General features: G+C 44.4%; 8 protein-coding genes across 16 annotated transcripts in view; 2 read left to right on the top strand and 6 right to left on the bottom strand.

The window, feature by feature from the left end:
* The window catches only part of LOC139170621 (placenta-specific gene 8 protein-like), a 9445-nt gene extending 7853 nt beyond the window's left edge, over positions 1 to 1592 (bottom strand). The window contains exon 1 of the mRNA XM_070758094.1: positions 1501 to 1592. The gene's annotated coding sequence lies outside the window, so the exon portion shown is untranslated. The remainder of the gene's footprint in view (positions 1 to 1500) is intronic.
* Positions 1593 to 9299: 7707 nt separating this feature from the next.
* LOC139169995 (placenta-specific gene 8 protein-like) lies at positions 9300 to 15414 on the bottom strand. The gene is made up of 4 exons (XM_070756698.1): positions 15312 to 15414; positions 13686 to 13810; positions 9612 to 9716; positions 9300 to 9507 (listed from the first exon to the last, which is right to left on the bottom strand). Exons 1-3 carry the CDS (start codon positions 15412 to 15414, stop codon positions 9612 to 9614), a joined length of 333 nt encoding a protein of 110 aa, XP_070612799.1. The 3' UTR covers positions 9300 to 9507.
* A 10699-nt stretch (positions 15415 to 26113) lies between these two features.
* On the bottom strand, positions 26114 to 38730 carry COQ2 (coenzyme Q2, polyprenyltransferase). Its single transcript, XM_070758093.1, has 7 exons — positions 38441 to 38730; positions 35698 to 35864; positions 32484 to 32605; positions 31725 to 31810; positions 28295 to 28428; positions 26996 to 27184; positions 26114 to 26590 (listed from the first exon to the last, which is right to left on the bottom strand). Exons 1-7 carry the CDS (start codon positions 38700 to 38702, stop codon positions 26441 to 26443), a joined length of 1110 nt encoding a protein of 369 aa, XP_070614194.1. The 5' UTR covers positions 38703 to 38730; the 3' UTR covers positions 26114 to 26440.
* Positions 38731 to 39278: 548 nt separating this feature from the next.
* On the bottom strand, positions 39279 to 67110 carry HPSE (heparanase). The gene is made up of 12 exons (XM_070758083.1): positions 66716 to 67110; positions 56759 to 56904; positions 53697 to 53831; positions 51383 to 51559; positions 50401 to 50575; positions 49370 to 49417; positions 48273 to 48366; positions 47062 to 47168; positions 45277 to 45391; positions 44294 to 44412; positions 42901 to 43047; positions 39279 to 40649 (listed from the first exon to the last, which is right to left on the bottom strand). The coding sequence occupies exons 1-12, from the start codon at positions 66946 to 66948 to the stop codon at positions 40487 to 40489; spliced, it is 1659 nt and encodes a 552-aa protein (XP_070614184.1). The 5' UTR covers positions 66949 to 67110; the 3' UTR covers positions 39279 to 40486.
* Positions 67111 to 72014: 4904 nt separating this feature from the next.
* On the bottom strand, positions 72015 to 92839 carry HELQ (helicase, POLQ like). Of its 2 annotated transcripts, none has more exons than XM_070758072.1 (18): positions 92372 to 92839; positions 90373 to 91090; positions 89085 to 89263; positions 87546 to 87746; positions 87376 to 87448; positions 86353 to 86450; positions 85856 to 85954; positions 83613 to 83758; positions 82719 to 82958; positions 81434 to 81575; positions 80587 to 80691; positions 79549 to 79768; positions 78538 to 78695; positions 77055 to 77153; positions 75946 to 76119; positions 74581 to 74694; positions 73782 to 73916; positions 72015 to 72419 (listed from the first exon to the last, which is right to left on the bottom strand). In XM_070758072.1, exons 1-18 carry the CDS (start codon positions 92552 to 92554, stop codon positions 72342 to 72344), a joined length of 3162 nt encoding a protein of 1053 aa, XP_070614173.1. In that variant the 5' UTR covers positions 92555 to 92839; the 3' UTR covers positions 72015 to 72341. The 2 variants fall into 2 exon arrangements, with proteins under 2 accessions (XP_070614173.1, XP_070614174.1); XM_070758073.1 differs by lacking the exon at positions 92372 to 92839 and adding an exon at positions 91659 to 91731.
* Positions 92840 to 93227: 388 nt separating this feature from the next.
* On the top strand, positions 93228 to 101034 carry MRPS18C (mitochondrial ribosomal protein S18C). The gene is made up of 6 exons (XM_070758082.1): positions 93228 to 93412; positions 95242 to 95303; positions 96695 to 96778; positions 97973 to 98030; positions 98263 to 98322; positions 98404 to 101034. The coding sequence occupies exons 1-6, from the start codon at positions 93313 to 93315 to the stop codon at positions 98478 to 98480; spliced, it is 441 nt and encodes a 146-aa protein (XP_070614183.1). The 5' UTR covers positions 93228 to 93312; the 3' UTR covers positions 98481 to 101034.
* Positions 98356 to 108568, bottom strand: ABRAXAS1 (abraxas 1, BRCA1 A complex subunit). Of its 7 annotated transcripts, XM_070758081.1 has the most exons (10): positions 108356 to 108527; positions 106095 to 106185; positions 105245 to 105281; positions 104979 to 105066; positions 104424 to 104490; positions 103942 to 104135; positions 103174 to 103293; positions 102119 to 102203; positions 100647 to 100758; positions 98356 to 99813 (listed from the first exon to the last, which is right to left on the bottom strand). In XM_070758081.1, exons 4-10 carry the CDS (start codon positions 104993 to 104995, stop codon positions 99479 to 99481), a joined length of 930 nt encoding a protein of 309 aa, XP_070614182.1. In that variant the 5' UTR covers positions 104996 to 105066; positions 105245 to 105281; positions 106095 to 106185; positions 108356 to 108527; the 3' UTR covers positions 98356 to 99478. The 7 variants fall into 7 exon arrangements, with proteins under 7 accessions (XP_070614182.1, XP_070614179.1, XP_070614180.1 ...); XM_070758078.1 differs by lacking the exon at positions 104979 to 105066 and having other exon boundaries at positions 108356 to 108568; XM_070758079.1 differs by lacking the exon at positions 104979 to 105066 and having other exon boundaries at positions 106095 to 106181; positions 108356 to 108554.
* Positions 108569 to 110988: 2420 nt separating this feature from the next.
* GPAT3 (glycerol-3-phosphate acyltransferase 3) lies at positions 110989 to 136099 on the top strand. Of its 2 annotated transcripts, XM_070758070.1 has the most exons (11): positions 110989 to 111186; positions 120789 to 120855; positions 122528 to 122798; positions 126805 to 126879; positions 128829 to 128918; positions 129523 to 129616; positions 130698 to 130813; positions 131811 to 131952; positions 133079 to 133207; positions 134433 to 134512; positions 135145 to 136099. In XM_070758070.1, exons 1-11 carry the CDS (start codon positions 111043 to 111045, stop codon positions 135263 to 135265), a joined length of 1329 nt encoding a protein of 442 aa, XP_070614171.1. In that variant the 5' UTR covers positions 110989 to 111042; the 3' UTR covers positions 135266 to 136099. The 2 variants fall into 2 exon arrangements, with proteins under 2 accessions (XP_070614171.1, XP_070614172.1); XM_070758071.1 differs by lacking the exon at positions 126805 to 126879.
* Positions 136100 to 141208: the final 5109 nt, after the last annotated feature.

Below are 141208 nucleotides of genomic sequence, written 5' to 3'. Positions count from 1 at the left end.
ACACTGGAATTTTTAAAGAAGATGCTGAATAACCATTTGTCTGAAGCGGTGTAGGGTTTCCTGCCTAAGCAGGGGGTTGGACTAGAAGACCTCCAGGGCCCCTTCCAACTCTGTTATTCTATTCTATTCTATTCCATTCCAAATTGTTATTCATTGAATGTACACTGAAAGCTTATGTATCAGAGACAAATTCCCTGTGTGTCCAATCATACTTGGCCAGTAAAGAATTCTATTCCATTCCATTCCATTCCTCTCTCCCCGTGTTTCTCAACTTTGACCTGACTGGATAACAGCTCCCAGAATTCTCTAGTCAGAGACCAAAGTATCCTGGGAGTTGGAGTCTGAAGAGCTTAAAGGTCAAGTAACCGTGTTATATCCCAAGAATATCTCCACCGTGGCATCCCTTGTGGGCATGGAAACCAGCTGCCAGAAATGTAACTCAGGCAATGGTCTATAAGTCACCTTTGTTTAGCATTTGTTTTATTTACATTCTTTGGAAGCCACCCTATAGCAGAATTCAGCACTATTGACAAAATCAGGAATAAAGCCCCACCTAAATAAATAACGAAACCATCACAACCAGAAGAACCAGAAGCGAGACCTAGCACCACCATCCTGGCTTCATTTTAAAAAATTAAATACATAGGAAATGGCATGTATGCAACTAACATGGGTATCTCGATGATCTTAACTTTTCCCAATTGATACCTGGTAGTAGACCCCCCACCCCTGTTTTCCTGCCCCCAAACCAAGGTGAGTCTTATACACCGGTGCATCTTATACTCCGAAAATACGGTGACAAGTGCCGAGATTCACCCAAGGCAAAGAAAAAGTCATAAAATGGGTCATGACACGTGGAGCTGACCCTTGAAGAGTGTCCGGAGACTGCAAATGGTCCAGAACGGAGCCGTGGGAGCGGTCCTCCCTCCGTCCACCCATACAAGGCTGGCTGAGATCTGTCAGTGAAGGCAGGTGGATTAAACCGCTACTTAACTCAGTTTCGAACGTATCTCACCCCTCTTGGTCATCTGCCTTTTAGGTTTCTGAGCACAATGAGGCAAAGTGTGTTTCAAAAGAACCCCCACTTCAATCCCACACACAGAGGGACGTGGGACTTCAGCCCAACTCTGCTTGGAATTCAGTCCAATTTTCCTACGTTTTGAATACCATTTCCTGCTTTTGTGGCTAAGGCGAAGATCTTCCAGTAGGTAAAGCATTTCCCCATCTATTTAAGTCTTTTTTTAAAAGAAAAGTTACACAAAACATTTGAGAAATATTTCCCTTGGTATAAAGTTCCATGCCTGCACCCTTAAAACGATATATAGTGTGGAAAAAACAACATTAACCTCAGCCTTGTCCTTAATTTTACCATTTTTTTAAAGAAAGGAAGCTTAGTTACAGTGCAAGTAGATTGCCTCCCTTCAACCCTCAAACTCTTTTAAACATTGACAGAAAATAACCCATAAAAAGCTGGACATGGGATTTACGCATGCCACTTACCTTGAGCTCAGAAGAGAATGCGAGCACTTGCTTCCTTGAAGGTAGCAGTAACTATAGAGACACTTATGGGACTCAGCAACCTTTGTAACTCCTGATACTGTCATTGGTTCTGGAGCAGGAAGTTGAAATTGCAGTTAACAGTGTTTTGCAAGAAGATAAGTCCTGTTGCATTAGACCTTGAGGGACCAATAGTATTCACAGGGAAAGAAAACCACATAAATAAAAGCAGGAAACAAACCCACATTTCATGGAGAGAGAGAGAGCTAGGAAAAAAAGAGGGGAGGGGAGGGGAGGGAAGGGAAGGGAGGAATTCTTCCACCAGTCCCAAGAAACTCCACTGAATTCATGGGACATTTAAACACCAGATACGTATCTTCCAAACAAGCCATATAAACTCTGAAAATCATGTGGTGCCTCCCTCCTTTGGGTTTACAGCTTTAATTTTTGTTAGCTGTCCAGAATTCCCTTTGTGACATTTGTGACCATATCGGTGTATTTGTTAGTATTTGTTAGTTAGGAACATCAGCTCTTAAAGCAGTGGTGTGCTAATTCCTTTGACCATACATTGCTGGCTTAAGTCATATATTGGGAAACCCAACTAGTTCTACACACAGTCCTAACAAACACACCAATAGGGTCACAAATGATGATGATGATCTACCAGAAGGAGTGGGCAGTGCATCTCGTTCACGGAGAACCTTGAGACTCTCCTCCTAGGGAGACTTTCTCGGATGTCTCTCTGATTCTATACTGGTTTGTCTAGACCAGGGATGGCGAACCTTCTTTTCCTCGGTGCCGAAAGAGCGTGCATGCACACCATCATACATGCCTGAGTGCCCACACCCATAATTCAATGCCTGGGGAGGGCGAAAACAGCTTCCCCCAACACCCCGGGGGGCCCCTGGAGGCTGGAAACAGCCCATTTCCCAACTTCTGATGGGCCCAGTAGGCTCGTGTTTCGCCCTCCCAAGGCTACAAAGGCTTCAGTGGAGCCAAAGGAGGGTAGGCTCTCTGGAAACCAAAAACACCCTCCCCCCCAGAGCCTCTGTGGGAGCCAAGAATCAACTGGCCGGCACACAAAGGTACGTACATTGGAGCTGAGCGAGGGCAACGGCTCATGTGCCAGCAAATATGGCTCTGCGTGCCACCTGTGACGCCTGTGCCATGGGTTCGCCATCACTGGTCTAGAGACTCTGGACCAGTGTTTCCCAACCTTGGCCACTTGAAGATATTTGGACTTCAACTCCCAGAATTCCCCAGCCAGCATATATATTATATTAATATAATATAATTATATTAATATTGATTGTTTCTTCATTGCTTATTTGACCCCTATGACAATCATTAAGTGTTGTAGCTCATGGTTCTTGACAAATGTCTCTTTTTCTTTTATGTACGCTGAGAGCATCTGCACCAATGACAAATTCCTTGTGAGTCCAATCACCCTTGGCTAATAAAGAATTCTATTCTATTCTATTCTAATTAATTATGTTTTGATGTATATTGTTTTTACAAAAATGGTGGAAGGTCTTCAGCATAAAACTGATCAGGAAAGACTTCATGAACTCAGTCTGTATAGTCTGGAGGACAGAAGGGAAAAGGGGGACATGATCGAAGCATTTAAACACATTAAAGAGTTTTTAAATAAGGTTCAGGAGGGAAGAGTTTTCAATAGGAAAGTGGACACAAGAACAAGGGGACACAATCTGAGGTCAGTTGGGGGAAAGATCAGAAGCAATGTGAGAAAATATGATTTGACTGAAAGAGGAGTAGATGCTTGGAACAAACTTCCAGCAGATGTGGTTGGTCAATCCACAGTAACTGAATGGAAGCCTGCCTGGGATAAACATAGATCCATCCTGAGATAAAATACAGGAAGGGCAGATGAGATGGACCAGGGGGTCTTTTTCTGCTGTCAATCTTCTATGTTTCTATGAAATCTCCAATGAGAAAGTGTTTCCAATCCCAGAGAACTTGTTTATCCTCTCCTAATATTGAAACTGATGCACCCCCCCCCCAAAAAAACAGAGGTCTCTTCCCTTTAGCGAAGCCGGCAGCGTCAGGGGACAGTTGCTGCATTTCCTGCCATTGTGAGATCACATCTGGGCTCCGATCCTTGTGGGAGGAAACGGTGGTGAAAGCAGAGAACACTCATCCCTGACCATAGAGGGAAGAAGTTGCAGAGGTTTTTCAAAGCACAGTACATGGTTTCAGTATCACTGACCGCCAGTGTTATCTGGACAACAATCTGTCGAGTCTGGAGGATGGAAGGGAAAGGGGGGACACGGTCGAAACATTTGAATATGTTAAAGGATTATTAAATAAGGTTTAGGAGGGTTTAAGAGTTTTCAATAGGAAAGTGGATACAAGAACAAGGGGACACAATCTGAGGTCAGTTGGGGGAAAGATCAAAAGCAACATGAGAAAATATTATTTGACTGAAAGAGGAGTAGACACTTGGAACAAACTTCCAGCAGACGTGGTTGGCAAATCCACAGTCATTGAATGTAAACATGCCCAGGATAAGCATAGACCCATCCTAAGATAAAATACAGGAAACAGTAGAAGGGCAGACGAGATGGACCAGGGGGTCTTTTTCTGCCGTCAATTTATTTATTTTATTTATTATTTAGATTTGTATGCCGCCCCTCTCCGCAGACTCGGGGCGGCTCACAACAAAGTGAAAACAATTTACAACAAATCTAAATTACTATTTAAAAATATTTAATCTTCTAGGTTTCTAGGTTTCTATGTTAAAAGCTTTGCAGTTTTAGGGGAGATGGGAGAGAGGCAGAGCAGGTGCTGATAGGTTATGCAGAACTTTTGAGTAGTGTGGAGACCCAGTAAATGCCACCTCTGACTAAAATCCCCCCCATTTATTCCCTGCCTCCCGAGTCCTGACTGATCGAAGGGGATTTTGCAGTATACTTTCCCTAGAGTGGGCAGGGAATGGAGATTTTATTTATTATTTATTATTATTTGTTTATTTATTGGACTTTTATGCGGCTCCCCCTCTCCGAGGATTCGGGGTGGCTTACAATATGTAATATAATGTCCTCAATCCAATTAATTAAATTGATAATCTAAACAAAAACAACCCAAACACACATGAAAAGACAGTCATTCCCCTTGGGTCATCTTTGCAGCATCCTCCCCTTGGAGTGGGGAGGGAAGGGGGACTTTGCAGTATCCGTCCCCTGCCACGCCCAGCAAGCCTCTCTCACAGAACCGTTAAGGGGGAAAATGGAATTTCAACCCTGGACAGAGGTGAGCCCTGTATCCCCTGTATCTTCTCTTCCATCCTCTCATTGATCTCTTCCATCCTATATCCTCTCTTCTATTCTGTCTCTAATTCTATTTCCTCCAAGGTCTCCTCCGCTACCTTCATGGTGCATTGTTGTGCATTGGACTAAACAAACAAACAAATAGAATGAAATAAACTGTTGGGAGGTTGATGTGACTTTGGGGACAATGAAGGAAGGTCCACGGATGGGACCTGGAGCCCTTCAGAGAAGAAACTAGTGGGATGCACCTCTGGCTTCTTCTCGGTGTTGCTAAAGACAAAGGCTGTGACTCAGGGCCAGAGGGTTGAATCAGGCGGTTTGCAAAGAGGAAATGGGCCAATGTGAGAAACCTCTGAGCCAAGCAGAGTTTCAGGAATACTGGACAGAAGGGGAGAAACCCCCACCCCCACATATTCTCTCTCTCTTTCCACCTCTCGTCCTGCCCCACCCACCCGAGACCCCGGGATTCCCTCCCAAGCCCACATGACTGATGTCGCTGGCCACACCCACTCCGTCACATGACCCCTGGCCCAGCCACGCCCACCAGGTCATTAGGAAGAACAGGTTGGGATAAATCAGTGGATTTGGGGTTGCTGTTTGGGCACTTGGTCCCTAAAGGTTTCGCCATCACTGCCTTAGATATTGGGACACTCTCCTGTCACCCCATGTCCTTTTCAAAATTATCATTCAACTAGACGTAACCAATTCCTTAAAGCTTAGCGACAGAAGTATTTTCTTTAAAAGAATCGGGTCTTATTTCCCTGAGATGGTAGAGAGATAATTATATTTCTGAAATATTTAATTACAGACATCGAGGTTGAATACAGTATATAAAGCAGACAAATATTGAAAGGCAATAACATGATTCTATCAAACAGTGTTAATTGACATGTTTTTCTTTGAATCGCAAGAAGATTACCCGTTTCCCCCACAATAAGACCCCGCTGGAAAATAAACGCTAGCATGATTTTTCAGGATGCCTGTAATATAAGCCATACCCCCAAAATAAGCCCCAGTTAAGATTGTCAGTGAGATGGACGCATTTAGTACCTTGTTTACCTGAAAATAAGCTCTAATGTTACTTTTGGAGCAAAAAATTAATATAAGACCCAGTCTTATTTTGGGGAAAACACGGTATTTCAAAATAGAAACATAGAAACAGAGAAGATTGACGGCAAAAAAAGACCTCCTGGTCCATCTAGTCTGCTCTTATACTATTTCCTGTATTTTATCTTATCCCAGGCCTGTTTAAATTCAGTTACTGTGGATTATCCAACCACGTCTGCTGGAAGTTTGTTCCAAGCATCTACTCCTCTTTCAGTCAAATAACATTTTCTCACGTGGTTTCTGATCTTTCCCCCAACTCACCTCCAGTTGTGCCCCCTTGTTCTTGTGTTCACTTCAAATAGATAATTCATATAGAAACTGTGACTATTTCATAGAGAAACCAGGTTATTTCTGCTTCCTGGTCTGGCCCCTTCTCCTTTCTTTGGGTTCACACAAGGCAGAACAAACAAAGGTGCACTTTTGTGATGGCTGGGACTTTCGGCAGCTTAGGTGTGACCTTTGGATTAGACTCGGATTTGAACAGGGCTACTTCCCTTTTCCTTCCTTCTGGTCTTTTGAACCATTTAGCCACGTCCGATTCTTGGTGTCTGTCTAAGCAAGGCCCCCCTAGGCTGCCCGGTCAGCCCCAGATTCTTCCAGTTCTTGGATGCTCATCTTTGTATCAGATTTGATGTTATCCAGCCAGGTTCTTCTTTGCTTGCCCCTTATTTCACTGACCGTTTCTAGCACAACTGTCTTCTTCAATGAATTCACACATCTAACATGGCCAAAATAAATCAGAGGTTGTCTTATGATTTTTGGCTTCTAGTGATCTTTCTGGTTTTAAATGATTTAGCACCTCTCTACGGGTTGCCTTTGCTGTCCGAACAAGGGTGAAACCCAGCAGGTTCTGACAGGTTCTGGAGAACTCGTAGCGGAAATTTTGAGCAGTTTGGAGAACCAGAGTGGGGAAGGGATGGAGATCTTGCAGTATCCTTCCCCTGCCATGCCCACCAAGCCACACCCACAGAAACAGTAGTAAAAAAAAAAAGGATTTTGACATTGTGTTCATAGTCTACGTAATTGCTTATTCCAGCCCACAGTTCAAAGGCCCCAATTCCTCTTCAATCAGCCATTCTTAGACCGTTGCTCTAACTACCCTACTTTTACAGTTATTTCCCTTCCTTTACTATCCAGGATAGTAGGTTAGGTGGCCTGGAATGCTAGAGTGTCTGCCCTTTATTCACCGTGACACACAACCTTGCGTTCCCACAACTCTTTTCACGATTTTGTCTTTCCTGAGAAAATCCACGCAGGAGAAAGGCAAGAAGGACGCGGAGACTCAAGTCACAATTGTTTTATGTAGCTTTTATTTATTTATTTTTATTCTGCAAATCAACTCCATATTCTGGATTTTATACCAATAAAGCTAAAGGGGAAAATTGAGACCTGACTCCTCCCACCCCAAAACTATCCTTGTTTCCTTGGGTTGTGCATCAGAAACAGAAGTCAACTTCAAGGAGGACAATAAAAACCCTCTGGCAGGTAGAGAGGAACAGGGGGCCTTTGGGTTTACGCAATAAAATGACCTCACAGGGCCTTGTGCATCATCCAGCTGCGAAGGTGTTGCTCCATCTATGATTGTGTTAAAGTGATGTGGAAAGTAGACCCAGGCTGGACACATTTAAGGTGACATACAGGACCGTTTTCTGCCTCATGAATCCCAGCGACCAGTCAAGTCCCACAGAACTGGCCGACTCCAGGTTCCATCAGCTAGGCAATGCCGCCTGGCGGGGCCTAGGGGCAGAGCCTTTTCTATGGCAGCCCCGGCCCTTTGGAATAAACGCCCTCCAGAGGTTTGTACTGCGCCCACCCTCCTGGTCTTTCATAAATCTGTCTGTCGACCGGCTTGGGGCCATTGAGCAATGGTCCCCTGCTCTGGCCATACATACATACATACATACATTCTTATTTATTTACTTGCAGGATACCGTGTGCCCCCACTCTTTCAGCACCCGAGGGAAAACAGGTTCGCCATCACTGGGCTGGTGTCCTCAGAAGCAGGATGGGCTCTTTCACAGGATGCAAAAATGCTACGATGAAGCACCACAACACAACCCCCGCATCCTTCAACCCAAAAGCTCCTCATTGGTTCACTGATGCCGGCCACGGATACCAGTATAACCGACGCTTCCCCTTGGGCGAAAGAGCAAGAACAGCCAAGCTTAGTTCAGGGAAGTCTCGCGTTGCCTGCCTAGTAATTTGTTAAATGATTTTCAAGTTCATTTGTGGTGATGGATTTTTCACTTTCAGTCTTTGAAAGATCTTTTAATTTCCACTAAATTTATTTTAACAAAGCACAATTGGGGGGGGGGGATGCTTTCTCTTGTTGATCTTGTTTATCCCCAGGATAGGAAATCTTCTTGCTATGTGGAAAATCTCGGTTTTGTTCTTTTTTTAATACAGTAGCCACATTAACTTGATGTTCCAACAGCGGAAGAAATAACCATAAACGTTCTTGCACAATTTCCTATCAAAGAACACGGCCTTCCTCTGGATTATGGGACTGGAGGGTCCAACACTCCCACTCCCATCATCCACACTTTGGGAAGGATCCAGACAGCAGTGAATGGGACATGCAGGAGGATTTTACAATTAAGTCCTTATTTTCTGTTTAACAGTTTCTCCCCCGAATGTCATCACTCTGCTAAACAAAAAATCCCCTCACCATTGTCAAACTATTCACTAGGGTTACATGGCTTTTACTATTAGTTTTTTCACCGTTCCCATCACCCATCTCCCCCCACTTATCATTGTGTGACTGTAACTGGTTGCTTGTATCTTACGACTTATATTAAGATTGATTGCTTCCTCATTGCTTATTTGACCCCTATGACAATCATTAAGTGTTGGACCTCATGATTCTTGACAAATGTCTCTTTTTCTTTCATGTACACTGAGAGCATAGGCACCAAAGACAAATTCCTTGGGGGTCCAACCACACATGGCCATTAAAATTCTATTCTATTCTATTCCATTCTATTCTATTCTATTTTCATTTAGAAGATGCATTTTTGTGGTGAGTGCCCAATAGCTCATTCTAATGGCTTCCCTCGTATACAGAGGTAATATTCTGCCAGTTCATACCAGTTCAGTTTTAGTAGTAGTAGTAGTAGTGGTGGTGGTGGTGGTGGTGGTGGTGGTGATCTGCCCCTGCCCACCCGCTCTGGTGTTATGCCATCCCATTTAGGATTATTTTGTAGCCGCACGCCTGCTTTCAAGCCATGGGTTGTGAGCAAAGGTGCCTGTGTTGAAGGCAGTGTAGGCACATACAGATTTGTGAACCTGTAGGGAAGGTAAGTGAACGACCCCTCTGGTCCTATGTACTTTACAACGTTTACCAAAGAGAGTTTGGACAACAGCTTCACCCATTACTCCCGGTTTTATTAAACAAGGCACAATTGGCTGAATCAAAAACCACCTGCTGACCACTCTGTATAAATGAAGACCTGCCAGTGATAAAGCAAACCCACAAAATGCTCAGCCCAAAGCAAACAAGCCCGGTGGGAATCCTGCCAGTGGCGACAGTGGGGATGGATGGTGCCGAGCGCTGCAGGAGATCTACTGGAGTTCTGGGGAGTCGAGCGTGGACCCATTCCTGCTTCTTCTGACCCACCTAGCAGAAAGGGACAGAAATTGCATTGGGAAACGGCTCGGTTTGTTTAAAGAAAATCACCCACCCACCCAATCTCCACGGATGGTGGATGTTTGCAAACCTACCTAGAAAATCCCCAGCTGCTTCCTCCTGTTGATGTCTCTCTTGAGCTGGCAAAGATTACAAGGACCACAGAAAGTGACCGTCAGGCAGTCTGAGCAGATCGACCCCTGAGGAGCAAAAAGAGAGAGAAAGGATATAACGATCCTGAATCCACTTCAGCCAGGGGATCCTACAGGCACGGACAGGTGCGCAGAACCAGGAGGGGGGGGAAGGGTTTTTTTCTTCTCTTTCCCCCCTTCTGGGCTCTGGGTCTGTTTTTCCTGTCTCAGTAGATGAGGTTGAATGTGTATAATTGTAGAAGAGCTGGGCGTGCGTTTGTTTGTGTGTGTACATGCACATACAGTTTACATAGTGGATAATGTATATTTTTGTGTGCCTGTGTGTAATAGGTATGTACACCTATGGTAAATATACGGTACATAGAATTAAAGAGTATATTTTGGATGTTCAGTCATAGTAAATAGAGAGGGCATCTCTTGGTGGCGAGGAGAGGCCAGGCACCCTAACCCAAACCCTTGACGTGAGTGACATCACATTGGCCACCTTTAAGCCAGTCACATGACCTTTAAGTCACCCCGGGTCACATGATCATCAAGTCACTCCCCACTTGGTCACATGGCCAGCAAGCCACACCCACAAAATAAACCACGCCCAAAGTGTGGTAGTAAACATTTTTGAAACCCTTCACTGGTCCCGTTCTATATTTTGAACTATGGTTTAGTGTACACAGTGAAAACAGTCCAAAACCTGGCTCTTATCTGGAGACTTTTGTTTTCCCTGTCATGATTTTAGGTGTGACTGATGTTCTTCCTCTGTGAAACACGTAAAAGACCACAGTCCAACCTCATTAAACTGGACACACCGTATGACAAAGCAGCCTGATATGGGGAATAAGAGACACTTTGCAACAGGGTTCGAGCCAATTCGCCCCATAAACGTTCCTGAAAGACGGACTGAGCAAGACAGACGTCCGTTTCCGCTCCTGCCCCTGTGTGTTGCTCTTAAAAGAACCTGGCCATTTTTTTAGACACACATAAGATCTCCAGTCAAGCTCTGCTGAAGAGCGAGGAGACCTTCCTACTCCAAAGGGCAAGTCAATAATTACACTGGGTGGAGCATGTGGTGCATACGTGTAGGGCAGGAACAGTCATGCGTGGGGTGACCCATGACCTTTGGACACCTGAAGCTGAGAACTTTGAAACCTATAATGAAACCAATGGCTGCTTCTCTCCTACAGTGGAACCGTTGTGTAGTGTCTGTCTGTTTATCTCTATCTATCTATCTATCTATCTATCTATCTATCTATCTATCTATCTATCTACCTACCTACCTACCTACTTGCCTGCACAATCTGAAGTTTCTGCACCCTCTTCAAAGGTGCCCCCATCTTCATACATCATACAAGCCCATTGTTGTCCTCTTCTCTAAATACCAATCAAGGAGTTTAGTTGCTTTCTTGCAGAGGTTTTACAGTGGTGGCATTCCATTTTTTCACTACCCGTTCTGTGGGCGTGGCTTGGCTTGGTGGGCGTGGCAGGGGAAGGACACTGTAAAATCTCCATTCTCACCCACTCCAGGGGAAGTATACACTGCAAATCCCCATTTCCTCCGGATCAGCTGGGATTTGGGAGGCAGAGGATAGGTGGGGGCAAGGCCAGTCAGAGGTGGTCTTTACTGGTTCTCCGAACTACTCAAAATTTCCACCACTGGTTCTCCAGGACTGGTAAGAACCTGCTGAAACCCACCTCTGGTAACATCATTAGTGTTTGGGTAATAAAATGCGACAAAACGGTCAAGCCAAACATCAGCCAACAAGCTTGGTCTCCAGCCCATCCCCTGCGTTAACTACAGCAATTTTTCTCACATCAATCTTTTGCAGCCTAGGAGCTAAGTGGCACCTTAAAGATAAATAAGGCACATGCCGTTATACAAGCTATTATAGATCAAAATAAACCTCATTGTGTGGACATTGATCTGCACAAATATAAGCTTGAATATGTTTGTTAATCTTTAAGGGCAAAAGTTCATTGATGTTTAACCTGAGTGACTGATAGTTCTGGTCCCCAAATGACTTCAACGCACTTTGCAAATCAACCATCAAAGCATTTTTTAAATAAAGAAAGGGTATATTGTGCATCAGCCTTGAAAACAATACTTCTGGCTTTATCCTAAAGCAGTGATGGTGAACCTTTTTTCCCTCGGGTGCTGAGAAAGCATGGGTATGTGCTATCCCACCTGCGCAGGTTCCCACACCCATAATTCAATGCCTGGGGAGGGCGAAAACAGCCTCCCCCACCTCCCCGAGGGCCCCCTGGAGGCCAGAAATGTCCTGTTTCCCAACCCCTGGTGGGCCCAGCAGGCTCGTGTTTCACCCTCCCCAGGCTCCAAAGGCTTCCCTGGAACCGGAGGAGGGTAAAACTGCCCTCCCCCATCCCCCCGGAAGCTCCCTGGAAGCCAAAAACACCCTCCCAGAGCCCCCGTGTGAGCCAAATATCAGCTGGCTGGCACCCGCATGCATGTTGGAGCTGAGCGAGGGCAACGGCTCATGTGCCAGCAGATATGGCTCCATGTGGCACCTGGAGCACTCGTGCCATAGGTTCGCCACCCCTGTCCTAAAGGATTCTTTTGAGCTTTGAAGAATAAATTAAATCAAGTTCCTGAATTTTATGAGAAAGCAAAACGGCACGGTCACGAAATGGTAACCGTTTAAGGCAGTGGTTCTCCACCTGGGGGTCGGGATGTCTTTGGGGGTCAAGCGACCGTTTCACAGGGGTCACCTAAGACCTTCATGGGAAGAGACAAATTTCCCCTGGTGTTAGGAACCAAGGCTTCTATTCTGCTGCCTTGGAACCTATTTTTACAATCCGACCAATCAGGCGTTTACAGTGGGAGTGTCCCTCTGAGCTTCCTGCCAATCAGCTTAAAGCTCTGTTGGGAGAATGGGCGCTAGACTTATGGTTGGGGCTCACCACCACATGAGGAACTGTATGAAGGGATTAGAAAGGTTGAGAACCGCTGCTTTATGGACTTTGTGCTGAAAGCAGAAAAAAATGAATGTATGTTTTATGGCTTTGGTGACCAGAAAGGGAAGAATTTGGCAAGAGCCACAATGGAACCTTAGAGAGATTGGAGAAAATGTATGTGCGTTGATGACTTTTTAAAAAATTAGAAGCTGCTCCATTATATATACAGGCAGCAGCTGTTAAGTGAGTTTGCTCTCATCACAGCTGTTAAGTGAATTGCTACAGTTATTAAATTAGTCACTTGGTTGTTAAGCGAATCTGGCCCCCCATAGATTTTGCTGACCAGAAGGTCTCAGAAGCCGATTCCATAACGCCAGGACACGACAACCGTCGTAAATATGAGCCAGCTGCACATGTATGAATTTTATTAACGTGACCATGGAGATGTCGCAAAGGTCACAGTGTGAAAAATGTTCATAAATCAATTTTTTTCAGTGTTGTTGACATTTTGAATGGTCATTAAATGACTGGTTATAAGTTGAGGATTCCTCTATTTTTCTTTCTCTCGTTTTTCTTTTTTCACTTCCTTTATGTCTAAGCTTGTTTTGTTTTTACTTTGCAAGAAAAACTTTTTTCAAAAAAAAAAATACAACTACAGTGGCCCCTCTACTTACGAACTTAATTTGTTCCGTGGCCAGGTTCTTAAGTAGAAAAGTTTGTAAGAAGAAGCAATTTTTCCCATAGGAATCAATGTAAAAGCAAATAATGTGTGCAATTGGGGAAACCACAGGGAGGGTGGAGGCCCTGTTTCCTCCCAGGAGATTCCTAGAGAGGCCCCACGGAGACTTCTCCCCGCCTTTTCCAGCCCTGTTTCCTCCCAGGAGATTCCTAGAGAGGCCCCACGGAGGCTTCTCCCTGCCTTTTCTGGTCACAGTTTCGGAGGATCAGGTTTGTAAGCGGAAAATGGTTCTTGGGAAGAGGCAAAAAAAAAATCTTGAACGCCCCGTTCTTATCTAGAAAAGTTCCTATGTAGAGGCCTTTGTAGGAAGAGGCACCACTGTAATTGGAAAGGAAAAAGAAAAAGAGAAACATTGTGATGATAAATGAATTTACCGGAATCCTGTACAAAGTGCGATATCGTGTCCTCATAGCCACAGTAGGACCACAGGAACAACACTCGTCCATGTCTTTGGCCACTTTGCAGCCCAGGCAACAGTAGCAGAAGGTTCCACACAGACCTAGGGGAGCAAGCAAAGAAGCCTCAAGTGAAAGCAATGGCACCTAGACCCATATATCACTTCACAAAGTCGGCCTGTTGCCCCCACAATCTGGGTCCTCATTTTACCCACCCGAGAAGGATGGAAGACTGAGTGAACGTTGAGCCTGGTGAGATTCAAACTGCCAAATTGCAGGCCGCCGGCAGTCTGCAGACGTAGCCTGCAGTACTGCACTCTAACCACTGCGCCACCACGGCTCAAATGAACATTTCTCTGCCTGTTTTTAAAATAGGCATTCCCAAAGGGTGGGGACTCCAAAATATGTAGACACGGTTAATAGCTCTTGCTACGATGTCTCAGAATTGCAGGAATGGTCACCCCCACCCTCCCGTTGGAGAAGCTGTTGAGGAAGACCTCTTTAAAGGAACAATAGACTTTCATAACAGCCTCCTGTGAACCAGAAATTTCCAATTGCATTGTGTCACCGTTTTCCAGATCAACAAGGTGTTTGCGACTTAGAGCTCTTGCTTATTAACAGCTGGGATTATTACACATTAGCAACCGGTATGTCAGACGAGTGGGTGTGTTGCTTTAGAATTCTTGCCTTGCAACCGCCCGGGAGAAGATTTGTAAGGAGGTTTCATCCCACACGACTTCATCAGCAGGATGGACACGGCATCCTTCTTACGTGGGGACGAGGGAACTGTGGGAGCTGCGTTCGCACATCTTAAAGTTTCCAAAGTTGAGAAACACCGAGAGAAGATGGATAGACCCAGAGACTATGGGTATGTGGTGGGAAGGACCTAGTTCAGTGATGGCACAGATGCCCCAGGTGGTACGTGGAGCCATATCTGAGGGCACGTGAGGCCTTGCCCTAGGTCAGCTCCAGCTGGGTTTCTGCCTTCCTTTCGGCCATTTTCACTCTTCCCAGGCTTCAGGGAAGCCCTCTGGAACCTGGGGAGGGCGAAAAGTGGTCCAAAGGGCCGACCGCAGTGATGGCGAACCTTGTTTTCCTCAGGTGCCAAAAGAGCGTGAGTGTCCACACCCATAATTCAATGCCTGGGGAGGCGAAAACAGCTTCCCCTGCCCTCCTGAGGTCCCCTGGAGGTTGGAAATGGCCTGATTCCCAACTTCTGGTGGGCCCAGAAGACTCACGTTTCTCCTTTCCCAGGCTCCAAAGGCTTCCCTGGAGCTGGGGGAGGGTAAAAACGTGCTCCCCACCCCCCTGGAGAGTCTCTGGAAGCCAAAAACACCCTGTTTGAGAGGCTGGGCAGGGCTGCACTCGGGGTATCAGAGGCACCCAAACATTTATCTTCTGTGGGGTGGGGAAAAGGTGTGTCTTGTGCTCTGAAAATTCCGATAATTAATCAATATAACTTGTTCTGGATTTCTGCCTCCATCGCACACTGACGGGAAACGAGTGTAGGGACTCTTTGCTCATAGCTGAGTCAACATTTAAAGGAAGGACAATTCGGGACCAAAGCTTCCAGGGATGAACTCCGTCCCGTAAGGATTCACTCACAGATGTTACAGTCATCGCCGCAGTCACAAAGCTCAGTCTGCCACTCAAAGCTCCTGGTGGTACGGTGACATTGTGGTTGAGTGACAATAGGGGACATCTCCATGGTACCACTGGTGGTGAGGGGCTCCAACCTAGGGTGGAAAAGGGAAATGTCCATTAGAGATTTGCCCAAGTGCAATCGGGCATTTATGATATAGTCTCTTTCAACCCAAGTTTTCTGGATAAACTTAGTAGCTGGAATAGGGGGGACCAGCTGGACCTCTTGGGACTCAGAATTGACCTCTGAGACCTTTATGGGTGGCACCTCCAGTGTGCAATCAACATTTACACTTAACCATAGAGCAGGTGCTTCTCAATGATTTTCTGTCGCCCCCCCTGGCCCCCCAGAAGACGTAAATATTTTGCACGCCCCAAACTCTCCCCTCGGATGATTGCAGCACTCGGCACGTTTTCGCTGAAAAAACTCAAGCCGCATATCAGCGTTATTGGGGTGTCATGTGTTTAACTGACACCTTAATTTATTTGGCTTCATGATTGTTCCATCTGGCTTGACAACCAGCCTGCAATTGGATTCCAATTAATACTCAGAAACAGAGTTGGGAAGTATAATAGTATATTGTACAAGGAAACCTGTTGAAAACCACAAATTAAAGCGAAGAATGGCAGAATTCAAAGCGACCGGCAAAACTGATAAGGAATGTTCCCAAAACAGAGTTGTAACTTGGCCAATAATATAATTCTATTAATAGAATTCTATTCTATTCTATTCTATTATTCCATTCCACTCCACTGAGATTGGACAACTATCCATCACTCTTGCTGGATGAGCAGCCTTCCAGTATCTCAGGAGCTGCCACAAAGAAGAGGGAGTCAACCTATTCTCCAAAGCCCCTGAGGGCAGGACAAGAAGCAATGGGTGGAAACTAATCAAAGAAGAGAAGCAACTTAGAAGGAAGGAGAAATTTCCTGACAGTCAGAACAATTAATCCCTGGAAGAGCTTGCCTCCAGAAGTTGTGAATGTCCCAGCACTGGAAATTCCTAAGGAGAGATTGGACAACCACTTGTCTGAAATGGCATTGTGTCTCCTGTCTGAGCAGGGGGTTGACTAGAAGACCTCCAGGGTCCCTTCCAACTCTTTTATCCTATGTTGTATATTCTCCCAGAGAGCAGTGTCTCTCTCTCAGACTCTCTCCGTCTCCTTTCAAGATTCCAAGCCATATGCAATTATCACAGGCCACACAAGTGTTAAACAAAATAACAGGAACTAAAACATACAAAATCCTCCCACCATAAAATTGTAAATCCCTGTAAAAGCAGTCAAATTGGACATTACTTCATTCTCCGCACACCCTCTCTGGAATCACTCGGCCTTCCCTCAATTTTGGCTGGAGTCTTTCCTGGAGCAAGATATGCTGACCACAAGGACCCATGCAGGTATCATCTTGGATTGGACTACTATCACTTGCTCTATGTGGGGCTGCCCTTGAAGGCTGCTTGGAAGTTAGAGCTGGTGCAAATTACGTCTTTTCACAGCTCGAAGCTGTAGCAGAATAGCACAAATGTTGTGTAAGTTGTACTAGCTGCTGGTTGGCTTCTGGGTCCAATTGAAAGTGCTGGCCATTTCCTACAGTCTTAAGGCTCAGATCCCCGTTATTTGCAAAACTCTCTCATGTGTGTGGGATTTATTTACAAGCTGGGGAAGTATACTGAAGACTATGCCCCTTCTGCCACCACCTGAAGTGAGTGCGGTAGACATTCCACACGTAGAAGACAAGCATAGACACTTTCAAATAAAACCACGTCATTCGAGATAAATCACAAGAAAGCTGCAAAGAACTCCAGAAGGATTTCTTTAAATGCTATCTCATCATAATTTGATCTGATGATTTATATAGCTCAACCTTTGGAACCTTGGTCGTTGGTGAAAGACTTTGACTTGGCCACGTCCCAGTTTGGTCTCAGTTGGGGTGGGAAACTACCCAGTATGGCATTCTGGCTTAGGAATTCTTGGGCATACAAGCCCAATAAATGATTGATAGATAGATAGATGGATGGATGGATGGATGGATGGATGGATGGATGGATGGGTGGGTGGGTAGGTGGGTAGGTAGGTAGGTAGGTAGGTAGGTGGATGGATGGATGGATGTAGACAGACAGACAGACAGACAGACAGATAAACAAGATAAATAAATTCTGAGAGTTGAAGTCCACGGGTTGTAAACTTACCATAGTTATCTAACTGCATGGCCTCTATTGATGTAATTGCTTCTTTCCCCCTGGTCTTTGCAAGGTCTTTGGGACCTCCCTCAGCTTGAGTTGTTGGCTCAGATGGCTAAAGAGAATTGCACCCCTAACCTATGTGGAGATCCACCCTATTCATTCTTCCTATCGTGACTTTAGGAATAGAAGAGGATTCCCCGTGAGGGAGGGGTTATCGATTATCAAGCAGGCTCTGGTCTTCTCCGTTGCTAGAAGGATTTGAACTTTATTGACCTACTTTTTGAACTGTTCTCCCTGTCGCAGCATCCGCTAAGGAAGAAAGGCAAAACCTCTTCATCGGAGTTCCTAATTTTCTTCCCAGTTTCTGCTTTTCTGTTTATGCTGAGGGGCAGAGGCTCCTTGGGAAGAACCCGTGGGCTTCCAGGCAGTGGAAAAAGTGCTCAGCTTTATTGGAAATCTCACGAATCGGGACAGGAGGGACGTTCAAACGTTTTCCCTACAGGTTTTGTGGGCGTGGCTTGGTGGGGAGGATCCTGCAGAATCCCCATTCCCGCCAGTAATGGGCTGCTCCTGGTGGGGACAACACAGTGGGGGGTAGTAAGTTTATGCACTTGATAGTTTTTTTTATTGTCCTTCCTTCTCCAGTACCTTAGTATGATCCTTAATTATTTTTAAAATAGGAAATAATTAAATAGTCTGTTTTTGCCCATAAATGCTTTCATCATTTTAATCATGATCTAGAACTGAACTTTTATAGCAATTCAAGAAAATGCAGCTTCTTGACTAATCTGTAATCATGCTGAACCTTGTGGGTCCAGTACAAAACTTTAAAATGTTACTACAGGGAGGTAAAATTCTTTTTTCCTTGGCAGGAAGAGATGAAGAGTAAGATTTTTTTTTAAAATCTAACAGTTGCCTGTTGAGTCATTGATGGTCAAAATATCAACTCTGTATCAATCCTACCTGCCAATCAATACTTCAGCTTCAGCCGCAACAACACACGCACACACAATCATAATTAATAATAATAATAATTTATTAGATTTGTATGCCACCCCTCTCCGCAGACTGCCCTGAGTCTAAGGAGAAGGGTGGAATAAAAATCGAATAAATAAATAAATTCCTAAGAGGTCTGGTACAGGGCTTGCATAAGCGCACCAACGTGCCTATTGTCCCTACAGATAAATGTCCTCATTTATCTCTATTTTTTTTGTTTATGTTTATATCAATACCTTCTATAATTGTATATGTTTTGACTAATTAACTAACTAAATAAATAAATAAATATTTTTTTTAAAAAAACTCTCCCTTCCCAGTGAAAGTGGGAAAAAACAGTGAGAATCACATTTTAATGATGGGATCAAGACCTATTCTATATATTTTTTTCCTCTTGGGAAAAATGGAATTATCATGTACTATAATATTTACATAAATTGAAAAACTATGTGTACTAAACTGCTTTTAAATATGTTTTTCTAAAAGGTTTCTTGAGGGCAAGACTGTTGAGTGCTGACAACATTTAAAAATTATTCTGGACGTTTGCTTTTCTGACAGCAGATTGACAGCTCTGGGCTGTGTGCCTGCTTTACGTTTCTTTGTTTTTATTTTCAGAATTTCATTAAGCTTCTGGAATAGTTTTGTTGGTTTCTTTTGCTTCGCTTTTTTTCCTTCCCGAGACTTACAACCCTGAGTCTACAGAGAGGGGCGGCATAATTTATCTAGAAACTTTTTTCCTTTCCTGCTGCCACGATATTCTGCTTTTCACTGCTTTGACCTCGTTAAAATCTTCTTTGAGAAGAGCAACCGACCTTGAAATAATGAAACTCTGGTGTAAGGGGAAAGTACCCATGGGATCTCTTGATTGCCCCCTTACTCATGATGCAAATGGAGTTAGGAAAGGGTCAAGGAGAATGTTCGTAGTTCAGGACTGAAACCCCCAAACCTTTGCCCTTGGACTCTCCATTGCTGACCTCTCCTGATTCCTCAGAGGTCAGTGAGGGGCGTGCATAAGTGCACCAGTGCGCCTTCCGTCCCCTCTCTTAATGTTTCTCTCTTACTAGTATCATGTAAGTTACATATGGACTAAAGGTCCAGATCAAATTATAAATAAAATGCTGGGATCAAGTGTAAAGAATTGTTCTCTCAGAAAGTGCATTTATTTTCAATTCTTCTCGATCAGGACGGATCTAATCTTTAAGATTAGCACTGAGCATTGATAAGGTTGCCGACCCTAGTTGGTGAATTGAACATCTGTAAGCGAACGACCAAGAGTCCAACCCTGAGCTGCAGATACGATTTGCTCTTTCTGTCCCACCAACTTAGTAGCTGGAGTCGCTTCCTGGCCGTGTCCCATGGATGATGCATTTGCATTGAAATTATGATTCTGCATTTCTAGATCCACCCCACACCCGTGCACTGACAATGGCTGATGGAGATTTAATGCAGACCTTGCTTTTGTTGGCCTGGTTCTTTGGCTAATGACTTTGTTCCTTTTCTTTTCAAGGGACGAAGGGAAATGTCCACCATCCTACGTACAAAACTCGCCAGTCAGACAACAATTTTATTTATTTCATTCTTATTTATTTATTTCTTGGATTTGATTGCCGCCACTCTCTGGAGACGCAGAGCAGCTCACAACCACAACATACAGTACAAATCCAATGATTAAAAACAGGTTAAAACCCTTAATATAAAAACAGTCATGCGTCCCAGACAAACCACACATAAAACGGAACGGCCCAGGGGAATCAAAGGTGGGTTTTAAGGAGTTTGCAAAAGGCAGGGAGGGAGGGGCACCGGTTGCATGTGCACATACATGCACGCCCGCTGGTGCCACCGGAGCTAGGCTACATGCTCCTTTGCCACCACCAGAACCGCGTCCCCCACCGTTCAGGGTCGGGCCCACCCCTGGTTTTGCACCATTAATCCAACGTCTGTGGCTGCTGCTTGGAATTCCTCTCTTCGCGCACCTCCTCGGGTGTCTCCCCTCCAGGCAGCAAAACTCTGCTCCCCTCGGGATTAAACAATTCTATGGAAGGAGCCCAAGAAAGGCAGCACGCGAGGGTTGCTCAACTCTTTAGGTGCCAGGAAGCTCAACGCGATTCCCAGGTGAGGCTGCGCTGCGTTGCGCTTTGTCCTCTGGGAAACCTCCATAAGAGCTGGCTATTATTAGAGATTCAAACTGAAGTGGATAAGCCCCAATTTCTGCCTACGCTCTGTGCCCTTGTCCTCACCGGCAGGATTAAAGGCTCAGCTTCAGATCAGGGAGCAGAACTTGAAGGAATTGAAGCACGTTTACCAGCTTTTAAACGAGACCCCGTTCAATCTAGGATATTCCGCTTTAGAAACATAGAAACATATAGAAGATTGACGGCAGAAAAAGCCCCCCTGGTCCATCTAGTCTGCCCTTATGCTGTTTCCTGTATTTTATCTTAGGATGGATCTGTGTTTATCCCAGGCAGGTTTCAATTCAGTGACTGTGGATTGACCAACCACATCTGTGGGAAGTTTGTTCCAAGCATCCACTACTCTTTCAGTCAAATAATATTTTCTCATGTTGCTGTTGATCTTTCCCCCAACTAACTTTAGATTGTATCCCCTTGTTCTTTTGTTCACTTTCCTATTAAAAACACTTCCCTCCTGAACCTTATTGAACCCTTTCACATATTTAAATGTTTCGATCATGTCCCCCCTTTTCCTTCTGTCCTCCAGACTATACAGATTGAGTTCATTAAGTCTTTCCTGATGCGTTTTATGCTTAAGACCTTCCACCATTTTTGTAGCCCGTCTTTGGACCAGTTCAATTTTGTCAATATCTCTTTTTGTAGGTGAGGTCTCCAGAACTGGACACAGTATTATTCCAAGTGGGGTCTCACCAACACTCTGTACAGCGCTCTAAACAGTGCACTTAAAAAATTTGGGTTCAGAGACATTAAACCATACATGAGAAGCTCCCCCTAAAATACCCTTTTTGAAGGCTTCTACTACATTTCCCCCCAATATATAAGAAACTTCTTTTTAATATGACTGTATATAAATATACATTCTTTCTTGTTTCTGTAGCGGAATTTCAGAATTTGGATATTGGATATCAGCTGAATTTATAGTCTCCATGATATCTTCACGTACATAAGCAATCATTCAAAATCACTAAGATAAAATAATTTCATCCACTTTCTATATTTGGGAAAAAAGGACTCAGGGCGACTTTCAACAGTGATAAAAATACAATGAAATAGATACAAAGATAAAAGAAGTCGAACATTTCTAAACTAAAACATTGTAAAACGAAACCCCATAAAGATAAAAAACAGTCATGCGCATGAATCTTCTGACGCCCATTTGGAAAACAGAAGATTAAAGATTCAATGCAACAAATGCAATGTCTTTGCTAAAGTTGAAGCATTGGCCATAATTCTTAGCCAATACAAAGCCCAAGACTGAAAGTCCTGCCTGGAAACAGACCCCATTAAATATGGTTTACTTATCATTAAACCTGAGATTATTGTAAAATATCTTGAAATAGTTTGATTCAGAATTGCATGTTAATAATTATCAACCTATCAATTTTAAAAAGTCTTGAACCTTGTCTAGAGCTAATTAAAGATCAGATAATCTAGAACTAGTTAAAGATTGCCTGGTTACCATTTACCCAAGTAAATTTAGAGCTTTTTGAGTGACCAGTTGGGGAAAAAAAACCCTTTTGCACATACCTTTCTGCTGTATTATCCCTCAAGGAGAAGTTCCTTTCTCTAAAGACAAGCTAACCGATATGTCACCTGCGCATGAAAAAAGGCCAAAGCCCTTTGATGTGATGCTAAATCATGGGGTGCTGCTTATATTTGGAGGAGATAATTGATGGTTACTTTAATTGATCTTAACCTGATAATGCACAATAACAGTCATTAGTCCTGCATGACAAAATAGTAAATTAGATGTTGAGGTGACTCTCCCTTGCATAACGACAGTAATAGAATGGGTTAGTCTCACACTCAGTATGCGATTGCACACCAGCAAAAATGTGCTCCTATATTTAGAGACGTTTATTCTGCAGTTCTGCTGCTGGGGGAGGGAAATCTAACTTTAAATTAATTTTAATCCAGCACTTCGCGGACTGCGTTGGCTGCCAATTGGTTTCCAGGTGCAGTTCAAAGTGTTGGTTATGACCTATGAAGCCCTACATGGCATTGGGCCAGATAAAGTGCGGGACCACCTCCTGCCGTATGAGTCCCAGCGCCTTCTGCAGGTCCCGTCAGCTAGACAATGTCCTTGCCCTGGCTTAGGGGAGGAGCCTTCTCTGTGGTGGCTCCGGCCCTCTGGAATCAGCTCCCCCTGGAGATCCGCACTGCCCCCACCCTTCTCGCCTTCCGTAAGACCATGAAAACTCATCTATGCTGTCAGGCTTGGGGCCACGAGACCTTCACCCCCTGGCCAATGAGTGGGATGTACGCCTGTTGTTTGAGTGATTTTTAATATTCCAGGATTTTTAGAGTAATTAGTTAAATTAATTGGATTTTCAATATTTACATTGTATATTGTTTTTTGATATGTTGTAAGCCGCCTTGAGTCCATGGAGAGGGGCGGCTTATAAATCCAATTAATAAATAAAAAATAAATAATTTAATCTGATAAATTCAACTGCTCAAAAAAATAAAGGGAACACTTAAACAACACAATTAACTCTGAGTAAATCAAACTTCTGTGAAATCAAACTGTCCACTTAGGAAGCAACACTGATTGACAGTCAATTTCACCTGCAGTTGCACCCATTCAACTTGGTACAAAGCAAAGTATTGAATGAGAATATTTCATTCATTCAGATCCAGGGTGGGGTCTTTAATCTCCCCTTTGTTCTTTTTTGAACTGTATACATTGGTACAAGAGGTGGAATTCCGCCGGTTCGGACAATTCGGGTGAAGGCTTTGCCCACCTGCGCCAATGCAATGCGGACCTCTTTAGCCATGTTTTTGAGGGTGGGCGCATGTGTGCAAGAGCAAAGCGCATGTGCAGAAGGCCGCACACATGTGCAGAGACATAAACGAAGTGAGCATGCATGCTCCCATTTACAAACCACTAGGGAAAGTGAATACCACCTCTGATTGGTAAGTTTTTAAATGCCCCCAAATAAGAGTAAAAGTACATAAAACTAGACTGAAATACCCGATTATATTTGGCAGAAATATAATCCATATGTTGATCCGTTGGCCACTGATCGAATGTGATAAGTGATATTGGCAGGTGAGTATGGTTTTTATTAGGGTTTTAATAAAGTATTTTAAATTGTTTTCAATGTTGGGTTTTTTGTTATATGCCGCCCAGAATCTTTTGGGAGTTGGGTGGCATATAAGTTACGAAAGAAAGAAAGAAAGAAAGAAAGAAAGGAGGGAGGGAGAGAGGGAGGGAAGGACAGAAAGAAAGAAAGAAAGAGGTGAGTGAGTAAGTGAGTGAGCGAGTGAATGAATGAAGGAATGACTAAATAATTGTTCTCAACAGGTGACTTAAAAATATGGGTCAGCGTTGCTAAGTTGCATCTCCAGACAAGTTGCTTAATTAATGATCCGGAGCTTTTGAGTGGCATGGGAGAGGAGGCTTTATTGTTCTTGTAGAACGAACAATGGGTCTCCGCAGGGTTTGCTCAACGGAGTCAAGATGTAATGGCGCAAAGGAAATTCTGACAGATGGAGACATAACATCTTCCCTAGTTGAATGGTGATTAATATCATATGCCAAGATTAATTTCCCGCCAAAACAGGCCAAAAGAGTCTTAAACTAATTCACTACTCAATCTATTTAGAAATAGTGAGTCTGTCAACTATATACAGGGAATTCACCCCTTGCTTCATCGGTTCAAAGCCAGGCTTGGCCAACAACCCATGTGAAACACACACAGAAAGACAAAATTAGCAAGCATCAATTGTTCATCTCTGCGTCAGCTGGGTCCAAGGCAGGGCATCCTATTCACCAGGGACATCACTCAAGCTCCACAAAGCATTGGTGGAGGGGAACCGGAATGGGAAATTAATAAGAAATGAACTCAGCGCTATTCTTGGAAGCCTCCCACACCCTGCGGAGGTATTATTTCCAAGAATAATTCTGCAATCTTGTTAGATTGCATAGTTTTGTGACTGGAGGGAGAGGCAATTCTACTTTGAAAAAAACACACAGATTATTCCTTTGTGGGATTGCTGAAAATTTATTCAGTTGTATATTATTTAGGGATTATAATAAATTTATTGAGATACTAAATTAAGAATGTCTGGAGTATCGACAATAGTTTTATTGTATTCAAATGGCCCCGAGAAGAGGATAAAACTACAAAAAGTTTTTTAAAAGTTTTGTTTATAAATATGTTTATAATTTGATTCTCACCAAGAAGCTAAAGGTAAAATGGAATCAGTTGCTCCTGGTTTTTAATTCTGAGCTTTTAATTTAAACCCTAAAGCAGGAGCAAGTAATTTAGAATAATACCAGAGACTCTCTTACTCCAGGGTTATAAAGATAGCTGTATATTTAAAAAGCCACAGACTGTATATTAAAAAGTTTGATTATGATGACCAATTTCAATATTTTGACCCTGGTCAGCTAGTAGCCCTGTGGCAGCCATGACCCACTGGGCATTCCTCGCCATCTGTCATCCCAGCAAGCCCCCATATCGAAGAGTGAAAACTAAAAAATTTAAAAAGACACAGATTTGGGTCCCAAAATATAATCACATGATCCCAGCACATTTTTCAAGTTTCATATACGAGTCAATGCCAATTGTTTGAATTTTGGTGACTTGACCCTGGGGATGCTGTAATGGTTGTCAAGTGTGAAAAATGATTGTAAAGTAACTTTTTTCAAAGATGTTATTTTGAATGGTCACTAAATGGAGTGTTGTAAAGGAAGGACTCCCTGTACAGCTGTAAATTGCAGACGACCTATATTTAAAAGCCACTGTCCATAACAAAATGTAGCTATCCTGTTTAGGAGTCTTGAGCCAAGAAAAAGGGAAGTGGGTAGACGGACAGAATTAGGACAGAGGGATAAACATAAAGAGAGGGAGAGAATCAAGATCACGCGAAGGGTTAATACCACTTTATAAGGCCTTGGTGAGGCCACGCTTGGAATATTTGCATCCAGTTTTGGTCTCCACAATGCAAAAAGGATGTTGAGACTCTGGAAAGAGGGCAGAGAAGAGCAACAAAGAGGATCAGGGGACTGGAGGCTCAAACATATGATTCAGCATGTGAGTTGCAGGAACTGGGTATTAGTTTAATGAAAAGAAGAACCAGGGGAGACATGATAGCAGGGTTCCAATATCTCAAGGGTTGCCACAAAGACGACCGATTCCTTATTCCATTCCATTTATAGCTTTCATAGCTTTAAACCTGTACAGGTTTTGAAAAATTATTTGGATGAAACTAAAACCACTAAAATAATCACTTTTGCACACACACAGTAATTGTGAACATTCAGGCTGTTGGTGATTGATAAATTAAACATGAAGTATCATTTCACAATGTCCCTTTTATCCAATATATATATATATTTTAAATGAGTGATATATGAATACGGAACTCTCAAATGACGTAAGTGACAATGCTATAAAACCAGTCATTTTATTGTTTACACTTCTATAAATAGTTTCGACTACACAGTAGTACTATTTTAGTGCTGGAGGGTTGATTCCCCCCTCCCCCTTACATATTTCCCCCCTTAAATTCACCCACAATCTTGTAATTTTACCATGGAAAACTTCAGATGTAGCTCTGCAGAATTAGTCTCAACATTTATAAGATACGTTAATAGCCACTATTCTAGAATTTTTACAAAGCACCATATCTGATAAATATAAAGGGGAAGATTTTTTTTAAAAAAAGGACCCATCTTTGTTTTTATTAGTGAAACATCATCCCTTCCTTCTTCGCTAGCTGCTGCTCAAAGCATTGCTCCCTTCTTCCTCCTCTTTCCTTAAGTTTCCAAGAACAATTCCTGCGAGAAGTAAAATCCCCAGATTGCGGTTTGAAGAGAACTTGTCCCAGCAGTCTTTAGGGTTGTTAATGTCCAAACGGAATATCTGGAAAAGAGACCACAATGATTCGTCAACACTTGCCCCTGGGCAAATTTCAGAATCTGTCAAGGGCTCTTTCATCTCAGGCAACAATGAATGACACCAGCTTGGTTTAGTCTGGGGAGGCAGAAGGACTCCGGCCTTGAGTAGGGGGTTGGAGTGGAACAGGGACCTCCAACCTTGGCAACTTTAAGACATGTAGACTTCCACTCCCAGAATTCGGGGACTTGAAGTCCACAAGTCTTAACGTTGCCAAGGCTGGAGGCCCCTGGATTAGAAGGACCTCCAAGGCCCCTTCTAGCCCCATGGACTTCTCCCCCCCTTCCTCCCACCGTGCCCTTCGCTCTGGTCCCGTCTATCAACCCCCCCCCCCACTGCACAAGCTTCAAACCGACATTATACTTATCTAACCTGGTTTCCCCAACAGACGGCCGCAGTTGCCAGCGCTGCGTAGTAGGGGAACGTTTGACCACAATTGATCCCCGCCAGGGTCAGCCCACCAAGCATTGCGCAACCGAAGCCCGAGAGCCAGTATTTCGTCTTTTCCCCAAAGAGGAGCGCTGTAGACTTCACACCCACGGCAAGATCGTCTCTTTTGTCCTAAAACAGAAAGTGGGAAAGTTGTCAATTTGGAAAAAAAACAAAACCACCAACCACAAAAGCAGTTTACAGTAGTTTGAGGCTAAGAACAGGTGCTAGACCAGCCCCCAAGGCTTTCACACGACCCACGTGCAGCCATGAAGGAGATGGGGATGATCATTTTTAAAAGGCAAAATACACTGCTCAACAAAACAAACCCTCAAACAACCCACCCTAGACCCCAATGGATGAAATGTTCTCATGGAACCCTTGGTTCTGTACCAAGTGGAATGTGCTGACAACATGTGAAACTGACTGTCAATCAGTGTTGCTTCCTAAGGGGACAGTTTGATTTCACAGAAGTTTGATTGACTTGGAGTTATGTTGTGTTGTTTAAGATAGATAGATAGATAGATAGATAGATAGATAGATAGATAGATAGATAGATAGACAGACAGACAGACAGACAGACAGACAGACAGGTGATAGATAGATGATAGATAGATAGATAGATAGATAGATAGATAGATAGATAGATAGATAGATAGATAGATGATGGACGGACAGACAGACAGATGATAGATAGATAGATAGATAGATAGATAGATAGATAGATAGATAGATAGATAGATGATGGACGGACAGACAGACAGATGATAGATAGATAGATAGATAGATAGATAGACAGACAGACAGACAGACAGACAGACAGATGATAGATAGATAGATAGATAGATAGATAGATAGATAGATAGATGATGGACAGACAGACAAATAGACAGACAGAGCTTTCAGAAGTCTGTTCGCTGTTCTTTTTAAGCTGAGCTGCAGTGGTGCTGAAAACGCCACCATGAACGTTCCCTCTGTTAAGTTCTGTCGGTGCAAAGACTCACCTGTACCTGACACACCCCAAAGTCCACCCAGTGTCCAGGTGGAGCCCTTGACTACCAACCAGGTTCCTGGCATGAAGTGAGAACCAAAACACAGGCAGCTGCAACCGCGCATTGTGGGCCATTCAAATGCCGGCGTCTCCAGTTTCCACGGGAGTGAGATTTCCATAGCAACCCAATTGACCCGCACTCTCCCATCTCAACCCTCTTTTATGATTAACAAAGGGGGGGGGGGAGTCACCTGATGGGCGTAAATAGTATCGTAAAGCAAAGTCCAACAGATGCTGGAGAAGTACAGGGGCAGGCAAACAGACCAGTTGCAAGAGCCGTGGACCGCTGACCAGCCGAGTAAGGCTCCCCAATTGAAGACCAAGCCTAAAAGGAATAAGGAGGAGAACAAGTCCTCGTCACCATTGGCTAAAACAGCGGGCGGCCACCTTACACACTCAAAGAGCCACGGAGGTCCTAACCGGAAGGCCCCCCCCCAACCCCCCTGTTCAATTCTGCAGCTGACCGGAAGTCTGGTTCCCCCACCATAGAGTCTCCTCCTAGCCTGGCATCACTCATGGGCCCCACCCGCTACGATTGGGACTGGGGATCCGTTAGGACTTTTTAGGGGCTCCGGAGGTCGGTGTGGGTGGATTGGATCTGCCGGACAGACAGATCTGGTCTCATGATTAAGACACCAAACTTGAAAGCAAGAAACCATGAGTTCAAATCTCATCTTGACCAGGAAAGCCAGCTGGGAGGCCTCTCTCTCTCTCTCTCTCTCTCAGCCCAGCCCACAGGGTTGTTGTTGTGGAGAAAAGAGAAGTGTCTATGTTCACTGCCTTGAGGTATTTGTAAGAACTAATAAAGGCAAAATATAAATAAGTGAATAACGATTAAAAATAAATATTTTCTCCACTCCGGCTGCATCCGCAGATCAAGCCCAGGGGTTTTTTGTCAGGACGTTTCCTTCAATTCCTGGCAAGCAATGCTCACTAAGGACCACAGTTCTGCAACACAACTATGGCAACAACAACAAAAGGTCACAAAATTGGGTCTGCTCATATGTAGACCACTTCAAGACTGGCCTGGCTTATGACCAGCAGTGGGATACTAGCTGGAGGGCGAAACTGCGCTCACTGCAGGGCCAGTGCAACTTTGCTTCTGCACCTGTGGAGGTCGCAGCATCGCGCACGGAGCTGCAAGTGCGCCTGCATTTCAGCGAGGGGTTTTTTTGCTTCTGCACATGCCGGAACACAGGCGCACCTGTGGCTCTGTGCGTAATGTTGCTACCTCCACAGGTGCAAGCACTTAGCTGGCCCTGCAAGCCCTCAGCACTGGGGCTAGTAGCCTCCCGCTGCTGATGGCTGTAATTCTGGGCTCAATTCCAGTGGCAAACTGAGGTCTCGTGGGCCCATAAATAAGACGAGGCTCTTGCGTATTCTGTATTTTTTAGAGAAAGCCAAGAAGCAAAGTTCTCCATTATTCCAGGCCCTTCTACTAGTTGCCTAACTGATGAATGAGACATTACGAATGTACATGAATATGCATTTTTAGGGAAGGGCCCCTCCTTTCCTTTCGTCATGTTTGAGGGAAATGAGTCAGTCTAACTTCATGAGGAAGCCGTTTCCAATGCACAAAGTCCTGAGCCTCCCGTCGCTCGGCCTGTGACTCATGGGGAACTGTTTTCATTCCAACGTCTCTTACACCAGACGCTCGGCGAGAAGGGAAGAAGAGGTCAGGGGGTCAAGTGATGGTACTACAGGGTCAGGTTGTGAGTTCCAGGCATCAACTACTCGGTTACCAAAGTCGTATTTCCTGCAGTCGAGTTTGGAGCGGTTTACTTTGAGTGTGTATCTGTTGTGTGCTCGTGTGTTGTTGTGGTTGAAGCTGGAGTAGTCGTTGACAGGAAGGACGTTGTAGCAGATGATTTTTATGGGCTGTGCTTAGGTCATGTTTAAGGCGACGTTGTTCTAAGCTAAATCTTCACTGCTGAGTGGAAACCAGAGGCATCAAAATAACACACACACACACACACTATAGCCATTGTGCTGTACTAGCAGAGTTGTGGTTGCCTACTCAAGTTTAGACCCCCCAAGTGGAAGACAACTGTGCCAATTTTCTCTCTCCCCTCAGGTCTGGGAAAATAGGATTTGAAGCCTATTTCTCAAACTTGGCCAATATTTTAGTCACCAACAGGAAATTCATTATGGGAATTACAGAGTTGGGTTCTTGTCAGCATAGAATGAAGAAGACAGGCAGCCGACGTCCGTTCTCCCGTCCACTACTAGGAAGAGATCAGCAGGGGAGCAGTTTGGAAGCAGCTGCCTAAATTCTGGGAGTCCACAGTTGCCCCAACAACTTAAGCTGCATATAAAGTGTAAATGCTAAATTCTAATTCAAAGAGACAGGTCTCATTCCTTTAAGGGACCGGAGGCTAAAACATAGTGGCTGGAACTGGGCCTGGCTAGTCTGATGGACAGAAGGGCCAGGGGGGACAGGAGAGCAGCCTTCCAGTATCTCAGGGGCTGCCCCAGAGAAGAGGGAGTCAGTCTGTTCTCCAAAGCCCCTGAGGGCAGGACACGAAGCAATGGGTGGAGACTAAACAAGGAGAGAAGCAACTCAGAACTAAGGAGACATTTCCTGATGGTTAGACAGTGGAACAACTTGCCTCCAGAAGTTGTAAATGTTCCAACATTGGAAGTTTTAAAGAAGAGATCGGATGAGCAATTGTCTGAAGGGGTGCAGGGTTTCCTGCCTAAGCAGGGGGTTGGACTAGAAGACCTCCAGGGTCCCTTCCAACTCTGCTCTGCTCTATTTCCCCCTACCCTCTACTCTACTGCAAATGCTCTCTGCAAAACGTGTCCTATGAATCCAAGGCACAGCCCACAGTTTTTATTTATTAGATTTTTATCCCAACTTTACTATTTTTAAAAAACAAGTCAAAGCAGCGAACACACACAGTCCTTCTTTTCCTCCTATCTTCACCAAAACAACATGTAGGTATGTAGGTATGTGTGTGTGTGTGTGTGTGTGTGTGTGTGTGTGTGTGGATAGATAGATGCACTAGATAGATAGATAGAGAGAGAGAGAGAGAGAGAGAGAGAGAGAGAGAGAGGTTTTTCCCCCCAAGTCCCAGTGAGGGTATGGCTAGCTGATGAGGCCAGAACAAGGCCGAAATAGATCTACCCAGACACTTTTCATGCCTCAAGTGAATTAGAATTCCCTGTGCCCTGGCTTCTAGCCCGGTGCCTTAACCATTTCATTGAGGGCCACATCAGGGTGGGGTTTAACCTTGGGGGACTGCAGGGGCAGGGGCTGCCTGTGGTGGCCCGAATGTCCTGCCAGTGAAAACGGAACCCGAGAGGGCTGTGCGCTCGGCCATTTGGACTGGTCGAGGCACCGCAGGCTGCTCCTTGGCTGTTTCCCTGGGCCAGACCCAAGCCTTCCTTAGGGGCCAGAGGTGGCCAGTGGGCCTGGTGTTTGACACTCTCGCACTGGACAAGACTGGCCTTTTCTACTATAAGGTAAAACGCTTTGGAAGCAGCTACAGCCTGAGAATAAAACGTTTTAACTCCTCCGGAGGGGAGGGAAGGGCGTCAAATTGCTTCTCCTGCTAATTAAATTCACCTTGGGTCAAGGGAAGCTGCCCATTCGTATGGAATGGAAGTGGCTGAACTCACCTAAGTAAAACTGCGGCCAGTAGGTTATTCTCTTCATTAGTGGATACGTCACCACCAGAAACAAAGAAGAAGCACCCAAAATTATGCTGGGGGAAAAATCGGAAGCATTAAATGACAAATCACGGTTTTCTCCAAGTAGCCTCTAAAGCAGTGGCTCTCAGCCTGGGGGTCGGGGCCCCTTTGGGGGTCAAATGACCGTTTCACAGGGGTCACCTAAGACCTTCATGGGGAAAGACAAGTTCTCCATGGTGTTAGGAACTAAAGCTTCTATTCTGGCACTTTGGGACCTATTTTTACAATCCGACCAATCAGCCGTTTACAGTGGGGCTGTCCCTCTGACCTCCCTGCCAATCAGCTTAAAGCTCTGTGGGGAGAATCGGCGCTAGGCTTATGGTTGGGGGTCACCACCACATGAGGAACTCTATTAAGGGCTGGCGACATTAGACAGGCTGAGGACCACTGCTCTAAAAGGTAGGGGGGGAAGGACAGATTTTGCAACAGGGAAGAATGTATGAAATATACTTCGCAGACACTTTAGGGCAACCAACCCCAAAACTCTGCTCATCTATTCATGATGACCAAGATGTAGCCAGTCTTGCCTCCCCCTGGAATTCCTTAACTAAGGCCCTAAAAGGATAAAGGGATTTTGGTTTCTAGAACTCATGTTTTCAGACACGTTAAACGGGGACAACACACAATTAAGAAGGCCCCCAATGGTCATAACTGGCCTAGGCCACCACTTTTCTTCAACGCACTCACCTGTAATAATTCAAACACAGCAGGACACCCAAAGCCAAGCTCAGCTGCGTACCCAGGAACACCAGGGCTTGAACATGGGTCAGCTCTCCCGCTGCCAGGGGCCGGTTTGCGGTTCTCACCACCTAAAAATGCAAACAATTATTTCGAAGGCTGCACTGCACTGGAGGGGTCTAAGACCCTTTGCCACCAGTTCTACGCATGCGCAGAAGCGTTCCGGGTTGGTGTCCGGTTCTAAGAACTGGGCCAAACTGGGAGCGACCCTCCACTGCTGCATTCAATCACTGACCACACATACAGTATGTACCAGTTGCGGGATCCATTCATTCATTCGGTAGACCAGGGAATGGTCTACCATTCATTCCCTCGGGTGCCATAAGAGTGCAAGTGTGCTCCTCTGTGCATGCGCAAGTGCCCACACGCATAGTTCAATGCCTGGGGAGGGCGAAAACAGCTCCCCCTACTCCTCTGGAGGCCAAAAATGGCCTGTTTCCCAACTTCTGGTGGGCCCAGCAGGCTCGTGTTTCGCCCTCCCTTCCCTGGAGCCGGGGAAGGGTAAAATCCCCCTCCCTTATCCTTCCGTAGACCCACTGGAAGCCAAAAACACCCTCCCGGAGCCTCTGTGCAAGCCAGAAACCAGCTGGCTGGCACACACATGCACGCTGGAGCTGAGCCAGGGCAACAGCTCAAGTACCAGCAGATGTGGCTCCGTGTGCCACCTGTGGCCCCCATGCCATAGGTTCACCACCACTGCTGTAGACCATGGGTACAGTATATACTCCCTACAAGCCCATCCATAAAAAAGTCTCAAGCAAATTCAAATGTTCAACGAAAATATTGTGAAAAATGTGCCACCTCCAGATAAGCCGACTTTTGAAAACTAGCATGCTTTCATTTTCAGAACCGGTTTGCAATTATACATTTTTTAATGGTATTTTGGTTTAAAATTCAAGGATTGGCTTATCTGTGGTTCTGTTTGTATACTAGCACATATGGATTTCAAGTATTATTGTGTAGACGTGCAGATAAGCCAACCCCAATTTCTGATGTATATTGTGGCACCTACAGGGCCCTTGGTATTTATGGTAATTTTTTTATTTTCTGGATTTTGAATGTAGGGCATTTCCACCTCTTCAGGAAGTGGACTATTTAAATATTCCGTACAGTACTAGGATATTTGAAAGCAGGGTTAGCTGAGCGATCCTAGTCTGATGTGGTTTGTGCATAATACAAGGCATGCTTGCACATCAGATACGCCAAAGCACATAAACATAAACATTGTATTGTGAGCAAAAGGTTGAAATGTGTTTTTGCAAAGAGGCATCAAATATTCTATGGAACACGCTTCTGTTTCCATGTACACCTTTTTCATCCCCGGGGCGTCTTACAACATATAGGAAAAACCAGTAAATTACAATAAAATCAATCCAAATAAATTAAAATTACAAAGCAGGTAAAAATCCCTAATTAAAAACCAGTCACACCCATTCATACAGCAATCATACAATCATTTGTTGGGGTTCTGGTCTAATTGGCCCCAGCCTGACGGCACAGATGAGTCTTGAAACTCTTGCGGAAGGCGAGGAGGGTGAGGCCAGTACAAATCTACTGGGAGAGCTGATTCCAGAGGGCCGGAGCCACCACAGAGAAGACTCTTCCCCTAGGTCTCACCAAACGCCATTGTCTGGTTGACGGGACCCGGAGAAGGCTGACTCTGTGGGACCGGATCGATCACTGGGATTCATCTGATGTGGCAGGTCCCGCAAGTAATCTGGTCCAATGCCAAATATATTTTGTTGTTCGGAAAAGTTGCAATTTGCATGATGCCCAAACCCAGAGAGAACAATAAATCATGGTTTTTCAACTTGGCTTCTTTTCACCAGTTTAGATGAGCCAATATGATAGGAAGAATGCCTGTGCCTTTATAATATAATAATGATGATTATACGATTATAATATGATTTTCTAACATCACTTAAAACTTCAAATACGCTTTCAGATATCTTGAGGAGAAATTATATGAGCTTTCTTTAACTATGGTTAATTGAATAAACCACAGCAAACCATGGTTAAATAAGCTTATACAGTTTCTCCTAAAGACAATAACCACCAGAAGTGAAATAAACAAATTATCTATTGAGTCAGGGTGATTATGGGTGTCCAGAGATACACAGGGAACATGCATTCACACTAATTGCTTGGAAACACAGAGCGCGTAAACACTTGTGGCTGTTTGAGAATTTCCACCTTGGATTATTGTATTCCAAGAATAGGAATATTGATCTGGAAGGAGCATTTTAGAACAGACCTGTTGCTTCACTTCAGATATTTAAAGGTTGGGAGCAAGTTGCAAGGTTGCAAGGCCTTGGTCTCTTCAGCCTTGAAAGACGGCGTTTAAAGAGGGGACTTGATCGAAGGGTATAAAACCATGCATGGGATGGAAAAGGTGGATGGAGAAAAATTATTTTCTCTATCGCACAATACTAGAACGAGGGGGCCCTCCCTAAAGCTCACAGGTAAGGGGAGGACAAATAAAAGGAAATATTTCTTCCCCCAGAGGGTCCTTGGTTGATGGAATTCCCTTCCAGAAGAGGTCGTGACAGCTGTCAGCCTGGAGAGCTTCAAGGCAGGATGAGACAGATTCATGGATGCCAAGTACATCATAGGTGGTGATTGAAACGGATGTCCAAGTGCCGCCTCTATGTTGGTTGAGACAGGCAAGGTTTCCCCAGGTCCCATTTGTTGGGGGTCAGGGGAAAGGGAGGGTCTGGCCTTCTCTTTCTGCTCAAGATCCCCCTGGCGTTTTTGGCTTCCAGAGAGCCTCCGGGGGGGTGGGGGAGGGCGTTTTTAATCCTCTTCCGGCTCCAGGGAAGCCTTTGGAGTCTGGGGAGGGCAAAACATGACCCTGCTGGGCCCACCAGAAGTTGGGAAACAGGCTGTTTCCGGCCTCCGGGGGGCCTCTGGGCGGTTGGGGGAAGCTGTTTTCGCCCTCCCTAGGCACTGAATTACGGGTGTGGACACTGGTGCTTGGGTGATAGTACGGCCACACGCTCTTTTGGCAGCCGAGGAAGAAAAGATTGGCCATCACTGAACTGGACTCTCTCTCTCTCTGTCTCTCTCTGAGAATTCCTAGAGAGGGAAAGTGGGAGAGAGGAAGGACGGGAACTCATGTTCCTTATAATGACCATTTATTTAATTAGCTCCGACTCTTTTCTACCTTTTTGTCAAAGTCCACGTCCCACATGTCATTTATAATGCAGCCAGCCCCACGCATCAGAACTGAGCCAGCACCAAACAGGAACAGGAGATTCCAGGAGGGCCAACAACCTGGCTCTGCCGCCAAGGATATGCTCCAGGTACAGGGAAGATACAGCAGCCAAGTCCCTGAAATTTTAAAAAAATAAAATATGAGAAGGAACAGAAATTGAGAGAGGCAGAATTTATAACCGACACATGCAAAAATCATCCGTTCCTTAGTTTAAGTCCGAGACCTTCAAACTTGGCAACTATGGTGCAGAGAATTCTGGGAGTTGAAGTCCACAGGCCCTAAAGTTGCCAAGTTTGAGGAGCCCTGGTTTAAGTCTTAAGCTCGTTTGATTTTTCAATATTCTTTTCTGATTTTTCTTTTTAATTTGCCTTTTTCCTACGCAGAAAAATGTTACACCAGTCTTATTTTGAGACACAACAGAGACACAAATGATGCTTCACTTGGGAAGAGTAACCTCTGAGCAAGAGAAATAGAGGCCAGCAGGCCCTGGAAAATTGTTCAGGATTGATCAGCCTGTACACGTATTGTTTGACATTTAGAGTATTTGTGAAAGCATTTTACTCCCTCTGGAGGTCAAATTAAATCATACAACTCCAGTAATAGGTCTGCGGTCAACATCACCCCCAGGGAAATACGAAAACAAAAGACTGAAAAAGATATTTTCAATATCAAAAGCTTCATCTATCCACTTGCAAGTTACATTTTCAGAGATATTTCATAATGATGCATCAGATACATAAAATAGGAGAGGGAGAGGGATAGAGTAGAGTAGAATAGGAATAGGAATGGAATAGAGTATAGAATACAATAGAATAGAGAATAGAATAGAACAGAACAGAACCGAATTCTTTATTGGCCAAGTGTGAACATACAAGGAATGATGAGAAAACACTAGATTGTCTGAGGGGTCAATAGGCAATGAGGAAACAATCAACATTAATAAAAAACTTAAGGATACAAGCAACAAGTTACAGTCCTAAGTGGGAGGAAAAGGATGATAGGGATGATGAGAAAAAACTAGGAGTAATAATAGTGCAGACTTAGTAAATACTTTGACAGTGTTGAGGGAATGATTTGTTTAGCAGAGTGATGGTGTTCCGGAAAAAACTGTTCTTGTGTCTAGTTGCCTTGTTGTGCAGGGCTCTGTAGCAAAGATTTGAGGGTGGGAGTTGAAACAGTTTGTGTCCAGGATGCGAGGGGTCAGTCAATATTTTCCCCGCCCTCTTTTTGACCCGTGCAGTCTACAGGTTCTCAATGGAAGAAGGCAGATTGGCACCAATTGTGTTTTTTCTGCAGTTCTGATTCTCCTCTGAAGTCGGTGTCGGTCTTGTTGGGTTTCAGAACCGAACCAGACAGTGATGGAGGTGCAGATGACCGACTCAGTGATTCCTCTGTAGGAATTTATGACCACCACAGCATTCCCCACGATCACACCACCAAAATTCCGATGCTTGGTGACCGGTTCATCCTATTTATGATGGTCGAATCTTCTGCTCAGTGAAGTCAAGTGGGCAGGGCCCCCTCTCACTCACCCACCCACCCACCCAGGTGAATAATGTTAACAACTGCCTCAATTCCCTTCACAACTGTAGCAGGAAAGAAGGTAAAATGGGGCCACCCTCACTTAACACATGTTAGCAGCATAAATTTTACATTTATAGGTGTTATGTTTGTACCTTTAAATAAAGGCGACCGCTGATTGGCTTAAACGCAGCCAAGGGAAACCTTGGTGCGAAAGTTTTTAAAAAGAGGAACACACCGCTTTCCCCGTGCCAAGCAAAGGTATATAAGGCGCGGCTTTGGCCGTTAGCCAGTAGTCACTTTCCTACCTGCGAGCTGGTCACTTCTACTGTTCCTGTTGCCTAATCTGATTTAACAATAGGTTCGACCATGTCACAAGATCCAAAGTGGATGATGCCTAACATCAAAAACGTCATCCAAAAAGCACAAGTCAGGGAGCTCAAACTGCCCCAGGAGCTGCTGGTCCAGTTCTACAGAGAAATCATTGAGTCGGTCATCTGCACCTCCATCACGGTCTGGTTCGGTTCTCTCTAACCCAATAGGACCGACACTGACTTCAGAGCAGAATCACAACTGCAGAACAAAACAATGGCTGCCAACCTGCTTTCCATTGAGGACCTGTAGACTGCACGGGTCAAAAAGAGGGCGGGGAAAATACTGACTGACCCCTCGCATCCTGGACACAAACTGTATCAACTCCCACTCTCAAAACAACGCTATAGAGCACCGCACACCAAGACAACTAGGTACAAGGACAGTCTTTTCCCAAACGTCCTCACTCTGCTAAACAAACGATTCCCTCAACACTGTCAAACTATTCACCAAGGCTGCATTGACCATTGTCTCCTTGTTCCCACCACCCGTCTCCTCCCACTTATGACTGTCACTTGTTGCTTGTATCCTTACTATTTAAAGTAATATTGTTTGTTCCCTGTGACAATCAAGATTCTTGACCAATGTCTCTTTTTCTTTTATGGACACCGAGTGCATCTGCACCAAAGACAAATTCTTTGTGTGTCCACTCACACTTGGCCAATAAAGATTTCTATTCTATTCTCTAATATTCTATATTCTCTCTTCATGGCCCCTGTGACCCTCCCAGTCCCCCCCTTCCCTCCCTCCCTCTCCTGCCCCCCCTCTGGGCTCGGGAGGGCGAGGCGGCCGCGCTCACCGACGGGCCTGTCCAGCCGCGCCAGGCGCAGGTAGGGCCTCAGCCAGAGTGGCGCCGCCTCCACAGCCGCAGCCGCCGACGAGAGCGTCCCGGCCAGGCGGCTCCTGGGGCCCGCACCACGCGGCGCCTCCCCGCTGCTCCACGAGGGGCCCGGCAGCGTCCCGAGAGCGGCCGAGGGGCAGCACGGACCCGCCCTTCCCCGGACGACTCGCCAGCGGCAGAGCGGCCCCGCGGCCCCCAGCACCAGGCGCGCCAGCCCCATCGCGGCCCCGTGACGTCACCGGGAGCGGGGGGGGCTTCGTTTCCTCCTCCAAGAGCCAATCGGAAGCGCGAAAAAGGAAAGTCCCGCCTTGCCATTCCGCTGCTCCGTATAACAGGCCTGGGTTAAACAAAGCGGTACTCATATATCCCTCTGTATGCTCAAGGTCAGCCTTGGTTCAGCACCTGCCCGGACGTTGGTGGGGCGATCGGTCACGTTGGGAGAACCAGAGGGGACCGCGTGGGGAACTTTGAACTGGGTGGAGAAATTCACAGGATTCGGGTTTCTCCAAGATGCGCTGCCATGGCTCTATGAATGGGGATCGGGGCTTTGGGGAAGGACACAGCTTCTGACTCCGATTTAATTCTCGGATGCTATTTGGAACCTTGACATAACGCTTGTTATGAAAGAGCAGAATGTCACTGACAGTAGGTGGAAACCAGGGTTATTTCCCCATTAAAAATAAAGGCTATTGTATATTTCCACCAGAGGTTATTCACGGGGGAACTTCGAAGGGCTATTTTGGGTCCTGTTGAAGCTTTGTTACAGCACAGCAAATAACCAAGAAAGGCACAGGCATGGCATCCATATAAAAACTTTATTTCAAAATGTACAAGTAATCCAAAAGGGAGGCACACATCCAATGAAAATAAATATAGATTTTATACAAACGCCTCGAAACGCTTGCAAAGGGCCAGGTCCACCCGTTAGTCCATCTGGCTCAGCCGTGCTGGCCCCGATTAGCAGCCAAAAGTGTCCAGAGGTGTAAAAATAAACATGTTCTCGGCACTACACAGAGGCCAGAAACTGAATCCAAACCGTTGAGCAGTGCAAGACCCTGGAACCTGGTCAACAAAGGCAATGTCTGGTTTGCACAGTTAGCGTGGGGACAAATCAAATAGGCCACCCTGGAAGGCCCTTGTAGAGTCCAATGGCTGAAGGAACCCACCCTGAGAAATTAACTTTAAGGCAGAGGACCTGAGATTAGACTCTGATTGCCGACCAATTTGAAAACAGAGCTTAATCTATCACGTATGTATGTATGTATGTATGTATGTATGTATGTATGTATGTATGTATGTATCTGTGTGTGTGTGTGTATGTATGCATAATATAGTAATTGACTTTGATTCTGTCTGGGACATGATGGCTCCTGTTTTCTGATCGTCTTTAGCTGATTTCCCTAAGCATTGACTGGTCTGCTCTATTATTCCTTCCCAGCAGTTCTATCATCGATACCTTTGCCATTGGTTTCCTTGCTTGATACCAGAGTCTTCACTCCTCAGATAACTTTGGAGGAAATAAAATGCTCCGTATCCTTTTTTTAAGAATACAAAGATAAGCTTGAATGGCAGCAGGGTGAAATAAATGATTTGCCTTTTTATTTCTTCTTGTTTTCTGTCCCTAACATATTAGGAGAGAGAGTCTGTAACAAATTTTATTTTACCCGGAATAAAGATGAGGGCTAAAATACAAAGCAACCTAATTTATAATTTGCAAACTAGAAGACTAAGCAGGAGTTTTCCAAATGTTGTGCTGCAGTTCCTTGACTTTAAAAAAAAGAAAGGAGGGGAAATAAGAAAATATAGACTTTTCATTTTTACAAAATGTTGATGAATATTTTGTATGGATTTTTTATTAAATTAAAAAGCTTTAGTCACTTATAAAAAGGGAACAATTGAACATGTGTTTGGAGAAAAATGCAAATGTGATTAAAACGTTTTTGTCTTTCTCTGGGCTGAAGTAGTCAATCTCAATAAAACCTTTTGTCTTCCAGGTGTACGGACTCATTGAAGGCAAGCCAATACTTTGGCGTTTCTTATAACATAAAATCCATAGGAGAAGCCTGGGAGCTCAAGGCTTTGTCCGGGAACAAGAGGCTTTTCCTGCAAAACTGGCAGCGTCTCATCACTGGGCATTTTTAGGAGATGGCCATTCAGCTGCACAGACCTGCAAGAGGGAAAAGTCGCCTTATAAATTCACATTTAAACTGTAAAAAAAGCTGTGAGCTGTGGGAAACAATGTCGGTTGGTCAACACCAGGGTTTCTCAGAATGGCAAATTTAGGATTTATTTATTTATTTGTTTATTTTTATTTATTCTTTGTCCAATATACAATACATATGGAAGAGTATAGACATTAAGTAATATATATAAAGATAGAAAGTAAAAAAAGAAGAGAAGTAGATGGGAGGGAGAGAATATATATGATATATATATATATAATATACAGTATATATAACCCAAACTCAGAACAATCTATATATGATATATGATATGGATATAGGACGTGAAGACTTCAGCTCCCAGAATTCCATGGAGTGGAATAGCCAGACATCTTTACATAGTGAAGGTTTGAGTAAATGGATCTGGATTTTGTAAGAGGTTTGTAGGGCTGAGAAAGTAATTAAAGCACGTCCAAGGTTTATTAACTAACTACTAACAAGGAAATTTAAGCAACTGCTTTAATTTCAACCGCAGAAACGTTAGGGGGTTATCAATAAGTACAAACTAAATATAATCTGCTCTCATCTTGATTTTAATTTTTTTTGTATTTATTTTATGTTGTCAAGTACATATTGATAGTATATTAAGATATAACAATGTTTATGTACATGATACTAGTAAGAAAGAAACTTTAGGACAGGGGACGGAAGGCACGCTGGAGCACCTATGCACGCCCGTTACTGACCTCTTAGGAATCGGGAGAGGTCAACAGTGGAGAGTCTAATGGAGGGGTGAGCTACTGCCCGGACGGGGGAGAACGCAGTGGGGTAATGAAAATGGAGCTCCACCCCAGAGCCCCCAATTTGCACTGAAAGAGGTTGAAACAAAATGCATAAGCCATGGGCCCACGGCCACAGTGTGGTAGTAAAAATTTGGGTAGCACATCACTGGCCATAAGTCACTATTTTCAGTGCCGTTGTAACTTTGAACAATCACTAAATGAATGGCTGTAAGTTGAGGACTACCTGTAGACAACTTGCTAGGAATGAATCCCTTTGAATTTCTTAGAATGACCTACAAAACTGAAGAGTTACTTATTTTCAATTTTTTTAAAAAAAATAAATTTTATTAATTTTTAATAATAACAGATACACACTACATAAAAGACTCCCACCACCCAACACCATCAATTCAGACCCCTCCTCCAAAATGTACTTTTTAATATTGTTTTACACCAAGAACATTACCATATTTACAAATTATAGAGTGATTCCAGTTTATTCTTTTTAACTTGATCTTGAATGCTACTTAACCATAAAACCTCTAAACCTGCCCCATCGTCCCATCACTTGTTTTAATTAATAATAATTTAATAATAATTTATTAGATTTGTATGCCGCCCCTCTCCGAGGACTTGGGACGGCTCACAACAATAACAATACAATGAACAGTAATACAAATCTAATATTAATAAAAACTAAAATTATATCCCATTAATATTAAAAAACAATCAATACTACACAGTCATACCACTCTCAAAGGCTACAATCAGAAAAGGGGGGAAGGGAATTTTCAAATCTAGATAAACATAATACAGTTAATTCGTTCCGTGACCAGGTTCTTAAGTAGAAAAGTTTGTAAGTAGAAGCAATTTTTCCCATAGGAATCAATGTAAAAGCAAATAATGCGTGCAAACCCATTAGGAAAGAAATAAAAGCTCGGAATTTGGGTGGGAGGAGGAGGAGGAAGAAGAGGAGGAGGAGGAAGAGGAGGAGGAGGAAGAAGAGGAGGACACTCACTGCCCAGAGCGAAGGGAGCGTTTCTTTTCTCTGGGCACTGGCAGAGATTTATTCCCTCTCCATGTGCCCAGAGAAAGGAAAACGCTCCGTTCACTCTGGGCTGCCAAAGCCTCCTTAAGCGCCACCGAAAGGCTCCTCTGGCAGCCCAGAAAAGCTTGAGATGGCCGGGATTAAAGGGGGAATGGCAGGAAACTGGCCGGGCCTTTGTGCTGCTCTCAAATTTCCTAATTTCTTAAGTAGAAAATGGTTCTTGAGAAGAGGCAGAAAAATCTTGAACCCCCGGTTCTTATCTAGAAAAGTTCTTAAGTAGAGGTGTTCTTGGGTAGAGGTCCCACTGTGTGGGCTTTATGCTTCAGGATTGTAAACTTTCTTTAGATAAACTTTGTTTATTTTTTAACCCAACGTTATTTTCCCCAAACCACTACTTAGAACAAGGTGACAAGCGGAACTACTCACCGGGAAAGTAAATTATCTTCTCCGTAAGGTAGTAAAAGATACTCATCTATTTGCTTCTTAGAAAATTGAGTTGGTATGTAGAGGCGCTTGGTGCTGTTGTAGAGATTTAAGGCAAATAAAGTAATGTCGCCTTCTCTGTACTTTGGGCTGCAATGACAAAGCCAACAGGTTACCATATTTCGCTTCAGGGAAGTTCGCTTAGCTAGCAAAGCCCGGAAGATTGTGTTAGCACCTGGTCAGGGCTAAAAAAAAAAGCTTAGTAAAAGCTACGTCCAGAGTATCAGATGCACCCACATTTTCAGCCTCTTTAAGGCAGGAGAAAAGAGGCATCCATGCTCCGAAAGAGTCGGTCATAGAAATCACACAGTGCGAGCACGTTACAATACAGTCTGTGTTTCCCAACCTCAGCCACTTTTAAGATCTCTGGACTACAATTCCCAACATTCCCCGGATCAAGATGCCTTCTGCAGAATTCCAAGCCGTGCTCTGGGAATTGAGGCTGATGCGTTTGAACTTTGCCAAAGCTGAGAAAGGCTGCACCCCAGGAATGTTGGGAGGGATTTAAGCTGCCTCTCAAAAGGAAGTCAAGGCATCAGTGGGTTGAGTGGGAATTCTCCAGAGGCCGCAGTGAGCCCAGGGAATGGACGGATGGACCCTTAGGACAACGGGTGTGGTTTCCAATGTCTTCTGGGGAATTCGGTGCAGCAAAGTCGGCGGCCAGAATGTGAAATGTAAACAAGAAAGGGCCTAGTTGGCCACTCACCCATTGGAAGCTGGCGAGCATAGTATGAAATACCCTAACTTTATTCTTTTGCTGGGATGCAGTCAGTCAGTGACTCTGCTGTATCAGAGATGGGTTTGTTTTCTGTGACGGTTGTGATACTTTTTAAGGAAAAGGGTCTTCTGCTCTCGGGCCTCTGATAAATTCCAAGTCCCAGAAAATCACTTCCTAGTTCTCTACAACCCACTCTCTATTTTCAATCAAGCAGGACACATACATTGCAATGCAGAGTTTAAGTAGCAGATGAAGTAAAATTGGCAGTTTCTTTGTGCAAAACAAAGACAAATTCCTCGTGTGTCCAATCACACCTGGTCAATAATGAATCCTATTCTATTCTATTCCATTCTCAATGGTCAGGGGCTCTGAACAGCATCTGCAGAGTCGGAATTTCCCTTTCAATGCTTCAGTGGGGCGTTTTCATTCTGGACCCTTCCCCCTTTGCCCTCATCTCATTCCAATGCATCCCAGGGTGTCGGGTGTTGCTCTCCTTAGGGCGCCGGTTGTGGCTGCCAGCCCTGAACCTCTCCACCACCTTGGCTAAAGCCACAGTCTCGGGCCAGTTGCAAGGTCAGAGGGCTTCAGAGCAGACCGGCTGTTGCAGTGAATACGTACTGGTGGGTGTTTGTGCAGTGAAGATACACACGAAGCTTCTTTGGGTCTAAGCCAGTTACGGCCACACGCAGAACCGTGGAGCCCACCAGTCTCTTGTACAGCAGGGAGAGCCAATAGTCCTACAACAAGGGGTTTAAAAAAGGCAGCATTGATATGGGAACAGGTGAAAGAAAGGTGAGAGAGACACCATTCGATGAACCACTGTCTGGAGAGCTAAGGAAGATACGAAGAAATAAAAGAGACCAGATTCATTCTCTCACACCCAACTCCGCGTACAGGGGTTCACCACCATGTGTGCGAGAGAGGTCCTGCCCTTCACAGAAGGTTCCCACAATACGGCACATCGTCCCTACTCAGACAAGACCGTGGGTTTCTACATCATAACAGGCAGGGCTGAACTCTCCTTCTGGCTGTTTTAAGAGCAATGATCAATGTATTGTATAAATTGCGCTGTCTACACCAGGGGTGTCAAACTCATGTCATCATGGCGGAGTCATGTGCCATATCACAACTTTCCACCCCTGTGCTAAACCAGATGTGGGCGTGGCAGCGCATGGGGCAGGCGATTTCCGCCCTCTCCGGGCACGGAATTATGGCTGTGGGTCCTCACGCAGGTGGGATCGTGTGCGCGCACACATTTTCAGCATCTGAGGGGGAAAAGGTCTCTGATCTAGACTGTCTCAGCTCTATCTCGATTGATTCCGTTAATCGTGGGTCGCCCCCACTTCTGCCTCTGCCGTCGTTCCTTTGAGACAGGGGCCCCGGGGGCTACGGAGAGATTTGAGTAGTATTTTGTTAACCCAACAAGTACAACTTTAATTCACAGACATGTGACTCCACCTGAAGGGAAGCACATGTGCCTTCATGGCTGTGCATATAAAGGTCAAAGGGGGTGAATTGAAAGACTGTCTACACAATAGACAACCTAATACTTTGGCTAAGGGTCTTCTAGTGTGCAATTACTAATGCAGTTGTGTACGTACTGGCAAAGGTTCAAAGTTGGCGTCCACCAGTTGGTAGTTTCCTGCTCCATACAAAACCTGTCTCATCACTAAATCGATGCCCAATTGGGCTGACAGTCCAAGCTTGTCCAGCCACCTGCCAAGATGATAATAATAATAATAATAATAATAATAATAATAATAATAATAATAATAATAATAATAATAACAATGAATCCATGGTAGTAGCAATTGGTGCCTTAGATACAATTCCAAAACAACCAGAGCACCACTTGAGCACCAACCTACCCTCGGTCAAGAGCAAAAGGCAGCTTCCATTGGAATAGCTTACATCCTGCGGCCACATCCCATAAAACAGGGCTGTCAAACTCACGGCATCACATCATCCTGTGACGTATCACGACTTTCCCCCCGATTCGCTGTAACGGGTGGGCGTGGCCAGCACGCGATGAATACAGCTTGCCGGTTGTGAGCTTGACACTCCTGCCATAAAACATCAACACCTGCCTATTCCAGGTCCTTGGGAAGGATTTGACAGGTGGCTAATGGTGCAGTGAACAATAATCTTCATTATTGTGAAATATTACAATCTGGCCATCAAAACTACATGATTATGGATGAAACATGAACACAAGAACAATCTGAGGTTAGTTGGGGGAAAGATCAGAAGCAACCTGAGAAAATATTATTTTGCTGAAAGAATAGTAGATGCTTGGAACAAACTTCCAGCAGATGTGGTTGGTCAATCCACAGGAACTGAATTTAAACATGCCTGGGATAAACATAGATCCACCCTAAGATCAAATACAGGAAATAGTATAAGGGCAGACTAGACGGACCAGGAGGTCTTTTTCTGCCGTCAATCTTCTATGTTTCTATGTCTCTAACATGCAACAGTGATACCCACTGGCATCGGAGCATTTAGTACCACGTCCAAGAATTTTACATCAAGAAACTGCAGCTTCCTGCAATAACACCAGCAGAACTGCACAAAACATTTTAAGGAGGTGCTTGGTTGATACCTAGGATGCTGTCAGCAACGCGTATCAACCATCAGTACCATTCAATGATATTTGTGATATATTTTAAATGTTCAGTTGAAATGAGCTTCATGTTTAATGAATAAACAATAACAATGCGCAAACCTTTCATCCCAAGAGTTTTAAGGCCATTCAGATGAAGGGACATGGGACTGTTCTAGCTACAGCAGGGGGACATTTTAGAGAAATAGCTCCCAAAAAACTAGAACAATATAGCTAAACTGGTGTCCTTCAATCATCTACCAGAGTTTGTTCTGGATATTGTTTAATCATCGTGGTGTAACTGACCATATTGTAATGGTATCTGAGAGACATAATAGTGGTTTGCAAAGCTCTGGTCCATCAAATGAAAGGCAGCAAACAGACAGAAAATGATATCCCCTGCCCTTCGGTGCTTATGCCTGTTTTGTCTCTCAGCCCAGAAACCTGTAGGACTGTAGAACTCTACACCAATACACCAGGACATATTAGGATTAGGCTTAATAGAAATAGGCTTTTGGGGGGTGGGTGGGCAGGGGGCATTTTATAGATGTAGAAAAATGGCCTCTTTATACTTGGTCGCATGTCATCATGATAAGTATAGATGTCCTCTATATAGATATGAAGACTACCAGATGATTAAATGTTGATGTTCCTCAAAGATCATATTTTTCTGTCTGCTCAATGAAAATCTGCTACTATCATATATTGGCCAACGTAATTGTCTGGGTGAGATCCTGCTGTGCGACAAGGGACGGTTCTTTTAAGCCAGCAGTGTGATACTTACATAAAACCAGCAATGTAAGCGTTAGACAAATTAGGAGTTCCACCTCCGAAGGCTGAACTGGTTTCTCCCAGCCACACTCTCTTGTCTGGCACTGTGCTATGCACAATCTAAAGGACATAAACGAAGAAGAAGAAGAATTACGCATGTAGGAGGTTTCAGGGGTTTTGTTAGACGAAGCTGATGGGATACCCAGAAATCTTTGATACAACCATTTCATATACAGGTGGTCAGTGATGGGCTCCTACAGGTACAGTCAGGTACACAGAACCAATAGAAAAATCCCCCCCCTCCTATCGCAGTAAATGAGGTTGAATGTGTATAATCTTAGAAGAGCTGTGCGTGCGTTTGTGTACATACACAGTTTATATAGTAGGTAATGGATATTTTTGGGTGCCTGTGTATAATATGTATGTACACCTACGGCATATATACATAGAATTAAATAGTATAGTTTGGATGTTCAGTCATAGTAAATAGGGAAATTGTATCTCTTTGAGGTGAGGAGAGGCTGAGCTCCCTAACCCAAACTGTTGATTTGAGTAACATCAGGTTGGCCACCTTTCAGCCAGTCACATGGCCTTTAAGACACACCCCCGTCACATGATCGTCAAGACACTCCCACCTGGTCACATGGCTGGCAAGCCACACCCACAAAATAAGCCATGCTCGCAGGTGAAATTGACTGTCAATCAGTGTGGCTTCCTAAGTGGACTGTTTGATTTCACAGAAGTTTGATTTACTTGGAGTTATATTGTGTTGTTTAAGTGTTCCCTTTATTTTTTTGAGCAGTGTAATATTCACAGGTAATTAATTTATCTTTTCCCCCATAAAATGCTTCTTTGACTGGGATATATTCTACACATCACCCTGCAATTTGTGTGACACACTGTTCAGATCAGTGGTTATTAACCAGGGGTTCAGGACCCCTTTGGGGGTTGCACGACTGTTTTGAACGACTGTTTCACAATTTTCTCCTGGTGTTAGGAACTAAAGCTTCTATTCTGGCACCTTGGAACCTATTTTTACAATCCGACCAATCAGGCGTTTACAGTGGGGGGGTGTCCCTACGACCTTCCTGCCAATCAGCTTCAAGCTCTGTTGGGAGAATTGCTCGCTAGACTTATGGGTGGGGGTCACCACCACGTGAGGAACTGTACTAAGGGGTCGCAGCATTAGAAAAGCTGAGCACCCCTGGTTTGGATGCTGCTTACCTGAAGCACCTCCTCTGCGTTGGTCTTGAAGCTGTCCAGTATCTCTGGACTCAGGAAGTCTTCTCTTGTGGCAGTTCGTCCACTAATATAGTAACTGCAACAAATCAAAGACGCTGCTGAGGAGGCCTAAACTCCACAGGCCTTCATTTATACTCAGGTGTTCTACGGTATCTCCAGGAGACATGGAAATACATTTCGTGTAGGCTACCACTTTGTGAAAAGCAACAACAAAATGCAACAATCTCAAAGTAGATCCCCCAAATCTCCCGTTCTTCTAGATCAGGGGTGTCAAACTCGGTTCCATTACAGGAGAGCTTCTAAAGTGCTATATGGGGTGTATAAGCCTAAATGCTATTGCTAAATGTTCAATCCAATCTGTCTCCCCAATGCTATTTAATAGAATAGAATAGAATAGAATAGAATAGAACAGAACAGAATTCTTTATTGGCCAAGTGTGATTGGACACACAAGGAATTTGTCTTTGGTGCAGATGTCTTTGGTGCATAAAAGAAAAAGAGACATTTGTCAAGAACCATGTAGTACAACACTTAATGATGATCATAGGGGTCAAATAAGCAATGAAGAAACAATCAATATTAATAAAAATCTTAGGATACAAGCAACAAGTGACAGTCACACAGTCCTAAGTGGGAGGAAAAGGGTGATAGGAATGATGAGAAAAAACTAGAAGAACAGAAATGCAGATTGATTGATTGATTGATTGATTGATTGATTGATTTAATTTGTATGCCGCCCCTCTCCATAGACTCGGGGCGGCTTTAGATTTAGTAAAAGGTCTGACAGTGTTGAGGGAATTATTTGTTTAGCAGAGTGAGGGTGTTGGGGAATAAACTGTTCTTGTGTCTAGTTGTCCTGGTGTGCACTGTTCTGTAGCGCCGTTTTGAGGGTCAGAGTTGAAACAGTTTGCGTCCAGGATGTGAGGGGTCAGCCAATATTTCCACCGCCCTCTTTTTGACTCGTGCAGTCTACAGATCCTCAACACCCCCCACAAAAAAACCCCTAAGTGTCGCCCTCCCCTCCTCCCTCTTCATCCAATTGCTCATCATGCTTGAATTGCTAGATATGAATTGACTTACTGGTGCCAGGTGACAGAATCGAGCACTTTGCCTCCGGATTTCAGGAAACTGCAAAACAAGAGCAAGTTCAATAGCCAATTCCTTTTACAACATCTTGTCGTTGAATAGATATTAACAGTCTTGGAATTCCCAGCTGACACACCTGACCCACCTATTGCAAAATCCAGGTATTAGCCATACCTGGTAGCCTTGCTGCTTAGTTACTTTTACAGTATATCCTAGCTGTTTTTAAGAACCATTCACTGTTGCTATTTTGAAGTGACATTTGATGTTAATGAAGGCAAGAGGCAGTGGGAATGTGGTTTGTGCTCCAAATTTAGGACTCATGGGACGAAAAGAATTTGTGGGTCAGAAATGAAATTAACAAGGTAATAATGATGTAGGTTGAAAGTTTAGTTTGCAAGATCAAGAATGTCACAAAAAGGGAAACTCAACAGCAACAATTGAATTAAATTCTTTATTGGCCAAGGGTGATTGGACACACAAGGAATTTGTCTTGGTGCAGATGCTCTCAGTGTCCATAAAAGAAAAAGACATTTGTCAAGAAAGCTTGAAAGGTGCGACCACCGGGACAACATTTCAACCTGCATCATTATTATCTTTTTTCAAAGCTTGTTAATTTTATTTCTGATGCACAAATTCTTTTCGTTCTATGAGTCCTAAGTTTTGAGCACAAACTACATTAAGTATTGAACCTCATGATTCTTGACAAATCTATATTTTCACAATTGGCCAATAAAGAATTCTATTCTATTCTATTCTATTCCACTGTCTCTTGCCTTCATTAACATTAAATATCACATCAGAATAGCAAGCGAATGGTTGTTAAAAACAGCTAAAATATACTGTAAAAGTAAACAATCCCCCCACTCCACTCCAGCTAAGTGGTTCCCTCCCCAGAAAAAAACGGTTCAGGTTGAAAGGAAACCCCCAATGAAAGCAGCAAAAAATAGCTTAAGCAAACCATGGTTAAACGTTGCATCTGGTTTAGCTGTTTAGCATATCAACAGCACCAAATATTTTCATTTTACCTTTTAAGCAAAATTTTGCTGTGCTTCCGATTGGACCTTCCTAAGTCGGGGCCGTAGATTTTGGCATTTTTATAGCGGACGTAATTGTTCAGAAGCTGCCGGAGTTGGATGAAATCTTGACCAAGTTGGTGGCCGCTGATTTCTATTCCAGACTTGTGCAAAAAGCTGTTGGGCTCTGCGGAAAATATAAATACAGGCATTTGCCCAGTGTTAAGTCCAGTGGTGCTTCTACCTAAGGACGCCTCCACTTACGAACTTTTCTAGATAACAACCAGATGTTTAAGATTTTTTTTGCCTCTTCTCAAGAACCATTTTCCACTGACAAACCCGAGCCTACGAAACTGTAACCGGAAAAGGCAGGGAGAAGCCTCCGTGGGGTGTCTCTAGGAATCTCCTGGGAGGAAAGAGGGCCGGAAAAGGTGGGGAGAAGCCTCCGGGGGGCCTCTCACAATCTCCTGGGAGGAAACAGGGCCAGATATGTCAAAGGACCGGCCCATAGTGGCTCTGCTGGCCAAAACATGCCACAGGGGGACTGCATGATTTAACATACAGATGTTCAGTGCCCTTCCTCAAAACCAAGTCCTTGACATATGACCGGAATGGAACCCCAAGCTTCCATGGCTAAGCCCCCCATGCTTAAATGAATTGCACCCCACTTCACTTTCTCTGCAACCAGCTGTTGAGCAAACCACAGTTGTTAAGTGAACACACTGGTTGTTAAGCGAATCTGGCTTTGCTTGTGGGAAGCTGCATGGGAAGATTACAAGTGAGGATCCCACTGTGCCTGGGGTGGCAACAACAGTCGTAAATACTTGCCAAGCTCCCTAATTTTGATCCCGTGACCCTGGGGCTTCCTGCAAGGAAATTTGGGGTGGCCACTTTTTCCCCTGCTGCTGTAATTTCGATCAGTGATGAAATAAATGTTGACGTAGAAGACTTCCTGAAGACATTCGCTCATGAAACCCCCAAGCTCTGCACCTACCATTCCCAAGTTCCCAAGACAAGGTGTAGTTCTGGGAATTAGCATAATCCAAAATCTGCTGAGCGTTTGAATTGTCCCACTGGACACCGTGGTCCTTCCGCAACAAGGCATTGAGGCCAAAGATCAAGTGCAGGTTGCTGCAATTGGCAAAGTTGTACAAAATGTCCAGTGTGCTTCCTGTTGAAGGAGGGAAGACGAAGCCGTGTTAATTAAAAGACATCATGTATGCACAGGAGATCTAAACCAATTCAATTAACGTGATAATCAATTTTTATTTTATTTCTATTTTATAGAAACATAGACGATTGATGGTAGAAAAAGACCTCCTGGTCCATCTAGTCTGCCCTTATACTATTTCCTGTATTTTATCTTAGGATGGATATATGTTTATCCCAGGCAGGTTTAAATTCAGTGACTGTGGATTGACCAACCACGTCTGCTGGAAGTTTGTGCCAAGCATCTACTACTCTTTCAGTCAAATAATATTTTCTCATGTTGCTTTTGATCTTTCCCCCAACTAACCAACTCGCAGCCCTGAGTCTCCGGAGAGGGGCGGCATACAAATCTAATTAATAATAATAATAATAATAATAATAATAATAATAACAACAACAAACAACAACAACAACAACTAACATTTATTTATTTATTTATTTATTTATTTATTTATTACTTGTTTGTTTGTTCCTTTGTCTGTCAATCAAGTATAGGATATTAGTTGATATAAACATAACATAGAAAGTAATGATCAAAGAAGACAAATAGGACAGTGGGACAGGGATGATGGGCCCCTTACAGGCCTCTTAGAAAAGGGGAGAGGTCGACTGTAGAGAATCTGAGGTTGAAGATTTTGGGGTTTGGGGGAAGAAACCACAGAGTCAGGTAGTGAATTCCAGGCATTGATCCCTCTGTTGCAGAAGTCGTATTTTCTGCAGTCGAGTTTGGAGCAGTTTAAATTCAGTTTGAATCTGTGACGTGCTCGTGTGTTGTTTGAAAGTGGTGCTGCATTTGGCCTGCATGGTGAAAAACCCACCTTTTGGTCAATGGCTTCTCTTTAACAAGAATTCCACCACAACAATGCTGGCCTTATTATGATTTTTTCTCTCTCTCTATGAAGCATCTGTTTAATTTTTTTAAAAAAATCTGATTGGTCTTTTTAGTCCTGAAATATTTCCAGATACTATTTATGTGAAAGAGCATTTTAGTACAAATTGAAGTTCTGCTTAAACACCCAGGAAGACTCCTCGGGGGTCAAACCAATCTACATATTATTCTACTGGCACATTCACAGCCCTCAGATAAAGGATTTTCCTGTCCAGTCACGTCCGGCCTTCGAGGGCAGCTCACCTTTCCGCTCCTTAACCGAGAGAGCTGCCTTCGTATGAAGACGTTGTGACTACAGACCAAAGCCTCGCTGAACGCTGGGACCTTCCCACCAACGTGGTACCTGTTTATCTTTTCCCAGTTGCATGTTTTCAAACTGTTCGGTGGACAGGAGCCAGAAACGGGAGCTCACCCCGTTGGGCAGCGCTCAGGTTTCAAACCCGGGCTGTGACCTTTCCAGCTGGAAAGTTTACCTTTTCTAACCACTGACCGACACACCCTGGTTTTAAAAAGGGACTTTTGTTTTGCTTGGGTGCCAAAACGGCATGTGCAAAACTCAGTCTTGCCACTGTAAGCGCATGGATTTCTTGTTCTACAATCAGGTGCTTTGGAGAATGAATTGACCTCTTTCCTCTTTGTATCTAGTAGCGAGCAGAGGTCTTAAATCTCCCTTTACAGCTTTTCTTTTTTTTTTTAAATATTTTTTATTATTTTCAAAGTAAAACGAACAAAGACATACAACATTGAACACTTAAGGAGCTACTATTGCTCCGCTTATCATAGAAGTCTAACTAATAAAAAATATAAAAAGCTCTAACTGTTACAAGATCTAAGCAGAAAAGCCACACTTGAAGATTACATTATCATTAAATTTAATTATAGATTTTTAAAATTAAGATTGTTGATTGAGTTTCTTTATATATATATATATATTTGAACAAAAAATAATAATAATATACATATATGTATATATATATCAAAGAGCAATAAACAAATTATTAGTAATACAAAAAGAAGATAATATAAACACTTCTGAGTTAGTTATAATATAAACTATATAAACTATATAATTCTATCTTATGATTTTTAAGTAGTCATTTATTCTTATATGTTTAATTTTTAATACTATTTTTAACATTCCACCAATCATATACTTTATCCCAACTTCACAGCTTTTCTTAACGGCATTTGCGATCCACAAGGGCCTTACCTGTGAATGTGATGTTTTTATACCTGTTCTTCGCTTGTTCCCGGAAAATAAGGTTTTGCTCGAAAAGCCACTGAAACTGCAGTTGCGCTATGAAGTCCAAATGGGCAGTTTTGGATGCACAGATGTCCACTGTTGCTAGAGAAAGAGACAGAAGACAAGGAGATCTCGTCATTTCACTTCCAGAAGAGGTCATGACAGCTGTCAGCCTGGAGAGCTTCAAGGCAGGATGAGACAGATTCATGGACGCCAAGTGTATCACAGGTGGTGATTGAAAGGGATGTCCAAGTGCCGCCTCTATGTTGGTTGAGTCAGGCAGGGTTCCCTTGGGTACCATTTGTTGGGGGTCAGGGGAAAGGGAGGGTCTTGCCTTCTCCTTCTGCTCAAGATCCCCAAGGGGGACAACTGGGGGGGCACTGTGGGACACAGAATGTTGGACGCGATGGGCTTGGGCCTGATTCAGCAGGGCTCTTCTTAGGTTCTTAGGTTCTTGTTGAGTGTTCAATTGGAGCTGATGCTGGTTTAAGGAGCATGGAGAGAACTTCATCAGTTGGGCAAGTGACTCTCGTTTAAGGAGAAAGGGGCACCTGTAATTTCCCAGGAATAGTCAGCTCCCATTTCTCCATGTAAGATTTCTGGGGCTGAGAAGGGCGGGAGCAGGAATGGGCTGCTGCTTCTACGAAGGGGGGGCAGCAGTGGGGGCAGTGAACTGAACTTTTATAGCAATTGAAGAAAATTGAGCTACTTGCCTAATCTGTTATCCTACTGAACCTTCTGGGTTCAGAACAAAGCCTTCAAATATTCCTGTGCTCCTCCACAAATGATGCTGTCTGTCATTTGCCCTTTTTGTGGCCATGAAAATAATGGGACTTAATCCACTGAAAAAGAGTCCAAGCCCCTATTTGAAAACTTACCTTGGTTGGTAGCCCACTCCCACCCAGTCATGTGACCTTTAAGCCACCCCTGTCACATGATTGTCAAGCCACTCCTTCCTGGTCACCTGACAATCAAGCCACACCCACAAAATAAGCCACACCCACAGCGTGACAGTAAAAATTTTGGCAGCCCATCACTGGGTATGAATTCCATCATAGTTGGAAAGACCATAGCTTCCTTCTTCAAGTATGAATGGATTGTTAAGAATAAAGTGGTCAAGATTTAAGGCAGGGGAAACTGAAAATTAGAATAGAATAGAATAGAACAGAACAGAATAGAAATCTTTATTGGCCGAGTGTGATTGGCCACACAAGGGATTTTTCTTGGTGCATAGGCTCTCAGTGTGCTTAAAAGAAAAGATGCATTTGTTAAGAATGGAACGGAACGGAACAGAACAGAACAGAACAGAACAGCTTTATTGATCAAGTATTATTGGATACACAAAGGCTTGTGTGTATGTATCATTTATATTTGTACCCTTCTGCCCCTCAATAAATACTTTTCTCTTTGCCTGAACTACTTTTTGTTTTGTGCTGTGTTGTACTAAGTGTGAAAGGCCTCTTTGCAAACATTAAACGTTTTCTCTCCCAGTTCAGAAACCAGTTTCCTCCTCCTCCTCTTCTAGCAACGCAAACACAACTCATTTTGAACGAACAGATTGTAAAAACTGCTGAGCAGGCTCTGCCCTACGGTTACGGCTCACAAAAGAGCACCAGAAACGGTTGTTGACCCGCGGCCTGCGTGGCCCACAGGTTCAAAAGGGAAAGATCCTGAAAGGAAGGGACCCGGCTCTCAAGGAAGAAGCTCCGTTCCCTCGTCTGGAAGAGCAGGAGAGGCCATGGGGCCGTGACAAAGGAGACTTTGCCCTCTGTGGTTGTGTTATCCAAGAGACACTTTTAATAAGGAACTTCCCCCCTCCCAGGAAACGTCATCAAGATTGAACAAATTCTTACCAGGAACAATAACAGAGGACAGTTGTGTTTCTGGAGCTGGGCAGGTGCAGAGGCGAAATTGAAAGATGCTTTTGAAAAGGTAGCTGGACTTTTTTGGTGTTATTTGTTTATTTGTTTGTTTATTATTTATTTATGTAGTCAGGCATGTATAAGACAACAGATATAACTATAAACATGAACATGGATGCCAATAAATGGGGACATTGGGACAGGCACTGTAGGCCCAGTGGTGCACTTATGCGCACCCCTTACAGATCTCTGAGGAATGGGGTGAGGTCAACAGTCTAAGGCAGTGATGGCGAAACTATGGCACGGGGGCCACAGGGGGCACATGGAGTCATATCTGCTGGCACGCGAGCCGTTGCCTTAGCTCAGCTCCAAAGTGCATTGTGTGTGCCGGTCAGCTGATTTTTGGCTCACACAGAGGCTCTGGGAGGGCATTTTTGGCTTCCAGGGAGCCTCCGGAGGGATCGGGGAGGGCGTTTTACCCTCCCTTGGCTCCAGGGAAGCCTTTGGCGCCTGGGGAGGGCGAAACGCGAGGCTTCTGGGCCCACCAGAAGTTGGGAAACAGGCCGTTTCTGGCCTCCAGGGAGCTTCTGTGGGGTGGGGGAAGCTGTTTTCACCCTCCCCAGGCATTGAAGTATGAGTGTGGGCACTTGTGCATGCTCAGTAACATGTGAGCATGCGTGAGTGCCCACACTCATACTTCAATGCTCTTTCAGCACCCGAGGAAAAAAACGTTCACCATCACTGGTCTAAGGTTAAACTTGTGAGGGTTTGGGGAAGAAATCACAGAATCCAGGCATTGACCCCTCTCTTGTAGTTTACCCTGCAGGCTTCCCCCAGCCCTCTGGAGGCTCCCTGGAAGCCCAAACCGCCCTCCCAGGGCACACACATGCACGTTGGAGCTGAGCTGGGGCAACGGCTCACCTGCCAGCAGATATGGCTCCACCTGCCCCCTGTGGCCCCCACGCCATAGGTTCCCCATCCCTGCCCTAGGCACAGCCCAGGCTAAAGTTCCATACAGCCCGTGGGTGATACTGGGTTGCCAGTGTGTGATTTAATGCCTGCTGTTAATATTATTTTTGGTCTTCAGGGTCGGTGTAGGTTTGAATAACAGGAAGCAATACTTAGAGACTACGTACGTGGCCATTAATAAGCCAAATAGCATCCTACCTTGTTTCCTAAGGAAATCCTGAAAAACCTTCTCCTCGGGTGTTGGCTCCTGCTGGGGATCGAAGATCAGGAAGTCTCCTTTGGTGCCACCAAACCTCAGCAAGGCAGGAGACAAGCCTCTTGCTAAGGTACGGAGTTTCGTAGAGCTGGGGAAATGAAGACCAGAGATGTAAGGCTGTTTTTTCCCACCCAAACCTCACATCTTGCGGACCCTTCCATGGGTTTTGACTTAGCACATTGTGCTGCAAAAACTAGTGTTTTGACTGATAAAACCACAATTTATGGATCAATATATTGGATATCCTATGTCAGGTATAATCTATTCCTTTGACGCCGAACCTGTGGCACAAATGCCACAGGTGGCACGTGGAGCCCTAGCGGGGGGCAATGCAAGACATTGCCCTATGTCCGCTGCAGCGCATATGCGCATGGTAACCAGCTGATTTTCAGCCTTGTGGGAGGCCATTTCGCCCCCTGGAGGTGTCAGGGAAGCTTCCTGGAAGTCCCAGAGGGCAAAAAACCATCCGATGGGCAAACCGGAAGTTCAGAAAAAAGGACTTGTGCTGTTTTTTGCACTCTGGAGGCTTCAGGGAGCTTTTGGTATGGCCCCCTAGAGGAGAAAAAGAGAACTTCCAGTTTTCCCGCTTGGCTGTTTTTTGCACTGTCCCAGGTTTCATTGAGGCCTGTGTGCACGTGTGGAGACGGGGGGGGGGGATTGTGCGCATGTCTACTGTGGTCACATGTGCGAGAGCTAGCACACGCACACATATCCTTTTGGCACACGAACCCAAAAAGCTTTGCCACCACTGAGTTTGGAGCAGTTTACTATTACATTTATTTATTATTTAGATTTGTATGCTGCCCCTCTCCGAAGACATGGTCGTGTATTGCTGTGGTTGAAGGTGAATTAGTCACTAACAGGAAGGACATTTTGGTAAATGATTTTATGAGCTCCATTTAGATCAGATCGGAGGTGGAGTAGTTGTAGTAAATTGTCTAATCCCTGTACGTCAAGTCTGGTGGAGTGGAGGAGGGAAGGACTCTTCTTCTGAAATATTTCTGGACTCTCTGATACACAGTGTGGGTTCCAGACAGCTGAGCTGTATTCCAGAATTGGTCTAACAAATGTTTTGCAAGCTTTGGTGCCAGAGAAGGGACTGCGAAAGATCAGGGAAACAACTCTTAGTGCTTTTTCTTGGCAATGCTGTTTCCGTGGCTCTAGCACTTAGGTCACTGGGTATGAGTCCTACATGAGTGTGACATGACCACATAAGTCAAGGAAGCAGGCCAGATTCTTAAGAGCTGACACCGTGGAGTCGTTCTGAGGCAGCAAAGTGACCACACCACTTGGAGAAGGCGGGTCAGCTCACCCTAATGAGAGAGTGGCGGGAAAAGCTTCCCTTTAATTGAGGGTTAGACGGAGCAGAGACTTCTTGTAGTTGCAGGTTCATCTGAATGAGGATTTAAGAATTCTGTCTGCTCTGTGACACAGGCAGCACTCGACTTGTGACCAAAAACGGAGTCCAATGTTTCTGTTGCTAAGCAAGAGAGCAGCTGAGTTTTGCTCCATTTCACAGAATTGTTAAGTGAATCACTGGGGTTGTTAGGTTAGTGACATGGTTGTTAAGTGAATCTGACGTCTCCATTGACTTTTCTTGGCAGAAGGCCGCGTAAGGCAGGGGTCCCAAAACTTTCCAGCTTGGCAGACTAGCAGAGGGGGCACTGGAGGGGCCGGTGGTGTTGTGTATGAGACACTTTACCAAATGCAGCTTCGCCTATGCTCGCCTACCACTCCTGCAGCCTGGTGCCAGGCCGAGGCTCAGGTGTTGGGGCCCCGGGCATAAGGTCTCCATTACCTTCGCTCTGACCTAAGTGGAGCACACAACATTATCTTCTACTCTCTGTGATTCTCTATGGAGAGTGTCGCACCTTGTGATTCGTGACAAATGTCTCTTTTCTTTTATGTACATTGAGAGCATGTGCATCAAGACGAATCCCTTGTGTGTCCAATCCCACTTGGTCAATAAAGAATTCTATTCTATTCTATTCTAATTCTATTCTATTCCATTCCATTCTATTAATCTGCTACAATGTCCTATGGGTCAATGACTATTTCAGCTTCAACCGCAACAATCCATGAGCACACAATAGATACAAATTTAAGATAAACCTTACCAAACTCAATTGTGAAAAATACGACTTCAGCAATAGAATGGTCAATGTCTGGAATGCATTACCTGACTCTGTGGTTTCGTCTCCAAACCCCAAAGCTTTGGAGGTGAGGTGAGCAGTAGGCAGCCTAGCTGTTGACCTCACCCCATTCCTAAGAGGTCCGTAAGAGGTGCGCATAAGAACACCAACATGCCTACCCTCCCTGTCCTAAATTTCCCCATGCATGCATAAGCACATCAGGTATTCATAACCATGTTTATACATTCATGTATTCTCAACCATGTTTATACTATCTCTGTAAACTCATAAATGCTTGACAAATCAAATCAAATCAATAAGTAAGTAAGTAAGTAAGTAAGTAAGTAAGTAAGTAAGTAAGTAAGTAAGTAAGTAAGTAAGTTAGTTAGTTAGTTAGTTAGTTAGTTAGTTAGTTAGTTAGTTAGTTAGTTGATCTCATGATTCGGGGACTCTGCAACCACCATAAATACACAGCAGTTACCCAGCATCCAAACTTTGATTGCATGGCCACAGGGAGGCTGCTTGCAACAGTGATGCGAAAAATGGTCCTAACTCACCTTTTTCAATGCTGTTGTAACTTTGGTCACTAAGTGAAAGGTTTGTAAGTCACGAGCTGCCTGTGTTTTCCTCCCCCCTGACTGCTCTTCGTGAATTAAGGCTGGGCGACTTCTGTTTTATGGAACCTGCTCCTTTGTGTGATGTGCTACACAAAAAGGCAGCCCTTGTGTGTGAAAACTTCCCCTGTGTTGAAGAAGGTGTCTAACTCACCCCCGGTGTGAAGACAAGGAATGCGCCCTAAGAAACCCAGGAGCTGAAATTTGCCCACAGTTGAAAAGGGCAACAGACTAAGCAGAACCATTGTTTACAAAAACACAATTTGTCCCCTGGTGTTGAGAAGAATTACATTTCTATTTAAATTCCTGGATTGCATAAGCCTGTGCAGACACTTCTCAGGCTGAGCACATGCAAACTCTATGCACACGTTTGAATAGGACAGGACAGAATAGAATTATTTTTTATTGGCCAAGTGTCATTGGACGCACAAGGGATTTGTCTTTGGTGCATAGGCTCTCAGTGTCCATAAAAGAAAAGAGACATTTGTCAAGAATCATGAGATACAACACTTAATGATTGTCATAAAGTACAAGTAAGAAACCCAGAAACAAACAATATATTAATATAAATCATAAGTATACAAGCAACAAATCACAATCATAGAGCCACAAGTGGGAGGAGATGGGTGATAGGAACAATGAGAAGTCTAATAGTGATAGTAACGCAGCCTTGGTGAATAGTTTGATAGCGGTGAGGGAATCATTTGTTTAGCCCAAACCATAGACTCTCCACTGCTGACCTCACCCGAGTCCTAAGAGGTTAGTAAGGGGCGTGCATAAGAGCACCTGTGTGTCCACCGTCTCTGTCCCAATGGTTTCCTCTTATTAGTACCCATATCATGTATATAAACAGCGTTATACCTATGTATACTACCAATACGTACTTGACAAATAAAATTAATTTAAAATAAATAAATAAATATAGGAAGGTAGGGTTGCAGATCTTTGATAGTTTTAATATAAGAAAAAAAGGAAGGAAGCTATTATAAATACTTGGTTAAAAATCAAGTTGTTTCCTTATTACAAAAGTAAACACTCAAGATATTTGATAAGAAGTTTGAAACAATAGGTTTGTTTGCTGATCTACTCTTTATCTTTGTTCTTGAACTTGGAGTTTCAATGTTACTAAGCAAAGTAACACACACACACACACAAATGCATGGGTTCAGAGAATCCCATCTTAATTAATGCCATGAGCTTTGCATTCAGGTAACCTTGGAAAATGTTCATAAATTCCACTTGAAGTAAAACGTGGCTGCAAAATATTGCAAGGCACAACCAGGCAGGAGGCTTGTTGTAGGGAAGTGTTTGTTACCGGAAACTCCCTGTTTATATCAATAACAATCAGACAGAGGGGTGGGATAAGCATGTTCACAGCATAGCGACCTTTCCTTCGTGCTCCTCAGCCCTGTTCCCAGCTGAAGCCACACTCTGAGCATGCGTAGGAGGGAATCTGCATGTGGGAATGCGCACATGTGTGAAATGTCACAGTGCACACCGGTAGCAAACGTAAGTGGAACCAATACTTGGATAGGCCCATAGAATAGGGCAGTGATGGCAAACTTATGGCATGGTTGCCACAGGTGGCACGCGGAGCGATATCTGCTGGCACGTGAGCTGTTGCCCTCGGTCAGCTCCAATGTGCATGTGTGTGCCGGACAGCTGGTTTCAGGCTCACACAGAGGCTCTGGGAGGGCGTTTTTGGCTTCCAGAGAGCCTCCAGGGGATGGGGAGGGCGTTTTAACCCTCCCCCGTATCCAGGGGAGCCTTTGGAGCCTGGGGAGGGTGAAACACGGACCTATTGGGCCCACCAGGAGTTGGGAAACAGGCTACTTCGCCCTCCCCAGGCATTGAATTATGGGTGTGGGCACCCACGGATTCACCATCACTGGGCTAGGGAACTAATTAGCAGACGTCCATAAATCCACCACTGTCGTTCCTTTCTCTAGAACTATCCATGATTTCTGAAATATGCCTACATTTCAAAATGGAAATGCATTTAAAGAACTCTATGCCAGATTATGGTGATTTGGTGAAGGACCGGTGTTTCCTCTTACCTGCTCCCAGGGAGTTTCCCTAGTCCATGCATATTGCACCCCTGCTCCTTGGAGTGTGCGCCCTCCTTCTTGGGAAATTGCTACTTCCCTGTACTCCAGGACAGTGTTTCCCAACCTTGGCTACTTGGAGATATCTGGACTTCAACTCCCAGAATTCCCCAGGCAGCAAATGCTGGCTGGAGAATTCTGGGAGTTGAAGTCCACAAGTCTTAAAGTTGCCAAGTTTGAAGATCTCTGCTACAGTCCATCACACAGCCTCCTCTCCAGGACTATCATCTCCACATCGCCATTCTATTTGAAAGACCACCAGAAGATAGGCCTTGATATACACTGCTCAAACCATATACTGTAACTCCAAGTCAATCAAACTTCTGTGAAATCAAACTGTTCACTTAGGAAGCAACACCAACTGACAATCAACTTCACCGGCTGTTGTGCACATTCAACTTTGTACAGAACAAAGTATTCAAGGAGAATATTTCATTCATTCAGATCTAGGGTGGGTTCTTTGAGGGCTCCCTTTGTTTTTTTTTTGAGCAGTATAGAAAACTATCATGGTGCAGAACTTAAGGTGTTCAAGGCCACTGGAGGAAAATCCATCATCAGCCACAGAAGTTTTCTGTCCAACCTACCAAACATCCCTAGACTTAAAATAACTTTATTCTCACTTTAAATGTACAATAATCAGCATACATTAAAATGAAATGTCATTGCATAAAGCTCTCAAAGGGTGCAATATACACTACATAAACACGACCAAAATAAATGTATGCATATGCCCAGATACATATTATATGACACTTGGAGAGAACAGGATTCCCAAGCGTCTATCGCAGCAGCCAAAACACCAGGAAGGAACCACAGGAAATGGCAAAGTGGGTTCTTTAGCCAGGCAGATAATTAAGAGGGCAATTGTTGTAGGAAGATAATTACAAAGGATGTTGTCAACTCATTCCTCCTACGCCACTGCAGCCGAATTGTCACATGAATAAGGAGCACAGGTTGGCTTATATAACCATTCATTTATGGTCATTCAAAGCTACAATGAACAGAAGAACATAAGAAGGGCCATGCTGAATCAGGCCAAACTCATTGAGTCCAGCGTTCTGTGTCACACAGTGGCCCACCAATTGTCCATGGGGATCTTGAGCAGAAAGAGAAGGCAAGACCCTCCCTTTCCCTGGACCCCCAACAAGTGGTACTCAAGGGAACCCTGCCTGCCTCAACCAACCTAGAGGCGGCACATGGACATCCCTTTCAATAACCACCATGGATACACTTGGCATCCCTGAATCTGTCTCATCCTGCCTTGAAGCTCTCCAGGCTGACAGCTGTCACTACCTCTTCTGGAAAGGAATCCTATCAATCAAGGACCCTCTGGGTGAAGAAATATTTCCCTTGATTTGTCCTCACTTTCTCACCTGTGAGCTTTAGGGAGGGCCCCCTCGTCCTAGTCTTCTGTGATAGAGAAAATAATTTTTCCCTATCCATCTTTTCCATCCCATGCATAATTTTATACCCTTCGACCAAGTCCCCCCTTCAACGCCGTCTTTCAAGGCTGAAGAGACCAAGGCGTTGCAACCTGGTTTCATGAGGGAGGGGCTCCATTCCCTTGGTCATTCCTGTGGCCCTTTTTTGCCCCTTTCCCAGTTCCATTCTCTCCTCCTTGAGCTGCGGTGACCAGAACTGGACACAGGACTCCAAGTGGGGTCTCACCATCGATTTACACAGAGGCACTGAAAAAAGGGAGTTATGACCATTTTTCGGACTTATGACCGCTGCAATGTCCCTATGGTCACACGATCAAAATTCAGGTGCATGGCAAATCATGTTTATGACGATGGGAGTTTTCCAGGTCATGTCATCACCTGTGACCTTTTGACAAGCAAAATCCATTCGGACGCCCGATTCACTTTACAATCGTTTTACTAACGTAGCAACTGCCGTGATTCACTTAACACCTGTGGCAAGAAAGGCCGTAAAATGGGGCAGGACTCAGTTAACAGCCGTCACTCACTTAGCCACAGAGACTCTGGGCTCAATCTGTGGCCTTCAGTTACTAGATTCTCAAAGAGGAAATATTTTGGAGTCACCTCGAATTACCTGACCTGTGATTTGTGGATTTAGCTCAATTTCCTGGGTTTGCTCAGACAATGAGACACTTGAGGTTCACACAACCTCCCCCCCAAGCTACAAAGTAACCAGAAGGACGAAGGGTTTGTTCCTTGAGCTCAAAGGAAAGGAAAAGCAAAGGGGACAGTCAGGATTAGGGGCTTCGTCCCTTATTGCTGCCCTTCACCCAAGACCTATGAAGCCCCTCATGGCACTGGACCAGATCACCTGCAGGATTGCCTCCTGTTGCACGAGTCCCAGCGACCGGTCAGATCCCACAGAGTCGGCCTTCTCCAGGTCCCGTCCACTAGACAATGTCATTTGGTGGGGTCAAGGGGAAGAGCCTTCTCTGTGGGGGCCCCGGTCCTCTGCAATCAGCTCCTCCCAGAAATCCACACTGCCCCCACCCTCCTCACCTTCTGCAAGACTCATTTATGCCCCCAGGCTTGGGGTGATTAGATCCTTGCCCCCTGGCCAATGAATGTGTGGAGAGAAAGTGGGTTGAATGAAACAACTACTCTTTTTTATGGTTTTGGGTTTTTAAAAAAAGAATTAAAGTAAATAATTGGATTAAGATGTTTTATATGGTTTTATTGTATGTTGTGAGCCACACTGAGTCCTTGGAGAGGGGCGGCATAAAAGCCCAATAAATAAATAAATAAATTTAAAGTTACTTGGATGGCCATCTCATGTTTTACCACACTAGTGGAAGGTCTCACGGCTGAAGTTGCCCATGGAGTGAAAAATAGTTAAACAAGCTCTGTTTTGCTCTCCATGGGGTCACATCACACAGTCTTCTCATTATCTAATGGACTGCCATAAAGAAAATGGGGTCAAGCTATTCTCCAAAGCAGTGGTCACTGACCAGCGGTCTGTAGACACTGGTGGTCCACGAGAAAAATTGGGTGGTCTGCAGAAATATTATTTGCATTTGTTATATTGCACTAGATACTATTTTTTAAAAAAATAATCATGTTAGTGGCGTGCGGGATTTAAAATTATGAATCCCCAAAGGTTGGTGAGCCCTGCTCCAAAGCACCTGAGGGTAGGATGAGAAGCAACGGGTGGAAGCTTAAGCCAGAAGAGAACCAACCTAGAACTAGGGAGAAATTTCCTGGTGGAACAAATCATGAGTGAGTCTCTGGTCTAAGACTGTAATACTATAACAACAACAACAACAACAACAACAACAACAACAACAACAACAACAGAGTTGGAAGGGACCTTGGAGGTCTTCTAGTCCAATCCCTGTTTGGGCAGGAGACCCTACACTCAGGGGTGGTCTACTGCTCGGATGGGTGGGGACGCAGTGGGGTAGCAAAAATGGGGCTCCACCCCAGAGCCCCCAATTTGCCCTGAAAGAAGTTGAAAGAAAAGGCAGGGCGTCCTGCACAAGCCACGGCCACAGTGGGGTAGTAAAAATTATGGTAGCCCTTCACTGCCTACAATACTTCAGACAGACGGTTATCTAACATCTTCTTTAAAATTTCCTATGTTGGAGCATTCACAACTTCTGGAGGCAAGTAGTTCCACTGATCAATTCAGTCATTTTCTCCTTACTTCTAAGTTGCTTCTCTCCTTGATTAGTTTCCACCCATTGCTCCTTGTCCTACCCTCCCTCTTCTTTGTAATAAATTGATTAATCAGTGGAACAACTTGCCTCCAGAAGTTATTGAGTTCTTCAAGCCTGGAAGTTTTTAAGAAGAGTTTGGACAACTATTTGTCTGAAACAGTGTAGGGCTTTTTTTCTGCCAGAGCAATGGGTTGGACTAAGACTTTCTTTCTTTCTTTCTTTCTTTCTTTCTTTCTTTCTTTCTTTCTTTCTTTCTTTCTTTCTTTCTTTCTTTCTTTCTTTCTTTCTTTTCCTCCCTCCCTCCCTTCTTTCATTCCTTCCTCTTCCTTCCTTCTTTTCTGTCTTCCTTCCTTCCTTCCTTCCTTCCTTCCTTCCTTCCTTCCTTCCCAAGGCACTCTAACTGGCTAAATGAAACTTGGGGAACAACTTGCCTCCAGAAGTTATGAGTTCTTCTTCAACCCTGGAAGTTTTTAAGAAGAGTTTGGACAACCCTTCGTCTGAAATGGTGTAGGCTTCTCCCCCCCCCCTCCGCCTGAGTGGCAGGTTGGACTAGAAGACCTCCAAGGTCCCTTCCAACTCTTGCCTTTCTGTTTATTAGGTTACGCTTTCCTGGCTCCAGCGGCTTTAAACGCAAACTCCTTTTTCTGGTATTAGATTAGAATAGAATAGAATAGAATAGCATAGAATAGAATTTTATTGGCCAAGTGTGATTGGACACACAAGGAATTTGTCTTTGGTGCAGATGCTCTCAGTGTGCATAAAATAAAAAGAGACATTTGTCAAGAATCACGTGGTACAACACTGAATGATTGTCACAGGGGTCAAATAAGCAATGAAGAAACAATCAATATTAATAAAAATCTTAGGATATAAGCAACAAGTGACAGTCACACAGTCCTAAGTGGGAGGAAAAGGATGATAGGAATGATGAGAAAAAACTAGTAATAATAGAAGTGCAGACTTAGTAAAAAATCTGACAGTGTTGAGGGAATGATTTGTTTAGCAGAGTGATGTCATTCGGAGAAAAAGTGTTCTTGTGCCTAGTTGTCTTGGTGTGCAGGGCTCTGTAGTGATGATTTGAGAGTTGGAGTTGAAACAGTTTAGAATAGAGTAGAATAGAGTAGAATAGAATAGAATAGAACAGAATAGAATTTTATTGGCCAAGAGTGATTGGACAAACAAGGAATTTGTCTTGGTGGTTATCTTGGTTTATGTCCAGGGTGCCAGGGGTCAGTAATGAAGAGGTACAACACTTAACAATTGTGATAGGGGTCAAGGAAGAAACAATCTATATGAATAAAACTCTTAAGCATCCAGGCAACAAGTGAGGCAGAATAAGAAAATGAAAGGAGAGCCAGCGCAGCAGGGGCTTTTGGGCAGCGGCGCCTGGGGGGGGGGGCTTCTTACCTACCCGAGGAGGGTGATGTACTCGGGGTGGCTGATGAGGTTGGCGTCGAGGGTGACGGAGAGGAAGAGCGGGCTGACTTTCCGCGCGGGCGGGAGGCTCAGCTGGAAGCTCAGCGCAGCCGCCCCGTCTTCCCTCCGCCCGGGCTCCGACGGACGCGCCCACCCCGCCGCCTCCCGGCCCCGCCAGCCCCGCAGGCCCAGCAGCGGCAGCACCAGCAGCACCAGCAGCGGCGGCATCGCGGGCACAAGCAGCGCTGGAGGGGGAAGCGGCGCCCGCTCTTCTCTCGGCCTCTCTCGGCCAGTGCAGCGACGCCCGACGCCCGCCGTCCAGTGCTGCGCTGAGGCGGAGGAGGCGCCCGCCCACGGCCCGGACGGAGGTGCGCTCGCCTCGCCCCTTCGCGCCCGGCTCCTGCCGGCCGTGGTTTAAACGAGGGACGAGCCGGGGCTGGAAACAAACCACCATCCCGCCCCGGCGGCCCCGAGCGGCAACAGGGGGCGAAAGTGGCTTCACTAGGGCCGCCACAGTGGGGGGAACAACCGAGGAGAAGGAGAGAGTGGCAGATTGAAAAAGGCAGATGCTAAAAAATAAAAAATAAATATTCATTTTTTATAATAAGGGTTTTTTTAAAATATAGTTTATATTGGATTTGTATTTTATTTTATCTTATTTTATTAATATTGATTGTTATTGTTATTGATTTTTATTAATATTGATTATTTTTTCATTGCTTATTTGGCCCCTATGACAGTCATTAAGTGTTGTACCACATGATTCTTGACAAATGTCTCTTTTTCTTTTACGTACACTGAGAGCATCTGCACCAAGACAAATTCCTTGTGTGTCCATTCACACTTGGCCAATAAAGAATTCTATTCTGTTCTATTCTATTCTATTCTACTCTACTCTACTCTATTCTATTCTTGCTGTGAGCCACTCCGAGTCCTCGGAGAGGGTCAGCACACAAATCTAATAAATGATGATGATGATGATGATAATAATAATAATAATAAACACCATATAACTCCAAGTAAACCAAACTTCTGTGAAATCAAAGTGTCCACTTAGGAAGTAACACCGATGGACAGTCAATTTCACCTGCTGTGGTGCACATTCAACTTTGTATGGAGCAAAGTATTCAATGAGAATATTTCATTCATTCAGCTCTAGGGTGGGTTCTTTGAGGGCTCCCTTTGGGGGGTTTTGAGCAGTATATATTAGAGGCAGAAAGCAAACCCTCACTTAAAGCCCGTAGCAGATATAGTGGAGTGGAGTAGAGTGGAATAGGAATTGGAGTAGGAAAAGCGGTAGGGATAGGGATGAGGATGATAAGGATAGGATAGGAAATAGAATAGAATAGGAAAAGGGATAGGGATAAAGATAGGATTGGATAGAATAGAATAGAATAGAATAGGCAGGACAGAATAGGATAGCGTTAAGGATAAGGATAAGGATAGAGTAGGGTAGAGTAGAGAAAGGCTGAGCTGGACCAGAGACTACTGGATACTCCTGATTAGAAAAGATTAGAAAGGCTACAACTTGCACAAAATATATAACAGGTGATTCGCATTGTAATGTCACCCCTAGTTTATTTTTTATTATTTATTTTATTATTTAGATTTGTATGCCGCCCCTCTCCGCGGACTCGGGGCAGCTCACAACAAGACACAACAAATCGTAACAAATCCAAATAAATTTAAATATTAAAAAAAGTTTAAAAAGAACCCCAATATACTAACAAGCACACACACAAAAATACCATGTATAAATTGTACATGCCCGGGGGAGGTGTTTCAGTTCCCCCATGCCTGACGGCAAAGGTGGGTTTTAAGGAGTTTACGGAAGGCAGGGAGAGTAGGGGCAGTTCTAATCTCTGGGGGGAGTTGGTTCCAGAGAGTCGGGGCCGCCACAGAGAAGGCTCTTCCCCTGGGGCCCGCCAACCGACATTGTTTAGTTGACGGGACCCGGAGAAGGCCCACTCTGTGGGACCTAATCGGTCGCTGGGATTCGTGCGGCAGGAGGCGGTCTCGGAGATACCTTCAAACCTTTTGGACGACTGTACTTGTTTACACTGATGGACAGGTGGATTCGCCAAGTCCCAACAGACCAGGGAGGCATTGGACAAAAGACCGATCTCACTTTTAAGGCCTCTCCAACCCACAATCTTTATTCCATGGTTTCTCCAAAGCCGTTTGAAATTGGTCTGAATTGTTTTCATCTGTGCTCACTGAAAAGTACTGGTAGTTCTTGACTTATAAACACAACTGACCTCCCAAAATTTATGTTGCTAAGTGAGACATTTGTAAAGTGACTTTTGCCCCATTTTACAACCTTTCTTGCTTCAACAAGAATCAGTGATCATAAAAAGAATGGAAACTGACTCTCTTACAATCTCTCCACGATTGACCTCTCCAGGTTCCTAAGAGGCCAGTTAGGGGTGTATATAAGTGCACTGATGTGCTTAACGTCCCCTGTCCAATTACCTTTCCTTTTCTCATATATCCTATATATTCTCTCCCTCTCATCCACTCCTCTTCTTTTTTACTTACTATCCCTATATATATATACTACTTAATGTCTATTTCATTCCATATGTATTGTATATTGGACAAAGAATAAATAAATAAAAATAATAATAAATCTAAGAGGGATGGATTGCTTGTGTAGAATTTACTCAACTGACTTATTTTTTTAGAATAGAATAGAATTCCTTATTGGCCAAGTGTGATTAGTCACACTAGGAATTTGCCGTTGGTGCATATGCTCTCAGTGTACACAAAAGAACAGAGACATTTGTCCAGAATTATAAGGTGCAACATTTAATGATTCATAGGGTACAAATAAGCAACCAGGAAACAATATTAATATAAATCATAAGGATATACAAGCAACAAGTTACAGTCAGAAGTGGGAGGAGATGGGTGATAGGAACAATTAAAAGACTAATAGTAATGCAGCCTTAGTGAATAGTTTAACAATGGTGAGGGAATTATTTCTTTAGCAGAGTGATGGCATTCGAGAAAAACCTGTTCTTGTGTCTAGTTGTCTTGGTGTGCAGTATTATTATTATTATTATTATTATTATTATTATTATTATTATTATATTTGTATGCCGCCCATCTCTGAAGACTTGGGGCGGCTGGGTTGGTGATGTGCTGGGTTGGTGCTAATGGAGAAAATGATTTGATAAAGTGATGATTGTTGTGTAAATATCGCTGGAAGAAGCTACTCCAATGGTTTTACTCAGTCCTGGGTGGCAGAACTGTGACATCACCTACACTACAAAGAACCCAGTCACAAACCACAACAGGTTTTTCAAGTATTGACTAATGGCAGAGGTATTATACTCCTAGTGACCACCCAAACCAGAAATGAAGTGGCTGAAATCTTAACAACCTTTCCATACATTTTTTTTTTATTTTATCAATCTAGCTGCTTTTACAATGACCAAGCATGAAAACGGGACAGCCACCCAGACACAGAACTCAAGGTTTCAGAATTTGCAAGAACATCAACACATTTCTCAGTAACTCCCGTAACACAATGTATAAATACTGGGGTTTTCTCTGAAAGCCTTGAGGAAGTTGAAATAAACATTGAGTTTTCTCTGAATAGTACGACGTGAGATAGGAGCAGGAAAGCCCAACATTTTAGCCACCTGCTTCCTCCCAGGAGATCCCCAGAGGCCCCACAGAGGCTTCTCCCTGCCTTTTCTGGCCCTGTTTCCTCCCAGGAGATCCCTAGAGAGGCCCCACGGAGGCTTCTCCCTGCCTTTTCTGGCCGTTTCCTCCCAGGAGATTCCTAGAGGCCCCACGGAGGCTTCTCCCTGCCTTTTCTGGCCCTGTTTCCTCCCAGGAGATTCCTAGAGGCCCCACGGAGGCTTCTCCCTGCCTTTTCTGGCCCTGTTTCCTCCCAGGAGATCCCTAGAGAGGCCCCACGGAGGCTTCTCCCTGCCTTTCCCGGTTACAGTTTCGGAGGTTCGGGTTTCTAAGTGGAAAATGGTTCTTGAGAAGAGGCAAAAAAATCTTGAACACCCGGTTCTTCTCTAGAAAAGTGTGTAAGTAGAGGCATTCTTAGGTAGAGGTACCACTATATTAGCACTTGCATCTACTACATTGCAAAGCTTATATTCCAGATGTTTCCTTATTAGTTAAATATTTTTCTGAGCTTTGTCCAGCTAGTATATAACCTTGCCAATATTTACAATTGTCTCCTTAAATGCTTCGGAGATCTCTCCACTCAAACCTGCTGTCATTCTTATTATTGATTGGCTTTCTTTTAGCCATCAATCTTCCAATGCTTTCATTTTCATCCTTCCTTTGAAACGTATCTTGCACTAATACACATCCCCTACGATAACAAAGTCAGATATCTTTGCGTATGAGCCAGGCGACTGTATTTAGCCATTGCATGGGTGGCTTTTCTTGAACCACTAATAGTTATAGTTTGTGTGTGCTTAGAGCCTCCATGAGTGTGTGGCTTTGTCTGTGCTTGTAATGACCACCTTTTAATACCTGTACATTTTGCTTGTATAGTTTTCAACCTTGTTTCGGGTGGGTTATTTTTTAACAATCATGGTTATTCAAAAGCAGTTAACTGGCACAATATACCAAATAATGAATTAACCATTAGACATGATTTAACATGGTATTCTACAGTAAAATATAGTTGGCTAATTTGTGGCGCTGATATATGGTGTGATCATAGCCAGGGAGATAATTATCCAGACAGACTAAACTATTTGAAAACACTTTTCATATAGAGTCTTGATTATCCGACGTAAGTGGGCGGCTGATAGTTGGAGGGCTGAAAATGTCGGAAACTCTGGAGGGTCTAAGAAAATTCTTGAAATCATGATGAATTGCAAGCATATTGAAGTTTTATTGCAAGTTTCTACTCCATTGGTACAATGGCTTTCCTCCTTTGCATTGCAATGTTTGGGGCTCTGCACGTCACCTTCCCCATTGCGGCTGCCATGTTTGCGGGGGTGGTGGTGTCTGGGAGGGGCACAGAAATGCCTACAGCCCTGCCCCCAAGTGGCGTCGGATAATCCAGAATGTCCAATGACCGAAGGACGGATATTCGAGACTCTACTGTATAATTAAGCAAATGGAAAGCCGGGCCAATTATACCATGGTAATTCTCCCCATCGTCTCCAAAATAGATTTAAAAAGAAAGAACAAACTTAATTTTCCAAGATGATCTTGTTAAGAGTCATGAATATATCTAATAAAGAGAGTGACACTGAAATGAAATGCAAAATTATGCCATTAATGCAAATATCTCCGAAAGATAAAATACAATGCAGATTGCAAAAAATATAATTTTATTATGTACAAAAGCCAAAACATGCTGATGATTTTTAAATATATATTTTCTGTGGTATAGACTTTATTACATTTATATATATATATATATATATATATATATACAGTAAATACAAACAGTGATCAAGGCAGCAGATAACCTATTGTAAGTGTCCCCAAACTTGGCAATTTTAAGACTTGTGGACTTCAACTCCCAGCACAGGTGGCTGGAGAATTCTGGTAGTTGAAGTCCACAAGTCTTAAAGTTGCCAGGTTTGAAGACCTCTGATCTCTTGGTTCTTGGATTTAGAGAAAAATAAAAGGCCTCATGGAACATCTGTGGGTATCCGCAATAGTTCTTCAACTTCTTCTTGTAAAGCCTCCGTCTTCTCAGCCAGCAGCATCTGCAGTCAGAGACAAAAAAAGTTGAACACCTTTGTACTGTAGTGCATTTACTGTGTATCTGGGACCCCAAAGCTCCCAAGAGGCCTTATACAGAACTCATTGGTCTGTGACAATGAGTCTCGGTCCTCCAGGTCATGGTGGTCTCAAGTGGTGTCTTTTTTTTCAAGAGCTGACTTGACTTTCTCGTTTTTCTTCTCATCCGAGAAGCTTCTTCCGTTCTGACTGGAGGGTTGGAGAATGGAAGGATTTATACTCCATGCAGACAGCTGGTTGTTTGCATTCTTTGTATAAACCCTTCCGTTCACCACCATTGAGTCAGAGTTGAAGAAGCTTCTTGAATGAGAAGAGAAACGTCTTCAAAGAAAAAAAAACCCTCAGAAAGTCCAGTTGCCTCTTTTCAAAATCGCCTTTGGGAGAACATTCATTGGAGCAGAGACGCCCCTGGACTTATAAGGCTTCCAACTTTATTTTCTCCCAGATCAATCAATGCTTGCATTCAGGTTAAAAAACACACCAACTCTTTCTTTCCTTCCTTCCTTCCTTCCTTCCTTCCTTCCTTCCTTCCTTCCTTCCTTCCTTCCTTCCTTCCTTCCTTCCTTCCTTCCTTCCTTCCTTATTTATTTGATCCAATTTCTACTACTTTTTCAGTCAAATAATATTTTCTCATGTGGCTTCTGATCTTTCCCCCAACTAACTTCAGATTGTGGCCCCCTTGTCCTTGTGTTCACTTTCCTATTAAAAACACTTCCCTCCTGGACCTTATTTAACCCTTTGACGTATTTAAATGTTTCGATCGTGTCCCCCCTTTTCCTTCTGTCCTCCAGACTCTACAGATGGAGTCCATGAAGTGTTTCCTGATACGTTTTATGCTGAAGACCTTCCACCATTCTTGTAGCCTGTCTTTGGACCTGCTAGTTGCCAAAGATGGAGATTATTTTCATTCTAGATTTCTACCGAGGACTTTGTAAGACCTTTATTAATTTTATTTATTAATTAGATTTTTTAATGCTGCCCTCCTCCTTAGACTCAGGGCAGTTTACAACGTGTTAGCAATCACACTTTTTAACAGAGCCAGCATATTGCCCCCGCCCCAATTCGGGTCCTCATTTGACCCACCTCGGAAGGAGGGAAGGCTGAGTCAACCTGGAGCAGGTGGTGAGATTTGAACTGCTGAGCTACAGCTAGCAATTAGCTTAAGAAGCCTGCAGTGCCGGTGATGAGATTTGAACCGCTGACCTGCAGATCTACCGTCAGCTTGAGTGGCCTGCAGTGCCGCACTCTCCCCGCTGCGCCACCCCGGCTCTTTCCTCACTTACAAGAGAAGAACTTGGTCCAGAGTCTCTCGCTCCTGCTTTACTTGCCTTTGCAGAGGAAACTATTCTCCTGGCCTGAGTCCTGGACATATGGGCAACACTCTTGACCAGATGTTCTGGATCCGCATTGGCCAAGTGGGCTAAAGTTTTATAGCCCGAGTTGTAGAGTTGCTTGGCTCGAGCCTGTGAAGCAGCGGAGAAGCTAATAAACAATGGCCCAAGACAATAAACGTCAATAACAATAGAATTTAGACCCAAATACCCCTTCACGGTGCTTTTCCAGCCCCCTCTAAGCGGTTGGCAGAATCAACAAATTGCCCCCCACAATCTGGGGCCTCATTTGACCCCCCCACCTCGGAAGGACGGACGGCTGAGTCGACCTTGAGCCGCTGGTGAGATTTGAACTGCTGACCTACAGCTAGCAGTTAGCTTAAGAAGCCAGCAGTGCCGCACTCTAACCACTGCGCCACCCCGGCTCTTCTTGGGCACATCAGGGGTGCCCAGGCTTGGCAGCTTTAAGACCCGTGAACTTCAATTCCCAGAATTCCCCAACCACAACAGACCCACAACGTCTCTCTGATGAAAACTAAGTAGCTGCTACCATCTGTCTTCGCCCATTTTCACGGGTGGAACCACTGTGGGCCGGTCCATTGTTGTGTCCAGGTTGGCCCCCGTGGGCCTTGAATTTGATACCCCTGCACTAGATGGACTGTTGAAAATCAAGGGCTACCTATGTAGTGACCAACCCGAAGAAATCTTAGAAGTTTCCCTTACGTTGGGCTTGGGTTTCTGAAAACCTTCATGGTTAATTGATTTGTAAAAATAATTCATATAAACTGTCACTCACCTCCAAAACTCCCGCCACCTCCATAAGAGGAATAAGTTCTGCTTTAACGCAATAGCTTAGCCTCTTGGTCAGTTCTGGCAGGAGAGCTTTATAAACCCAAAACTCTTCCAGCTCCTGTAAGAAAACACATTAGCCACAGTTCTCTTGGTCACTTTTATTTAGAAAGTTGTCAATCAAACCCTGCTCAATTTCTTCTCTTCCAATGGATAAAAGCTGGGCTGACATTCAGCAGGTTCTGACAGGTTCTGTAGAACCAGTCGTGGAAATTTTGAGTAGTTCAGAGAACCAGCAAATGCCACCTCTGGCCGGCCCAAGGAATGGGGAGGGAGTGGGCATTTTGCAGTACCCTCCCCCTGCCACGCCCACCCACCCACCCACACCACACCCACCCAGCCATGCCGAGAGAACCGGATTTCACCACTGCATAAAAGGGTTAAATTGGGCCCCACATATTTGGATGTTACAATGCGATAACGTAACATCATGTTGTGATAACGAAATAAAAATAATATCCTGGGGAAGGTCAATGCATTACTATTTATTTATTTATTTATTAGTTGGACTTGTATGCCGCCCCTCTCCGAAGACTATATTCGCAAAGGGACAATTTTATTTTTGCAAGGCCCCCAGAGTCATTGAGAGTGAATGGGTGACCATATAAATTCCAACCAATCAATCAATCAATCATATAAATAAAATATCAGATTTATTTCAAAATGAAACACATAAAATTACAAGGTCCAACAGTCTATCGTTTTCAGTTTGACAATGGTTCAGTAGGGGAGTAAAGTAATACACTGATAAGTGATTCTAAATTTAAGAAGGGAAATTGTATGCGATGATTACCAAAGAAATACCATATTTTTTGGAGTATAAGACGCAGCTTTCCCCTCCCCCCAAAAGAGGGTGAAAATGTTGGTGTGTCTTGTACACCGAATACAGCCATTGCCATTTTTGGCCTTCTGAAGCTGCGCCCTCAAGTCTCATTTTTGTGGAAAATGTTTTTTGCAAAAATAGGGCGCACAAAGGGTTTGGGAGGCTGGTGGCTTTGGGAAGGCAAAACACCCTTGTTTTTGTGGGGAAAAGGTTAAAAACAGGGGTTTTTTGGCTTCCCCCAGCCTCTAGGAACACTGTGAAGTGTTTCTCCCAAACCCTCTGCTTAAGTGAGAAATGGGATGGGGTTTGTTGTGTTTTTGCAGAATGCTCCTGGGGGCCAAGGAGGACAAAACCTTCCCCCACCCACTTACTTGCCTCAAATCTTTCAAATCTTGGTGCGTCTTATAGTCTGAGAAATACGGTAATAACTTTTTCTCCAAAGAAGAGTAGTGAAGGGTGGCAGTGAATTGTTTAGAGGTTGCACGTTACCTCGCAGAAATGGAAAACGGAGGAGGCGAAGGCAGCGGCTGAATTGAGAAGAGATTGGACAAATCCTCGTGGGATGTTGAATGTTTCTGACACGTCCCATATGTTGGTCTCTCTTAACAAGGTGTGAAGGATGAGCGACAGGTAAAGTCTATTGACGGTATGGCTGTCCAGTTCCTAAAGAGATACCAAGTTCATACAGACACTGAAAACAACAGAGAACTCTAACGGCTGTGTATTTCACAATGCAGAAAGAGTGAAGCACATGTCTAAGGGCCACAGTCACACCATCACTTCCAAAATAGAATTTGCAAGAATAAGGGAAATGCAACGGGAGAATTTTTCTGCTGATTCTGAGATTACAGTTAAAAACATTTTCCTTTATTCAATATGTACAATTAGTTTAATTCTTTTGTGTTTGTACTTTCCTTAGATTAGGCATTCACATTTTGATCATTAGATCATGCACACACGTAAGATTACGATTGAATGTCACCTCTACTTCAATACATTAGCACTTAGATCTATGTCCAGCTTTGCAATGCTCCACAGCCTCCGCTAAGCCCAGTTCACAGAATCCGCATTATGGCCTCCAACACTCTGGCTCCTCGTTTTCCTGACCTCGGAAAGATGGGAGGCTGAGTCCACCTGGAGCCAGTCAGGATCGAACCGGTAGCCCCTAGTCAGCAGAATTAGCTGCAACACTGCATTATGTTTATATTTTATTCATTTATATTTAATTGGATAGGTATGCCGCCCCTCACCATTCTAACCATGGTGGAAAGGAAGTCAAGGCAACACAACAGCATTTTTCTCTCTCTCACACAGAAACTACCAAATGTAGCTACAGAAACAATGACAAAACCAGTGAGTGTTACTCAATGTGGTTTATGACACATCAGCATGGAGATTTCAACATGGGATTCTCCAGTATTTCAGAAATCCTGGCAATATTTTCAAAATCCTCTTGTTTAGCTATTGCTACTTTAAGAAGGAGCTTAAACAGCAAGAGAAAGTGGGGAAGAGAAGGAAGAGAAACTGAAATGAATATTTGTAGTATTTTTCTGGAGGTCATTTAGGTACAAGGTTTAATCAACAAGGGCTTCTCTTACATTCTTGATGGCTCGTCCAGAGGCCTTTTTGGTAATGAAGCTCTCTGGCACCCCAACCGTGCTGCTTACTTCTTGTTCCACTGGACTTAGTTGATTGAACTGAAACAAGCAAACAAATCACAACCAGCCAAAGTTAAGCAAATAGCAAAGAGAGGACACAATCTATCCCAGGGGTAGGAGGCAAAGTTGGCTCTTCTATGACTCGTGGGCTTCAACTCCCAGAATTCCTGAGCCAATCATGCTAGCTGAGGGATTCTGGGAGTTGAAGTCCACGTGTCATGGAAGAGCCCACTTTGCCGAGCCCTGATCTATCCTATGCTACATGACAAATACTAAAACTGAGCTGTAGCATTTATTCATCTTCAAATAGGTGTGAATGCAAAGATATGTGCATCCTGGTGGGAAGGATGTCCATGGCGAACAATGTCAACATTGCATAATATTCAGAAATGTATTAAAAAAATAAAAAAAGATAAGAAACCAGAACTTAGAAACCTGTAGCAGCAAACTTCACTCACCTCCTGAGCGAGATGGAACAAAAAGTCTTTATCCTTTTCCTGAAGCTCAAGAGGGGGTGAAGCAGACTGAATTTCCACTAACACGCAAGAGGGGAAGCTACTGAAAATGGCTACTTGTAAAAGCTGGGCAAGTGACGAGCCTTCTCTGTGATGGCCTCGCAGAATTTATTATCCTTCTTCCCCAGAGGCATAACAAAGACCAAGATCTTCTCCCTGGGCCATTTTGTGCGGTCCTTGAATAAATGATCTCGGTTTTTGCTCTCCTTAGGTCAGGGGTCTGCAACCTTGGCAACTTGAAGACTTCTGGACTTCAACTCCCAGAATTCCTCAGTCAGATTTGCGTTGGTGGCTGAGGAACTCTGGGAGTTGAAGTCCACAGGTCTTCAAGTTGCCAAGGTTACAAAGGTTAACCTGATTGTTTCAATGAGCTTCGGTTTCATGGCAGTATTTTGTTGTTTTAATCACTGTATCTCAGTTTTTTAACTTGCACGCTGCTTTGAAATATGACTGCATGGGACTGGTATATACATGTATTAAAATAAATGAATACATATTAAGTTAGCTAGTATTTCATATACATTTTCCCTATAAATAAAAACTCTTATGATATATTTGGTAAAATCTGAACCTCTGCATAAAAGCCCTCAATTTTCAACTTCTAATAGCAAACAAACTTTTGAACGATCTAAACACTCTATCTGCATGGTTTTAACTTCTTAGTTTACCCTGTTCCCAGTAGCATATGTATAAATCAATCCATTTCATTTATACTGCATTGAGTGTGCCAAGGAGACTAAACACACAATTTTTGTGTAGACAGAGAGGTTATTCAAAAAACAACAACAAGCAAGAATCTCTTCCTAATGAAATTTAGTACCGCGGTATGGTTAGTTATACTCCTCCCTATTATTCCAGGCTTAGGGAGAAGACACCCAGTGATGCTATTTGGGGGGGAAGCCCCTTACCTGTTTAAAATAGACCATCCAATTTGGGCTACACTGGGGGATCATGTCGTAGGGTGTTACCAAGTAGATCAAATGAAGGTAGCTTTCCAGTATTAGCCCCTCAAGTCCTTTCTTCAGGTCTGCGTAGAGGGTCTCGCAATGGGCCAACTCAACTGATCCTAAGATAGGATTGAAACCAGGGATGGTCAGTGCTACCGTACCTACTTCACCAGTTGGGTTTGTCATTATATGAACTGACCAGCAATGTAGGTTTGGAGGAAACAGTATAATGTTACTTTAAGAGCAAGGGCTGCAATTAGTTAGTTGGGAGAAAGAGCAGAAGCAATGTGAGAAAATATGATTTCACTGAAAGAGTAGTAGATCCTTGGAACAAACTTCCAGCAGACATGGTTGGAAAATCCACAGTAACTGAATTTAAACATGCCTGGGATAAACATAGATCCATCCTCAGATAAAATACAGGAAATTGTATAAGGGCAGACTAGATGGACCAGGAGGTCTTTTTCTGCTGTCAATCTTCTATGTTTCTATGTTTCCAAGGGAGACAGATGTGTTGCTCTGTAGCTGGATTGTAATGTATTGTTGGTGGCTATTGTGGTTACTCTTGCTAAGGCTACGTATTACTGTGTGCTTAATACGGATGTCGGCAATGGCACACAAAGCTCCACAAATTCAGGGTTTGTTCCCGTCCAACGCCCCCTCCCCCCCCAACAGTGTCTCCTCCTTCAGCCTCGGTCCCCAGGGGGGCCTCCTCCGGCATCGCTCCAAAGCCAACTGGGCCTCGAAGCCTCGGTGTCTGTTGGCCCCGGCTCCATCTGGTCCTCTGCCGTGGATTCAGGCTCCGACGACGGGGGCCCGACACTTTCTGTTGTGCGCACAAAAGGGACGGAGCTTGCACTGCTGCGTGACTTTCTCTTTCCCGCGACCTTCCCGCGGCTACTCCATTCCGCTTATCAGCGAGGCTGATTCCACTGAACTTCATCTTAACCAGTAGCGCAAAGACCCTTTTACCTTTGAAGGTGGCTCGGCCCAGCTGAGTGACCCCGAGATCATTCTGACCGCTCTCTCCGCTGCCAGGATTTCCCTTCTCGCTCAGCAGCCCGTTTTGTTTCAGCCACTGCAGAGCTTCCACCGTCACGTCCCGCAGGCTCTTTGTAGGCAGGAGCTGTGGCTGCGCACTGAGCAAGGTGGTGCGCATGAACTGGTGTATTTCCTCAGGGTTGTTCGCTATCTGCAACCGAAGGCCAAGAGCCAAATATGTTAAACTAACGAGAGGCTTCGTTTGAGAGACAAAACAATTTGTATTTGTATTTATCAGATTTGTATGCTGCCCCTCTCCGAAGACTCGGGGCGGCTAACAACAATACAAAAAGACAATGTAAACAAATCCAATATTAAAAACAATCTAAAAGACCCAATCATACACACAAGCATCCCATGTATACATTCTATAAGCCTAGGGGGAAGGGAATATCTCAGTTCCCCCATGCCTGACGACAGAGGTGGGTTTTAAGGAGCTTGCGAAAGGCAAGGAGGGTGGGGGCAACTCTGATATCTGGGGAGAGCTGGTTCCAGAGGGTCGGGGCCACCACAGAGAAGGCTCTTCCCCTGGGTCCCGCCAAACGACATTGTTTAGTCGACGGGACTCGGAGAAGGCCAACTCTGTGGGACCTAACCGGTCGCTGGGATTCCTTCATTCATTCATTCATTTACAGCAATGACAGAAGATAATTTTATCTTTAGTTGTTTTACTCAAGAGAGTAAAAGAAGCCTTGAGGGCACAGGGTTAGAGTAGTGCAGTAGTATTGTAAGGCAAACTCTGCCTACAGCCTGGAGTTAAATCTTGACAGGGCTCAAGGTGGACTCTGCCTCCCGTCCTTCCGAGGTTGGTTAAATGGGGAACCAGGTTGTTGGGGGGCCATAGACCGACTCTGTAAACTGTTTAGAGAGGGCTGCAAAACGGTGTGTTATTGCTATTATATGAACTGCTCTTAACTGATTTATCCTTAAAGCGTTGTAGCTGAAAATTAACCTTTTATAATGACCCACCTTTAAGCCAACCACCGATAAGAGTAAACTTCGGATGCCCTTGCTGGATTCAAGCAGAAGGGTGCTGTAACAGCTTTCTAGGGGACTGGTTATTAAATTTTGAACCTTAAAAACAAATTTACAGCATGTATGAATGAAACATAGTAAAAAAAATAGTTATGATTCTGATACATGTTTATAACTTTACGAAATCCCTGCTCCCTTATATTCTGAGCATTATTTTAATTCTTTCTTGCAATTAAAGCCTTGCTCTGTATTCTCTCACCAATCGAAGTCATTCATTATTAGGAATATTATCTTCTCAAACATGTTTTTGCAGTATCCTTGCAGTACCAAGATGCAGGGGAATAGGAAACACCCCCCCCCCCCTGCTTTTAGGTTTTTGTAATGTAGGACTACTAAATTGATTCCATTAATGAATAAACACAATTGTCCTTTAATGCCACAATCCTGCCCTCAATTGCTGAAAATGGGGCACACTTCCTACTAAACCAAAGGAACAAACATTGGTAAACTTAGGTTATAATATTACTCAGCGCAGTGACATAACTATGAGGAACTTATTTGTCCTTCTACAGCGAATGTGTCACACTGGCGGCCCATGGACTGGGTGAGCCATGCGCAGGCCATGTCCACTCTGACTCCGCAAGGGGGAAAATGTTGCGATACATCGCGATGCGTCACGTGATCAGACGGAGCTTGGCCCCCATGTTCTAAAGTGAAGCAAAATCTTTAAATGTACTTGGCAAAAGAAGAAACATATAATGTCAGACTAAGGTCTCATATGTTTGAACTCCTCTCATTACTATTTCATCAATTAATCCTGATGACTTTTCACTTAAGTTACCAGCTTCTTGTCTTTCTCTTGCACAATCAGGATGCTTTCGCCAACCTTGTCGAGGCCGGCACGACCAGCTCGGCCAATCATCTGTTTGTACTGGTTCTTCTTCAAGAAGTCTGTGGCCACGTACGGCGCTCTTAAAATAACCCTGTGGGATCCATGGACATGAACTTTAATTACTTCGCTCTCACATCCATTCCCCCCCACCCCACCCCCCTTTCCTCATTGAGCAAAAGTGCTTGAAAATATACGGCTCAGAAAAATTAAAGGGAACACGGAAATAACACACCCTGGATCTGAATGAATAGTTTGCACAACAGCAGGTGAAATTGAGGGTCAGTCAGTGTTGCTTCCTAAGTGGACAGTTTGATTTCACAGAAGTTTGATTCACTTGGAGTTATATTCTGTTGTTGCTTAAGTGTTCCCTTTATTTTGTTTGAGCAGTTTAAGGTAATTAATGCAAAAAGAAGATTTTACTGAATGTTCTTCAAGAACAGACGAATCATACAATATTTTAAATTATAAAACACTAAAACAAAAAAAAATAGCCTCGGTAGAAAGCAGAACCTTTGTTTCGAATGCACAATGAAATAATGTGCAAAAGGGAATTATTATTAATAAAGTGGGATATCTAAGCCATAAGAATGTTTAAATCAAATCAAGACTTTACTTCAATATGTACCTGCTCTGGAATAAAAGCTGATACAGTTAAGACACGAAAGCCACTCTTTCAAAATGCCAGCGCATGGGCCATCCTTTCACTTTAGCCCAACTGGTGATTACACGGACCCCAAATAAGACCTCCCTGATAATAAGCCCAATCGGGATTTCTCAGTGCATGGCAATAAGGCCAAGGGCTTATTTCAGGGTTCAAAGAAAATATCAGACAGGGTCTTATTTTCAGGAAAACATGGCACATATGGAGGAAAAGCAGTGAAGTGCTGCCAAATTTTTTACTGCTGTGCTGTGGGCGTGGCTTATTTTGTGGGTGTGGTGGTGCTCGGGAGCCTGAACGATCCCGTATCCCAGGTGCTGCCAGAGAAGGAAACAAGGGGCCTTCGCGCTGCCCTAGAGAAAAGCGCAGAGCCCGCCCCGTTCCAAGCGCTTCCGGTCCGAAGCCCTTCTGGCTTTCTCCCCCGAGTGGCCCAGCCGAAAGCCCACTTGGGCGCTTAAGGAGCATCCCTCGGCTCATGGCGCCACATCGCCTTTTGTGGATTCAGGGAAAGGAATGAGGATTTTTATTGCCATATTTCACGCCATGGACCTTAAGGAGAAAAGCCAGTATAGCCACCTTCGAGCGGGCAGGTTCACCCCTGCAGCCAGCGTGGAGGTGCAGGTCAGCAGGCAGAGGAGGCCGGAGGAATAAGCCGCTTCGATGCATTTCCGCTCGTCGCTGGTGAGACCGCCGTGGTGGTAGGCAATTCCAAACGGAACCGTCCGTCTCAGGACTGGGCAAAGTTTCCCACTGCAGATGCTTCTCAGCTCTTTTAGGAGATTGTGTTTTTCTTTCTCCTTGGTCTTTCTAAGGTCCCTGAGGAAAGAAAGGTCAGGGTTAGGCAAAGGGGGGACACGCCTCCTTTTGTTCCAAACATAACAAGCTCTTTGAATTTAGTCAATCACAGCATGCACCAAAGGTTCACATGTCCAGGTAGTCTTTGACTTAGGACTTCTCCCTCAGCAGCCAAAATTACAACAGTCCTCCCCAAACCTTACTTACAACCTGACTTTGAAGTGACGGCCACGTCCTGCTGTGGTTATGTGAATTCTCCAGCTAGTCACTCCTCACTTGAGTTCTTCAACTCTCAGAACTGCTCAGCCAGCCATGAGGCCTGGAGAGTTCTGGGAGTTGGAAGTCCAGGGGCCCTAAGAGTTGCTACGTCTGGGGAGCCCTGCTCTATGGCCATGGCTGCAATTCTTGACATACTAGATAAACATACCCTCCTGCGATGCTTTACAATATTTCTGCATCAAATTGACTGACACCAGGAGATTCATGGAAATATCCATTTAGAATAACATGTCTCAACCTTGGCTGCTTTAAAGCTCTCTGGACTTCAACTTCCAAAGTTCCTTGGGCAGCATGGCTGACTGAGGAATTCTGGGATATGAAGTCCACATAACTTAAACTGACCAGGGTTGAGAAAGACTGGTTTAGCAATTGTAAGTGTACACGTAGGAAACATACCCGTTTATGTGTTTGCATATCATGCCTGCTACATTTTCACAGTTCTTTTTAGTAGGACAGAAGACAAGGCAGGAGTACTGGGGAATGACCTCTGTGACCAATGCAATAAGATGATCAGGATCCACCTTCTGCAGTTCACTGGAATACTAGAATATTAAGCAAAGTTATTTCTAAATGGAAGCAAGTTGTTGTAATCTCAAGTTGTTGAAATATTCATTCCAAACTTCAAGATCTTTAATTGGATACAGAGAAAGCAAATGACCAAACTATCCCTCCTTGATGCCTGACTTTTAAATATTTGCTTTCAATGTACAGTGGGACCTCTACCTAAGAACGTCTCTACTTACGAACTTTCACTAGATAAGAACCGGGTGTTCAAGATTTTTTTGCCTCTTCTCAAGTACCATTTTCCACTTACAAACCCAAGCCTCCAAAACTGTAACCGGAAAAAGTGGGGAGAAACCTCTGTGGGGCTTCTCTAGGAATCTCCTGGGAGGAAACAGGACCGGAAAACGTGGGGAGAAGCCTCTGTAGGGCCTCTCTAGGAATCTCCTGGGAGGAAACAGGACTGGAAAAGGCGAGGAGAAGCCTCTGTGGGGCCTCCCTGGGAATCTCCTGGTGGGAAACAGGGCCTCCACCCTCCCTGTGGTTTCCCCAATCGCACGCCTTATTTGCTTTTACATTGATTCCTATGGGAAAAATGGCTTCTTCTTACAAACTTTTCTACTTAAGAACCTGGTCAGGGAACGAATTAAGTTCATAAGTAGAGGTTCCACTGTACTTAATCTACTGAATAATTTCTGAAAATAAATACAAGATAAGCATTTAATTCCTCAGTGGGTTACAACTCCCACTTATGGCAGTCGAATCAAGATCAGCAAAGCTGATAATTAAATTATGTTCAAAAAGTGAAGAAGTAACTTCAAAGTTAAGGACTGTAGGTGTTGTTTACTTATGATATTTTAGAGTAGCGGTTCTTAAACCTTTTGCCATCCTACCTAACGTTACTGCAGCGTTTCCCAATCTTAGCCGTTTCAAGACTTCAATTTCCACCACACCCCAGCCAGCCACGTGTTCTGGAGTTGAAGTCCAGACATCTTAAAATTGCTAAGGTTGGGGAATATTGCTAATAGTGTAATCTTAGTACACACACTTTCCCTAAAAATACAAATACAAATGGACAATGAAAACAATACAATATATCTTTTTTTAAAGCATAAAAAAATTAAAAAGCCAAAGTTTGTGTCTCTTCCAGCACCATGTTACTCATTTGAAATATTTTGGGGAAAGTAAATTTATTGTAACAATGGACCATTTAAAGATTCTTCATGTATCTCTAGACCAGTGATGGTGAACTTATGGTATGGCACATGGAGCCATATCTGCTGCCACACAAGCGGTTGCCTTAGCTCAGCTCCAACGCGCATGTGTGTGCCGACCAGCTGGTTTTTGGCTCACACAGAAGCTCTGGGGGGGCATTTTGGCTTCCAGAGAGTCTCCGGGGGGGACGGGGAGTGCGTTTGTACCCTCCAGGGAAGCCTTTGGAGACTGGAGAGGGCAAAACACGAGCCCAGTGGGTCTAGCAGAAGTTGGGGAACAGGCTGTTTCCGGCCTCCAGAGGGCCTCCAGGGGGCAGGGGAAGCTGTTTTTGCCCTTCCATGGCATTGAATTATGGGTGTGGGCCCTCGCGCATGTGCAATAGGGCATACCCATGGAAGAAAAGCTTCGCCATCACTGTCCTAGACACTAGCTGCACCTCCTCGAGGAAAGTGTGCCGCACATTTTGGGCAGCCCCGTTTTAGAGACTGTTATGGCGCCTAGTATGGGGAAATGGTGGCTTAGTGGCTAAGACGCTGAGCTCGTCGATCAGAAGGTTGGCACTTCAGCAGTTCGAATCCCCAGCGCCACATAATGGGTTGAGCTCCAGTTACTTGTCCCAGCTTCTGCCAGCCGAGCAGTTCAAAAGCACCTCAAAATGCAAGTAGGAAAATAGGGTCCGACTTTGGTGGGGAGGGAATAGCGCTCCGTGGGCCTTTGGCATTTAGTCATGCCGGCCACATGGCCACGGAGATGTCTTCGGACCGTGCTGGCACTTCGGCTTAGAAACCACGATGTTGGGAATGACTAGAACCCCTGTGAGGGAGAACCTCTGCCCTAGGGTGCTCAGCAATGACAAATGACAGGAAAAATGGTCTTGAAAAAGCTGCGCTTGAAAGGGAGGCCTGCACATTTAGCCGTATTACCTTGAAATCAAGGAGCCGTGAAAACGCCAGGCCATTTTCTGCTTTGCTACTAGTTTCGTAGATGCTGTCCTGTATTTTCACATACTCTTTCAATTCAACCTATATTATGGGGAGGTACAGAGAATAATTAGATCAAGGACTGCCTATAGTTTCTAGATTTTTCTCCCGAGGAAGCACATCCATAGTTCTTGCTGGATTTTTTAAATATAGAGAATTAGTATAATACAAATTTAATTAAGATTAAATTAATCCCCTACTGTTTTAAGAAAAAAAACCCTTTTATGTTCCTTCTTCTACAGTTGCGACAAGAAAGTAAACATATTTTCAGATCTTTCATAATAAACATCAAAGTGACTTTAATAACAGATCAAACCTACATTTTCAAATAATTTCCCTATTTTTTTCTCTCAAATTCTCTATAGAACTTATGACTCTGCTATTACGCAACAATTATTTTTTAGAAAGTCCGATACAATTTTAAAAATCCAATAACGTACAGGTCTGAAATTACTTGTGTAGAATTCTGCTTTCAGGAACTGCTGTAAGTCTTCCACATTTCGTAATGTGGCACTCATCCCAATGATCTGAGTTGTTTCTATGCAAAAATAAAACAGGGTCAGGCTTAAGTGCTAAACACGCCTGCTTAAGATTTAAATATGCAAGGACCCATTATTACAAACAAAATTAGTGAAAGAATGTCTACAACCTCTTACATGAATACCTATCCAATACAAACAGCATGCGTATCTGAAAACCTCTAAGAGGAGAACTTGTTCTTCTTAAAAGCACATATAGTAATGAACTCTTCAAATATCCATCAATGATAACTAAGTGTTACTGAAACCAATGTGATTTAACTTCGGAATGTGCCTCAGAGGCTGTTTTTTTAAAGAATTCTATTGCCCTTTTCTTGGGAAAAAAGGGTAAGACATGCCGTTTGCAAGGCAGGCTCTGACCAATGCTGTTTACTTTATAGATCGTCCTCAACTTATTTTTTAATATATTTTTATCGATTTTTTCAAATATAAACACACACACAAGACATAAAACAGGTGCTTTGTGAATTGTGCCCACCACCAGACAAACATTCACACCCCACCACCTCCGAAAATAAGCCCCTTAGTGCAGCGGTGCCTCTACTGATGAACCGGAACCTGAAGCGTCCGGAGGAAGAGACAGAAACAGCTTCCTCAAGGCCAAAAACCAGCTGGCCAGCGCACATAGTTTATGTATGGTATGATTGTGTGTTGTGTTGCATGGTTTTCATGAAGTGTTTTTAGATGTCTTTTTATTATTGGATTTGTTATATTGTAATTGTTGGGAGCCGCTCCGAGTCTCCAGAGAGGGGCGGCATACAAATCTAATAAATTATTATTATTATTATTATTATGCATGCGTGCTGGAGCTGAAACATGGGAAAGCCTCGCGTGCTCTCCCCCACGGCTCCACGTGCCACCTGTGGTGTGTGTGTGCCATGGGTTTTTCAGTCTTTCCAGGTATTGTAGAAGAATTAAACTTACTGCTTGCATATAAAACCTTAGACAGGGTCATTTCCAGGATCCCTCCACGGCTGCCTTCTCCAAGCATATGCAACTTTAAATGAGAAAAAAGATATCATGAAAACCACAAAGCTGTGAAATAATTTACGGAGCACAAACCCAATGTTTTTTATCGTTGTTTAGTAACAAACCTCGTCCACTACTACTAGGCCGAGGGTGTCGATCCTTCCTGCTTCTATTAGGGCATTGACCAGGCTGTGGCCCTTTTCGATAGTAGCAACGTACACGGACTTCTTCTGCCTCCTCTTGATGGGAGGAATCCTCCCTTTACTTCCTGCATATTCTTCCACCAAGAAACCAAGTTCCATCCCAAAACCACACAAACTCCCGACCTAGAACATGAAGGGGGGGAAATTAGCAATAGCACTTAGACACATATAACACTACAGCCCTCTCTAAGCGTTTTACAAAGTCAGCCTATTGCCCCACACACAACAATCTGGGTCCTCATTTTATCTCAGACCTGGGAAGGATGGAGGGCCGAGTCCACCCTGAGGCTGTTGAGATTCGAACTGCTAAATTGCAGGCAGCCGGCAGAAGTAGCTTGTAGTACTCCTTGCCTTTCATAAACTCCTTAAAACCCACCTCTGCCGTCAGGCATGGGGGAACTGAGACGTCTCCCCTGGGCCTATGCAGTTTATGCATGGTATGTTTGTGGGTATGCTTGCTTTTAATAATGGGGTTTTTAGTGTTTTTTAAATTATTAGATTTGTCTTTGTTATTGTTGTGAGCCGCCCCAAGTCTATGGAGAGGGGCGGCATACAAATCTAATAAATAATAATAAATAATAATAATACTGCACTCCAACTGCTGCACCACTGAGGCCAATTTTACAATGGTTCAATTTCACAAGAGCAAATAAAACGTGGGCCTTTCCTCGGCCGTCAGCCGCTTGATCTCCAGTACGGGCAGTCTTCGAATTACGATCGGAATTCACCCCCAAATTTCCATTGCTAAAGTCAGACAGTCGCTAAGTGAGTTTGGTCACATTTTAGGATCCTTCTTGGCACAGCTGGCGGGATAGGAAATCACTGCAGGTGTTAAGTTAGTGAATCTGGCTCCTCCATTGACTTCGCTTGTCAGAAGGTCACAAAAGGGGATTTTACATGACAAGCCCACCCCCCAACCCCAGGACACGGCAACCCTCCCAAATATGAGCCAGTTGCAAAGAATCCAAACTTTGACCATATTTATCTATTTATTTATTCAAATTTTGATGCCACCCTTCTCCTTAGACTCAGGGCGGCTTACAGCATGTTAGCAATAGCACTTTATAAAAAGTTTTTATTGAATTTCTTTGTTAAAAAACATATAACAAACAATACAATACACAGATACACATATAAAAAAAACACAACAAACATTTAAGAACAATATATTAACTTATAATTATGTTTTATACTTTGTGAGGAGAAAAAACTAAATCCTTCTCTATTACTATTATCAATGAAATAGCACTTTTTAAAAACAGAGCGAGTCTACGGAGAGGGGCGGCATACAAATTTAATAAATAAATAAATAAACTGTAAACTGAGGACTACCCGCACCACAGAATTGGAATTTCAGCCGTTCAAGCCCAGCCCTTTCTCCTCGCCCACGTGGAGACCCTGCTGAGGATGGGAGGCAATCGAGTATCAGGAGGTGGATGAGTGTCCACCTGGTTTTCGCACCTTCTCCTGGACTAAAGCCACGTAAGGAAGGATCATTAACACATCCAGTTGTTTGCAGAGTAATTCTCGGAGGATTAAAATCTCAGCCACGAGCGTTTTCCCCCCACTGGTCGGCAAGGAATAGATGAGGTTCCTTCGCTTTTGCAGGGATTCAGATGTTAAACAATCGTGCTGCCAGTCTGTAAAAACGAAAAAGAGTCTTTTCTTAGAGTCTTCCTTTCCTGGGGGTCATTCAGAGTGACTCACGAAGAAAACTCATCTGTTTGGGGATTCTAAGAAAACACTACAGGACCTTGAACGAAAACTCACGTATAAATGGCACAGTTTGAGAAGTGCCTGGGAAACATTTAAAAAGAACTTGCTAAAAAGGAAGCATTACCATGGTAGATCTATGAAATTAATGTCAGTATTATGAAATTAATGTGGGAAAGTGGTGCGGTGGCCTAGAGATGAAGTCCTTATCTCACAATCAGGAGGCTGTTAGTTCGATCCTAGCTAGAGGCAAATATTTCTCTCTCTCTCTCTCTCTGGGTGCAATGAGAATATACATCTGTTGAACAAAACTTCACATTGATGACAGGAAGGACATCCGGTCATTAAATGCTCTGCTAACTCCATTCAGCTACCTGGATTCCACCCCGCAAGTCATTATGGGACCTTTAAAAGATGATGATGATGATGATGATGAAATTAATGTCAGTACAATGGTACCTCTACTTACGAACTTAATTTGTTCCTTGACCAGGTTCTTAGGTAGAAATGTTTGTAAGAAGAAGCCATTTTTCCCATAGGAATCAATGCAAAAGCAAATAATGTGTGGGATTGGGGAAACCACAGGGAGGGTGGAGGCCCTGTTTCCTCCCAGGACATTCCTAGAGAGGCCCCACGGAGGCTTCTCTCTGCCTTTTCTAGCCCTGTTTCCTCCCAGGAGATTCCTAGAGAGGCCCCACGGAGGCTTCTCCCCGCCTTTTCCGGTTACAGTTTTGGAGGGTCCGGTTTGTAAGTGGAAAATGGTTCTTGAGAAGAGGCAAAAAAAATCTTGAACACCCAGTTCGTATCTAGAAAAGTTGATAAGTGGAGGCGTTCTTAGGTACAGGTACCACTGTACTATGTTTAAATATGACTGACATTGCAGCTGTGTAACTGTAATCATAATTACAGTTGTGTTGTAAGTCAAGGACTAAGCGTAAAATAATTTGTTTTCAGAAACAAAACAAGCAAAGATTACATTGTACTGACATTTATCATAGTAGCAAAGGTCACAGCAAACAGAAATTGATGATGTTACCATAAAGCTTCTCAATGCCTCTGATCTGTAGCAGCAGTTCCTTGACTTTGGTGGGTAAACCGTAAAAAGGACCAATGTCCACAAAGGCCAAGCTGTCCGCTGTCTCCACAGTGGCCGTTTCTTCAGTTACAATAGCTTCTTTCAGCTGTTTGCTTTTGGAAATCATCGAAGCAGAGGACCTGGCGTTCCCAGCCATGGCATTTTTGAGATGGTCTTTGAGACTCTTCCGCCTCCTTGGCTCAAACAAAGCAGCTCTCCCTGATCCACCGCCTCCTTTATTCGTCTCTGTGTCACTGCAGAACGTCCGATCTGAGACGTCCAGCTGGCAGGGCCTTTCTTTTATGGCCTCCCGAGAAGATTCACCCGACTGTTGACGAAAGAGAAGCTGGGAGGACGGAAGGCTTTCTAAGTCAGGATCCCGAGGCTCTGAGCTGTTCCCCTCTCCCTTCATCCTTTGCAAAGAATCACCTCCTTGTGTCTCTCTGGAGCTGATGGCAGCGTCTGTCTCTGAAAATACCTGTGCCAGGTTCCTGGCATTTGACCCCTGAGTAACTCCACCTACAGGCTGCACAGCAATGTTGGGATCTAAACTGTCGGGATCCAGACTATTCTTACTAAAGGCCATGTGCTTTTGCTCTAAACCATCCATTTCAGTCAAGAAAGAGTCATTGATAGAAAAGCTGTCATAGTCTGCAAACATATCATCGCTGTCAAAATACTGAAAAAAGAAAAAAAAAGGTGAATGAGACTTAGTGCTAAGCATTTACCGTATTTTTCAGAGTATAAGATGCACATTTTCCTCCCTAAAAGAGGCTGATAATTTGGGTGCACCTTATACTACGAATGTAGCTTTCCCCCCCAGCCCTAACTAGCTGCTAACAATCTTCCCAGTTTTTACCTTGCAGGCTCTTTATTTCTCTCTGCAAAGAATGTTTTCCAAGCCCTACGTCTTTTTCGAAGTTTTTTTCATTGCTCTAACTTGCTCCAAATAAGTTTCTTCCCACCTCCTACTGGCTTGCAAGCTTTTTCATTGTTACTCTCTCAGAATAAATATTTTTTTAAGCCCTTCACCAGGGGATAAAATAATGTGCTGAAGCTGACCAGACTAAGGATGGTAGCCAGATGAATACCTGGTAAGCAGATTCTTTCCGTTTTCCTCCCCAGAAACTAAGGTGCATCTTACACTCTGAAAAATACAGTATATCTTGGATAATAAAATATTTGTTTGTTTGGCAAAACATACAACTCTGAGAATGATATAGATTTTGTCACTTTTACCCACTTACAGAGTCCTTCCCAAGGATCTGAGATAGGCAGGTGATATTTCATGGTGTTAAGAGATTTGTAAGCTGGTCTGAGTAAAGCAGCCACCTGTAATTGACTGATGGTAAATTTATCAATGGCTATGGCAGTGATGGCGGATCTTTTCAGCATCGAGTGCCCAAGAAAGACAGACAAAGGAGGGGGGGGAGAGGGGGAGAAAGAGAAATTGGCGAGACAGACAAACTCAGTTTTATATTTGACTTCTTTTTTATTGTTTTGTATTTTATACTGTTGTAAACCGCCCTGAGTCCTTTGGGATTGGGCGGAATAGAAGTCGAATGAATGAATGAATAAAAAAAAGGGGCGGGGGGAGAAAGGAGAAGGGAAAGAATGCCCGGAGGACCCTATAAGGACCCCATCCCGTCACTGAGAATCCAGGGGCTTCAACAAGCTGCAAGTCGGATTCCTATTAATGGTCCAGGGCAGGGGGAGGGGCTCTTTTGGGACTTGTGGACTTCAACCCCCAGAATTCCTTAGCCAGTCATGCTAGCTCAGGAATTCTGGGAGTTGGAGTCCACACGTCACAGAAGAGCCCACTTTGCCTACCCCTGGACCCTGGCGTCCAAAAGGCCTCCGGGGCCCCCTGGACTAGTCTAGAGGACCTCTACGGCCCCTCCCCAACTCTGTCCTTCTGCCACAATGGGGCCTCTCAGCCGCCATTCTGCTCCGCCTGTACCTCCGCCTTCGGCTCCTCCGGCTCTTCCTCGCCTTCGTCAGAGTTCAGTTTCTTGCGAGCCGGCGGAGAAGCGGAGCGAGAGCGGCCTCGGCAATGGACGCCGGGCGAATCCGCCCCTCGGCCCGGCCGCCTCCGCCTCCTTCGCTCCCGCGTCCTTCTCCTGAAAGCCCCACCGGCCTCCATGGAAAAGCCTTATAAATAAGCCCTCGCCGGGCTCAACCCCGTCGGGTCAGCCGGTGCTGCGCCAGACAGGCCGGTGGAGAATTGGGCCGTTTCTTACAAAAGGCAGCGACTCCATTTTCTGTGAACACCCCCTTTTTCGGGAAAGGAACCGTCCGCCTCTGAGGAAGGACTGTACCATCTACTAGGAAAAGAGGTGCAGGCTGTCATTAACGCGGGACCCCGAACAGCATTCCCCGTCCTCACGCCCCATTGAATGTGAGCTCATTAGCTTCCGATCACTGAACTACAATGTCCGGCATCCTTCGCATTGGGCGGCCATGACGACATAGCTAGGGGTAGGCAAAGCTGGCGCGTCTATGATATACAGTATATGGACTTCAATTCCCAGAATTCCTGAGCTTGCATGATTGGCTCAGGAATTCTGGGAGTTGAAGTCCACAAGTCATTAGAGGAGCCAAATTGACGTACTCCTGGATAGGCTGATGGGACTTCGGTTCGAACAACAGCAACAAAAAGAGAGCGCTGTGATGAATCACGTGCTTCTGTGACGAATAATGTCCGGATTGGTTGAGCGGAAAGGAACTTCCTTGAAACGATTGGCTGGCCGCTAGCGAACTCTATTGGCCGTTGGAGCAGCCGCGGTTGAGGCAGGAAAGCGTCTTTCCTCAAAGCCGGACGCGTTGTGAGGGGGACGGGAATGGACGTTACTCCCCTACCCGGATTGTAACGGAAGCTTGCAAAGGGGGGTGGGAGTAAAGATGGCTGCCGTGGTAAACTTGGTTTCTTCTCCCAAGATTTCGGGGAGATTTTATTATCTCTTCGCCGCTGTAAGAAACGGAATCTGTGCGCCTGGGCCGGGTAAGCAAAGAACAATCCTGCGGAACCTGCGAGGGAGATCATGGTCATCTTTTCCATGTGGTTGAGCCATTAATTTAGGATATGATATGGTGGGATAGAGGATCTGGGAGAGGATAGAATCCTTTATTGGCCAGGTGTGAGTGGACACACAAGGGATTTGTCTTTGGTGCAGATGCAGATACATAAAAGAAAAAGAGACATTTGTCAAGAATCATGAGGTACAACACTTAACGATTGTCATAGGGGTCAAATAAGCAATGAAGAAACAATCAATATTAATAAAAATCTTAGGATACAATCAACCAGTTACAGTCACACAGTCCTAAGTGAGAGGAAAAGGATGATAGGAATGATGAGAAAAACTAGTAAATAGAAGTGTAGACTTAATAAAAAGTCTGACAGTGTTGAGGGAATTATTTGTTTAGCAGAGTAATGGCATTCAGGAAGTTGTCTTGGTGAGCAGGGCTCTGTAGTGACGTTTTGAGGGTAGAAGTTGAAGCAGTTACGATTTTAATAGATATGGGATTTTTAGTAGTAATTTTAATTAATTAGATTTGTTGTGCTGTTTTTGTATTCTGTGAGCTGCTCCAAGGGACTCTGAGGCGGTGAGGAGGAGCACGCGCCTCCCATACACCCAGTGCGAGGCTGCCTCCTATACACTGTACCAGAGAAAGAAACCCAGGGGGAATGGCAGGAAACTGACGGGGCCTTCGTGCTGCTCTCCAGTTTCCTGGGAAATTTTTCTGGGCTCGGGTTCTTAAGTAGAAAATGTTTCTTAAGAAGAGGCAAAAATTTTTTGAACACCCAGTTCTTACCTAGAAAAGTTCTTAAGTAGAGGCATTCTTAGGTAGAGGTACCACTGTACTCTTTTCTCTGTCCCTACATAGTTTTTTTTTTATGATGTACCTTGGATTGATCCAGAAGGGCTGTTTTTATATTCTTTCACATACTATTATTTTTCAACTATATTGTTTAGGTTATACATTTTTAAATAGCTACTATAGCACAGTCATTAATTTCTCCATTAAAGCTATTAGTAACTATTTTGTAAGCCTAATACGAAGTAAACTGTTTCTGCTACTATTGCTGGAGGAACAGACACAAATTTCTCTATGTCTGATATTGAAATGTAAACTTTACAAAATTTTAGGGTAGTTTTTAAAAATTGCCTTCTATGAGCTTTACTGAAGAGACTTAGATCACACTCTATAACTGTGATGGCGAACCTATTGCATGTGTGCCATAGGTGGCACATGGAGCCATATCTGCGGGCATGTGAGCTGTTGCCCTAGCTCAGCTTCAGCGGGTATGTACACGCCGGCCGGCTGATTTTTGGCTGGCCCCTCCCACACCTTCCCTCCCGGGAGTCTCCACGTGGCCTGTTTTGGATGCAAGCTAAGTGCAGGGCTCATGCGGAGGCTCCGGAAGGGGGTTTTGGGCCTCTGGAGAGCGAAGAGAGCGATCAAGTCTTCCTCCATCAGTCTGTATCTTTTATATGATGCTTCTGGAGGGAATTACTCCCTGTATGGGTGGGAGGGAACAAGCAAGTCAAGCCTCTCTGGCAAGCTTCTCACTTATTTGCAGGCTATTCCTCCACTAGCTTGCATAGGGCTGCTTTTAGCTTATGGTAGCTGTCCTCATGATTAAGAGCAAGCATTTTTGCTGGTTTTAAATACATCGTTCATGTGTCCATATCAGTTTTTTTGTCATATTTATTACAAGAAGATCAAAAAGGAAATAGATCTTCAGGAAGTCAGCTATTTCTCTTCAGTTATTTATTGACTGATTAGTATCTTTTAACAGGTTTGTACTTTTGTATTTCTTTTCAGGTAGATCATGGAAGCGAGAGTGTAGTTCATATAACGAACAGGAATCCAATCAAGTTGATATGGTAATATCCTACTGTTAGCATACTTGAACTCTATGGGTTGTTAAATATACTGCTCAAAAAAATAAAGGGAACACTCAAATAACATATCCTAGATCTGAATGAATGAAATATTCTCATTGAATATTTCATTTCCACAACTATTCCATTTGCACAACAGCAGGTGAAGTGGACATTTGATTTCACAGAAGTTTGATTTACTTGAAGTTATATTCTTTTCTTTTTTTTAAGTGTTCCCTTTATGTTTTGAGCAGTGTATTTCACACAGAATGTCAGAATATAGTGAATACAGTAAAGTGCTTCTAATATGTGCGTTATTAATTTTAAAAAAGAAATACATGGGGTTGCATTTTCCACAACTCACAGGGAGTTATGCTATTAGCAATTAACCCCCTGTGAGTTCAGAATAAATGTCAAACACGCAGCCATTAGTAATAAATCGAGTTTATAGACAGACTTGCAGAAACATTCCCCAAGAGGCGTCAAATTACTCTCACCCAAAAGTCCTTTGATGCTGGAGCCAAAACAAGAGTCAGTGATGCAGTTATAAAATCACACTGCTCACAACACCTAAAAATCCTCCAAGCTCTTTGACACTGAGATATGCAAAGTTCCCCAGAGTCCTTGGACAAAGAGCAAACCCTTTCTCTCTCTCTCTTCAAATGGATAAACGCCCACTCGCCAGCAACCACGACCTCCCTTATTTATCATGAACTCATTAGCTTAATTACCCCTTGAACACCTGTACTCTCTTATCTCCTTGGACGCCTGCGCAACTGGTCCCTACGTGCCATAATGCTGCGCAGACGGGGATCCAAAATTGGCTCCTCCAAAATAGCATCCCCTTCAGAATCTGATGACTCCCTGACTGTAGAACTGAGTGGTGGGCTGGCTGCACCCATCGCCCTGTCTCTCTCCTCTCCCCCACTGTCTGCATCTGCTTGCGAGCCAATTTCACTGTCTGATTCAGCTGGCAACCAAACAGGTCTCCGATAAACCGAGGATTCCCATAAATCAACAGCTGCAGGAGCTGGCCCAGAGCAAACCACAACACATATAAAATATCTACAAATAGAATGGGGATATGTTTCTAATATGTTCCAATAAAATTCCATGAAAGATTGATCCCAAATTTAAAGAGATATTGCAAATAAGCACATTGAAAAAGGACATATAGGACATTAGAGTAGCGCCAGTTTGCATCCTCAGTATTGTGTCATTATAGGCAATCCAAATAAAAGTAGTTTAAACCCTCTCGTGGAGTTAATTTCCATGCTTGGTCGATCTAGCGGGACCGACAGTTTGTGCAAAAGGATCCCTTCCTTGCTGAAGGACTTCAGAATAGAAAGACCTGGGAGAGAAAATAAACAACCTAAAATTTCTGTTTTTTTCAGCCTGTTTCAATGGAAAACCCCTATAAGGAGCTTCCTAAAAAGTGTGTCTTATGCGGTACAACTGTTGACTACAAGAATGTACAGGTAAATTAATGACTTCTATTAGGAAACAGCATAAATTGTTTCAAGATTCTGTTGTTTCAAAATCAGTGATGGCGAACCTCTTTTCCCTCCAGTGCCAAAAGAGCGTGGGTGCCCACGCCCACAATTCAATGCCTGGGGAGGGCAAAAACAGCTTCCCCTCCCTGGAGGCTGGAAATGGCCTATTTCCCAACTTCTGGTGGGGCCAGTAGGCTTCCCCGGAGCCAGGGGAGGGTAAAAAAGCCCTCCCCCATCCCCCCAGAGGCTCTCTGGAAGCCAAAAATCAGCTGGCCGGCGCACACATGCATGTTGGAGCTGAGCGAGGGCAACGGCTCGCATGCCAGCAGATATGGCTCTGCGTGCCACCCGTGACACTCGTGCCATAGGTTCACCATCCCTGGCCTAGATACCAGGAGACTGGGAATTCTAGACCCTCTGGTAGGAATGAAAGCTGGCTGGGTGACTTTGGGCCAGTCACCTTCTGTCTTCTCGAACCCGCCAACTGAAATTATTATTATTATTAATTAGATTTGTATGCCGCCCTTCTCCGAAGATTATTGAAAATTAATCCGAAAATTACCTGGCTGACGGGGTCCCTAGCATTCCCCTTCTGCTGGTGTGGGTGGGATGGGCTAATCCCATCGGGATGAGTTCATTTCTCAGCTAACCTGCATCCATACAGCTCTAAAGGTGACAACCGGCGCCTTGAATTGGACCCAGAAGGAAATTTGCAACCTGTGCCAGCAGGCCGCCCCCAAAACTGCCCATGCAGTTGTGTTCTGCAGTGCCTCCGCCAGCCAAAATGGAGCTCACGAGGACCACATGTCCCGCCCAAGCTCTGTTTTCAGTGGCAGAGGGTTGAAAGAGGCCATCCCAGATGAAAACGGAGCTGGCAGAAATACCTGCCTCCGTCACAAGTGTGGTCATGCTGACCACACCACCTGCGCGCCCCCCCCCCCCAGGTCAAACACAATCCTGATGCGGCCCACAATGAAATTGAGTTTGACACCCCAGGTTAGGAGGACAAGACATTACTAAATAGTTAAAACAACCAAACATTATGCTTTTAGATTTTAAAATATGATTTTACACCAATGCTCTCATTTTGTTTAAACAACTATGAAATATTATCCAAAAGTATTTTATTATTTATTTATTTTACTCTCTGAAGACTGAACCAACTTATTTCTTCAACAGCTTCTATCACAGTTTATTTCTCCATACACTGGTCACATACTTGGTCCTCATATAACAGGTATGTGCAAAAAAACACTTTTAGCAGAATTATGTCTACATTACTCGTATCCAAACCAAATTGTGAAATACCGTTCAGTAATTTTAAAAAATTGTGCGTGCTTTCTGAAACAACAAAGTTTTTTTAAAAAATACTTAAAATAATTTTAATTGTTTTGTTAAACAAAGGCTCAAATGAAATTGAGCAATTAGCATTTTTGAATTGTATTTTGAACTATTTCTTTGCTTCTCAGGCTTATGTACAAAGAAACAGAGAGAAGTGGCAAGGGGCATTAAGAGAGCCCAGTGCACGGGTAAGCGCTATAAAAAAGTCAGACACCTTTGGATGGTTTATAAAAAGGTTTTGTTTTTATAACCCAATTATTCTTTTACAGGATTTATGTCGGTTATGTATAAGGACCCAAAGTTTCGCAACGACCCCAAAATATGTAATATTAAATATCCAGAATAAATTGTATCAATTATGCCTAGACGATTTTTGCAATTAGACTATGTTTATTATTAGAATGTTAATAAATGAATATCAATCTGTTCATGATGGGAGTATTATTTATTCTGATGACAAATTGATCAACTGGGTGTATTGTTTTAAATAAGGGTGTTTAGATATCTTAATTATTAGATTTGCCACTGTATATTGTTTTTTATTATTGCTGTGAGCCGCCCCGAGTCTGCGGAGAGCGGTGGCATACAAATCTAATAAACTGAATTGAACCATCGCATTGCCAAGAGAGAATGCATCTCTTTGGAGTGGAATATCTGTTTGCTTCAACTTCAGGCGGTCTTTTGAACTTATCAGAATGCTGTTGCTTAAGATGCAACATAGAAAATAAACTTCTTTGCCTACTGGTGCTGTGTCCCACTTTGAATGAGCATCTCTCGGGCTCATTTCCCCCACTGAAATTCAATTATATTTGCATATTTTAGCTCAAATACGTAATAACTTTGTAGAAATTCAAAGTATTAAAACACAAAGTAAAACGGTAACTCTGAATGGAATCCATATTGTTCTTTTTTGCTAAAGTGTTTGATTCTGGGATCAACACTTCATTTCAAAGCCAGTTTTCCTATTTAAACAAAGTACCATTGCATTCTTAATATTAAGTTATTAAAAACAACAGGCAGGTTCTTGGTCTTTGCTGTTTTCTGCTGTGCCCCCCAAGAGAGTAAACGATTTAAGACTTGGTGGGGAAAACCTGAACCTTTCTCCACATAAGAATGATGCCGGTTTAAGAAGGGCGAGGGGTTTTATTTCCAAAACTCTGGCTCAAGTGTCTTCCATGCACTAATAAAGTGTGCTAATAACACCAGCAGCAGCACCTGGGAGCTGAGAATAACAACTAAAACCTCCCTTTGCCATTGGGAGGAATGAAGAATTGGAGGCAGCGTGTGTGTCCATCCAGGCGTCACATCTTCAGCTGCGTTGGTGTCATTCGTAACATTTAATTCTCAGCCATCATTTTCTTGGTCGCCTTGAAGCATTTTTTCACTCAGGTGGGAAGAGCGCAGTCTTTTGCACACCTTGGGCCCACCAGCGTTCACAATGGCTTTTCGCTTTGGCGCCTGCCTCATTTCGGTTTCAGGGAAATTGCTTTCTTTGATCATCAATGTCAATTGGTCCATGATTTGGAGGTTGTGATCAGCCGTGCACCCCTGCTTGGAGATCTGTCTTCCTTTCAAGGTCACCCTGCTCGTCTGCAGCCCAGAATTTGGGAAAAAATGCTGCAAAGCTTGACAGAGAAAAATGTTCTCTTTCGGCTCAAGGGAGTAATTTCTATCCTTCCCTAAGAGGGAAAAAACAGAAACAAAGAACCAGATTAGAGGCTGTTTTCATTCCATGGAAAACCCACACTAGGCTGAACATATCAGTTGAAAAGCAGCTATTTTCTTCCCTTATAGTGAAACAATTTGTATTAGATGCCCAAATAAGAATATAGGGTATATTGTACAAAGGAACAGATTTTAGATAAAGCTATTTTTTATGTGGTGAAGATGCAGCTTCTGAAATTTTTCCAACTGACTTGGAATATTTTCTTCATCAGTTGGCAACATGGGAATTGTGATTTGAACTTAAGGTTTCTTCAACAATTGACTACAATTTTAAAACGTTGCAGATGTTTGGCAATTGGTTGCCAAACCTATTTCAATGTTTTAAATTGCTTTTCTACTTTCCTTAACAAACTAGATTTTATTTCAAATCGCTTCTCTGATTACATGTAATAAGTAGCTAAAGAATGAAATCTTACTTCACACACAGAAACGTATGCACTCACAAAACCATGTATCATTTGTAAAATCCTTTATTATTGGATAAAAAGGAAAACCTTTTTTGGGGGGGCTTTTTGTAAGTTATATTAACAGGGTTTAATATAAATGGACACTTGGGACATGCTGAGTTTAGTTGCCCTTTTAGTCACTTTCACAAACAATCTTTGGAAGTGCTTTATTTAATATCAAATAACAATTTTTAAAACAAACTATGCAGGTCTTTTATAGCAAACCCAATGAATAATGTAATAACGATGAAGTAGAAAATTTTTCTTTACAATAAATTTGTAAAATGTTCTAAAAGCATGAAGGCCTCCAGCTTTCTTTGGGCACAAATGAGCCACCTCACCTGTGGTTTTCTTTGGTTCTTTTTTGCTTCTTACTTCTTGTCTCAGCTGATCTACTTGTGATAATAGATTCTCTACTGATTTTTCACTCTCCACTACTTTACTGCACAGATTCTAGAACAAGAGGGAAAAAAAATATGGAATGCAAGCTTTTTATCAGCAGACCAAATATTTAAGGGTAGCTGTCTAGTTCTACATTTCCAGAATTCCTATATTCTTCATAAAAATGTGCAATCTTTTTAGCCTGGAAGTTGCAAAACTACCACAATTTTTGTAAATTGTTAGGAGGGGGGGCTGCACAATGACTGTGTTTTCAAAACAAACAATGTTCTTGACTTATGATTGTAATATAGATTGCCAGTTATGATAATAAATCATGATGGTTGTCATTGGCTCATTTTTATGACCTTTTTTGTGGTAGTCATTAAGCAAGCCCAATGTTTTCCTGGAGACCACAATAAATATCAGTTTTCAGAAAAAAAAGATCACAATTTAAGGTCATGACCCTGCAAATGGAAATGTGGTATGGTTGTCAAGTGCCCAAATTGTAGTCAGGTGACGGGGGGGAGTGGCCACTGGAACTGAGTCGTGAGTACGTACTGAGTGGGATCCGTTGTAACTCTGAATGGTTGCTAAGGAAGTCAAGAATGACCTGAACTTGGCAAAAGTTCTAATAGCAATAGCACTTTGCGGTATATGCAGCTTTGCGGTGCTTTTACAGCTGTCTCCAAGCGGTTGACAGAGTCATCTTGTTACCCCCAACAATCTTGAGTCCTCACATGACCCACCTCAGAAGGATGGGAGGCTGAGTCAACCTGGAGCCGGTCAGGATCGAACTGCTGGCAGTAGTAATCTGCAGTACTGCACTCGAACCAGGTCACCCCAGCTTTTATAGACGCATTGGAGTTATTCCTAGTCTACGTTACCTGTAGTACCGTGATGGCGAATTGATGGTTCGCCTGCCGCAGGCGTCATGCGGAGCCCCCCACCCCCCCGAAGGCAAAGAAAAATCACCCGACAGACAAACCCAAAGTTCAAACAAAACCCACTTCCGGTTTGCTCTTGTATTGTTTTTTGCACTCAGAAAAACTTCAGAGAAGCTTCCGGAAGCCCTGGAGTGCAAAAAACAGCACAACGGGCAAAGCGGAGGTGAGTTTCCCCGAACTTCCGGTCAGCTCGTTTTTCACCTCCTGGGCTAAAGGCCTGTGTGATTGCACGAGGGGGGCAGCGTTCGGGGCGTGGGAGGGGTGTGTGGGCGCATGCGTGCACGCTAGCACACCCGTATTTGGCAAGTGGACCAAAAGAGGTTCCCCGTCACTGCGCTAGTAAGTAATACTGTTCTGAGTATTTGAGATGCATTAACAATTGTGTTTCAAACTTTCAATTGCTGCTTATAAGTCACAAAATAGGTATTATCTTCGGAGAGGGGAGGCATACAAATCTAATAAATAAATAAATAAAATAAAAAACTTACCTTTAGTTCTGTCTGCAAAGTGGAGTACATTTTGTTAATCTTATGAACCTCTTTTAGGGACCCATCTTCATTAAAGAATTCTGACCTTCGATACAGAAAAACCAACAGCCTAGCATAAATAATATTTATAATCTTATTTTCAGAAAATACAATACTGAAATGTAGATATTTAAAAATGTAATCATGCAGACTAACGAACGTTTATTTGAAACAAGAAAATGCCATCAGATGCTTTTGAAATAGACAGGTTTATTTTGTAAAGATATTGCTAACTGACATTCAGGTTAAAAACCAAAGACTATTGCATCAACATAACAAAAATAGTAATCCAACATTATCTGTATTTTAAATCATATATTCAACATAATAGAAATGACTTTACAACAAAACTGCTGACAAAAGGACAAGAAGTTGGACGTTGAAGTAGAATATGAAAACAGCAACTGGGATATTTCAGGGCTCTTAGCACTAAAAGCCACTGACTTGAGAAAGAAAACTTGAAAACCAAGACTGGATTGTGAACAGGCTTTGTTAAATACAGTGGCCCCTTGGCTTTCCCGGGGGATACGTTCCAAGACCGCTTGCGAAAGTCAAATTTCTGCAAAGTAGACATGCTCCCCTCCTTCCTCCCCCTCCCTCCTCTGTGGGGCCTCTCTAGGAATCTTCTGGGAGGAAACAGGGCCGGAAAAGGCGGGGAGGAGCCTCCATGGGGCCTCTCTAGGAATCTCCTGGGAGGAAACAGGGCCTCCACCCTCCCTGTGGTTTCCCCAATCGCACGCGTTATTTGCTTCTACATTGATTCCTATGGGAAAAACGGTTCCTTCTTACAAACGTTTCTACTTAAGAACCTGGTCACGGAACGGATTAAGTCCGTAAGTAGAGGGACCACCGTATTCTGAAGGGGAGCATAGCTGAAACTCTGAACAGGTGTTTTCTTGTTCCATAACCTGGGTCTTTCAGAACCTTTTGACCAAATCCTATCCATGATATGGAATGTACATTTTCTTTAATCTATCTGAAGTGTAGCTGAGACAGGAGGAGGCCGGTTTTCCTACCTGTGTTTTGCCATCACTTTGCAAAGGCCCGAAGAGATACAGGAATCCGATGCCGTTCGATAACCTTGTTGTTCTGCCATTCCTAGATTGGCTACAACTACTGGCACTTTCTGGAAAAGCCTACAGGAAAATCCAAGTACAGTACATAATTAGAGATGCTAGAGGTTTTATTCAGTGTTTTCTGCTGCATATGACAAATGTGCAGTTTGTTATTTCTCTCCAAGGACCATGGGAGGGTTGCAACCTCCCTTGGAGACCAAAACTTGTGTGACGACATTGTCTGGCCGAGGGGACCCGGAGAAGGCCAACTCTGTGGGACCTACTCGGCCGCTGGCATTCGTGCGGCAGAAGGCGGTCCTGTAGGTATTCTGGTCCGATGCCATGAAGGGCTTTGTAGGTCATAACTAGCACTTTGAATTGTGACCAGAAACCAATTGGCAACCGATGCAGCCCACGGAGTGATGCTGAGATGACGGCCATTCTTGGGAGCCACACAATAGCTCGCACGGGTGCGTTTTGCACAATTTGCATTCTCCGAACACTCTTCAAAGGCAGCCCCATGGAGAGAGCATTGCAGTAATCGAACCTCGAGGTGATGAGGGTGCGACTGGCTGTGAGAAGTGACACCCTGTCCAAATAGGGCCGCAACTTCCACAAGTTACATGGCATTAATCCCAGATCAAGGTATTGTATCGGAAGATGCTATTTCCAGCCAGAATGAGTGTGGAAGCGAAGGAGACGCGATGGCGAAAGAGGAGTGTCACTCACCCCTCTTGTGGCTTGTGCAAGGCGTATTCAAGTTTGTAAGTGGATGAGCTTGAAGAGGTGACTTTGGAAGTGAGTAACAGAAACACTAGATCCTGGTTTGATAAGTGTGATTGCAAGTGCTGGTGAAGACGTTGTTCTCTGAAGGTCATGGTCTGGTCAGTATTACGCCTCAGCTTGTACCAACCTATCACATTCTGGAAAAGAAAGGGCAGTCTTTAAACAAAGCTCTACACAGAAAACGGTTACAGTGGTGCCTCGTCTTATGAACGCCTCTTCATTTCAGTTGAGTCTGTATGTATGTATGTATGTATGTATGTATGTATGTATGTATGTATGTATGTATGTATGTATGAATGAATGAATGCAGGTGTTCCTGAAAACCTGCCCCGAAAAAAGCCCTCGCCTGATTTTAAGCATGCGGCTACTATAAAATTGTTTCTGAATATGCTCATGCAATGCTATTTAATCTAAATGTAAAATACCTTTGTGCATCCTGATAATATTTTCTTCAATGTTGGTTTATTCAGTTCTCCAGCTGCATTGTAAAAGCTAAAATGATGAAATAGGAAAGAATAGAAATATTGAGTTAAATATATCTGCAACTAATATTTTTTTAGCAAATGTTTGTTTTTAGTCATTTTAATTTTTTCCTTCTGAGGATTTTATAGGAAATCAAAATGTAAAAAGCAATAGAGAAATCAAAAGTTTTGGCTTTGGGAAGTAGATGAGATGAATGGTTCTCTCTACAAAATTATTAAATTATTAAATTACAATTTCTTTCGGCAACAGCAAAGTCTGACCTGTATATATCTATGTTTTTCTATAGTTGATTTGCAAAGAGATAAGAGCCAATATCACAACCATTGTCAATATTTTTAAAGCCATTGAAAAATAAATTGACTATTGGCTGCATTGTAAAGTTTTATGGAACCTCTGGGTATATTCTTGGAATAGCATATTAATCGCAGCAGCCAGAAATTTATTTTTCATTTAAAATGTAACATTAAGATGATTTTAAAAACATAAGTAGAACTCACTTCCATAGAAAATGCATATTACTCTCAATCGAGTTTCTATTGGAACATTTTACAGGGCTGCAATTCTTGACATCTTTGTGTTACGATCCTGTTACATGGATAGGAAGCTATCAGTGGAGATGCTGTCATTTTTTATTTTTCCTTGAACTTGAGACTATCCTGCAGATATAATTCTAATTCACAATCACAGCTAATCCCACCCTCCTGCACTTTTAAAATGTACCATCTTATGTTTTATAAAAAGATATACAATTTTTTTTACCCACCTGAAGAGTTGATAACATGGAATGTGCTTTTGTATATCTGAAATAAAGGAAGGTATTATATTACTTCTTCCAGAAAGTGTAATGTAGATATGCTCCTGTTACAGTCTTAAGTTATTTAAAATCAAGGTTATATAGGATTCATACATGATTCATTACATGGCTTTATATTATAATCGTGTGAAATTTGTAAATCCTGGAAAAATCATTTAATTTGGTATTACATGAAACACCATTCAATTTTTCTAATAAAAATACAGATAAGCTAAAGCCATATCATCAAGAATCTTTAGGGCAGCATGAAGTGGATTTTTGGAACATTATAATAATTAATTTCAAAAATTAATGATAAGACATTTAAGGGGTTGGTGGCAAATACAAACCCATTTCTATCCTTGCTTTTATAGTTCTTGAAAAACAGGGATTTTATGGAATAATTTCAGGAATGGGAGGAAGGTGTAGGAAATTATATGTGATGGAAAATATTATGTTCCATTTGGTTCCTTTTGAAAACTACATTAAGATAGCACATACTGTATTCCCTTATTATTGGTACTACATATGGATTGTATGGTCTTAGAAATCTCAGAAGGCAGGTGCTGGTAATAGTGGGGAAATCTTGCAAATACCACTTATTCAGATGTACAAAATCCTCCATTTACATGACAAAACCTATCTATCTGAGCCACCCTCCGCCAATGAAAATGGAGCCTTTCCAAGCTCACAACTGTAATGATTCAAGCGAAAGACTAGGCTAAAATGCTGGAAACAAGTTTGGCACTTTGGAAATCAGTTAAAGGCACAAGGGAATTATTTTGCACCTCAATATTTTTTAAATGGGTGTAGAACTTACCAATTGTGTACACAACCTCAACATCATCCATCTGAGAGTCAGTAATGCTGTTTTTGGCTTCACCTTTCACCTCTCCAACAAGGAAACCTTCCTGAGAGCAAAATAAAAGCATGTGTCAAACCAAGACCTTATTAGACAATCCCAAGCTTCAAATCCAAATGTAAGCCTAGGTTTTGGGGGAGGGAGGGATGCTGAAAAGATGGCTTAAAAGACAAGTGTTCTCTGGCAGAACAAGCCAGTTGCTAACTTTTGAAAAAATGGCACATATTTTCTAAGTGTCTCTATTACATCATTTTTATTCCTCTTGTCATGGAACTGGAAACAAGAGTTAAATTATTTTATCCAGGTCTAGGCTTGAGAGCCAAGAAATTGAAAATGAGGATTCATTAAAAGATTTTGGTTCATAATTACATTGTTTTAGAAAGGAAGCATTGTTTTATTTAATACAGAAAAATACATATGTCACTCAATACGAATAAACAAATAGTTCATTTAAAAGCAGTATGGTTGGAGCCATGCAGTGGAGAGTCTAAGGGTAAAGTTTTGGGGCTTTGGTGAAGATACTACAAAGTCTGGTAGTGAGTTTCATGCGTCAACTACTTGGTTACTCAAGTCGTATTTCCTGCCTGTAGATTTTAACGTCTACACCGGCCTATGAGTCAAGAATGATGGGATTAATGGGTTTTTGTAAAATATATAGGGGTTTTAGAATGTATAACTTGTTAGATTTCTATGTGTTTTTAGTATTGAGATTTTTAGAGTATATTAGATTTCTTTGTGTTTTTGCATTTGTTTACTGTGAGCCGCGGCATAGAAATCTGATTAATAAATAATAAACTTATTTGGGGAGATTGTGCAGAAATGGGGAGACTCAATGAGCAAACAGAATGAAGCCATAAAACAGTGTTTCCCAACCTTGGCCACTTGATGATATCTGGACTTCAACTCCCAGAATTCCCCAGCCAGCATTCACTGGGAGTTGAAGTCCAAATATCTTCAAGTGGCCAAGGTTGGGAAACACTGCCATAGAATATTATCAAACAGGGAACTTATTTTACCCATGCTTGGGAATAAGGGGTGGAGCATCGGTCCCCAAACTATGGCCCGTTTTCTCTCAACATACAAACAATACAGTGTACCATCTAATTTTCCATGAACAAAATGTGGTATTTTGTTAGTAACTAATATCAATCATCTGAAAAGTTGCAAAAGTTTTTTTTTCTAATGTTGTCATCCAGTTACATTCATTTTCCTTTAAATTCCCTTCTTAATGTTCCTTCAAAAAGTACAGCAATTATATTTCTAATTTATTAACCATTATGCCAAAGTGCTTCCTTCTTTCTTTATACATTTTTCTATAAGCCAAGAAAACCTTTTATAGCCAATCAGATATTATTATTATTATTATTATTATTATTATTATTATTAAATGAAAAACAAAACATAAACCTATATGTGGACCAATTCCTTGTGTGTCCCATCACACCTGGGCCAATAAGATTCTATTCTGTTCCATATGAATTTCAGACGTCTGGCCCCCTGTGAATGGCACCTTCCCATGTGGGTTTTCCCTTTAGAAGAAGGGCTGGGCCGTGTGTGCAGGGGGATCTGGTCACAGGGGTTTTCTTTTCATCGTCCCTCCCTCCAACAGCCCCAGGGAAGGGGAACTGACCCCCTGCGTCGAAAGTTCGGGGAAAGTTCGGGGAGACCCCCGGGGTGGAGGGTGGAGCCGTCGGGGTTGTTAAAGCCACTTCAAGCACCCAGGTATCGGCACCTGCGAAGCCCCGAGAGATGCGACGCGCACAACATTAACTGAAGCCCCTTGGGCGGAGGAGGAGGCCGCACCTGCACCCGCAGCGTTGGTGGCGGGGGAAATTCAAAGCACTGACGCCCAGGGACGGACGTTGCCCGGGCCCGTCTCGCAGCGACTCCCGGGGGCAGAGTCCGGGGGGGGGGTCTTGCAACAGGGGCCTCGGGGGGAAACGGGGGCCTGGGGGTCGGGGCTTGGCTTGAAAGAAGAGCCCGCGCCATCCCAGCCCGGGGGAGGGAGGGAGGGAGGGGCGCGGGGGGGGGGTTACGGGGAGGGGGAGGCGGCGCCAGTCCGGGAGGGTCGCGGGAGGGAAGGCGGCGGGGGCTCCGTCTCGGGGAGGAAGGGCCGAGGCGAGGCGCGTGCCCGGCTGAGAGGCGCCGCGTCTTCTCCGGGAGGCTCCAGGGGCGCGGGGGGGGGGGGGGGGCTGGCCAAGGCCGCTTCTTCTACGCACCGAGTCCGCGTGGGCGCTGAGGTGGTGGAAGGCGAGGGCGCCGAAGAGGCAGCCGGGCAGCAAGGCCGTCGTGCTCTCCCCCTCCATGCCCGGCGCCTCTCGCTCCCTCCGCCCCACCGAGGACGCAGCAGCAATGGCCGCGCCCGCCCCACAGCCAGGAGGCCAGCGCCCACGGAGCCCCCTAGCGGCCACAGGGAGCGCGGCGCCTCTAACACGCCCGGGGGAAGGAGGGAGGGAGGGAGGCCCCCAGCGCCCCGCCCTCCGCGCCTGCGCCCCTTCGCTTCGGCTGCCCAGGTCAGCTACGGTGGCCGGCTCTGCTCTAGGTCTCATTCAACAGGTTTCATAGACTTTGTTTTTTCTTCTCTTTTATTGATTGGTTGATTTTGTCCAATACACAATGGGGGTTTTAGTGGGTGTATATCAATACACACATAGTCAAATACATGATGAAGGTTATAGAGGAGAGACTCATAGTAAACTATATCTAAGAAAGAATAGAAGAAGAAATGTAGGAATAGAAGAAAGGTACAGGAGATATAGGAGAGATTGATTGATTGATTGATTGATTGATTGATTGACTATATTTGTATGCCGCCCCCCTCCAAAGATTCAGGGCAGCTCACAGCAACAGAACAATACAAATCCAATACTGTAGTTAAAAACAATTTAAAACCCCTAATATAAAAAAACAACCATACATCTCATACAAACCATACGTAAAGCGGGAAGGGCCCAGGGGAATCCATTTCCTCAAGCCTGGTGACAGAGGTGGGTTTTTAGGAGTTTGTGAAAGGCAAGGAGGGTGGGGGCAATCCTAATCTCCAGGGGGAGTTAGTTCCAGAGGGTTGGGGCCACCACAGAGAAGGCTCTTGCCCTGGGCCCTGCCAGACAACATTGAGATAGTAGGACGGGACAGAAGGCACTCTAGGGCACTTGTACTCACCCTTTACTGGCCTCTTAGGAATCTGGAGAGGTCAACCGTGGATACTCTAAGGGTAAAGTGTTGGGGGTTTGGGGATGACACTGTTTGTTTGTTTGCTAGTTTTTTTATTTATTTGTTTATTTATTTTGTCCAATACAAATGGAAAGTTAAAGAGAATGAAAACATGTAGTAGTAAATATCAGGGAAAGGATAGAAGATATGAGAATAGAATAAGTCAATGAAGAGTAGAGGAAAAGATCTATGAATGGAAGAAAAGATGTATAAAATAGATAGGAGGGGCAATTGGACAGGGGACGGAAGGCCCACTGGTGCACGTATCTCCCCCCTTACTGAGGTTGGAAGGCCCAAGGGTGGATCGGTCTCTACCTAGGCTCAAACTCGCAGCCTCCGGATTGTGGGGCAAGGGCTCCCACTGCAGGCCACAGCAGCTGCTGAGAGAAAGGGGGGGGGGGGGCGGAGGAGGCCAAGGTACAGAAACCACCACTTGTTTAATCAGCATTTTTTATGAAGGTTTAACAACCAGTTCTATTTTGATGAGGAAGCAGGTAAATGTACAAGAAATGAACTTTAGCATCTTCTATGGCAGCGGTTTTGCCAACAACCACATTATTAAAATTCACATTAGAAGCAATTTTTTTTTGCTGTGTCCAAGAGATCGTAAAGTCTAAGTTAAAATTCTTAACAAACCTTGGCCTGTTACCCAGGACTGCTCTGCATGGAGAAACCATTCATTTCAAACCACTCTTATTTTATTTTATTTTTTCCGTTTGCATTTGTATGTGCATATACTACTGTATTTCAAACATTATGATGCCCAAAAGTCAAATGTTTCCATTTTTTTGTCCACCCCCTGTATCTTCTCTCCCTATCTCTTTTCCTGCTATTCTCTCATAGTTATATTTCACTCCTTTATTTTCTCCTCTATTCGCCCTTTCATGCATTTGACCTGATTATGTCCTCTACAACCCTCATTGTGCATTATTGTGTATTGGACAAAACAAATAAAATAAATAAAATAAAATAAACAATTGTCTCTCCTTTATCTCCTATATCTTTTCTTCCTTTCATATATCTTCTCCTCTATTTTCACATCTTTCTTCTACCCTTTTCTTTATATTTTATGATGATGATGATGATGATGAAGATTATGATGATTATTATTTTGTCCAATGCACCCTGAAGGTAGTGGAGGAGACCTTGGAGGAAGTAGAATTAGAGAAAGGAGAGAGGAGAGAATAGAGGATGAAATAATCAATGAGAGGATGGAAGAACGAGAGAGGGAGGGAAGAGAAGAGACCTGGGGCCCAGGGGAGGGAGGGGACTCCTGCAGGACCCTGACTGACCTCTGAGGGACTTGGGGAGGTCATCGGTGGACAGGGCTCTTCTCTTCAAGGTGTGTTGTGTCCTGGACAAGTGAATAAATGAAATCAAAGCAACGACCTGGGGCTGGGGGGGGGGCGAAGGGGGGGGGGTCCCGTGAGCGCACAATGGCCCTTTGCGCGTGTTCGGGGGCGGCCTTTGCGCGCGTCCCTCCCCGGCAGGCGCGGGAGAAGCGCGGGGCCGCCCGGGGCTGGGGAGCCGCCTGACCCCCCCGAGGGCTGGAGTGGGCGGAGCCGGAGGGAGGGAGGGAGGCGGCGCGGGAGGGGCGGGGCGGACACAAAGGAGGCCGCGCGGGGGAGGCGGCGCCAGTGAGCGGCCGGGCGTCGTCGGGGGCGCAGGGCGGGCGGGGAGCGGAGGCGTCGGGATGGAGGCGCTGCTGGGCGCCGTGTGGCAGCTGCTGAGCGCCTGGTTCGCCGTGGCCGCGCTGCTCATCGTGCTGCCCTCCGTCTTCGGCCTCTCGCTCGGCATCTCCGAATTGTACCTGCACGGCCTGGTCAAGAGCCTCGAGGTCAGTGTGTCCGTCCGTCCACCCCCCACCCCCCGCAGGCTCCCGACGCCACAGCCCGGGGAGCGGGGGGAGGGGGCCAACGCCCAAAAGCCCCCTTGGGGCGCACGGAGGGAGGCCAGGCAGCCCCCCCTCCACATACACACCCTCTCTCTCCGCCCCCCTCCACAAACACTCCCCCTGAAGGCCAAGGTCCCCGAACTAGGCAACTTGAAGACTTGTGGACTTCAACTCCAGAATTCTCCAGCCACCTTTCAAGTCCACAAGCCTTCAAGTTGCCTTAAGTCAAGGGTGGGCAATTACTTTTGCCAGGGGGCCACATGAGAAATTGGGATGGTTTTGGAGGGCCCGGTGAATAGAATTAACTGAGTTCTACCCAATACTGTATATTATTGGGTAGAACTCAGTTAATTATATTATTCCACAGAATCCGCGTGGAGGGACTGCCTGTGTTAGGCCAAAGCTTTCCGTAGCCAGGGAAAAGCGGTTTGGCCAGGTGGGAGAATGGGGGCATTTTGGGGGGTGGGAACCTGGGGTGGGACGGTGCCTGCACAAAAGACCTTGGCTTGTGCCGCCAGGGCAGGATTGTGTTGCACATCTCAAGAGCATTTCGTCTGGGTGAGCTGTTTGGTGCCTTTTAAGGAGCTGGGCTCCTGGATTGTTTTAATTTATAACCCTGCTGAAATATTTGCTGCTTTGCAGTTGTTCAGGAATGAAAAACAGGTGCAGCATTGTTGTTTTCCTCTTGGGAAAGTCATGTACTGTTTAAGGAAAACCCCCATAGGGAAATGCATGGTGAGACACGGGTGAAAACAAGCCCAGTTGTGTCCCACACTTGTGGGAGTTGTTCGGAATTGGCACTGCAAGATCGGTGCTGCGTGAATAATCTTGGTGGAGTCCTCGGCCTCCTGTAAAAGTTGGCAACCTCTCTGTTCCATGACAGAGCTCCTCTTGAGCTTAAAAGAAATAAAAATTTTACTCAAAGGACGGCATCCAATTGGAAATGCAGGTGATCTTCACTATAGTATAGTTTATTTATTAAACTTATACCGTTACCTCCCTAGCTGATGGGACTATGGGTGACATGCAATAGAGCAAACCAAAGAGATCTTAAATAACCATTAAAATAACTGAAAATATAAATCTCATCATGAGAGAATCTACCAAAATGTCACAATATGGACATTCCCTCAGCATTTCATGGGCTCCATATTACCATGGGATTCTCATTTGCTGAAATAGATAGATAGATAGATAGATAGATAGATAGATAGATAGATAGATAGATAGATAGATAGTGTAGATAGATAGTGTAGATAGATAGATGATTGATAGATAGATAGATAGATAGATAGATAGATAGATAGATAGATAGATAGATAGATGATAGATAGATGATAGATAGATAGATAGATATAGATTTCTGGAAGAACAATAGGATCAAGCTGATCACACCTTAGGTGGGTTGGTGGGGCCTTGGTGTTCCGGGCAAGTCTAGTGCAGAGAAAGACAATGAGCCGCCCCATGTCTTCAGAGAGGGGTGGCATACAAATCTAATAAACTATAAACTATAATAAACTATAATTTCCCACATGCCTTCAGATATAAGTATTTAGCAGATTGGACCCATAACATTTTCTTCCTTGCTAGACCTGATCGATAGATAGAAGTAAGCGAGGAGGGATGGTCCCTCATATAACCCGGCCCCAGGCCCTTTGGGACTCTAAAGATGAAAAACAGCATCTTGAATTGAACCCAGAAGCAAAGTGAGGACCAGGTGTCATGTAGGAACACACAGACCTTCCGTTCTCTTTGCCCGAGTTGAAGCTTCCAGACACTCTTCAAGGGCAGCCCCAACCAGGGTATGTTGTGGTACTCCATTCCGGAGGTGACCGGGGAATGAGGGCAACTCTGAGATTAATGCAGAAAATACAAATATAATTTTCCCCTGTTGCAGTTAACGCGGCAATTGGTAGTTGACAAGAGTTCATCAAAATGCAACAGAAGAATCTGCAAGGATGACCTGCATTTTGTTTGAAAAGCACCAATGCAATGTAGAAAAAACATTTCTGCCTCACACCAAGGTTCTCTTATCCTCTGTACAATATATAATGGAGGCTACCCTGATGTCAATATACAAGCAGTAACACCCAACACCTGTACGTAGCCATTTCTTCCATATCTATTGTGGTTACCAAAAATAAGACCCTGTCTTATATATTTTTTGAACCCTGAAATAAGTGCTTGGCCTTATTGCCCGATTGGGCTTATTACCAGGGGAGGTCTTGATGGGAAACAGGGTATGTTTTATTCACAAGAGACCACATCATCATCATCTATTTCTGAGTTTATTTATAATTAAATTCAGATTTCTTCTCAACCTAAGAAAGTTTTTATTAATGTCAACTATGCTTTATTCAAGAGAGACCGTGCCATCTGCATTGATGGGCAAACACTTCCTTTCAACGGGTGTCTTATCGCTGGAATGATGATTTATAAACGTTGATTAGACAAACAGTTTTTCTTGGTTGCTTTTCTTGAATATTTTGAGAGTGCTTGGAGACCGGGCTTCTCTTTCATAATCCAGGTGTGATAAAGAGCTCACCGTGTTCCTATTAAAAAGAGAAAACAGGAATTGGGTGCCACCATTTTTGACTAACAAACGCTGTGACTTTGGGATCTTCTGTAAAGTCCTGATTCTGTACAGATAAATTCAGCCAACATATTTTGACCTTTGTTTCGTTCTTGTCTTGCAAAATATATTACCTTTGACATTGACATACAGATACTTGGGTTGCTGTTATGCAATAGATCCAGATACTGATGCAAGAATCTCTCTCATCTGGCAATAACAATAAGTCCTTTTCCTGTGATCTTCCAAAGGAGGAAAAACTCTACTCTCCTAGTAAATCTGATACCGTTTTTGATTCAAAGCCTCAACCTTTATCAAATAACCCAGCAGTCTCAAAATAAATAAAATCTGTTGGGAAAACGGAATTGTTCCATTGTTTAATTTGCAGAGGTCCTTTTCTGATGAGATGGAATACGTCCCAAGGTGACCTCTGGAGAAAGTTGAATTTCCTTCACAGGGGAGATACCTCCTTGTGTTTATATAGTCAATGGAAACAGGCACGGGGCTTCTCTGCTGCAGAGTTCCTTAAACCTCTTGAGAACCCTGTCCACTGTTGAAGGTTATGGAGGATTCCCAAAGGGCTTTTATTTGAGAGTTATCTGTATTGATAACTCTCCCTATTAGGAATCGGGAGAAGTCAACACTTGTCAGTCTAAGGGTCACGTTTTGGGGTTAGGAGATGATACTACAGAGCCTGGTAGTGAGTTCCAGGCATCAACTACTCGGTTACTAAAGTCCTATTTCCTGCAGTCGAGTTTGGAGCAGTTTACTTTGAGTTTGTATGTGCTGTGTGCTCGTGTGTTGTTGTGTTGAAGCTGAAGTAGTTGACATGAAGGAGGCTGTAGCAGATGATATTATGGGCTATGCTTAGGTCGTGTTTAGGGCGACATAGTTCTAAGCAGTGGAAGTGATGTGCCGGTGCCTGGAGGCTGTTGGGGCCTGGATGGGGGTCAACAAACTCAAACTCAACCCAGACAAGACAGAGTGGCTGTGGGTTTTGCCTCCCAAGGACAATTCTATCTGTCCGTCCATTACCCTGGGGGGGGGGAATTATTGACCCCCTCAGAGAGGGTCCGCAACTTGGGCGTCCTCCTCGATCCACAGCTCTCATTAGAGAAACATCTTTCAGCTGTGGCGAGGGGGGCGTTTGCCCAGGTTCGCCTGGTGCGACAGTTGCGGCCCTATTTGGACCGGGACTCACTGCTCACAGTCACTCATGCCCTCATCACCTCGAGGCTCGACTACTGTAACGCTCTCTACATGGGGCTACCTTTGAAGAGTGTTCGGAAACTTCAGATTGTGCAGAATGCAGCTGCGAGAGCAATCATGGGCTTCCCTAGGTATGCCCGTATCACTCCAACACTCCGCATTCTGCATTGGTTGCCGATCAGTTTCCGGTCACAATTCAAAGTGTTGGTTATAACCTATAAAGCCCTTCATGGCACCGGACCAGAATATTTTCGGGACCGCCTCCTGCCGCACGAATCCCAGCGACCGGTTAGGTCCCACAGAGTTGGCCTTCTCCGGGTCCCGTCGACTAAACAATGTCGTCTGGCGGGACCCAGGGGAAGAGCCTTCTCTGTGGGGGGCCCGACCCTCTGGAACCAGCTCCCCCCTGAGATTAGGATTGCCCCCACCCTCCCTGCCTTTCGTAAACTCCTTAAGACCCACCTTTGCCGTCAGGCATGGGGGAACTAAAACACCTCCCCCTTGCCCATGTTGTTTTGTTGATTGATTGACTGTGTGCCTGTTTTTTATATATACTGTTTTTATGAGATTATTAATTTAAATTGGAACTAGATGGGTGGGCATTGGATTTGGTATTGTGTACTGTACTGTTTTTTATTATTGTTGTGAGCCGCCCCGAGTTTGCGGAGAGGGGCGGCATATAAATCCAATAAACCTAAACCTTTCTAAACCGAGGATTGTAAGTCTAGTTGTGTACGGGATTCTTGTGCTTCATTAAAGTTGTTTCCCTTCTTTGGCATAAAGTGATTTTCAAAATGTAACTATAGCTCACCTAGGTTGTTCCCTGTGTGGTGTAAAATAACACAACGCCCCATCTTCGCAAACACTTATGCAAATGAATGGAATGATGAACTGCAGTCATTTCTTGTTTTGAAAGGCTTCCAGTAGTAGATTTTCAGTAACAATTTAATTGACAATAGAAATATAGAAAATTAACAGCAGAAAAAGGCCTCCTGGTCCATCTCGTCTGCCCTTATACTATTTCCTGTATTTTATCTTACAATGGATCTAAGTTTATCCCAGGCATGTTTAGATTCAGTGACTGTGGATTTATCAACCACGTCTGCAGGAAGTTTGTTCCAAGCATCTACTACTCTTTCAGCGAAATAATATTTTCTCACGTTGCTTCTAATCTTTCCCCCAACTCACCTCAGATTGTGCCCCCTTGTTCTTGTGTTCACTTTCCTATTGAAAACACTTCTCTCCTGAACCTTATTTAACCCTTTAACATATTTAAATGTTTCGATCCTGTCCCCCCTTTCCCTTCTGTCCTGCAGACTCTACAGATGGAGTCCATGAAGTCTTTCCTGATGAGTTTGATGCTTAAGACCTTCCACCATTCTTGTAGCCCGTCTTTGGACCCCGTTCAATTTTGCCAATATCTTTTTTTAAGTGAAAGTCTCCAGAACTGGACATAGGATTATTCCAAATGGGGTCTCACCAGCGCTTTAAGCAGTGGGATCACATTCTCCGTAGTGAAGGAGTGGGTCCAGCAGTAACGTGGGTTGCTGTCCAATCCGCATAGGACCGAGCCTGTCTTTAAAAAGATTGCTGGATCCGCCCCTTCCCCAGAATTCGCTCGGTCCTCCTACCGGCAGGACGCGTGGTGGCTCAGCTCCTCTCCAAACACCTTCCCTTCCACTCTTTCCACAAGAAATCAATCTGAAAAGATACGTAATTAGTCTTTTTCGGTATTATACGGCAAACGAAAGAATTTAGTCTTTAGCCATCCCTCCTGGGCTCAGCTCCAAGCGGAGAAGCCACCGAGAAGCTTTCTGCTAATTGCGTAATTGCCTTGCTTCAGTGGCAGCCGGCTGCGTTTATTTTCTTTTAAATCTGACCGTCAGGGAGGTTTTTTTTATTATCAATTGGCTTGTTTATCTTTCTGTTACCTGCTGCGGAGTGGACGTTTGTAAAAGGGCGCCTGTTTTGTCCCCCGGACTTAGTCGGACTCTTTATTGGCATGAAGGCCCTCAGCGTCCAGTAACACCGGCACCAGCGGCACAGGCCGTTTGGCACCTTACAGTCCACCGCGTGGCCCAGAGTAGGCTGTGAGAGTCTCAGGCTTTTACTCCGGTGCTAGGCCTCTCACCCAGTGGGCCTTGGTTGCTTAATCAGTGAGGCCTGTCCGTTTCCGGACTCATTGGCACGAACTCTGGATTGATCCAGGCTGGTCGTTGAGTGGCAGACGCTCCTGGGCCTCGGAGCTTGGGCCCCCTTCCTCTTGGGAATTATAATATTGCTTCTCCCAAATTTTGGCTCCAGGCCTTGTCCCTGCAATTTGTTCAGGCCATGGCTTCTTCTGTCCCCAAGAGAGGCACCGCTTCCAGGAATGCTCAGGACCTTAGGCCTAGTGGTGATGAAATTGGAAGCATTGCTCAGGCCTCGTCCTCCTCCCTTGCAGCTCCCCCAGGGACCAGGCCCACCAGAGCTGGAAAGAGAAGGGATAAAGCACCCCAAAAAACCCATGAACAATCAGCTAAACGCTTAAGAGGGCAGGCCCAACCCCCAGATTCCCTACAAGGAGCATGGTTTCTCCATCAACGTCAAAAAAAGTCATCTTCAGCCTTCCACTTCCCTTCAACCCCTGGGGGCAGCCGTAGATTCCCCCTAGCTCAGGTTTTCCCTTCTACTGAAAGGAAGATCAGCACCAAAGAGCTTATCTCTCAAACCAGGTCCTGGACACATCTTCAGGCCAAGGAACTCCAACGGCTCTTGTGGCCATTCCAGAGACCAGGAACCAGCAACTGGGGACGCTCCATTCTCGCTCCTCCTGTCGTCCAGAGATCCCTCTCGTGGTGGACAAAGAGAGCGGCCAGTGTTCAAGTTTGTCAAGACCCTCCTGTGTTTTGCACCTGTCATCCGGAGCGTTATAAATAGTGACCATTTGAAGTTACGAGCGCCTTGAAAACGATTGGCGTTATGACCATTTCCCCACACTTATGATATATTTTTTTTAAAAGAAAGCTTTAAGATGGGAATCAATGGCAGGATTATCGTTCAATGAATGGATCTTCCTGTTCCATTCCCTGGCTTCCTAAGTCTTTTTTAAAAAAAAACCAAGACAGCAAGTGGTATATGAATAATCCACTGATCCACTGACCACTAATCAGTGCAGATATTGTTGTGTAGCTTGGCCTGAGCCAGAAAGAATAAGAGAATGGACTTGATTGTTCATTGCTTGATTGCTCAGGATCCATTGTGTGTGTGGCTCGAAATGCATCTCAGCCCTCTTGTCTTTCAATAAACCAGACGGTGGATGTAGATCTTGATACTTTATTAAAGAACAGGGTGAGGGGAAACATAGGTTTTGCGTCCAGAAGAATATATGTCACAGATGAATAGTCAAGGTTCCATCCTGGCACCTCCGCTGGGAACATCTGAGTCTGCACTTCCCACTCAGTTGAACGTTCACTTCCCTCGTCGTCGTCCCCCACAAACCTGTCCCGTTGCCCACTCAGATAGTGCCAGCGTGGCAGGTCCTCCCTCTGCTTCCGCCCAGGTGGATGGATATAAGATAGCCTTGAACCACTCGAAAGAAGGCTTTGTGGCTACACCTGTTCCCTCATGAAAATCACCCCTCCCGAGTTCCCATCAACACCAGGCCTTCTGGAGACAGTGTGGCCACCACCGTTAATATCCCACCACCACCTTCTGTACTGGCTTGACACTAAGCTGGATTCATCTACATCAGGGGGGTCAAACTCGATTTCCTTGGGGGGTTGGGGTGGGCGTGTTGGGCGTTGCCTGGGTGGGTATGGCCAGCTCAATGACACTCATGTTGGGGGCACCTGTGGTAGCCCAAGCACTCTGCCAGCCAAAATAGGCTCCCAAGCTTCGTTTTTGGCTGCACTGACCTCCTGCAATCCTCTGCTGGTCAAAATGGGCAATTGGGCAATTTTTTGCTTCTCCGCATGCGCGGAAGCAAAAAAAAAGAATCATCGAAATCTCACATGTGTGCGTGTCCCCTCTCAATCATTTGCTTCCTGCGCATACAAACACAATCTTGCTGGGATGCGTGTGCGCACCTGCAGCAAAAGCAAAGCTGTGTACGCAGCACACTGGTAGTGGCACAATGGGGAAATCGCCCCTGTTTCCACTGTGCTATGAAACAGATCAGGGCAGGAGGATTTCATTGGGCTTTTTGCACCAGAAAATCGAGTAGGACATGATGATTATATTGGGTTTATAAGGGACACATGAAAGAATCCTTTTTCTTTTTTCTTTTTCTATTTTTAAAATTTTATTTTACCTATCAAAAGGAATTATTACTAATTGGGGTAATTGAGACATATGTGACAAATTATGTGGGCTTTTTCTCTCTCCTTGAGTTGATATAATCTTGAGCCCTGCAATTGTCAGATAAAATTTAGACTGTAGTTGACATGAATGGGAATATTTGCTTCCCCCCACCCTTTTTTTCCTTTGTTAAAGGGCATCGGTTATGAAATTAGGGTTAAGAAATATAGTACATGAAATTGATATTACGGATATATGGAGAAGATTGAAGCACCATGGCTTAAATGTATTAGATGTGATTAGAAAGAATGCAGCCTGAAAGTGTTTAGTTAATTGCCTTTTAAATGCATATAAGACATTTGAGTAATTATTTTTGTCCAGATGTCAAATGTGTTTATTTATTTATTTATTTATTAGATTTGTATGCCGCCCTTCTCCATAGACTCGTAGAAATGTAAGAGGAGGCAGCATTTGATGGAGTATGAATTCCGAATTTGAAAAGATGAATTATTGTAATGTAATTTAGGATTGAGGGTATGCCATTCTGCATATGTGTTTGGAGTCAAAAAAATAAGAAAAAATTGTCAAGGGAAATAACCTCTGTTAAAAACTTGTGGACTTCCACTTCCATAGCTGGCTGAGGAATTCTGGGAATTGAAGTCCACAAGTCTTAGAACTGCCAAGGTTGGAAACCCCTGTTCTAAACAATGATTGCTTGTCCCTAGCCACCATATGGAGCTCAACACATGCCAGAGAACACTTAACAGCTCTTTTGCTTAGCAAGGAAAATTTTGGCCGCAGTCATGATTGTAATTGGAGGGCTACCCGCATTTTAAAATAGAAGTACAGTGGTGCCTCGTCTTATGAACGCCTCTTCTAACGAACCTTTTGAGATACGGACCTGGTGTTTAAGATTTTTTGCCTCTTCTTCCGAACTATTTTCACCTTGAGAACCCGAGCTGCTGCCGCTGGGATGCCCTGCCTCCGGACTTCCATTGCCAGCCGAAGCGCTGGGATTCCCCTGAGCCTCCTTACCCGCTGAGAATCCCTGCCTCCGGACTTCCGTTGCCAGCCTAAGCGCCCGTTCTTGCATTGCTGGGATTCTCCTGAGACTCCCACCGCTGGAATTCCCTTCATTTTTGCCGGCGCTGAGGCTCAGGGGAATCCCAGCAGCGCAAGAATGGGCGCTTTGGCTGGCAACGGAATTCTGGAGGTGGGGATTCCCAGCGGCGCAAGACAAAAGGGGTGAATTTTGGGATTGCACGCATTATTCGCTTTTACATTGATTCCTATGGGAAACATTGTTTCATCTTACAAACTTTTCTAGTTACGAACCTCGTCACGGAATGAATTAAGTTCGTAAGACGAGGGACCACTGTATTTATAAAATGGAAAAGGAAGTGTTCCGAGTGTAAATGAAAGAAAATAATGCAAGTGGTACACGTAGACTTTTTAAGAAGCTGCTCTCTGGTCTTTTTCCAAATAGTGGGCCACACTGCGGATTCAGAAAGGAATTAGAAGAGAACAGAATCTAAGATCCTATGCTTCGAGTGGTAAGTTGCTTGGTTACAGTTTTAAGTTATAGATATAATGGTATAATAATAACAATCTGAAGGAATTGTCCTAAATTGTCAGTTTAACCCAGAGGTAAAATCCAGCAGATTCTGACAGGTTCTGGAGAATGGGTAGCAGAAAACTCATTTATTTTTTGTGGTTCAGAGAAATAAAGACTTGACAAATTCTTTAGAGCAGGGTCTCCAACTTTAAGCCTGACAGACTTCAGCTCCCAGAATCCTCTAGCCACCAACCCACAGAATTCTGGGAGTTGAAGTCTGCCAGGCTTAAAGGTTGGAGGCCCCTGTTTTAGGGTGGTGTTTCTCAACCTGGCCTCCTGGACGTTGTGTGGACATCAACTCCCAGAATTCTTCAGCCAACTCATTTCCATCAGCTTTTGCAGCCAATCTTCTATTGTGGAATTCAAAGCATTTTTATTTAAAGTTTAAATTTTGAAATAAAAACTAAAAAAAAATTAAGTTTTAGTTATAGCATCTTTCTGTGCATAGAGGCATTCTTGCTGATGCCAGCCCGTTTGAGTTCAAAGTCCCACTTTTTTCAAGTTTTAGGGCTAAAAGGGTTTTATCTTTACATTTAAGACTCTTCTGTATTAATATGTGAATCCTACTCCAGTATTTCTTTGTTAATATACAGCGTATTTACTATTTATCACTTTGTCCCTATATATAATTGCCTAACGAAGCTTTTTGTCTAGATGTTGAAATAAGGGTTTGTCTGCGTGCGCTTTAGATATGATGTGACTGAGAAGTAGGCCATAGTTGAAATTGGGAAAGTAATTGTGCCGTTACTGGAACGGTCGTGGAATTGGAGACTTTCCTTGTTTGAAATTCATGCAAACCGAGAAACATCACTTCCAGCTTGGCCTAATTCAAGAGGCATAAAGCCAGCATCCTCTTGGCATTGAAAAAGCAGGACACTGCTAAGGTGCAACGGTGTGGTGTGCTCGCCCCTGTGGCTCTGAGTGCTGGCGGAGTCCAGCGCAGTTCTGCTACTGCACCTGGGCAGGTAACGAAATCGTCCGCGGACACTCAGGGGCATCACAGTTGTCCAGGTGCAGTAGCAGAATTGCGCTGGACTCCGTTAGCACTCAGAGCCAGAGTCCACAAAGAGGGCAAAAACAGCTCCCCCCACCCCCCGGAGGCCTTCTGGAGGCCGGAAACAGCCTCTTCCCCAACCTCTGGTGGGCCCAGTAGGCTCATGTCTCGCCCTCCTAGGGTCCCAAAGGCTTCCCCGGAGCCGAGGGAGGGAAGCCACAAACGCCCTCCCGGAGCCTCTGTGCGAGCCAAAAATCAGCTGCCCGACACACCCCTGCACGTTGGAGCTGAGCCAGGGCAACGGCTTGTGTGCCAGCAGATATGGCTCCGCGTTCCACCTGCGTCACCCGTGCCATAGGTACAGGGACTCTTGCTTGAGCGGCGGACGGGTGGTGGGTTGGACTAGATGACCTACAAGGTCCCTTCCAACTCTAATAATAATCTAATCTAATTTGGGGCTAAATTGTGGTCCTAAGTGGAGAACTTTCTGCATCGATGACAGTGACACCAGCTGTTACCCGGACATGCGTTGTGAATTGCTCTGCCTTTACTCTAGCTTTACTTCCTGGCTCAGCTGCATTCTCCTCCTCTCTCTCCCCCCCCCCTTATCCTGAAGTTATCATCCAGAGGGAGCCCACCACCCTGGAGAAGGAGGTGTCTGCCAACGGCTGCAGGGACTTCAAGCTCTCAGACGTCTTCTATTTTTCCAAGAAGGGCTTTGAAGCCATAGTAGAGGATGAAGTCACGCAGAGGTTCACCTCGGAGGAGCTGGTCTCCTGGAACCTCCTCACCAGGACCAACGTCAACTTCCACTACATCAGCTTACGGCTGACCATCATGTGGGTGATCGGAGTCTTCGTACGATACTGTTTCTTGCTTCCTCTTCGGTGAGTGGGGCTAGTGGCGCCATGCTTAGAAATACTGTAGTTTTTGGACTGTGAGACGCACTGGAGTATAAGACACACCTTAGTTTTGGGGGAGCAAAATAAGAGAAATAAATTCTGCCTACCAAGCATCCACCTGGCTGGCATCCTTAGCAAACAGCCTGGAACAGGTACGAGTGTCGCCCAGAAAGTAATGCACCACATTTTTTTCCTTCCACAATTATTTATTGAACGCAATGAAACTTACACACAAGAAAGAACGACGTTTCTTCTACACTCCCTATTTTCCTACGTCATCTCCGTCTCATTCTATGGCCTTCCTCCAGAGAGACACAAGGGCGTGGGTGCCCTGTCGGTACCCCTCCTGGTTCTGGTCACGAAGCCTTGGAGCTCTGCCGAACCGTCTTCTAATGGCCCCACCCTCTGTGACCAGCGACTAACCGTATTTCTGTCGACTGCAGATTCTCCATACACTCTACACAAACGTTTGTGAATGTTCCCAACAGTTTCTTTCTCTGCAGTGAGAAATCCAAGGACGACACTCTGCTTGTAACATACAACACTTACAGAGGCCATTTGGAAACACGGCTGCAGCTACGCTATCGGTCTGAAGAAAGGCAAAATTTACACACGCACTCCTGACAATTCAAATAATGTCTATCTAAAGTTTCGCATTCGTACCATTACTGTAGTCTGAGAAAAAAAATGTGGTGCATTACTTTCTGGGCAACCCTCATTTATTAGTCTTGCAAAGCTCTGTTTGTGAGGCTGCTTTTTCCTCCTTGCAAAGCTCTGAGAGGTTGTTTTCAGCCGTGTAAATCTCCGTTTCAGAAGCTGGACAGGGCTACATTCAGTGTATAAGATGCACCCAGAATTTCACCCTCTTATGGGGAGAAAAGGCGCATCTTATACTCTGAGAAATACGGTAGTTTTAGACAAATTGGGGTGGTTGGTCCATCAGCGTCTGCAGGAGGAGGCAGGGAAAGCATTGATGCCTCATTGTGCTCTCACAAATGGAGATACAATGGGTACAAAGTTCACCAGGACAGGTGGCCCTCGGTTTAAGACCATTCAGTCTCCAGAGCTGGCAACGTTAAGACTTGTGGACTTCAACTCCCACACTTCTTCAACCACCATGGTTGGCTGGGGAATTCTGGCACAAGTCTTAAAGTTGCTACCCTTGGAGACCCCCTGGTCCAATACAACGTGACCCTCGGGTCAAAGGAGGCTGATACTAGCCAACATCAGGGGTGAAGTCCAGCAGGTTGGTTCTTGAGAACTAGTAGCGGAAATTTTGGGTAGTTTGGAGAGCATGTGGCCGGCCCCAGAGTGGAGTGGGAGTGGAGACCTTGCAATATCCTTCCCCTGCCACGCCCACCAAGCCACATCCCACCCCGCCAAGCCACGCCCACAGAACCGGTAGTAAAAAAAATTGGGTTTCACCACTGCCCAACATGTATACAGTATAGGTCAGAAGTGGGCCATCTTTGGGTGTGTGTGTGTGTGTTGTAACTCACACTTTCATGTTTCTAATGTTTGCACTTCCGTGAACCGATGAAGAAACGTAATTCTTAAATCCACCAAAGGCAGCGACTGGGTCGTATCTCTTGGAAGTGACTGTTTTTACTGCCGCTGTTGAAATTGGCAGGCTGCCCCGTCTGAAAGACTCACGGTGGCTTAAGCAATGTAAAACCACAGTTAAAATGTCCATGTCAAATATTTCACGGCTTAGTTGCCCCACTGGCAGGACCAGTGTGAGTAAACCTTGGGTTGGCTGCATATTTGTATCTAGAAGCCCTGAGATTTTTATTTTTTTTTCCATTTCATTTTCATACAAATACCAATGCATATCTTTCAGAACCATACATAGTTACATACTTTTTAAATATTTATAACAATATTTATATTTATTCATTGGTCTCTTTCTCCCTCCCCACCTCCCATCCTTCCTCTCTGCCTTCCTTTCCCTCTCTCCACCCTTCCTCCTTCCTCCTCTTCCTCCTCCTCCTTCCTCCCCAGAAACTACGTCCTTCTTCTCTTTCTTTACCTTCTCTTCAGTGACTTCGATTTACTTAAAATTGTATATTAAACAGGCTGATAACTGAATTAGATTTATCATGGTGCCCCCTCTCTTCCGTTATGTTATTTTTAAAAGTGTTTATTGTCTTTTAATCATTGGTATACACCTTTAAACTTCTATTTACCATTTTATTTAAAAAGTGTTTTTAGAATTTATTTGGTCATCTGGGTTAATTCATTTCTTTACCACTCCTATAATTCTACCTACACTTTCTTGCACTTCATGCACATTTCGTCCTTCATTTGTAGATCATCCTTCGCCATTTGAGCTTCTGTTTCTGTTGAACACATTCTTTTATTATCATTTATGAAATGCCTATGCCGCCCATCCCCTCTATCAGCTGACACTTTCAAAGAACACACCTTGAATGCCATTAGAGGAATAGTTAAAACTTCTGCAGGTGTGTTTATGCCACGGCTGACAGTTTTACTGATATGCGCCATCGCAAGTGAACATTGGCACAGCTGTTAGCATTTGGGGAGCGAGTTCTCTTTTGTACTTGCAAAATGCAAACACTGTGGTTGTGACATAAAAGATTTCATTGCACAATCCTTATTGAGAACCATGAGAAAGCCTTTTGTGCTAACAATATTTCTAATTTTTTATAAGGGCTTGTCAGGTATTGAAAAAGGTGCTTATGTAATAAGCTGCCTTTCCAAATGGGGCCAAATATGTTTAGAGCAAAAACAGTCATTGATTATGATTATTGAATGTCAAAGATTTTGACTGCGTGACCCTTCCGTCAGAGGTGGGTTCTGGATTCTTCCACTGCTGGTTCTCTCAGACGTGCCACACGGGTGCATATGCCCATGTGCAGTACTTTTAAAAAGCTTTCTTATGCCTGCGCATAAGCAAGAAACAAGAGGGAGGGGCCTGTGGAGCCGCCAAGAGAACAGCTTGGGGGCGTGGCTGATTTCAGCGCCCCAGGCCGCCATGTTACTTCCGGTTCTACAGAACTGGCCTGAACACTGTGGAACCCACCTCTGGTATGCCTGTATGTCCAATTGTGGCAACTTTAAGACCTATGGACTCCAACTCCTAGAAATCCCCAGCCAATTCTAGAAGTTCAACTCCACAAGTCTTTAAGTTGCCAAGGCTTTACAGTGGTTCTCAACCTTTCTAATGCCGCCACCCCTTAATACTGTTCCTCATATTGTGGTGACCCCCAACCATAAGTCTAGCTCCAATTCTCCCAACAGAGCTTTAAGCTGATTGGCAGGAAGGTCAAAGGGACACCCCCACTGTAAATGCCTGATTGGTCGGATTGCAAAAATATGTTCCAAGGCGCCAGAATAGAAGCTTTAGTTCCTAACACCATGGAGAATTTGTCTTTTCCTGTGGTCTTAAGTGACCCCTGCGAAACATCGTTTGACCACTAAATGGGTCACGACTCCCAGGTTGAGAACCACTGCTGTACCTTCTTAAGAGTGACTAAGGACCTTAAAGGGCTTTGGTTTACCTGGATGATATCCATTGATATTTTCTATATTAGAAATTAAAGCTGAGAAATTTTAAAATATTTATTTATCTCCGCAGACTGAAAGGCTCTTGGGAGACCCCAGGAGTTCCTAGACCCCCCTCTTTGAAACTCAGTGATTTAGATGATTATTTTTAATTTTAAGGTTTTCTGAATTAGGAAACAAACCCCACCCTTTTGAGTGTATCCCTTTGACTGACTAAGCAGCCTCTCTACTCTGCAAACAGATCAAAGCAGGCAAAATGGTATCCAGAATAACAAGTCATTAAAAATAGGATGCTAATGAGCCTAATTAAGATTAAAGAATGTGAAAAATGTTTTGTAGGTGTCTAATTAGGCATTGTCCTAATTTCCCTAGGACAGTGTTAATTGCATCCTGGGCTTTTGGAATAATCTCTCTGAATCAATTGCCCTGAAGCCTGACCCTCCTCTCTCTCTCCTTCCCCTTGCAGAATTGCCCTGGCGGCCATAGGGATCGTGTCCATGATTGTGGGGACCACCCTGGTGGGGCAGCTGCCGAGCGGACAGTGAGTGGCTCTGGAACCAACAGCACTCCAGGAATACGGACAGGGTTGGGTTCTGGGATGGACGGTGGGGGACAGTGCTCCGGGAGGAAAAATGTAGCTGCACGCACATCTCCTCATCCCCATCACATGCGCACCCGTGCGATATTTAGTTTCTGCGCATGCACAGGAAGCCAAATCTAGGGTGAGGACGCTCATGCACGGGAGATTTCACCCGTTTTCTGTTTCTTTTGCGTCACAGAAAAACTTGCTCCACCCAAATTTTGCTTGACAGAAACAAAAAAACCGCTGAAAATCACTGAAATCTCACACCAGATTTGGGTTCCTGCGCATGCGCAGAAGTCAAATCTCATGCGGGCGTGTGCACACATCGGGGGCGTGGAGCTGCGCATGCAACTGCACCAGTGGTGCCAGCGGGGAACCCTTGCCTAGATACGAATGCAGAGTCCTTGGCTTACGACCAGAAGGTTCTGGTGCTAAGCAAGGTGGTTGTTACGTGAATTGGCCCCTGATTTTACAGACTTTTTTGGTCAGGTTTGTGAAGCCAATTACTGCAACCACTGGACGGCTATCATGGCCGTGAACAGCGGTGGACTACGGACCGGAACGCTAAATTGCGCTCGTTGCCGCGGCTCATAAGTTCTTGTGGGGCCAGCACGATTTTGCTGCTGCACCTGTGGAGGTAGAAAAATTGCGTACGGAGCCGCACGTGCGCCCGTGTTTCGGCAAGGGTGTTTTGCTTCCGCACATATGAAACATGGGCGCACCTGCGGCTCCAGTTTTGCTTCCTCCACAGGTGCAGCAGCAAAATTGCGCTGGCCCTGCAAGAACCTATGAGCCACGGCGGCGAGCGCAATTTAGCCTTCCGTCTCGTAGCCAACCGCTGGCCGCGAAGGGAAGTTTTGCCTCCCTCACTGGGTTTCCTTGTTGGAGGCACCGCTGGGAAGGTTGCAAATGAAAACCACCTTTAGGCCATCGCCACCTGATGCCCCCTCCCGACCTATAATGCTTACTATTCAAACAGTGACCTCCTACTCATGGGGAGGAAGCCTAAAAGGCCATTAACCTGGTTTAAACAATGTTCCAATTGCCCCTATTAAAAATCAAATCCCCCCCCCCCCCGTTATTCTGAACCAGGGCCCTAAGTGTTATTGCTGTTATAAGTCGAGATGAATTGTAATGGCAGCCTCGTGACCATGTTGCTTGGAGATTGGCATTTCTGGTTTATGTTACTCTTCTTACGGAGGACGGATCTGTGTGATTTGATTTCGTTTCTTTTATCGTTGGCTGGCTGGAGGATACAACCCCACAGGTCTTAAGGTTGCCAAGTTGGGCCACCCGGCTATATTCCATTTTAGGATTCTTTCGGGCCTGGGTTGTCCTTCTAATTGAATCGAGTAGGGTAGAGTAGACTATAATTTTATTGGCCATGTGTGATTGAACACGCAAGGATTTTGTCTTGATGCCTAGGCTCTCAGTATACATAAAACAGAATCATAAAGTACGTGTCATGTAAATGTTATGTTTTTGAAATGTATTATAAATAAAAAACTTTGTAATAATAAAGAAGAATTATAAGGTACAACACTTAATGATAGTCCAGGTACAAATAAACAAATCATATTAGGAACCAGCCGATATAAATTGTAAGGACGCAAGCAGCAAAGTTGTAGCCATACAGTCATGAGTGGGAGGAGGTGGGAAGATTCATAGTACTGCAGCCTTAGTGAACAGTTTGTGGTGAGGGAATTATTTGTTTAGCAGAGTGATGGCATTCGGGGGGGGGACTGTTTTTGTGTCTAGTTATCCTGGTGTGTAGGGCTCTATAGCGTTGTTTTGAGGGCAGGGGTTGACACATCTGGGCTCCTCCTTTGTAAACATAATTTGTGGTCTGGAGAATCCACAGATGAAGAGATTTCTGAGCCTGTTCCGATTGATGCTCTGTTGCGCAGAACCAAAGACTGGCTGAGCGACCTGGTCCATCTCACCTGCTGCCGAATCCTGGTCCGGGCCCTCTCGGGAAGCATCCGGTACCACAACAGGTGAGTGGAAGCTTGTGGGCGCTGTAACTAACCAAGCTCCTTTTCTGCGCGGTTGAATTAAAACCCAAGCAACAGATCAAACAAATTGGATTGAATCCGCATAGCGGAGGGATCCTGGTTGAGGAGACTGGCAGCTCTAGTTCCACAGGTCAGGTAGGGCAGTGCAGCCGCTGGGTGACCTTGGATGGGCGATGTTGCCCACACCCATAATTTAATGCCTGGGTTGGGCGAAAACAGCTCCCCCAGCCCCCCTGGAGGCTGGAAATGGCCTGTTTCCCAAATTCTGGTGGGCCCAGTAGCCTTGTTTTTCACCCTCCCCAGGCTCCCAGGCCATAGGTTTGCCACCACTGCTCTAGGGAATTGCTGACCACTCCCAGAGGTGGGCTGCTAAGGTGGAATGCCGACTTGTGCTCGCCCCCGTGGCTCTGAGTGCTAGTGGAGTCCAGCGCAATTATGCCACTGCACCTGTGCAGGTAGCAAAATTGCGTGCGGAGACACAGTTGCACCCGGGTTTTGGTGCGTTTTTTTGCTTCCGCGCATGCGCGGGCCTTATGAGGTGGTTGTTTTACTACAATGTTGCGAATCACATGTTTTGCCGTTGCAGGGAGAACCGGCCGCAGAAGGGTGGGATTTGTGTAGCCAATCACACTTCTCCGATAGATGTTATAATCTTGACAAATGATGGCTGTTACGCAATGGTATGTCGCAATGTCTTGACAATTTTGTCACTGCAAACTGAATAGGAAATCGACAGCTCTTCATCATTTCTGGTTTCCAAGAGTTGTGCAGCATTGCTTACTCTGAATTGAGGGGAAACTTTGGGGAAAGAGAAATTATGTCAAGGAAATGCAGCAATGATACAAAATCTGCCACTTTTTGTATTTTCTATGTGCTGCCCAATTTGGGTAGAACTACACTGCCCAAAAAAACAAAGCACCCACCCTAGATCTGAATGGGGGAAATATTCTCCCTGAATCCTTTGTTCTGTACAAAGTGGAATGTGCTGGCAACATGTGAAATTGTCCATCAGTGTGGCTTCCTAAGTGGACAGTTTGATTTCACAGAAGTTTGATTTACTTGGAGTTATATTGTGTTGTTTTAGTGTTCCCTTTAGGACATTGCAACTGTCGTTATTATTATTATTTATTAGATTTGTATGCCACCCCTCTCTGTAGACTCGGGGCAGCTCACAACAACAACAAAACAATATACAACAAATCTAATAATTTAAAATCACTAAAAACCCTTATTAAAAGCAAACATGCACAGGAACATACCATGCATGAACTGTATAGGCCCAGAGGAGATGTCTCACTTCCCCCATGCCTGATGGCAGAGGTGGGTTTTAAGGAGTTTACAAAAGGCAAGGAGGGTGGGGGCAGTTCTAATCTCCGGGGGGAGTTGGTTCCAGAGGGCCGGGGCCGCCACAGAGAAGGCTCTTCCCCTGGGGCCTGCCAAACAACATTGTTTAGTTGACGGGACCCGGAGAAGGCCGACTCTGTGGGACCTAACCGGTCGCTGGGATTCGTCATGAACACATGCCAGTTGCCAAGCATCGAAATCTGATCACATGACCATGGCGAGACTGCAGTGGTTGTCAGTATGAAAAATGATCCTAATTCCCTTTTTTCAGTCTTCTAATTTTGAACGGTGACTAAATAAACGATTGTAAATTGAAGTCTACCCGTAACGCAGCTGTACTTCTTAAGGAGTTGAGGAAACTTGCGCTATTTAATTGCCCTTTTAAATTTATTTCTTCCTTTTTGGATGAATTTCCAGGTCGGACAGGCTCATGGCGGTTTGATGGGTGTCATTCAGAGAGCCACAGTGAAGGCCTCGCCTCACGTCTGGTTTGAGCGTTCGGAAATGAAAGATCGCCACCTGGTGACAAAACGGTAAAGGTCCCCCCCCCTTCCCCCCCCCCAAGTAGTCAAGGTCAAAAAATATTCTCAGGAAGGCTAGGAAGGACATGGGAGACTGACCTTTTTGAAATGGAATAGGGCCCTGGCAATAATAATAATAATAATACATTATTCAATACAACACAGCAAACGAGATCACTATGCTGGATTTCGTATTTCATCACCAGTCGGGCGCTTCCCAAGCACCTAGGACTGCGTGAGGTAGCGGCAAATTATGTTTGCTGAGCCCAGTAAAGCGGCCTTTTGCAATTGACAGATGGAGGTTTTGTCAATTCCGATGGTTTTCAAATGTCCACTGAATATTATTATTATTATTATTATTATTATTATTATTATTATTATTATTTAGATTTGTATGCCGCCCTTCTCTGAAGACTTGGGGCGGCTCACAGAATACAAAAAATACACAACAACAAATCTAATTAATTAAAATTTCTACTAAAATCCCATACATATTAAAATGAATCGGCCAACTCATTCACAGCCACACATAGGGCTACTACTGGAACGGTAAGGTGCTTCTATTTTGGGGATACGCATGCAGCTGTGCACCCCTAATGCGAGCATGCGCACCCCGTGCAAGGTTTGACTTCTGCGCATGCACGGAAGCGAAAATATCGGCAATTATTTCCGAAATCTCATTTGCGCATCTGTCCTTGGGCGAGATTTCGCTTGCTGGGCATGCGCAGAAGCCAAATCTCACACCAATGGGAGCACCTGCCTGCCTGATGCGCACGCACTTGGGGTGGCCTCGGAGGGTGCACCAGTAGCCCCGAAGATGGCAGTCCTTCGCTGGAATAGGTTGAATGTAGTGGCCTGCTCACCCCAGTCTGGCTACGGCTGTGCCCTAAAAAATGTTGCCTCCTCTGAAACCCCAATGAATCTTCTCAGGAAGCTGAGCCCATTGTGAAGGCCCCTCCTGTGTCCCCCCGCAATGCCTAATCGATGTCTCGCTTTCTCTTTTCCTTAGACTAAGGGAACACATTTCCAACAAGGACAAACTGCCCATCCTCATTTTCCCAGAAGGCACCTGCATCAACAACACTTCCGTCATGATGTTCAAGAAGGGGAGCTTTGAAATAGGGGCCACCATCTACCCTGTAGCAATCAAGGTAGGTGACACCAACAGGGAAGAGGCCCCTGGATGGAAGGATGACATGTTTTTTCAAAGCTCAGACTGTCCAGACTGTCAAGGTTGGAAGTGGCTTAGGTGGCCTCTCCCTGACCCATTGAGATGGGAGGAGGAGGAGGAAGAGCTACTGCACAGCCAGGCGGTTATTCTGCCATTGTAGCCACTCAAGAGACCTCAGGACATCACTTTCAGACGCCATTTGGAAACACTGGTGCGGCTACACTGTCTGTCTGAAGAAACGCAGCCTTTACACACAACACACACACTCCTGACTATCTAAAGTTTCACTTTCGTACCATTGCTGTAGGCTGAGAAAAAAAAAGTGGTGCATTACTTTCTGGGCGACCCTCATATTTGTTCATTTCTCAAGCATGTAGTCCACATGTTTCTGTGGTAGTTGTCGTGTGTTGGTGGACGTGTTCTGAAGCAGCAGCTTCTGGTGTCATGGCGCTGAGTCTATTTGGAGGATGGTTCATCAAAACCTATAAATCTCAGTCTTTCTGACACTGGACCTGGTTTCTTTCTTTGAACCAGTGGAATGTTAACCGTGGCACATGAGCCAAAAATGCGGAGGTTTTGGATACCAGGCTTCTTTGCATGAAGCAGGTAGTAAGGAGTTTGATCTAAAACTCTGCTCCAAGTGCGGTTAACAATCTAATCAGCACACCTGAGTGCTCCGCCCCAATATAGATTGTCCATATCAGCGTCTTCTAGAAGAGAACGGAGCATAGCGTATAAGGCGCCTTGGTGGCTTTCTGCCACTCGATTGTGGCTTGGGGTTGACCTTTGATGACGGGTTCCATTCCTCCTCACCCATCCTTGGAATTGTTGCGACATGAATTCTCCACCACGATCACTTTGTATTCTTCTGATGCATATGAAACACGTCTTACATCATGGCAGTTAACAAAGAATATAAAGATACAATATGGAGGATGTGGAGGGGACGGAAGTGATGCACGAATGATGTGGCAGGATTTTGCATCATAATAGGAGGAGCTAATAAAACACACACACTGTTAACTATTTAATTACTGAATAACTCTGACTGTCTCTGGGGCTGTCAATACTCAGTGTGACACCACCGCACCCTCTTTCCCTTGCAGTACGACCCCCGCTTTGGTGACGCCTTCTGGAACAGCAGCAAGTACAACATTGTGAGTTACCTCCTGCGGATCATGACCAGCTGGGCCATTGTGTGCCAGGTGTGGTACCTGCCCCCCGTGACAAGAAAGGTGAGTCCCCTTTCTGTCGTTTGACCCCTTTTGAGGGTCTTCACCACGACCTCTGGGGCTGAGCCACCCAGGAACCTCTTTGGTTTTGGAGTCCTGCTGCCTCTTGGGATTCCCTTCTTTTGCTATTGCAGTGACAATTGTAACACCATTTCTGTTGAGTTTGACTTTTGAGCTTTTTTAGACTTAATGAGGCATCCTGGTTTCAAAACTGTAGTTAGTTTTCTTCTACCACGTCACATTTTTTCTCCACACCTTATGAGAATTATGAGGTTATGAGGTTGCAACATTGAATTGCATTTTTGACATAACCACCTTGCTCACTTCACGGAAAATCTTGGTGCAGCCAGTGATGAGCAGGGTGAGCAATTGCACCAAGATCTGAAGGTCATGGAGGCACCGGGATCAAGGCAGGTGGGATGGACATAGGATGGCTGACCATGGTTGGAGCATCAAGCGAGAAGGTCCACAGGTTAAACCCTCCAGAAAAAGCTATAAGCGAAAATGTTTACCTTAATATGTATAATTACTGTTCGATAAAAAAACTACTACAGTGGTACCTCTACCTACAAACACCTCTACTTACAAACTTTTCTAGAGAAGAACCGGGTGTTCAAGATTTTTTTGCCTCTTCTCAAGAACCATTTTCCACTTACAAACCCCAGCCTCCGAAACTAACTGGAAACGGCAGGGAGAAGCCTCCGTGGGGCCTCTCTAGGAATCTCCTGGGAGGAAACAGGGCCGGAAAAGGTGGGGAAAAGCCTCCATGTGGCCTCTCAAGGAATCTCCTAGGAGGAAGCAGGGCCTCCACCCCCCCTGTGGTTTCTCCAATCACACCCATTATTTGCTTCTACATTGATTCCTATGGGAAAAACGGTTTCTTCTTACAAACTTTTCTACTGAAGAACCTGGTCACGGAACGAATGAAGTTCGTAAGTAGAGGTCCCACTGTATTGGTATGAACACAATTTAACTTGCAGCAATTATTATAGCCTTTGTATGAATAAAAATATTCTTTGTAAACAGTATATTTGGTATGTTTTTCCTTCCCTTTATGTGCACAATTTGTGTGACTTTTGAGGGTATCCTGTAGCTTAAAAAGTGGACGTGACAGAAAAAAACTGTGGTTATTTTGGGATCCAAAGGTCAAAGGTTGGTTGACAACAAGTCACAGATTTAAGACAACGAAAGATATCAGTGACATCGTCTTGTGTTCATTTCTATACAGGAAGGAGAAGACGCTGTTGAATTTGCCAACCGGGTGAAATCCGCCATCGCTCTGCAAGGAGGCCTCACGGAACTGCCCTGGTGAGGGGGAAGGTTTTGCTCCTTTAGGGGGAAGCAAAGAGGGTTTTAGGGAAGGAAAAGACTCCCTCGTCCTGGGCTGAACAGCCCTTTGGGCATCTACCGTACTGGTTTTCTTACAAACAGTTTTGATCTTGGGACAGTGGTGATAACGACGCCAGTGGAAGGAGGGGGTGACACTTTTCATGCAAATCTCCCTCTGCCCTCCAGTCATTTGTGGGTTTGGCTACAATTACGAGTGTCAGAAGTTTAACAATGTAGATATATATACTGTATTTTTCGGAGTATAAGACTTTCCAGAGTATAAGACGCACCTTAGTTTTGTGGGGGGAGGAAAATAAGAAAAAACAAACAAACCCACTTCTGCCTCCCAGCATCCATGCTATTCATTGGGCTATGCCAGTGTGTGAGAGAGTTAATAATAATAATAATAATAATAATAATAATAATAATAATAATAATAATAATAATAATATTAGATTTGTATGCCACCCCTCTCTGAAACTCGGGGCGTCTCACAACAATAATAGTAACAATGTGACAGGGTAACGGGCTGTTGAGGGCTGTTTGGAAACTGAAACAGTGCTTGCTGTGTAACCAACAAGGGCTTTTATTTTTATTTTTTTCTCTTTAAGGGACGGGGGATTGAAAAGAGCCAAAGTGAAGGAAACCTTTAAGGAAGAGGAACAGAAAAACTACAGCAAGGTGATCATAGGAAATGGGACACCGCCGAAGGGCATCAAGGCCTCTGGCTGAACTCTTCCCACGGATGCGCCTCCTACTTGTTGCTGTCAGAAAAGGTGGATTGTTTACCCCCATGTAGTAAATAAATAAGAAAACTTCAAGTGTGGGCAATTCAAAAAAAGAAGAAGGGAAAAAACACCCAAGCATTTTTCTTTCTTTTCTGGTGCTGACCAGTGAATGTCACTCTTGGTGTCCAGAAATCCAGCTTGAAGCAGAATCCAAAATCCCAGTGGCTAAAACGGGTGCAATTCTTGCCTGAAGGGAATATATATGTAATGATGTTAAAGATCAAGTTATTTAATTGTACAAATAATGGTTCTATCTATTAAGTGATTAGAGAATGTTTGGACAAATAGTTCTCCCTGGCTACACTGGGTTTTTGTGTGTTTTGTTTGAATAGATGGTCCGACATTTCCAAAGTCATTTTGCCGAGTTGTGTTTTTGTGGCTGGCATTGTTAATGAAATGTTCGCGGGAAGGAATTAACCGTAGCGATAATTAAAGGCACCCTTAGGCCTTGCAGTGCAAAACTCATAATTCCCTCCCCATAGATGTTTTTCAAAAGATGCTTCTAAAACTGACCAGGTCTTTGCTTTTCATCTCACCTGGAGAAGAAAACGGGGGCTTACGAAGCTCCAGGTTGCAGATTTTTCTGCTCCCTTGATAGTAAAGTATCAAAAGATGGATAGAATAATCCCTACATACATGCAACATCAGTCAAAAGAAATATTGAACTGCTCCCCCCCCCCGACTGTGTTGGCAGCCTTTATGTATATTTGTCACTTACTGTATGAGAAATATGACTTGTTGCCTTACTTGTACATTGAAATAAATTCTATATTTCTAACTAGCAGTTACTTTCTTTTCCTGGGATTGAGCTTATGTGCTTGCACAAAAGGTTTGTGTGTGTATGTGTGTGGGGAACTGATGACTTACAACCAGTGGTATCAGTAAAGATGAGATGGCATATCTGTAAACAGGCTAAATCTCAAATAACCATTGTAGCCAGAAGTGGGAGGAGATGGAGGATGGGAATAATGCAAAGACTAATAGTGAATAGTTTGACAATGTTGAGGGAATTACTTGTTTAGCAGAGTGATGGCCTTGGGGAAAACCTGTTCTTGTGTCTAGTTGTCTTGGTGTGCAGGGCTCTGTAGCGTTGTTTTGAGGGTGGGAGTTGAAGCCGTTTTTGTCCAGGATGTGAGGGGTGCTGTGGATGCTGCTGTCAGTTAAAACCACTGGTGCCCCCCCCCCCTTTGCTGCACCCCACTGTTCCTCCTCAGCCTTAATGGGGAATTTTCTCCACTGACTTGTCTAGGAGAAATGAAAATTACACGTTTGAAAAATAGTTATTGAACAAACTTCATTCGTTCCGTGACCATGTTCTTAAGTAGAAGCAATTGTTCCCATAGGAATCAATGTAGAAGCAAATAATGCGTGCAGACCCCATTAGGAAAGAAATAAAAGCTCGGAATTTGGGTGGGAGGAGGGGGAGGAAGAAGAGGAGGAGGAGGGCAGTCATTGCTGAAGGAAGAAGGGGAGGGGAATCAAAAAAATCCAAAACTTTAAGGCTTAAAAAAAAAAGAGGGACTCTGAGGCGGCAAGGAGGAGCACGTGCCTCCCATACACCCGGTGCGAGGCTGCCTCCCCTACACTGCCTCCCCTACACTGCCTCCCCTACACTGGCTGCTGCTGCTGCTCCCTGCTTCCTCTTCCTTCCCATGCTGAAGGGCTGCCCTCTCGGTCGCTCGTTTTGTAGCCGGCGCCTTTCCTTCACTGTGGTGACTCCTCAGCTGCCCAGAGCGAAGGGAGCGTTACTTTTCTCTGGGCGCTGGCAGAGGTTTATTCCCTGTCCAAGCGCCCAGAGAAAGGAAATGCTTTGTTCACTCTGGACTGCCAAAGTCTCCTGAAGCGCCACTGAAAGGCTCCTCTGGCAGCCCAGAAAAGCCCAAGATGGCTGGGATCAAAGGGGGAAGGGCAGGAAACTGGCCAGGCCTTCATACCATTCTCAAATCCAAAGATGAGCATATTGTTGGTTTTATACTGCCTACAAGTCCCATTAATAAAATAAATAATAATAAACACACAGAGATGCCTGTTGGAGCTGAGCTAGGGCAACAGCTCACGTGCCATCAGATATGGCTCCGCGTGCCACCTGTGACACCCATGCCACAGGGTCGCCATCACTGCAATAGATTATTTGTCTGTTTTTCACAAAGGCTCTTGGCACACAAGAGGAAACACACAATCCCACCTGGAGTCAGAAGGTACCTGATTACTTAGGGACAGAATGCAAAGCAAAATTTTTCTTGTCAATCAAAATCTTTCTGGAAAACCTTGTTGTTATTTCTTTGGAAATCCAGCAGGGGGAGTCATGGCCAGCATGCGCCAATATTAGCCACCACAGCTAGAGGGCAGCCTTGCCACATCTCGTTGCTACTGAAACCACAAGGCTGGGTCCTCTTCCTGCTACAATGAAGGGTGAAAGAGAAGGTTGAGGGAAGCATTCGATTTGTATTGCACGGCATTTGCAAACTCTAATGAGATGGGCCTTAATTGGCCTGCATTGATTTTGTTTTCATTCAGCTAAAAAATAGAGTCGGTGCGTTTTTTGGCTAGGAGAGCCGATTGATTTGTGGTAAGATCCAGGGCTGTTCGGTTGGAGGAGGAAAAAAATAATTATGCTTGTATTCAGCAATCAGCAGCGACCAAGCTGATGTCATCACCCCAGCGCCCCATGGGAGTTTAGCTGGAGAGTGAGGGTACATCTGCTGGCTCCAAGGGGAGGTGGGTGGAATAGCAAGTGAACCCTTTCTCTATTTAAAACCTTGATCTACTTTAAACTACAGTGGGACCTCAACTTACAAACTCAATTCGCTCCATGACCAGGTTCTTAAGTAGAAAAGTTTGTAAGAAGAAGCAATTTTCCCTATAGGAATCAATGTAAGAGCAAATAATGTGTGCGATTGGGGAAACCACAGGGAGGGTGGAGGCCCTGTTTCCTCCCAGGAGACTCCTAGAGAGGCCCCACGGAGGCTTCTCCCTGCCCTTTCCGGTTACAGTTTTGGAGGCTTGGGTTTGTCAGTGGAAAATGGTTCTTGAGAAGAGGCAAAAAATCTTGAACACCCGGTTCTTATCTAGAAACGTTCGTAAGTAGAGGCGTTCGTAGGTAGAGGTCCCACTGTAGCTCCTTTCCAATTTCCCTAACTTTTGGAACCAGGGGAGGTTCTCGGACAATTTGTACACTGTTGCAAGGAGGGGCTGCCCACCGACGGTGCTATTGGTCCGTTCGTGGTGGTGGGCATGAGCGGCATGTGTGTCTGGCACGCACGCACATGTCCAGCGTGAGATTCAGCTAAATCATGCGAGGACACTTGCACGCATTAGATTATGGCAATTTTCACCGATTTCTTCGCTTCTGTTGCCCTCGCTCAGCTCCAACGTGCATGAATGTGCCGGCCAGCTGATTTTTGGCTCACACAGAGGCTCTGGGAGGGCGTTTCTGGCTTCCAAAGAGCCTCTGGAAGGATGGGGGAGGGCATTTTTACCCTCCCCTGACTCCAGGGAAGCCTTTGGAGTCTGGGGAGGGCGAAACGCGAGCCTGCTGGGCCCTCCAGAAGTTGGGAAACAGTCCGTTTCCGGCCTCCAGGGGGCTTCTGGGGGGGGTGAAGCTGTTTTCGGCCTTCCCAGGGATTGAATTATGGGTGTGGGCACTAGGGCATGCCCAATAGGGTCCGCGCATACACGTTTGGCACCCAAGGAAAAAAAGGCTCGCCCTCCCTGTCATAGGAAATGAAGAAACATCCATGGACTTTCAGTATCTACTTTAAAGCATGCAGCCTTTTTCAGGACCAAAGTCCTAAGAGATCAGGAGATTGAACCTTCCCTTCCATTGAAGGAGAAATTAACTCTTTGTTCAAGAGGGGCCTTCGCCCCCCCTTTCCTCAGTCCTCCACAGTTGTGACGGCTTCCACAGATAAAAGTTTTGTTTTTCCCCACAGTGCTAATGTGAACAAATCCTTTGGACAGACCATCTTGGCCGCTTCTGCTTCAATTAACTTGTCCTTAAAACTATATCTTGTCTCATAAAGTGATGAACGCTTTCCAATATGCTGGAACTCTTGTTCCCCCCAAAGATTGATTCATCATGGCCATTATCAGCCTGGACCAATGACGGAAAAGGACGGGGGGGAAGGGCAGTTTGGTGGGAAACACAATCACTTGCAGATTCTATCTCCAGATGATTTTATTAAAATTCGCAGTAAACTTTATAAAGCCCCGTGTCTGGTTCATTAAGGGAACATTACCTTACAATTATGATTAATTAGATTAAACTTATGAAAGTGTGTTATTTGTTGAAATCGAACGGGTGAGAGAGGGATGATGGATGATGAAGGCGTGTGATAAATGAAGAAAGCAGCTGAACTAAATTGAATGTGTATTCATCCGTTTTCACTTCATAACTAATGATAAATTGAGCATGTCACATTGAACAATACATGTCCAGGTCTAAACACCGCCTGAAGTTTCCCCCTCTTCTAATGTCTTCTGTCAGATAGAGATGCTTTGTTTACTCAAATCTTATCAAAATCCATTAGAATGCAGCCTCTGAAATCCAAATAAGCCAACAACAAAGGACAAATGACGAAGGTCTTGATGGGAACAGATGCACAGCAGAAGTTGACATTAAATGGCTGTAATAAAAGTTTCCATGTATTGGGGAAACTACAGATACTGAGTGGAAACACCTGTGTGAGAAATTCCACTACTATACGTGAGTACTATAGGTCGGTATAGATATATTATGAGTGTGCAAAGTGCAGCCGCGCGAGGGGTCATGGGCCTCCCCGTGTCTCTCCAACACTCCACGGGCTGCATTGGTTTCCAGTCGGTTTCTGGACACAATTCAAAGTCTTGGTAATGACCAACAAAGCCCTACATGGCTTCAGGCCAGTTTACTTGCAGGATCGCCTCCTGCCGCATGAAGCCCAGCGACCAGTCAGGTCCCACAGAGTTGGCCTTCTCTGGGTCCCGTCGACTAGACAATGTCGTTTGGAGGGGCCTAGGGGAAGAGCCTTCTCTGTGGGGGGCCCGGCCCTCTGGAATCAACTCCCCCCAGATTCATACTGCCCCCACCCTCCTTGCCATCCGTAACAGTCTTAAGACTCACTTATGTCGCCGGGCTTGGGGCAATTTAGATCTAGACCCCCTGGCCAATAAATGTGATGTGTGGCTGTGATTGAGTTTGTTTGATTGATTTTTAATATGTCAGGTTTTTAGCTTATGTAGTTTTTAATTAATTAGATTTGTCTTTGTATTTACTGTTTATATTATATGCTGTGAGCCACCCCGAGTCTTCGGAGAGGGGTGGAATTCAAATCAAATCAATAAATAAATAATGTTTACTTAGCTTTCATATTTAACAGAATAACAGAGTTTGAGGTCTTCTATTCCAAACCCCTGTTCAGTCAGGAAACCCCATCCCCATCATAGCGAATCCATAGCACATGCACCACAAATAGCACGTGGAGCTATGCCTGTGGGCACACTCGGGGGGGGAAGGGGAAAACTTTTATTTTGAATTAGGCGAAAGCCATGGGAAACCTCAGAGTCGGTTTTCACCAGTTTGTGCCAAAATGATGTATCCAATAAACTGTTCTTTGGGGAATTTGCGTGCCTCGGAATTCTCATTTCTGTGGGTGCCATACTTGGAATGTTGATGCTCCCGTTCATTTAATCGGAAGCTGTGGCCTGGTTACGCTGATGTAAGCTTTGAATTGAGTTGGCATTGCCGTTTGCCAAACCGGCAGTGATGAACGGTGGTCCACACCCGCAAACCGGTCCTCTGGTTGCCACGCCTTGCAAAAAACTCCCTCTGTGCCAGGGGCGGGTTCATCAGAACTTATCCAAGGTGAACAACATAAATGTGCTAACTGAGGGATTCTGGGAGTTGAAT

This window comes from Erythrolamprus reginae, chromosome 7 (assembly GCF_031021105.1).
Source record: "Erythrolamprus reginae isolate rEryReg1 chromosome 7, rEryReg1.hap1, whole genome shotgun sequence".
Classification (NCBI taxonomy): Eukaryota; Metazoa; Chordata; class Lepidosauria; order Squamata; family Dipsadidae; genus Erythrolamprus; species Erythrolamprus reginae.
The sequence above is the reverse complement of the archived record's forward strand: the minus strand, read 5'-3'. Positions and strand labels throughout refer to the sequence as shown.

Bases quoted from the DNA above. Each gene is read 5' to 3' on its own strand.
- LOC139169995 (XM_070756698.1), bottom strand. From the start codon at position 15,414: ATGGAGATGTCCCCTATTGTCACTCAACCACAATGTCACCGTACCACC. The intron at 13,811-15,311 runs GTGAGTGAATCC...TTGCTCCCCTAG, and splicing joins CGGCGATGACTGTAACATCT to GTCTGTGTGGAACCTTCTGC. The intron at 9,717-13,685 runs GTAAATTCATTT...TTTGCTCCTCAG, and splicing joins GCACTTTGTACAGGATTCCG to GGGTCGATCTGCTCAGACTG.
- COQ2 (XM_070758093.1), bottom strand. From the start codon at position 38,702: ATGGGGCTGGCGCGCCTGGTGCTGGGGGCCGCGGGGCCGCTCTGCCGC. The intron at 28,429-31,724 runs GTGAGTTCAGCC...TATTCCTTTTAG, and splicing joins CTGGCCGCAGTTTTACTTAG to GCTTGGTCTTCAATTGGGGA. The intron at 26,591-26,995 runs GTTAGATAAGTA...TCTCTTTTCCAG, and splicing joins CCGTCTGTTGGGGAAACCAG to ATATTCCGTTTGGACATTAA.
- HPSE (XM_070758083.1), bottom strand. From the start codon at position 66,948: ATGCCGCCGCTGCTGGTGCTGCTGGTGCTGCCGCTGCTGGGCCTGCGG. The intron at 50,576-51,382 runs GTAGGTGCAGAG...TATTTTCCGCAG, and splicing joins GTCTTGGGAACTTGGGAATG to AGCCCAACAGCTTTTTGCAC. The intron at 49,418-50,400 runs GTAAAATGAAAA...CTTGTTTTGCAG, and splicing joins AGCAAAATTTTGCTTAAAAG to TTTCCTGAAATCCGGAGGCA.
- HELQ (XM_070758072.1), bottom strand. From the start codon at position 92,554: ATGGAGGCCGGTGGGGCTTTCAGGAGAAGGACGCGGGAGCGAAGGAGG. The intron at 82,959-83,612 runs GTATGTTTCCTA...TTCTTTCCTCAG, and splicing joins ATATGCAAACACATAAACGG to GGACCTTAGAAAGACCAAGG. The intron at 80,692-81,433 runs GTAACTTAAGTG...TTTGTTTTTAAG, and splicing joins AAGAGAAAGACAAGAAGCTG to GTTCAAAATTTAATAACCAG.
- MRPS18C (XM_070758082.1), top strand. From the start codon at position 93,313: ATGGCTGCCGTGGTAAACTTGGTTTCTTCTCCCAAGATTTCGGGGAGA. The intron at 95,304-96,694 runs GTAATATCCTAC...TGTTTTTTTCAG, and splicing joins AATCCAATCAAGTTGATATG to CCTGTTTCAATGGAAAACCC. The intron at 96,779-97,972 runs GTAAATTAATGA...TTTCTTCAACAG, and splicing joins TTGACTACAAGAATGTACAG to CTTCTATCACAGTTTATTTC.
- ABRAXAS1 (XM_070758075.1), bottom strand. From the start codon at position 108,125: ATGGCGCGGGCTCTTCTTTCAAGCCAAGCCCCGACCCCCAGGCCCCCG. The intron at 104,136-104,423 runs GTATTTTACATT...TTTCTTTTCCAG, and splicing joins TATTATCAGGATGCACAAAG to AATGTGATAGGTTGGTACAA. The intron at 102,228-103,173 runs GTAGGAAAACCG...TATTTATGCTAG, and splicing joins AAAGTGATGGCAAAACACAG to GCTGTTGGTTTTTCTGTATC.
- GPAT3 (XM_070758070.1), top strand. From the start codon at position 111,043: ATGGAGGCGCTGCTGGGCGCCGTGTGGCAGCTGCTGAGCGCCTGGTTC. The intron at 120,856-122,527 runs GTAAGTTGCTTG...CTTATCCTGAAG, and splicing joins AAGATCCTATGCTTCGAGTG to TTATCATCCAGAGGGAGCCC. The intron at 130,814-131,810 runs GTAAAGGTCCCC...TCTTTTCCTTAG, and splicing joins CGCCACCTGGTGACAAAACG to ACTAAGGGAACACATTTCCA.